The sequence below is a fragment of the Schistocerca gregaria genome, chromosome 11, assembly GCF_023897955.1.
Source record: "Schistocerca gregaria isolate iqSchGreg1 chromosome 11, iqSchGreg1.2, whole genome shotgun sequence".
Taxonomy (NCBI): Eukaryota; Metazoa; Arthropoda; class Insecta; order Orthoptera; family Acrididae; genus Schistocerca; species Schistocerca gregaria.
Genome location: NC_064930.1, coordinates 78,010,589 through 78,120,361, shown reverse-complemented (window position 1 = coordinate 78,120,361; position 109,773 = coordinate 78,010,589). Strand labels below are relative to the sequence as shown.

General features: G+C 41.2%; 1 protein-coding gene across 1 annotated transcript; it reads right to left on the bottom strand.

Moving 5' to 3' along the window:
- Nucleotides 1–11,738: 11,738 nt before the first annotated feature.
- Nucleotides 11,739–108,762, bottom strand: LOC126295033 (uncharacterized). Its single transcript, XM_049987283.1, has 3 exons — nt 108,355–108,762; nt 12,039–12,071; nt 11,739–11,768 (listed from the first exon to the last, which is right to left on the bottom strand). Exons 1-3 carry the CDS (start codon nt 108,760–108,762, stop codon nt 11,739–11,741), a joined length of 471 nt encoding a protein of 156 aa, XP_049843240.1.
- Between the last annotated feature and the right edge of the window lie 1,011 nt (nt 108,763–109,773).

The following is a 109,773-nucleotide window of genomic DNA, read 5'->3' as shown; positions in this document are numbered from 1 at the left end:
TGCATAGCAGATCACTTAGAAATGTCGACACGCTTAAATTCGTCAAAAAGTTCGTTTACCCCAAGACTTCATCGAGTGTTGATATGGGAAGCACTACTCAAGACTACGTGGAAATCTAGTGAATATGGAACTGTAACACTACGCTCGCAGGTTTGAATCCTGCCTCGGACATGGATGAGTGTGATGTCCTTAGGTTAGTTAGGTTTAAGTAGTTCTAAGTTCTAGGGAACTGATGACCTCAGACGTTAAGTCCCATGGTGCTCAGAGCCATTTGAACCATTTTGGAACTGTAAATATCGATTCTCTCAGTGGACCTGGATCTCACTTTTTGTTGTATATTAGAAGAACACACAATAGTGTCTGTTACTTAGACTCATTCGGCGATTTACAGCCTCCAGAAGAATTACGCTACGACTTTGCTGGTAACCATATATTTTGCAATTTTCAATGCTACCAAAAATTTTGTACTTATTTCTGCAGACAATTATGCCTCATTGTCATCCAGACAGCTACAATGAGGATATAAAAACAGTAATCATGCACACCTGTTCCTCAGTTGAGCTTGAGGAGTGATATCACACTCCATGAGTTTAAACTGTAGAATCATCGGTTTTAAACATGAATTACTTCCCACCATTCTACCTAAGCAAAGGGGACTGGAGTATTGCAGTAATAGGCTTGGAACTGTAGAGCACCATTTTAATATCAAATCATCAAACTGAAATCGACATCTAAGAAGTGGGAAAGTTATAGAAGTACTTCACAGCAAATATGATATTGATGATTTAAATGAAAAATTGGTAGACTTACGTGCAAATGTCAACATGCTTAAAATGGAAATAAGAATGACTGAGCACATAATGGACTTTACAAAGAAAAAGTCAATAGGATTGCTACAAGGTTTTTCAAAGGATAACGTTCTGCAGAACGACTGGAATGAATTTGACGAGTCAGCTCATTCAGTGGATATACTACTGGTTGGCACAAGTCTACCCGACTGCAATATTAATATGAATCCATGTCTTAACAGAAAAAATGATCCATACAATCCACTAATCTCTCCCTACAGTCAGTCTGATATAGAAATTGTGGAGACACCAAGCAATGAGACTTACCTCCCACTGACTGCTCAGACATTACTGCATCTTGAGGTGAAGACCGTGGACCAGAGTGATCGTCTCTTCGATTTTCACAGTGCAGGAATCCGGTTGGGCATGTGGTGTAAAACTAGCACGCAAAACCAACAGCACTTTCTTTCGCAACCAAAGGACTATGTGTTAACACCAAGAACAATTGATTCAAGTCGCACTTGGAGACAAGATGTTGCTTACCTACATCTGCAGTAAGGTCAGATATTTCTTTTTGTTTTCACTTGCTGCTTTCTTTTTATGGCCCACCAACTAATTTCTTATGGTGGGTCTTATGTAGCCACTTGGCCGCTGTGACTGGGTCCGGGACCCGGAGTGGCTGACAATGATACCACCCCAACTCCCATCCCCACTCACACTGTTACTTGTGTCCTGTCACTTGGAGGTGGGCTCTATTTGATATCTATTTGATTTGTTTTTTATGCAGCATTTTAATAACATTGTAATAAATACAAAGGAAGGGGGAAGTGTAAATACAAAATTTTGATAAGTAGGAGAATTAAAGAAGAATCAGAAGATAGGTAAGAGTATAGTATAGTAGGTTCTCATCACCTGGTTGTGGGTGGTGGCCAGGGTATTACAAACTCCTCAAGCCCAAGCTGCTGGCCGTCGCCCACTATTCCTTTTTATATGAAACATCCTATAAACTAAACATGACTATTAAAGGTAAATTAAAACTAACACTCCATGTCTGCTCTACAAAGCTGTTTGTGACAAACAATTCAGCAGTTGGTACCTCCTGGCCCCACTGACAACCCAGTCCGAACAGTGGTTTTCTCCGATCTACAAATTCTATCCATCGGGTTGGGCTCTGGTACAAGGAACAACAATTAAGATCCTTCTGTTAAGGCCATGTACCGCCTCTTACCAGGAGGTGTAGGTCCCTTGAAGAAGTGCCTTGCGTTAAGCTCTTGTCTTATTGGACATGGAGGTACTATTAACTATATGCATGTGCACATTTGTGGTGCAGTTGGTTTTTGGAGTGTGTGTGAACATTTGCACCTTTTATCAGCTATTCTAGAACATTTTGAAGTCACTTTGGTTGCCACTATAGGTCATCCATGCTAGCCGCCTAAATATCTGTGTCAGTGCCAGGGTCAGTGTCTACTTCTTCTTCGGCACTGGTGGTGTCAAACATGTCTTCCACCCCATGGGCATCCTGGTGTCTGTGCGGACCAGCTTGCCTTCTGCAGGGTCTGTTGCATAGGTATTCTGTGTGTTGAATCTTTGAGGTTTAATCAGTCAGTGTGTTTAGTTCAGTCCACTGTTCTGGGTCACGTACTATGGCATATAATTCTTTTTGAGTGTACTGGTGATTTACATGTAATGTGCGTCGGATACTGTGATCCCATCGTTTTCGTTAACGGGTGTCTATCCGAAATGGGAAAGGAAGTTTCCAAGACTTTAAATGATCTTCGGTATTCTGCCATTAAGTGCAGTGCAACAGTACGCTGAGAGTTCAGTCTCCCACATAAGGAGTGTGTGTTGAAAAATGTCTTTATACCTACATGAAGTGATTATGGCGAGATATCACGGTGTATCTCAGTTCTTAATTTGGTTAACTAATTTATCCTGAAACTCATATAGACCTGGCTCTCTGAATTCCCGCAAATGGATTGAGGTAAATCTCACTTTAGTGTCCTCTATTTGGACATTCATGTACATGTGTCTGTTCTGATATGTGGGAGTCCTTGCATATCTGTCGTACAGATGGGTATGGCTAATTATAAAAAAACAGGGTGTTGTTAACGTCAAAAATAACAAGTACTACTTTCTGTGGTCACCTCAGATCTGTGAAAGATACTATCAGAAATACACAGAGTGACTGCAGAAATACCATGTGGGTATCAGTGGATCTTTTAAACATGATGGTACTGAATTTCCCATGAGACTTCAGCACATCAATAAATTTGAGAAGCATAATCGCCATGTATCTAAATATGTACATAGCCTGAAGCAACGCTAGACAGCTGATGATATTGTTACACACAATGTGGCTGGTGCTGTCTAATTCACGAAACTCGCTGGTGGCTGTACAACAGATGCAGATTTGTTATTAATCTCTGAGGGTGAGAAACAATGCTACTGCTTGATTAAAAGCGTGTCCCACTTTATCAACTCCGAAATATCGAAACGTATGGGTAAATGACATTTTTGTCCTTAATGCTGGAACTCGTTTGGAAAGATGAGTGATTAAATTTCTTCTATTTCCGTCTTTGATCACAAAATTGTTAAGTACATAGACTACCAGTTTTGGTCAGTGGTGACCATCTTCAGTTCTGCAGCAAAACGTGCGAGAAACTCAACTGTAAGTAGTGGTCCCTCTATATCTATAAACAATAAAATAGGCCATAACGGAATCCAATACTGACATACATGTGGAAAACGTGAACATAAAATATGATAAAGCGTAAGTGTTTTAAAACACATCATAATGTAATGAACCCATAGTGGCATCGTCGAAAGATAAACACAAAATCAGCTTAAAATCATTGCACATGTTTAAAATATGGTACATACAAGGTCACAGTGTCGGTAGCGTAAACTTTTCATCGGCGCTACTATTCACAACAAACTGTACAGTTACCACAAAATGTTTGTGTCGCAAGCTCATTAGATGTCGCTATTGTAGGACTGTCTACAGTGTCACAGAATACTGTGCGTCTGTATGGACCAAGAGTTCACACGTCAATAAAGTAGATGTTCGCCTAAATGACACGTTGTGAACAATAACTGGAACAGTGAGACCTACCCCAGCATCATGGCTCTGTCTGCTGGCAAACACTGAATCTCCCTTACTCTACGGACAACACGCAATCCAAAGAGAAATGTAAAAATTGCTGCTGACACCACACTCCCAGTACACGATGATCTGCATGGCCCGACACGATTAAAGTCAAGAAATCCCTTCTGGAACCACTCCTCGAACAATCGGGACACCATAGCAGAGCCGCAACACCTTTGGCAGCAAGTAAATGTTAACAATGGACACCTCATTAAGAACCCGGCTGATCGTGCTCCTGGCCTCAACATCCCTCGAAGAACCTGGGTGGCACTAAACAGAATGAGAGCTGGTGTTGGGAGGTGTGCAACGAGCTCATGGCCAAGTGGAGCTACGTCGACGATCCACACTGTGACTACAGCAAAATACAGACGATGCAGCACACAATCGAGTGTGAAATCCGTGGTTTTCAGGACGGTTCAGTAGATGATCTGCATAGGCTCACAGACTGTGCCATTTCCTGGCTTCGTAATTTAATTGTTAAGTTTTTTGACAGATTACAACATGTATGCACTATAGGTTTATAACTACTGTAATATGAATAACTAAATTTATGATGAATAATGTTTTGTTACATTTGCATGTTAATTAAGTTTCCCATGCTGAATGTGTATACTACTGTAAGGAATCTGGCATATCGAACGCAAAATAAATAAATAAATTGTAGGACTATCCATATTCGTAATTAATATAACAGTACAATATGCAATAAAAGAAGAATATAGTAGGTAAAAGTCTTTAGTTGGCTTAAGAGATATATAAATTATTACATTGAAAAATATGATAAATTAAAATGTGAGTGAAGTTATATTAAGATTGTTAAAAAGTATATGTTTAAGAGGCTATATTAAGTCTGATATGCTCTTGTGGTGATTTTGTATAAAAATATACTGGCATGTATAAGAACACTAAGGTACAAAGTGATATAGAAATGATTAAATAAATAGGGGAAAAAGCCAGATGTATGAAATGATAGACCATAGTAAGTAATCAGGGCCTCTATTGTGTGGTCACCAGAATGATGCTAAGGCGATAAGTGGCCAGAGGAACTGAAGCACCAGAGGGTCTCTCATATACTGTGACACGTCATTCCAATAGCAGTCAATTAATAAGATTATCTAGTTAATGAAATGTATTATATAAACACAGAAGGGACCTGTAAACTTGAGAGTGAGATGCTTAATGTAAGAAAATGAAGGAAATATGTAATACACTCTATACTGGGTAAAGACAAACGCAATATGTACGTAAGATAAGTTCAGTGATTTTTATGTTATGATGTTGTTAAACAAAGCAAAGCAGAAATTGGATACAAAATCTCTGTGCCCATCGAGCACCCTTGCTGGCTGTCGTTTCTACACTTTATAAATTTTAAGCTCTTCTAACATGTTGAAAACATGGCCTTTTTACATTCAGTGGAGAATATGCATACTATTCTCAATGCTCCCTATCGGATGACCAGTTTCTGGTCAGTGATTCCAAAGCCGTTTTGTTACATGGCTGTGAATGCTCCCTAAACCCCTCATTAAAAGAGTGACTGGGCTGGGCGATGTAATTTTTATCAGAGTTACTAAAATCAATTCAGTATACTCCACAGCCATCAAATTTGTCATGTTGTTGTTGTTGTTGTTGTTGTTGTTGTTGTTGTTGTTGTGGTCTTCAGTCCTGAGACTGATTTGATGCAGCTCTCCATGCTACTCTATCCCTTGAAAGCTTCTTCATCTCACAGTACCTACTGCAACCTACATCCTTCTGAATCTGCTTAATGTATTCATCTCTTGGTCTCCCTCTACGATTTGTACCCTCCACGCTGCCTTCCAATACTAAATTGGTGATCCCTTGATGCCTCAGAACATGTCCAACCAACCGATCCCTTCTTCTGGTCAAGTTGTGCCACAAACTTCTCTTCTCCCCAGTCCTATTTAATACTTCCTCATTAGTTACATGATGTTTTTGATGTATGTTTCACTTGAAGTTTTTGGGGTGTTGCTAACTTGAAAGCTACATCTAACATTAGATTTCCTGAAACGTTTCTCTATTTGCTGGGATATACATTTCATTGGAATGGATTTCATTATTTCATTATTAGTTCTATTTTCTGGGTGAGTATGGGTTTGCGTGCTGTTTTTCTTTTTCTTTATTTTTTTTTTTTGTTTGTTTCTTCAGGTCATAGTAAGGGTGTATGAAATCATTGACAGAAAAAACATTACCTATTGGAATCTAGTTTAAAATTCTGAGTTCTTTGTATACTTCACTTTTGGCCAATGGTAGGCAAAAGAGCCAGTGAATCATTGAGGTGAAGGCATTTTTATATCGTGGAGAATGGCATGAACTGGTACTGACAATACTATAGGTGATGCAAGTCCCTGAAAATCGTAAATTTATGTTTCTTTTCAACTTTCTTAACATTAAAGTCAATGTTGGTAAGGAAGTGCCGTTGTTCTGAAGGATATTTTTGGGTGCATGTTACCTATTGCTTGGGAAAATGCGTTAACCTCACTGATGTAATCCTCTATTGATAATAAAATGTCATCAGCATATTATTTGTAATAATTGAAATTTCTGCATGTACTGACCATCATTCAAACGCCTCATTTTATTTATAACTAGAAGGCTGTACTGTGAATGATTCCCGATGTCTCTGTACAAAGTTGTAACTTTATTGAATGTCATTTCAGTTCCTACATCTGCCTCATAAATAAGTTTTAAATCCATATTATTCTGTATGAAAGCAATAGTAAGGTTAACATTATATGTTAGCACTTGCAGGAGGTGGTATTTTAGCTGGAAAAGTGTTTCCGAAAGTGTAGATACATTCTCGAAGTGAACACCAAGTGGACATGAGATCGGCCATAGTGCACAGTCAGAATGTCCAACAATAAGTGATCTGATACTGCTGGGCGGTAGTTCCCCCATTCTTGTTATTCTATTTTTCCGAAGTGGTATCAGACCAGTCAGTTACAGTGGAGTCCTTGTGAAGTGGATGTGTCGTATACACTCTACCATACATTGAGCTGACAGATTTACGCGTATAGCATCTACGACACACTGTGGACCAATTCACAGCAAATTTTGTGCAAACTCTGATTGCAAGGGAAAAAGATGTAGCTCTTTATTTCGATGTGAGTTCCACTTCAATAAATGAAGCTGTGAAAGAACTTAAACCCTTGATGTAGCCATAGAACTGAATTCTTAATTAAATGTGTCTATCTCTCTCTAGAAATAAATGAAGCATGTGTATGGCACCTGTGTCCTTTTCAGTATAAGAATCCCGGCATGCTATTGCAGACATACAGCATTCAGTGTGAGTGGATGGACAACACTTGGCAAAATTTTACATTCTAAATAGTTCACAAATTTATCTGCTAAAGTTCTAGCTAGACTATCACCTATCCCAAGGCCATTTTTTGGATAGTATAAGTTATCACAAAAGGTAAAAAATTGTAAGCTAAAACAAAAAATTCAATTAGTTCCGTGAATTTTGCGGTACTGGTATTGATACGGATTAGCAGATTATCTCTAATAATTTCAATTGTTTCTTTTATCGCAACATTACTGTAAAGTTCTTAACATCCGAGGGCAGTCGGCTGCATGCTACAGGTCATCCTTAAAGTAATTGATTTGTGACAGTTCGTTATGCCACAGAGGGCCCAATTACTGCTCCGATTAATGCTGCAGTGCAATACACTGCATAACAGCTGTATGCTGAACAGGATGGTCTCTCCTCTCGGTAGTGGGTAGTGCCATGTGGTCGTCCTGAGTCCAATTTTCTTCCTACTGTACTGTCTCGTGACTAACGGTGCTTGCAGTCATGTACAGTGCCTATGTACCTGTCAAATTTTCCCGCAGTCCGCAGCTTGCCATTGCCCTATTACACGACTGCATTCAAACACAGTGAGATGTTGATAAGGGCGTCTTTATCGCCTTAAAGCATTCTCGACTAACATCATCTCGTCACGTCCAATCTCAAGAATAAGTAACGCTCACGACCGTTACGTCGAGTACTTAAAGCAAACCTGATCTGCACCCTCATAGCGGCACTACTAGCAGCACTCTAATGCGACTCGCGCGAAATTTCAACAGACGACGTATTTCGGATGTAGAAACCCGCCTGTCAGCTTTTGTTTATGTCCCACAGCTCCTTCTTCTTGTCTTGATTTTCCCCCTGTCAATGTGTATGTAATAATGCTAAGCTGATTTTGTATTTATCTAGTGATCATGCTACTAAGGGTTCATTATATTAGCACATTCTAAAACAGTAATGCTTTTGATATTTTAAGCGCTTGTTTTCCATAAGTACGTCAGTAATAATTTTCAGTACGGCCTATTTTTTCAAAAGAGAGACAGGCTATATAACACTATTTTGTTATGGTTCATCTAAATTATTATAATTTTTTGCTTTAAAACTTTCACATATTGGTATTACGTTTTCTGTATATGTAAACTAAAGTCTGCTATAATGGAGATTAAAGTTCTTTGCATTTGATGTGAGTAATGTATGTAAAATACTATGTAATACTATGTAACTTTCTGATGATATTTTGTATTTAATTGTAAGAACTTTAATTGTAAACAATGGTCACACTTAGGAACAATGTAAGAAATTGGTGTTATGTAAAGGCCAGTGTGCTTTTGTTTCAAATGGAAGTGGCTCTGGGGAGCGGAAAAGGCGGCAAGGGCGAATTGGTGCGCTACTTATAGCCAGTGTGGGATGTATGTCACAAAGTCTCTAGGCAGCAGTGCTTCAGGCAACACCCCTGTGGAGCAGAAGAAGCTGTGCCGGCAAATTTGCAAGTGGCATTTTACTTTTGTACAACATGAACCATTAATTTAAAATGTGTTTTATTAGTGAATAATAGTTTTTGAACTTAAAAGAGACTGGTTCACCCTGTTATTTCATTCTCATCATACACCTGATTAGGGTTCCTGCCTGGTGCAGGAGCACTCACCAAACGGCATCTTCGGTGGTACAGCTTGCGTGTTTCTTCATACTGTGATACACCTCCTCCCCAGAAAGGTATATGATGTGATTGTGCAGTTTCTCCCGGCTTATTTGTTGCTCTAACAGTCCACAGGTATACTGCCAGTTCATAGTGTCCAACAGGCACACTATTTCGGCGATCAGACATGTCGCCATCGTCAGGTGCGCTGACGAACCGAGCTCCTGAGGGAGGCCGGCCGATTTAAATCCCCTCCCCCCCACAGGCCCCTCTCTTCGCCGTCCGCGGCCGCTCTCCGGCAGTCGCGATGACGTGGGCGTCGGAATATGTCGTAGTCTCGATGTGCTTGCTACATCCGCCCTGGTCGCCCGTTCGTACTTCTTGCTAAGAGTCTTCTTAATTACATTCAATGCTGTGTCCCAAGCCTTGCTGAGATTGTAGCCACAATGTCGGTTGATAAGACCTTCCCTGGTGCGAATTTCGATAGCCTCCCTTATAACGCTGTCCCAATATTTAGAGGTCTGAGTCAGGATCTAGGTACACTCATAATCCATCTCGTGTTTCTCGGACAAACAGTGCTCTGCTACCGCCGACTTATTTGTCGAGAAATTGCCACCTCAAGGACCTGTACCACCAAGACACTATGGACTCCCTAAGGGCCACAAAGAGAGGGTACCTATGTGCCCGATTGTCAGCAACATTAGGGCACCTACTTACTTCCTGGCAAAATATCTGGCTGAATTACTTACCTCCTATGTTGGTAAATGCCCTCACCATATCCATAATGCCGTGGATTTCGTGAAACGTCTCGACAACTTCAGACTGAAAGACACTGATATCCTAGTGAGCTTCGATGTGGTATCACTATTTACCAGGGTGCCTCTACGAGAGTCAGTCTAGCTTATTGGGCAGAAATTTGACAGGAAGACCACCAAACTCTTTAGGCATGTCTTGACCTCAATGTATTTTCCGTTTAATGGGGAATACTATGAGCAAACGCATGGAGTCGCAATGGGCAGCCCATTCTCGCCGGTGGTCGCAAATTTGTACATGGAGTACTTCGAGGAGGAAACCTTGGCGTCATCCAATTGGAAACCTACTTGTTATGTTGATGACACGTTCTTCAGCTGTCCCCATTCTAAGGACAAGCTCCTGGATATCCTTACACACCTAAACTCCTTACCTACAAGCATCAAATTCACTATGGAGACCGAAGCAGAAGGAAGATTACCATTCTTGGACGTCATGGTCAATAGAAGAGCTGATGGTACCCTGAGCCACGGTGTGTACAGGAAGAAAACTCACACTGGCCTGTACCTGCATGCAGATAGCTGCCACCACCCTTCTCAGAGGAATGGAGTACTATAAACACTAATACACAAGGCGCGAATCATCTCAGATGCAGAGAATCTGCCCCAGGAATTGGAACACCTCAGAACCGTGTTCCGACAAAACGGGTACTTGGAATGGCAGATTAGATGCGCTGTCCGTCCCACCACCACAGCACAACCTGTGGAGACGGATGAAGTCACGGAAGAAGAGGTAGCCACTGCCTTTATTCCATGCAATGGTGCCCTATCGGGGAAATTCGGCCGTATATCGAAGAAACACCGAGTTAAAACCGTCTTTTGCCCGCCCAATAAAACATCGGCATTACTGGGAAGTGTGAAAGATGACCTCGTTTGAGGAAGACCGGCATATACCAAATTCCCTGTGAGTGTGGGACGACTTACATCGGACAAACAATACGCACCATCGAACATCGACTGAAATATCCAAATAAGTCGGCGGCAGCAGAGCACTGTTTGTCCGAGAAACACGAGATGGATTATGAGTGTACCAAGATCCTGGGTCAGACCTATATAAATTGGGACTGCATTATAAGGGAGGTTATCGAAATTCGCACCAGGGAGAAACTTATCAACCGAGATTGCTGCTACAATCTCAGCAAGGCTTGGGACACAGCATTGAATGTAATTAAGAAGACTCTTAGCAAGAAGTACGAACTGGCGAGCAGGGCAGACGAAGCAAACACATCGAGACTATGATACATTCCGACGCCTACGTCGTTGCGACCGCCGGTGAGCGGGCGCGGACGGCATTGAGGCCAGCCGGGGGGGGGGGGGGGGGGGGGATTTAAATCGGCTGGCCTCCCTCAGGAGCTCAGTTCGTCAGCGCACCTGACGATGGGGACATGTCTGATCGCCGAAATATTGTGCTCGTTGGACACTACGACCTGGCAGTATACCTGTGGACTGTTCGAGCAACAAATATGCCAGGAGAAACTGAAGAATCACAACATGTGAATTATTTAACTCCAACAACAGAATGAAACTAATAGGGCAACCGAATAAAGAAGGGATTTCAGGTAGGGATAAACTAAACATACATCAGTAAGAATACTGAAATCACCGCAAAACTAATATTCAGCATTGCAAAACCTAAAGCCACTTGTGTTGTAAATTTCGCATGAACTACATATCTCAAATCAAGACCACAATACCAGTAGCCCATACACAACTCAAAAACAACAGAACAATTTTTTAGATGACCTGTGTAGCTACAACAAAGCCCACAATACCAGGAACTAACATACAACTCTGAAACATGGTGTTGAAAATTTCGCTTCACCCATATACAAAGCCCTAGATACCGTGAATTTGCATACAACTCCAGAACCCAATGACACAAATTTCACTTGACCGATATGGCTGCAAAAAAACGATGCTCACAGTATCAAAAATCAACACACTCAAATTCTAAAATTCATTATCCACTCTTTCACTTATTCCATCAGAAGTGAAGTCCACAGTACAACAAACAAAAACCTTGCTCACATGACTAGTATCAGAAATGTATTGTAATCAATTATGGTACAGCAATAACAACGATACCTACCTATAACAGTCCAACACAATTACTAAACACCAACAAGAAAATCCCCAAAATTCATGAAACCTTGCATCATCACCAATTTCTATATAACAGACAACTTCGCTCATTGCAGGAAGCAATAACGTACTCATAAATATATCGCTATCTTATTCACAGCAGAATAAAAAAGAAAAATAATATTAAACCTCCAACCATTAGAAACACACGGCACTAATATTTCCAAACATAAAAATTAATCTATCAGCCACAATAAGCTAATTCAAAGTAACTTACCAGAAAACCAGCAAAAACTCCTCCAATAGCAACCTGAAACATTCAATTCATGTCAAACAACTCACTAACAAACATCCAGCACAAGAGAGCGCCACCAAATATTACAAAACGCCATCTATAAACACAAACTGACTCAATAACATTATGCCCCACTAAGACACCACACACCACATCATGGTTACATCATGGGTCAAAGCAGATGGGTGTAGCATCAGCACCTCATCTGGTGTGAATAACCTCAAGTTAGCCTTACTTTGTAAATAGTCATCAGAAAATGACTGCCAAAAGGAAAGAAAACATGGCTTAATTATGGATAGCGAAGCTTATTCAGTGTTGAAACATTTGTTAAGACTTTCTTTTTCGTAGAACCCAAAAGAGCCTGTTTTGCACTTACAAGTCTTTCTCACTCTACTGGGCCATAAAGAGAACTGACAACATACTTCTATTCAGTCTGTTCAACAGCACTTCCTTTTTAAGTGCAGCTAAAATCTAAAACTGGCCCATTCTAACACTGAAATTCTTATACTGACATTCTAAACAATTTACTCCCTGATGGTACTAATAGCTAATAATGAAGAGTGAATGTAGTAGACTCTGATTTGATTTACAAATTTCCTTTGTGTCAGCTGAGACATTCATAAAAACCCTTACCTGATACTGCAGTGTCTTGTTTTTCAAATGCAAATTTCCCAGAGTATCTCCAGTTTCGCTGTATGTCTCCTCCTTCCTTTGGCGAGTTTCATTGTTACATACTTCACTGGTTGAAAATAAAGTTTAAGAACCCCATTACTTAACAACTCCAAATGTTTAAATGACAGTTCACGTTGAAGGAGCCTTCCAACAGTCATTTTCTGTTCCGATGTTTGTCTCTTAGAAATCAGAATAGCTAAGTCACTACAACAGTTCAGCGCAGCATCTACAATTTTAAAGGAAACAATAATAAACACGGACCTTACCAGCTCTAAAAAATTTCGCCTTCAAGTTAACACTCATAACGCCTTCAACTGGTTGTGGCAACTTCTGTGAACTACTTCACTTCCGATGTTTCGCTGTTGCTACAGTCTGTAAAACCACATCCAATTGAGAAACGGGTCATGGGTCCAGAGGAATCATGACATCATATCATGACTTTACGTTATCTCGCATGATAGCTAGGATTGCTGGTAGTTTTCAAACTATGGATATTCTTTGAACCATGTCATTCTTTGCTGATGCCTTGTGGGTGCCTGTATAATGGCGGATTTTGTGTTTTGTGTGCAATAAAGCATTTCAATTATGGAAAGCTTTGTATCATGCACTCTTCCTGGTGTGTACGGTGAAGTGCCCAGAGGACCACTTCAGTTTTTCGTTCAGTGTCTTGGCAAATTTGAGAACACATGCTGCAATTTCATATGGTTGCAGAAGAGAAAGGAAAGTTTACATTCCAGACAATGGACAGTAAATAACTTCGTATAATATGGTTGCAGAGGAGAAAGGAAAGTTTACATTCCAGACTACGTATAATAATTTTATGATGTGCAAGATAAGTAATGTGGTTGGTAAATCTACAGAATCCCGTTCGCTGTGCCTACAGTATTCTGATGCACTATGTTACACTGTAAAGTTTCTTTCAGTGCATCTATGTGGATTATTTGTCACAACAGTGTATCCTCATAATAAATGGCTTCGGTATTTAAGCTGCAATCATCATAACATTTTGTTGGTCGGGAATTGTGTAGTAACTGTTTGTCCAAAGAAGAAAAGACAACTTGAAGTAGCTTTTTGTGTGTTTCATGGTTTATAGGCCTACTGGGGAAACTTGCCAATAATGCATCAACCTTGGTATTGGTACCTGTATGGTGATATGGAAATCCGAGCGTTGTTAATAATGAAATTAACTCAGTGTTTGTCTTTTTCTTTTGATTCCTTTATCATGACACCTATAGTTCACAAATTTTAATTGAAATACCCAGTTGATAATTTCAACATAAATTGGACTATGGGCATAGCTGCTTCTAATGGCTTTGCTGCTTTTCACAGGTAAAGTACAAATATTCACTAGTCCTCCAGTATACATGTTCTGTAGTCAGTTGTGGCAAAGTAAATCAATGACTCAAATTTGCTTTGGCAAACATAATTAGAAATTGCCTTTTTAGTTATAATTTTAAATTTTTAGATTATAGTACTCCCTGAGAGTTCTTGCTGACTTTCTTGTCCGTAGTTTAGACTATATATAACAAGTTTACTGACATGGTTAGTGATGTATGTTTCACCACCAGGACAGGCATACTGCATTAAGCATCCTGTACTGCTGTCGCTGGTGGCAGCAACACGGTAGGAACATTGAGAATGCAGTATATGCATCTATAAGTCTTGGCTAAAAGGATACAGCTAGAATGCTAATTATTACTGTTTGAGTGATTATCCTTTACACAGTTAAATATCTTATGTTAGATATGTACGTAAAACTGAATTCATGAACAATTTTAGAGTCATTTAATCTTTTGGTTTTGTGAGACGTTGAAATAAAAATACAGCAGACCCAAAATTCGTTTGCAAACTGTAAGGAATATTAGATATAAGGAAATATGTTTGCTCAGTAAGATTAAATTTTAAAAATGCTGGTACCTGGTTGTTAACCACAAGACTGCTGCTGGCCACAGCAGAGCTATCAGCTGTGACCACAAGCACCTGCTTGCCAGCCAGCGGGTTAATGCACAAAACAGAGCAGTGCAAGACTTGGTCCCTAGTTCTCTTTGATTGAAGCAACTACAATTAAATTTCTGAGGTATGGTGGAACTGTGTTATCAGTATATTTCTCAACACGATTGAAAATGTTTGCATTGAAATGGCACTGACAGTGCATAATATATTTTGCAACTGAGAATAGATACTTAAAAATTGATGTGGGAATATATTTCCAGACACTCTCTAGAACCAAACTTGCCAATTGTGAATGAGATACAAGTAAACCCATCTGAATGGCACACTGGGTTACACAAGCATTAGCTGTACGTATAAAATAGGTAATTTACTCAGAAAACTTTACATACAAATTTTATTGAAAAGCACACTGGAGTTAAGGGAAAGATGCAGTGCAGAGATGAGACAAACTTGGACAAACAAGAATGGTTTTGCTTAAATATATGGAAAATGCACTGCAGTATTGTATGAAATGTTTGGCATAGTTTTCTGTTATCCCAAGAAGTCTAAGGTGCAAATTTGTGGAGAGAGAGAGAGATTACATTTAACCTGTCATGTATAGCTCACTATTTGTTGCTATGCTGGGAAGATATCATTCAGATTTCAATTTTGGTGGCCTAGAAATGAAACCTTCATCAGTTATAATGTTTCAAATTGAACATTACTGACAAAGGAACCTGAATTAGAACTTTCAAATATTATAGAAAAATTTTCTTGTTTTGCACATTCACTGCAACTGACACTTAAAATACAGGGTTAGTAGCTCTTGTTGACATTTATAAGTGTTGGCTGGAGTGAACCTATTGAAGATTTAAAACTAACAAAGTAGTTGTTGTCATTCTGATATTAATGGATAACAGTGGGAACCACAGCGATGAAATAATGAACCATGGACCTTGCTGTTGGTGAGGAGCCTTGCTTGCCTCAGCGATACAGATAGTCATACCGTAGGTACAACCACAACGGAGGGGTATATGTTGAGAGGCCACACAAACGTGTGGTTCCTGAAGAGGGGCAACAGCCTTTTCGGTAGTTGCAGGGGCAACAGTCTGCATGATTGACTGATCTGACGTTGTAACACTAACCAAAATAGCCTTGCTGTGCTGGTACTGCGAACAGTTGAAAGCAAGGGGAAACTACAGCCGTAATTTTTCCCAAGGGCATGCAGCTTTACTGTATGGTTAATGATGATGGCGTCCTCTTGGGTAAAATATTCCAGAGGTAAAATAGTCCCCCATTCGGATCTCTGGGCGGGGACTACTCAAGAGAACGTCGTTATCAGGAGAAAGAAAACTGACGTTCTACGGATCGGAGCGTGGAATGTCAGATCCTTAATTGGGCAGGTGGGTTAGAAAATTTAAAAAGGGAAATGGATAGGTTATATATAGTAGGAATTAATGACGTTCAGTGGCAGTAGGAACAAGACTTTTGGTCAGACGAATACAGGGTTAATGCAGGAGTAGGTTTAATGATGAATAAAAAAAAATGAGAGTGCGGGTAAACTACTACAAACAGCATAATGAACGCATTATTATGGCCAAGATAGACACAAAGCCCACGCCTACTACTGTAGTACAATTTTATATGCCAACTAGCTCTGCAGATGACGAAGAAATTGACCAAAAGTATTGACGAAATAAAATAAATTATTCAGATGGTGAAGGGAGACGAAAATTTAATAGTCATGGGTGACTGGAATTCTGTAGTAGGAAAAGGGAGAGAAGGAAACGTAGTAGGTGAATATGGATTGGGGCTAAGAAATGAAAGAGGAAGCTGCCTGGTAGAATTTTACACGGAGCACAACTTAATCATAGCTAACACTTGCTTCAAGAATCATAAAAGAAGGTTGTATACATGGAAGAAGATTGGAGATATTGATAGATTTCAGATAGGAACCAGTTTTGAAATTGTAAGACATTTCCAACGGCAGATGTGGACACTGAACACAATCTATTGGTTATGAACTGTAGATTAAAACTGAAGAAACTGCAAAAAGGTGGGAATTTAAGGAGATGGGATCTGGATAAACTGACTAAGCCAGAGGTTGTACAGAGTTTTAGGGAGAGCATAAGGGAACAAATGACAGGAATGGGGGAAAGAAATACAGTAGAAGAAGAATGGATAACTTTGAGGGATGAAGTAGTGAAGATAGCAGAGGATCAAGTAGGTAGAAAGACGAGGGCTGGTAGAAATCCTTGGGTAACAGAAGAAATATTGAATTTAATTGATGAAACGAGAAAATATAAAAATTCAGTAAATGAAGCAGGCAAAAAGGAATACAAAAATCTCAAAAATGAGATCGACAGGAACTGCAAATTGGCTATGAAGGGATGGCTAGAGGATAAATGTAAGGAGGTAGAGGCTTATCTCACAAGGGGTAAAATAGATACTGCCTACAGGAAAATTAAAGAGACCTTTGGAGGAAAGAGAACCACTTTTATAAATATTAAGAGCTCAAATGGAAACCCAGTTCTAAGCAAAGAAGGGAAAGCAGAAAGGTGGAAGTAGTATATAGAGGGTCTATACAAGGAAAATGTACTTGAGGACAATATTATGGAAATGGAAGAGGATGTAGATGAAGATGAAATGGGAGATATGATACTGCGTGAAGAGTTTGACTGAGCACTGAAAGACCTGAGTCGAAACAAGGCCCCGGGAGTAGACAACATTCCATTAGAACTACTGACGGCCTTGGGAGAGCCAGTCCTGACAAAACTCTATCATCTGGTGAGCAAGATGTATGAGACAGGGTAAATACCCTCAGATTTCAAAATGAATATAATAATTCCAATCCCACAGAAAGCAGCTGTTGACAGATGTGAAAATTATCGAACTATCAGTTTAATAAGTCATAGGTGCAAAATACTAACGCGAATTTTTTACAGACGAATGGAAAAGCTCTACGACTTATCTTAGAAGCTAGATTAAGGAAAGGCAGACCTACGTTTCTAGCATATGTAGACTTAAAGAAATCTTTTGACAATGTTGACTGGAATACTCTCTTTCAAATTCTGAGGGTGGCAGGGGTAAAATACAGGTAGCGAAAGGCTATTTACAGTTTGTATAGAAACCAGATGGCAGTTATTAGAGTCGAGGGACATGAAAGGGAGGCAGTGGTTGGGAAGGGAGTGAGACAGGGTTGTAGTCTCTCCCCGATGTTATTCAATCTGTATATTGAGCAAGCAGCAAAGGAAACATAAGAAAAATTCAGAGTAGGTATTAAAATCCATGGAGAAGAAATAAAAACTTTGAGGTTCGCCGATGACATTGTAATTCTGTCACAGACAGCAAAGGACTTGGAAGAGCAGTTGAATGGAATGGACAGTGTCTTGAAAGGAGGATATGAGATGAACATCAACAAAAGCAAAACGAAGATAATGGAATGTAGTCGAATTAAGTCGGGTGATGCTGAGGGAATTAGATTAGGAAATGAGAGGCTTAAAGTAGTAAAGGAATTTTGCTATTTGGGGAGCAAAATAACTGGTGATGGTCGAAGTAGAGAGGATATAAAATGTAGACTGGCATTGGGAAGGACAGCATTTCTGAAGAAGAGAAATTTGTTAACATCGAGTATAGATTTAAGTGTCAGCAATTCGTTTCTGAAAGTATTTGTATGGAGTGTAGCCATAAATGGAAGTGAAACATGGACGATAAATAGTTTAGACAAGAAGAGAATAGAAGCTTTTGAGATGCGGTGCAACAGAAGAATGCTGAAAATTAGATGGGTAGATCACATAACTAATGAGGAGGCGTTGAATAGGATTGGGGAGAAGAGAAGTTTGTGGTACAACTTGACTAGAAGAAGTGATCGGTTTAGGACATGTTCTGAGGCATCAAGGGATCCCCAATTTAGTATTGGAGAGCAGCGTGGAGGTTAAAAATCGTAGGGGGACTCCAAGAGATGAAAACAATAAGCAGATTCAGAAGGATGTAGCTTGCAGTAAGTACTGGGAGATGAAGAAGCTTGCACAGGCTAGAGTAGCATGAAGAGCTGCATCAAACCAGTCTCAGGATTGAAGACCACAACAATAACAACAACTTAAACAAGGAATTAAACAAATGTACACATCTTTGAACATGGTCATTACACACACTTCTTTGTCACTGCATAATTGTGTGCTATAAATAATATACTAAGTTTTCCTTTCCTCATCTTTGATCTGTGACACATGTCACATCTTACTTGTGTTGCTAGATCAACTGTAGGTTTACAAGCTCCATATTTCAGAACTCTGCAGAAAGTGTTGGTTGATAGCTGTCTCTTCAAAGATAGTCTCATCACCTGCTATTTTAGGATCTTGAAGCAAGAATGTGATTCTTCAGTTTTCTGTCAGTGCTTAATATATCAATAACGGGTTTACCTCTGAAATATTCATGATAGTATAGAACAGTGTGAGTCCATGTTATGGAACGCCTGTGGGGAAAGAGTGAATTGTGCACTTCACCTCCAGTGGATCAGTTTCTTCGTAGGTAGTATCACAGTTGGAGTCAAATCTGCAGACATGATCCAATCCAAACAGTTTCAAGATTATCCTCCAAAACGTTTCAATACTTGAAAATAAGCACAATGATTTGGACATCGTAGCATATGTTAATGAACCAGATGTTTCAGTTATTACTGAGCACTGGTATACCAAAAAATCTTATTATGCACCCATTAACAAAGAATCTCTGCTCATCTTTCAGTACTGAGGTCAAGCCTTATGGTGTTGTTGCAAAAAGTGGCAATAATTAGTGCGCCAAATATGTAAGTTCTTTAATTGTCACTGAACTTCCTGCAATAGATGGGAAAGGAAACATAATTTCAGATACAGATAGACCTCCATCTGCAAGTACTGCCTTCTTTTAGCTAATCTCTATCATTCGATTGTAGAGAGAGATAGTAAATACTCTGGGAAAATGGCCATATAATTATGCTGATAATTGATCACTGTCTAATAAAACCTTATCTAACAAAAATCTGTTTTCACTGTTAGGAATGATGAGAGGCACACACAGATATAACACTATTGATATGTAATACTGGGTACCCAAGGCTATGTGCTGGGATGCCTTCTTTTGTTGATTTATGTATATATCAAAATACTGCTCCCCAAATTCAAGGATAGTTCTGTATGTTGATGCTAAATCCATTACGCGCAAACATTAAGATCATGAGCATCGACAACTTTTTTGAAACTCTATTACAATTGAAAAAATTCAGTATTTCAATGAAAATCATCTCATTTCAGCACATGATAATAGCAGTAATGGATTTTAATCCCACAAGACATATTTTGAAACTGAGTTGTGCACTGGAACTGATATTGCCATCAAATCAAAATATATAGAAATCCTGGCCATACATATGTTCACTCTCTTGCAAACAAAGTGTCTTAAAATTTATTTGCGATAAATATGTAGAGCAAGTGCTGAAACAATAGCCATGTACTGTGGTCTTCTTATCATATTTCAATGTATTGTAGTATAAAGTATGGAATAGAAGTATGGGATGCCAAAACAAGCAAATTTTCAAAAGCTTTTAAAGTTACAGAAGAAGGCTGTAAGAATAATTTTTGGTGTAGGACTAAGAGTCTCATGTAGTGTTCTATTCCCTAAATTTGGGATATTAACTGTTATAAATTTTCACACTGATCAGCCAGGACATTATGGCGACCTACCTAACACCCAGTATGTTCACATTTGACATGGATAACAGCAGTGATGCACCATGTCTGTTTTGCACAGAATAAAGGCAATTTCGTATAGGTTTCATTATGTACATTTACCATCATTTAATATAGACGCTTTATCATCCAGTTTTAGTTTTAAGTTATTTCTTTAAAAAGTAATATAAAATAGATCTTAGTTGAAATCAAACAATGGAAACTCCAGGTCGGAATATCAACAATATAAGGAAAAGATAGATTGCTGCTTACCATAAAGATGACATGTTGAGAGCAGATAGGCACAACAAAAAGATATTAAACATTACCTTTGTGCCAAAGCCTTATTCAGAAAAGAAACACACACACACACACACACACACACACACACACACACACACACACACACACACACACACACACACACACACACACACACATTTATTCACAATGTGTGTGTTTGGGTGTGTGGGCTTTCTTTTTTTTTTTTAAAAAAAAGGAATGAAATCTTTGGTTTAAAGTGTCTTTTTGTTATGCCCAATCTGTCTATTACTTAACATCATATTTATAGTAATCAGTAATCTATCTTTTCTATATGTTGTTGATACAGATCATAGCTGCTAAGGTGAAATGTTCCCTTTCTTCAAATCAAGTCTAACCTACAAGTAAAGTACTTGTAGATCTGTGCCTTATTGTACCATGGTTTGTTGTAAAAAATGTACATATGTGTAGCCATTTGTTATGAACAGACAAATTCAGCAAAATGATCCTTGTATCATATGATGATCAATAAAGTTCTTGTCATTGCTATAATTACCATTATTATTATTATTACCTTTCTCTTCTCAGATGTTATGTCTGGTTAAAAATGAAAAGTGACAAGGACCTTGATCAAGCGTGACTTCCTTTTAAATGTACAGTATATGTTACGTTGCATTTAGTAACTTTTGTGTAATTGAACATGTACCAATAATTACACATTTCTGTACATGTATATATACGTTTGGATGTAGCTGTATTGCGTTGATGTACTGTATAATATTGTGTGGTATGACTGCTGCAGTTGACAGTACTATTGGTATAATGTCAACTTTATCCTGATGCTACATGTCCTTGACTTCCTCAGCCAGTTGGATGTATTTTTCAATTTTTTCTCCGTTTTCTTCTGTATATTTGTTGTATTGGGTATAGATATTTCGATTAGTTGTGTTAATTTCTTCTTTTTATTGGTGAGTATGATGTCAGGTTTCTTATGTGGTGTTGTTTTATCTGTTATAATGGTTCTGTTCCAGTATAGTTTGTATTCATCATTCTCCAGTACATTTTGTGGTGCATACTTGTATGTGGTAACGTGTTGTTTTATTAGTTTATGTTGTATGGCAAGTTGTTGATGTATTATTTTTGCTACATTGTCATGTCTTCTGGTGTATTCTGTATTTGCTAGTATTGTTATATGATCTACTGTTTCTATTTGTTGTTTGCAAAGTCTGCTTTTAGCTGTTGTGGTATTGGGATCTTTAATAATATGTTTGCTGTAATCTTTGATGTTTATTGTTTGATCCTGTGTTGCAAAAATGAATCCTTCCGTCTCACTGTATATATTGCCTTTTCTTAGCCATGTGTTGGATGCATCTTGATTGATGTGTGGCTTTATTAGATGATACGGGTGCTTCCCATGTAGTGTTTTCTTTTTCCAATTTACTTTCTTCATATCTGTTGATGTTATGTGATTTAAAGGGTTGTAGAAATGGTTATGGAATTGCAGTGGTGTAGCCAATGTATTTATATGATTGATTTCTTTGTGTATTTTGCTACCTTCTGCTCGTTCTATAAAGAATTTTCTTAAATTGTCTACCTGTCCGTAATGTAAGTTTTTTATGTCGATAAATCTCCTTCCTCCTTCCTTTCTGCTTAATGTGAATCTTTCTGTTGCTGAATGTATGTGATGTATTCTATATTTGTGGCATTGTGATCGTGTAAGTGTATTGAGTACCTCTAGGTCTGTGTTACTCGATTTCACTACTCCAAATAAGTAGGTCAATATTGGTATAGCATAAGTATTTATAGCTTCTGTCTTGTTTCTTACTGTCAATTCTTTTTTTCAGTATTTTTGTTAGGCTTTGTCCAGATTTTATTATTGTTATCATTGAAGAGAATCAGTTATTCATTGTCACATTTCTAAACGACGGAACCAATCTAAAAAAACACTATTGGTTATCTCCAGAATGAGATATTCACTCTGCAGCGGAGTGTGCGCTGATATGAAACTTCCTGGCAGATTAAAACTGTGTGCCCGACCGCGACTCGAACTTGGGACCTTTGCGTTTCGTGGGCAAGTGCTCTACCATCTGAGCTACCGAAGCACGACTCACACCTGGTACTCACAGCTTTACTTCTGTCAGTATCTCTTCTCCTACCTTCCAAACTTTACAGAAGCTCTTCCGCAAACCTTGCAGAACTAGCACTCCTGAAAGAAAGGATATAGCGGAGACATGGCTTAGCCACAGCCTGGGGATTGTTTCCAGAATGATCTGCCCGCGAAAGGCAAAGATCCCGAGTTCGAGTCTCGGTCGGGCACACAGTTTTAATCTGCCAGGAAGTTTCATATCAGCGCACACTCCACTGCAGAGTGAATATCTCATTCTGGAAACAATCCCCAGGCTGTGGCTAAGCCATGTCTCCGCTATATCCTTTCTTTCAGGAGTGCTAGTTCTGCAAGGTTTGCGGAAGAACTTCTGTAAAGTTTGGAAGGTAGGAGACGAGATACTGGCAGAAGTAAATCTGTGAGTACCGAGCGTGAGTCGTGCTTCGGTAGCTCAGATGGTAGAGAACTTGCCCGCGAAAGGCAAAGGTCCCAAGTTCGAGTCGCGGTCGGGCACACAGTTTTAATCTGCCAGGAAGTTTCACTATTGGTTATCTGTTTTATTATGCAGGATGCCTTTATTGCATTACTGGCCAGTTTTGGTCTTTTGCCAGTTTCAAATGTGTAATTTTCATGATGTATGTGTCACAATCTGTAATCAGTTTCATGCTACATGGACACACACATACAACAGCTCTTGTACATAGAAACAGAACTAACAGCAAGCTTCCTGGTCATCATAAATTCATGTAACAACTCAATATTAACATATCTGTTCACTTACTTTCATTTCATTATGAGAATGTAACACCACTGCAGTCTATGAAAGAAATCTCTTAAGCAGTAAGATGGTGTCAGTCTCACCCTAACTAAATCAAAAATTGGTGTTGTCACAAACTTCCCTGCTGTAAACATGACCAATCTGTTTGACAATTCAGTGCAGATGGACTGAGGGTTCTGAGATTGCTATGACATGGTGTTACAAACAGAAAACAAAATTCCCTGCAGTTCACAAGACCCCACCATACTAGTTACAGGTTAAATAGGTTAGGCCCGATGACTTGGCAGGCATTTGTCAAAACAATAAAATATAAAGAAGTGAAGTGGGATGGTGTGATAAAAGAACCAAGTGAAAGTAAAGAGGATGTATGATTGAAGTAAAGACGAACTTGAAAACCAAATACAGTAAATAAATTTTGTCTAACAATTGGAATACATTTTCAAATTCATGTATTCTAGATTTTAGTGAACTTTCAGGTAAAGTGCAGAATATTAAATAATCACTAGCATAATATTGTACATACATTTTCAATAAAAATGTTGTTCATGCCATAATCTTATAACAGTCACTGCATCTCGTCAAATACAGTGATAAACTGCAATGTGAGAATTTAAATGGCTGTTTTGAGAGTTCTCTTTAAAGTAATATTATCCACTTCAGGGAGAGCTGTGCCTAAACTTTTCTTAGTATTTCAATAGCTTCTATGAATCGTCTGCTATATATTTTTAAATGCACTACAATAGCAATACATCGTAAAATGATTAAATTCATGAAAGGTAAGAACTGAAACAATGGTAGGATCATGAAAGGGAACAAATAAAGATGGGTTATCCAACAATGAAGTACTGTTATTTCTGTGTTGTGATTATTTTTAATTTTTTTAAATAAACCCTTCATGGAAATGGGGTGTAATGTAAAATTTTAATCACCAGCATTGGTGTAGGTACTTGACTAAATGTTAAACAAGCGATAACACATAAATCATAGCTAAATATTGCAACTGCAACACAGCAGCTTTTTTGAGATGCAAGATATTTAATTACACTGATATGTTATTTCTGTTTCTAGGCCCTGTTTGACTAAATTTTCATTCTTAAGTTACACAAGAAGCCTGCAATGATTATTTGAGTAACTGAGCGTGTTGCGATTATCATTTTAAGCTGCTAATATCAAGAATTCAATTGTAATTAAAATTATCTTATTAATGCATTTTAGGTAATGCCCATCTTTGGAATATCTGTGAAAACTCCACACAGCTGCCTTAGATGCACAAATTATATGTGACATATTAAGAATAAACATATGGACTCATCAACAAACAAGTTTACATACCACAGAAAAACCTTATTTCAGAATATCAAGTCAAATATTATCTATTGTAACACTGGTGTTCAACTGGCAGTGCTATGCCATTACAAAATTAGCTATCATAACATACCACTAGGTAGCATGATTGTAGGGGCGCTGGTATCTTGTGTCAAATTTTTAAGGACAGTTGTTAACAAATTAATTATAAAACCTTGAAAAAACTGTAAACTATGGTAGAGGTTTTTTTTTATGAAAACTAACAATCATAAAGGTGCAAAAAATCACATCCAGCCCAAAATCCCTCATTAATACATGTAGTATAAGCAAGGAATAATGGGATGGGAAGGGAAGGGGGGCAACAGGGACACAGTGGGAGGAGTACAAAATAATCTCAACTTATATAAATGACAGCCAGCAATCTCTAGCATTGGCAGATTTAAAATATGAAAGGGAGACCTACTGTAGGTCTATCAAGTGTTGCAAAAATACACAATAAGGCAAAAGTGAAATTTCTTCACAGGCATAAACGTTTTGTTGAATTATCGCAACTGTATAAACATATGTATTCCACATAACAATATTTACAATTGATGTACTGGACCGAGACTTGAACTCGGGACCTTTGCCATTTGGGGGCAAGTGTTCTACCATCTGAGCTACCCAAACACGACTCACACCCCATCCTCACAGCTTCACTTCTGCCAGTACCTCGTCTCCTACCTTCCAAACTCTGAATGCAGGACAGCTTCTGTAAACTTTGGAAGGTTGGAGACGAGGTACTGGCAGAAGTGAAGCTGTGAGGACGGGGGATGAGTCGTGCTTGGGTAGCTCAGATGGTAGAGCACTTGCCCACGAAAGGCAAAGGTCCCGAGTTTGATTCTTGGTCTGGCACACATTTTTAATCTGGCAGGAAGTTTCAACAGTAATACCAGTTTATAAAAGTGGTGACAAGTTTGACATTAAAAATTTCAGACCACTATCATTATTATCTGTATTTTCGAAAACAATTGAAAGGATAATGTATGACAGGTTGCTAGACTTACCAAACAAAATTAAAATTCTTGTAAATGCACAGAATGTTTTCAGAAAAGGTAAATCTACACAAACAGCACTCTTCAGTTTCCTAAAACTTGTTTACAAACCTATTGAAGACATTGAAGACAAGCAACTGATCTGTGGGTTGTTTTTGGACCTTTCTAAAGCGTTTGATCTTATAAATCATAACCTACCACTGTTAAAACTGTATAATTGTGGTTCCAGTCATATTTAACTGATAGGAAACAATGAGTACTAATTTCTTGGGATGAAAATGTGTACCATTCTGAATATAAAAGAGTTTATTATGAGGTGCCCCAGGGATCGGTATTGGGACCATTATTATTCTTGATTTTTATTAATGATGTACCACATCATTTTTCAACAACTCAACCATATTATTTGCTTATGAACCAGCTTGATTATAAAAGAGAACGATGATTATGAGATGCAGCAAAAAAATTTACAAAACAGCAGAAGTGGCATGAAAATGGTTTAAAGATAACTGATTAGTTGTCAATGACACGAAAACTGTATGGATGAACTTTAACCATATAAGAAACAGAAATAGGACCAATGTAAAATTCACATTATCAAATAGCCAAATGCAGCAAAAGAATCACATAAAATTTGAGGATTATGTGTCGATGAGCATCTAAGATATTAAAAAACATCTAGAAATGCTCAACAAAAGATTAAGCAAGTACTGTTACATATTAACAACAGCTTCTAAGGCACTAATGAATACCCGGAATTTTGTTCCAATTTGTAGGTCTTATTCATAACTCTCTAAACAAAAATACATAATTATCAGCCATTCCTTGATAAAACCAAACTTCTTTCATCGATGTGTGTATCTAATTATGCACCTAGCTTTTATGCCCTTTGTTACCATACCTAGTTAACTAAAGTACTGGTTTTAGTAAACAAACCTAGAGGTTGCACTAGCTTTTGTTCTATCTGTATGTATGTATATAATTTTATAGTCAAATTAAACAGAATAATGTTTTTGTTATAAAGATTTGTTGATAACAATGATAAGTTTTTGTACATTATGTAAATAGGTGATTTTTATACTGTTCTGTACTTTGACAAGTCCAATATCATAAATGTGGTAATATGGACGCTAAATAAATAAGTAGGAAGAAGCATCGATGAATATGCACCGAAATGAATAGGAGGATTGTGGAGGAGCATAGGGCCCTCAGAAAATTTATCTTTATTCACTTATTGAGGGGAGGGGAGCACAAAGAAAAAGTAGGTGGGGTTGATTGTGCATGATTAAATGAAAAGCGACCATGCATGATCAACGGAAGACATAAACAGAAAAGAAACTAAAGCTGTGGGAGGAAAGGAATAGTGAGTTGGGGAAGGGAGGCATATGAAACAAGGGAAGAAGGGAATGGTGCCTTTCCTTGATTGTGGAACCACATGCCAGACAGACACCATTTTATTGTTCCTGGTACTGGTGACTGTGAATGCCAACACTAACAGGTAAATATTAACTGGTAAATAAATGTAGATGTCATCTTATAATCACTGGTATTGACAGCTATTAGGGGCTGGGTGCAGTCGCTGTGAATCTGGTCTGTGGTCTTGCAGTCAGGTGAAGGCTCTCTTCATGTTTGATTATTGTTTACTCTTTTGTATAATTCATGGCTTGTTTTATATATTCATGGAGTATTACCGATATGTTGTGTGTGTCTGCGTATTCTTCCAAGCAAGGGATTGCTTATAATGTTTGCATTTGTTGAGATATTATAACAATGAAAACATTGAATTATTGATAAAATTATTTAATTGGATTGATAAAAAACCTACTCACCAAGCAGCAGTGGAACACACACATAAAAGAGTGTTGTGACTGGCAAGCTTTCAGAGCCAGTGGCTCCTTCTTCAGGCAGAAGGGCTGAAGGGGAAAGAAGAAGGGTGAAGGAAAGGGACTGGAAAGGTGAAGGAAAAGGGGTAGATTTTGGGAAAGTCATTCAGAACCATGGGTCATGGGAGACTTACCATATGGGATGGGAAGCGAAGACTGACTTGGGGACTGCATCTGACAAGATTTGAAAATATAAGAACTTAAAGGTGCAAGACAGAGTGATAAGCAAGACAGAGATTACTACTAAAACATTGTGCACGAATTAATAAGGGTAAGAAGCTAAGTATGTAACAGAGGTGGGAGGAGGTGGTGAAAAATAGATGAGAAAGACAATGAAAGATATAAGAAATTAAAACGGAGTGCAGCAAAGAGTTGTTACAGTGAATAAAAGCTGAGAGAAGAAATTAACGTAAATTAAGGCCAGATGGGTGGCGACAACCAAGAACATGTTGCAGTGCTAGTTCCCACCTATGCAGCTCTGAGAAACTCGTTTCTGGGGGAAGAATCCAGATGTCGCATGTGGTGAAACATGCACTGAGGTCACAAATGTCACGTTGTAGAGCACGCTCTGCAACAGGATATGGCGAGTTGCCAGTATAAACTCTTTGCCTATGCCCATTCATCCTAATTGATAATTTGGTGGTAGTCATGCCGAGGTAGAAGACTGAACGGTGTTTACATAGTAGCTGGTATATGACATGAGTCGTTTTACAGGTGGCTCTCCCTTTGATAGTATATGTTTTGCTAATTGCAGTGCTATTATAGGGGGTTGTACGAGGGTGCATACAGCAAGTCTTGCAGCAGGAACAGTCATAGGGATAGGAGCCATAGGGTAGGGAGACGGGTGCAGAAGGAGCATAGGCTCTCACAAGAATATTGTGGAGATTGGGAGGGCGACGGAAAGCTATTCTAGGAGTGGTGTGCAAAATTTCACACAGAATTGATCTCATTTCAGGCATGTTGAAGTAGCTGATTAACACATTCCAGACCAGGATAATACTGAGTCACCAATTGTGTGCTCCGATGATGTTTTGTGTAGGGGTGAGCGGTATCAGGATTAGATGCGATGGTCCAGCAAACCTCCTTATTAACTATGCTGCTGGGATAATTACCTGCAGTGAAGGCTGAGGTGACAATGGTAGTATATTGCTGTAAAGGGTCTGCATCTGAACAAATACGTTTGCCTCAGATGCCAAGGCTGTATGGGAGGGAACATCTGACATGGAAAGGATGGCAACTGTCAAAAAGTAAGTGCTGTTGTTTGTTGGTAGATCTAATGTGGACAGAAGTGTGTAGGTGGCCTTCGGTGAGGATAAAATCAACATCAACGAAAGTGGCATGGGATTTGGAATAGAACCATATGAAATTTAAATGGGAGAAGATATTCAGAGATTCCAGGTCAGCTTCACGATGAGTCCATATGGTAAAGATGTGATCAATGTATCTAAACCGAACCAGGGACTGCAGACTTATGAATCACAGGAAAACCTCTTCCAAGCTACCCATGAAAAGGTTGGCATAGGAAGGAGCCATCCTGGTTCTCATGGCCATACCCCTGATCTGTTTGTATGCCTGCCCCTCAAAGGTGAAGTAGTTGTTGGTAAGTATAAAGCTGATTTAGGTGAGTGGGAATGATGTCATGATATCATAGGTTTGGAATCAGGTGGGGGCTGAATGAGGAAATGTTAAACAGCAGAAAGCCATGTATGTGTGCAATGTTGGTATAGAGGGATGTGGCATCAATGGTGACAAGCAAGGTGTGTGGTGGCAGTGGAACGGGCACAGATTTGAGACGATCTGGGTAATGATTGGTATTTTCTACATCTACATTTATACTCCACAAGCCACCCAACGGTGTGTGGCGGAGGGCACTTTCCGTGCCACTGTCGTTACCTCCCTTTTCTGTTCCAGTCATATATGGTTCGTGGGAAGGACGACTGTCTGAAAGCCTCCGTGCGCGCTCGAATCTCTCTAATTTTGCATTCGTGATCTCCTCAGGAGGTATAAGTAGGGGGAAGAAATATATTCGATACCTCATCCAGAAACGCACCCTCTCGAAACCTGGTGAGCAAGCTACACCGCAATGCAGAGCGCCTCTCTTTCAGCCTCTCTTTTGATGTAGGAGGGGCGTTTTAGTTCTATGGGTTGCAGCTGTTGATCAGCTATGTCAGATATACGTTCGGTGGGTGCTTGGACGGCCAGGATGATTGGATTTGTGGATCTTAGGAAGAAGATAAAAGGGGGGGGGGGGTGGTGAGGGTGGGATAAGAAGTTCTATGGATTGAGATGTAAGTCCTTGCGAGAGGCCTGAGGTTTTAAGGAGGGACTGCAGGTCAGTTTCAATCACAGGTATGGGATGTTTATTGCAGACACTGTATGTAGAATTGTCAGATAGCTAGTGTAGAGTTAACACCATCCTTTTGGTCATGCACTATAGTAGCAAATCATTTGTATGCTGGGAGGATAATGATGGAGTCATCAGCTTTTAGAGAACATAGAGCTTGGAGTTGTGCAGGGGGCAGGTTAGGCTCATGTTGCAGGGACCCGAGGAAGGGTTGTTGAGGCAATGCTGGATGTCAAAAACTCTTAGAAGGCTTGTGAGGGATGATTTTGTGGTAGTGATGGTGGATCAAGTTTAGATCATGGTCTGAAGTGTTCAAGGCAGGGTTCAATGTGACGTTTGCTGTTGGAAAGCTTTTGGGACTGGGTTGCAAAGTGATATTTCCAACAGATATTATATGTGAAGGAAAGGAGACCCTTTACCAAAGCATCATGATCAAATGCAGGTTTACAGCTGAAAGTGAGGCCCTTAGGTAATACAGATAATTCAGGAGGAGAGAGTGCTTTAGCTGAGAGATTAAAGACACTGTACTGTTGTGACTGGTTCTTGGGATTATGGGTTATTGTTGGTCTGGGAGGCAATGGTGAAGGCCGTGAAATGTTAAGGAGGTTGGCAAAGCTTAGTTTGTAGGAGAGGAGTGGTGGTTGACGGTGTGACTGTTTCGGAAACTGCAGAAAGACAGCGAGGGAAATACCTCTGTTCAGGTAGTTTAGGAGAAGGTGGAATAGCTTTTTGAGGTGAAGTCTGGCATATTGTTCCAGTTTGACGTTGGCTTGTCGGATGATACCACTGAAGGAAACGTGAGGGGCAGATAACAGTAGAATTTTGTAGAAGAAGAGAAGTCTGGTGCAGAATTTTGTAGAAGAAGAGAACTCTGGTGGAATGGTAATTTGTTTATGAGGCATATAGGTCACAGATTAGCTGGGTAAGAGCAAGAGATTGCTGTGTAACTGTAAAAGAACCTGTTGTAGGGTAGGATAGCATACAGAAATGGGGACTTTCATTGTTATCTCGTCTGGCGTAACTCCAAGGGGCAAGCAGGTTTCAAGAAACGAAATATGGGACCTTTGTTTTGATATTGCAAAGACATGTTTTCGGAAGGACCGGATGTAATATGAACTGGGATTCATCATGGCAAGAGAGGACAGTTTGGAGGGTTAAAAATGGTGAGAGTGGCAAAAAATAAATAAGTAGAGGGTGGAAAGGATAAAAAATGAAAGATAAGCAACGAAGAAGTCGGAAAAATTAGAAAAATTCGTACGGAAATCGTTAATGAGAGGTAATGAGTAGGCTATCCATATTGATACGAAGAAATGATAAAAAGAAAATATCGATCGGGAAAGTCGTGAAAACAGACGAAATTTTAGAAACTGGGTAAATGGAAAGCGAAAGTCATAGGAGAAAATGTAAACTACTTAGTTTGGCAATGAGAGTGATGTAAGAGACAGCAATAAAAATCGAGCAAATCGATTTCCCGAAAAACAAACGCAAAAAACCTGAAAGAATTGCGTATGTACAGGCAAGATAAGCGAGTGGTGCAAAAGAAAATACCTGTCAAATTTGCGAATAAATTAATAACAGACAATCGGCAGAAGGCCAATCAGTGTAATGAAAATGAGCATGGAAATCGGTATTAGAAAAGATGTAGGGGCAAAGTGCTGATTAATTTTGATGATACAGATAAATAAACGAATGGATTAGCACATAAGATAGAAAACAAAGACAATTTGAACAAGACAGACAACAAAGATTGACAAGAGGGTTAAATGAGAACGATTGATAGTCATCTGGGCTAATATAACAACAAAAACTGTCAGTTATTGATAACATTATTTAATTGGATAGATAAAATATCTACTCACCATATTACGTAATATAGGTATTGACTATCTAACAAATTACCAGGTGAAAGTGGGGTTGCTATTAATTTGCACAGTACAGTGCTATAAAAATTGTAATTATGCATTTGGCCGTGTGGTTCATAGTCTTATCTTAATGTGATATAATCTCGTATGGCTTTGAATACCTCATCATCCCAAGCCCTCGCTCTCACCCCTTTATTTCCTATTTAGCTTAGTTCTTCCTTTGCCCATACCTGCTCAACTTTTCATTTCTCATGCAAAATCTAACCCACCTCCACCCTCACTGCAATGCACGTTTTGTCTGTGTAATTAGGTCAAATCTGTCAAGGAAACCAAGACATAGAACGCTTCCCATTATGTGGTGCAGCAACTAGTAAGATAAGTAGACGCTAAACTTGCCACAGAATCAGTCCAGTCTTCTGGCCAATCAGGAAAATTAAAGAAACATGACCAGTCAAAACTACTCTCAGTCTCAGAGTACCGGGAATTTATAATATTCCTTGTAAGTGTAGCATCTGTTATGAAGGGCACTCTATACAGACAATTGCCAATTGCTATGTTCAAGATGGTACCTCACAGAAACACTAAAAAACAGCAGTTTCCAAGAAAGGTCTAATGAGTAAACACAAGACTGTTTGTACAGATGAGAATTCAGGCCACTGTGATTAGTCAAGCAGTAGAAATTAGTTTGTATCGTCACAACTTCAAGAAACACTGGTAAAGCAATTAGTCATTTACTTATTTATTTGATATTGTTTTTAGTCTTAGCTAGATGTAAGAACAGATAAAATGTCGCACATAAGTTAATATATATGAACATAAAACATAATATTTTAAAACAATTTCAGATAAATTAGGCACTATAACTAAGGCAGTGCAGGGAAACACGCAATTGAGAAAGAAAAATTGCAGAGGAAAACTTTACATAGTTTTACATCTACACACAAACTCTGCAAGTCACAGTGTGTAGTGTGACAGAGGATGTTTTGTACTACTACTAACCTCTTCTTTCTGTGGAGTTCTGAAACGGACATGGCTTGAAAACCGAGAAGATTTCATTTATTTCCTTTCCTGTTCCACTCACAAATACAGCGAGGGGAAAACGACCATCTATGTGCCTCCATATCAGCCCCAATTTCTTGTGTCGTATCTTTGTTTTCCTTTCATGAAAAGTACATTATTGGCAGTAAAATCGTTCTACAGTCAGATTTTTGCAAGATGGCTACAACTGATGAAAGGAATTTGTGTCGAAGGTGCAAAAAAATTATTGAAAACTACCGAAATAATAGAGACTTTTGGGGTGTGGTGTGGAAAACAATTTCTCACTGATTGTGTCAGGCTAAGTAGCAGTGATGTTCGCATTGTGAAAAGTTCAGAAGGTAGAATCATGTTCTGTTGTGAAATATGTCAGCTCACACTACGGATCGAAACAACAAAAGAAGTACTGCCTACAACGAACATAGAAGCTACGCAGAGCTCAAATGGACAAGGCGAAACCAAAATTGCAGAGGTTTGTGACGATTCCAAACCACATTATAAATATGCAAATAGAGATAAACCGATCGTTTCACAGAAGCTATCCTGCAATCCAGCGAAACAAACGTAAACATTGGAAGTCCTATTCCTGAGGCAAAAAATACGTAACAATGTGTAAATTTAAGTGAATATTGAAACTAGTGAACAAACTCATGAAAGACAATGGTGAAATAGGAGAAAATTCTAGGTTAGGAAAACACCAAACGGAAATCTGCTTATAACCCAGGAAAATCCAGCGAAAATAAAAAAAAAAAAACAAGAAATTAATGTCCTCAGAAAAGGAACAAATTGCAGAGATACTCAGTGAATCTGTGTCAAATGATGTAATTTGTAGTTTAGAAAAGCACAGATCGCAATTAGCCTCTACTTCAATACACAGCGGAAAAATGCACAACAAATGAACGTTGCCTACTGGAAATGAAGTTACTGGGGAAACACTGAGTGGGCCTACAAACCCACTGCATCAACAAAACATTGCAACATGAGACAAACAATAAAAACATTGAGGGAAACACAGAGAAATCTCTAGTAAACGAACATTGTTGTGATATCCAGACTGATTGCCAACAAGTTAGTCACAAAAAGGAAAGTATGTATGCTTTTATGACCCAAAAAATCCACCCATGACTATTAATCAAATAAATCCATCTAAAGAGCACAAACAGCTTTATAAAATCAGAGCTCTAGAAAAAAATGAAAATCTCGAAATACCCATTCTTCATATACCTGCTACACCACCAGCTAGAAATTTCAATGTTAGAACGCAAATGACATAGGGAAAAAGGTAAAATCTTACAAAAGTTCGGAGAGTCAAGGTATCTACGCGATGTCCAAGGAGCAACATCCCAGGAACAGAAGGTAGAACACAGCATGTCACAAGGTTCGGTCCTCTTCTTCATTTTTGTAAATGATCTAATGAAGTTGGTGAGACACTACAATTTACAGACGACACCACTCTTATTGCCAAAGAGGAAAATTCTGCCCAAGCAAAGTCGGATGTACTGTACGAAAACGGTAAAAAATGGTTCATCGCCAACAAGATGAAATTAAACGAAGAAAAAAACCCAGCATATGGTATGCAGCCTTAGGAAAAACATATACTTTGCCATATAAAATCCGTGAAACTGTTAGGCTTCACAGCAGACCACAAACCTCTCATGTAATATACCTCGTATGAAGATTGCAGAGCAGTTTCTGATAATTGTCTAATATCCTTTGTTCCATAGCCACATTTTGTATGGATTATAGCTTTGGGGTCACTCGGCAAGTTGCAAGTATATGCTGCTACTGCAAAAGAATGTAATAAGAGTTATTACATTTAGCAACAGCTAGGAATACTGCAGACCGTTATTCAGAACATTGGGAACAATGACTGTTTATAGCCACTATGTATTATTATGCCTCATCCACATAAGGGAAAACCTAGACACCTCCAGTTAGAGGCTGGGTGTTGTGTGCTGTCTTAGATTAGTTAGGCTTAAGTAGTTCTAAGTTCTAGGGGACTAATGACCATAGATGTTAAGTCCCATAGTGCTCAGAGCCATTTGAACCAACCCAGCAAGCGGCATGACATCCGTAAACATAATACCTACAACGAAGAAGACATTAAATCTACCAATATGCCGACTGTCCAAAGCAAGAGAGAGTTTTCTGGTGATCACTGTGAGGATGTTCAACAAACTGCCTGTTGAATTGCAGACCCTGCCGCTGGACAACTTCAAGAAACGAATTGCTTAAGGCCTAAAACAATGCCCACTCTACTCGGTCCAAGAATTCTTTGACTGTGAAGAAAGGTAATGGACACAGTGAACATAACATAGTCTATTTACGTTATCTGTATAATGTTTGGATGTTATTCTGTAATACATTATACTGTAAATCACTTGATTGCAACTTTGACCCTTTGACGCTGTCTGTGCAGCCATGGCTGGTGAACGATAAAGAACTGGTATTAAATGGTAGTAATTAATGGTAATGCCGGTTCTCTAAATTTTCTCAACAGTGTTCAATGAAATGAACATCACTTTCCGTCTAGGGATTCCCACTTGAGTTCCCAAAGCATCTCCATAATACTTGGTCATTGTTCAAAACTACCAGTAACAAATCTAACAGCCGACCTCTGAAATATTTCGACGTTTACCTTTAATCGTGATAGGGATCCCAAACACTCTAGGAGTACTCTGGTATGTGTCACACTAGTGCCCTGTGCACAGAGTACTTTATAAATGAACTTCACTTTTCCAATACTCTCTCAATAAACCAAATTCGACGATTAATACCATATGTGCTAGTACTATTACATCCCTGTTCCATTTCATATCGTTTTGCTTCATTATGCCGAGATATTTAATTAACATAACTGTAATGCTGCATTTCGAACATTGCACAGCTGTTTTTCCTACTCATCTGCATTACATACACTTCTTTCCATTAGAGCTAGCTTCCATTCATCACACCAACTAGAAAGTTTGTCTAAGTCGTCTTGTATCCTCCTAAGGTTACTCAATCAAGACACCTTCCCATACATCACATCATTATCAACAAACAGCTGTAGACTGCTGCTTACCCTGTCTGCTAGATCATTTACGTATACAGAGAATAACAGCAGTGCTATCACACTTCCCTGGCGCTCTCCTGATGACTCTAGACTTAATGAAACGCCTTAGTTCAGCTACATTTGCGGTACACATGATAGCAGAAATAGGTGATTTAAAAATGAAGAAGTTAGTTTATTCGTCCTAATTACATTCACTAATGAGTTATGAAATCATATTTTGGGGAAACTCCTCACACAAAGGGAACATTATCAAAATTAAGAAACAAGTCATTAGAATTATATCTTGTGTCAGTCCTAGATCATCATGCAGGGACCTCTTTAAGTACCTTGGCATTCTAACTACTGCTTCTCAGTACATATACTTATTGACGTCCTCTGTCATTTCCAGTATGTCTCTTTTTACAAAAAATAGTGCAAAACATGATTATAATATCAGAACAAAAATCAATCTGTATGAGGACTATAAAAGCTTAACATTAGTACAAAAAGGAGTCAAATACATGGATGCTCAAATATTCAGTAACTTGCCAGAGCATATCAAAGGCCTTGTAAGTGATAAAGATCGGTTTCAGAGTGAATTAAAAAAATTACTGTTGCCCAACTCCTTCTGCTCCATCGATGAATATCTTCACAAGGATTGTAGCTCATAACTCTGTCTGCATCAGAATTGTCTAATGTCCGTGTATCTATGTAAAAAGAAAAAAAAAACTTTGTCTCTTTCCACATCCTAGAGACTGATCTCCATGGGATCCATGGTAAACGATAAATGAAATGTAATGTAATGTAATACCCCTGTCTTTGATGAATAGCCGCCATTGTTGACAATGTACTGAGTTCTATTACTTAAGAAGTCTTCAAACCATTCACATACCTGGCCACCTTATTCTGTATGATATTCATTATTCAGTATGAGTGATGGTGCTGCAAGCTATGCTAGACGGCAACATAAATATAGCCTATGAATGATGAGAACGTAACCTTAGTATATGCCATCTCCATGATGTCATCATTATGTAATTGAGCCAATCAGGTGCCATCCACTTGACATAAAAGCGTGAGCCTCACCAGTTTTATGACAGTCACACTTAATCCCTGCTGATGGTGATGAAAGCTGTTATGAAACGTTTGCGATTATATACAGATTTGACTTGACAAGCTAACAGAACTTGTTAGCTATGTGAGTAGAATTATTTTATAAAACCGATAGCTCAGCATCGTAGAAAAATATCTTCAGGAGTCTTACACTTACATGTTAATGTATATTGTTCTTAATAACATGGGAAATTTTACTATGTTCAATGAAATGAAATTGCAAAATACTAGAAGTAAAAATATTGTCTCTGTAGACAACACATCTCACCTACAATTTTGAATGGAATTTTACATTCTGAAACAAAAGCCTTTAACAGGTAGCTGCTAGCCATAAGGCAGAAAACTGGAAACCCTAAGATATTTAAAAAATATAAAGTAAAAAATTATTTATTTCTATGAGGGTTATTAGGAAAGTAAGGAACTATAGATCGCGAAATGGAAACCACAGTGAAAATCAAACTGTTTTATTTGCAACATCAGCTACAACTTCCAGCTACTTATCTCCATAGTTGTCGATTAGACTTAGACGTTTGTCGTAACGTTGTACCAACTTTCCAATACCCTCGTTATAGAAGGCAGCCGCCAGTGCTTTCCGCCAATTCTCTACGCTGGCCTACAGCTCGTTGTCCGTGCCAAAATGTTGTTTTCATATCCAGAGGTTCATGTGAGCAGAGATGAAACTCAGAGTTAGACAATTACTGGCTGTACTGTGGATAATCAAACATTTCCAACTGAAAACGACGCAGGAGCATCTTCATTGCCCCTGCAGAATGCGGCTGAGAATTGTCTTGAAGAAGAAAATGCACAATATTTATGTAATGTTGACTGCATAGCATCAGGTGAAATTTCTCACCAGGCCTTCGTACTCGGCGGGAGACACTATTGTTCTAGATATCTTTATGTGCTCCCTATGTGCTCAGAACTAGATAGAACGACGTAACGCGATCGATGTGGATACTAGGAACACTGCCCAACACACCTGTGCAAAACTTCATCGGATTTTCACTGTGGTTTCCATTTCACGACAGGTCGTTCCTTACTTTCCGAAAAACCTTCGTATAATTAGTTATAATTAAGCATAATGTTTTGACTCAAGGACGCATATGCTGTCTCACTTGTTGAATCGCGTTATATTCATCTCATAATGTACATTTGCAATCCAGTTGGTTTGTGTACAGGAGACATGTCAAAAATGTATAAAACAGTTACAATGATTTTTACAGTAATAAATAGTAGCACTACAACAACTAATAATACCCTAAGGATATTTCTTGGAATGTGTAACACATTGTATCCAGCTCAAATTTGCAGTTTACCCTGCGTGAATTCATCCACTGAGTAATAACACTTCAGTGTCAGTACCTCATACAGCATTCTTTTAAGTGGACCTAAATTCATCTGCATCAACTTGTTTCCTTTTAATTTATTACAAATTTTCATTCCCATGTATTGAGGTCTCTGGGCATATAGTCTGAGGTGGTGGGTGGGGATCATAAAATTTTCTTTGTTTCTAGTATCATGTGATTGGATAAAATGGTTTCCCTCAAATAATTCATGTCTGGTGTACAAAAATATAACAATCTCATATATGTATAAGGATGGCAGAGTTAATATTTTAAGTTTTCTAAATAATGGCTGACATGGTTCTTTATGATTTGCAATATACATGTTTCGAATGGGGTTTTCAGTATTTTTAGTATCTGCATTATGTTTGTCGAATTACCCCAAAACACAATACCATTCCTAATAATAGATTTGAAGTAGCTTGTATATGCTACTTTTTGTGTTGAAGTTGATTATATTTACACTGCAAATAGAAGGCTGCTCAGTTTGTTTGCTAGGTACTCAATGTGTGCCAGCCAGCTCAAATTTTTGACTGAGTCAAATTCTTCTATATCTTGGTTGTTGTATACTATCTTAATCTGTTCATATTTTGACTGTTTGGGTCTGAACTGCATCGTGGGAGCCTTGGATAAGTTCAGATTCAACCCATTTAGCTGAAACTAAGTTTCTAAGGCACTGAGTGAAGGTACTGATCACAGATTTGGGAATTTCTTATGAACCCTGATGTTCAACTAAGACAGAAGAAATATCTGCAAACAGGACTGATGGGGAGCTGATATTTAAGGGTAAGTCATTAACAAGGAAGAGAAGAGAAATAGGACTGGGCCTAATATGGAGCCTTGTGAAACGCACTGAGGTAATTTTTTTCCAGTCAAATAAAGTAATATGCACCATTTTAAGAGATGCTAACTCTTTGCTTTCTGTTTGATAAGTAGGATTTAAGCCATTGTAGTTCACTGCCACTACTGCCATACTTTTCAAGCTTTTAAACAAGCAATGCATGGTTTACAGGATCAAACTCCTTTGTGAGATCGCAGAAAATTCCTGCCACCTTATTTCTCTTGTCTAATGATGTACTTATTTTCTCAATGAAACTGTTTACGGCGTCCATGATGGTTTTCTCCTCCAGAGAACCAAATTGATTGTTTATAATAACAGAATAATTTGCAGTGAATTTTTGGATTTGTGCAACAGCAAGTTTTTCCGATATTTTACATAGGACTGGGAGAATCGAGATAGGATGATAATTTCCCATGAACCCTCATGAACCACTCTTGAAGAGTGATCTGAGTTCAGCATATTTCAGTACCTATGGGAAACAGCGCTCTTCAAAACATTGATTCATTATTAGAGCTAGTGGGCTTGCAATTCTGTTGTGTATCACTTTAATAGCTTTGGTGGGTGTTTCATTCAAACCGGTACATTTTTCTTTTTTATGTTAGAATAGCACTTCCTACATCCTCCATAGAAACTTTTAAGAATTTTGTAAAGTTAGCAGAATTTTCACCTAGGCCAAAGGGATTTACTTTATTGTGATAATCTGTTACATCTACATCACATTTTGCTTCGTTTATAAAGAATTCATTAAAGTACTCTGGTATTTGAGTTGGACTTACAATAGCATTTCCTTCAATGTCAGTTTTTTAAATTTCTTGGTTACAGGCTTTAACACCTAACTCACATTTAATGACTGACCACACAGCGTTTGTTTTATTTTCATGATTTAAAATTAGCCTGTTATTTGCCAGTTGTTTTGCTGCCCTGACAACTCTTTTAAATATGTTTTTATAGAGTCTTAGATATTTAATGAAATAAATATATTTATTAAATTTCAGTTCTCTGTGCAGTAGCCTTATCCTTACAAGGAAATTTTTATGCCCTCGGTAATCAACTTTAATTTATCTGTTATTAATTAATTGCTGAGTTCGGTTCAAGTACATTCTAGAAGTATCCACAACTGGCCAGAATCACTGTACTGGAATGTTCTGTAGCCATATATGTACTGTATGTGTTCTGGCCAGAGACAGTTCGCTCCGCGCTCTTGTATGTGCAAGTGCTGAATAAACCTTCGTTCAGTGAAGTTAGTGTCCGTCATTCAGCTAAGTACACCTTCTTCTAGCTGACATTATTGTGGTGGAGGTGCCGTGTATTGGAACTTGTGATAGCACATATTATCGACGACACAGTGGCTCCCATCAGGCCACGACAGAGCCGCCATTTACGTATCGAGAAACCCGAGTTCGAGCCATATTCAACAGATCACAGTCTACTGGAGACAGAAGAAGAAGTGGGCGTTACGATGACAGCACTGTGTGCCACCACATGTGACATCCTTCCGGGTTGTCTGGTGACGATGGCCAAGATCCAAATAAGTGGCTGAAGGTATATGACCGTATAGCCAAATTTAACAAATGAGATGATACTGTGTGTTTGGCTGACGCCAAGCAATGGTATGAGAATAACGAGAAGAAGTTCACAAGCTGGGAAGTATTCCAGGCAGGACTGAGCAAGTATTTCGGCGACATACAACGACAGATGTGCAAGGCTGAAGATAAGTTAAAGTGCAGGGCACGGCATCCAGGAGAAACTACAGCATCCTACATTCAAGACGTCTTGGAGCTGTGTAAAACAGTGGATCCTAGAAATTAGGAGGGAGATTAGGTTGCACATCTCATGAAGGGTGTTTCTGACGCCATGTATCAAGCCCTACTCCTGAAGGAGGTTTCGACAGCAGACGACTTCATAAAATTGTGCCAGTATATCGAGACAATGCATCAAAAAATAATTACACGCAAGAAGTTTGAACGATTTCCAAACATCGATACGATGTCTGTGATGGAGGAAGCAACTGATTACACAAGTGTTATTCGTCAGATAGAGGGGAAGTTGAGAAGGCACTTTGGATTGCATGGCAAGCTAAAAGCCGAGACGCTTCAAGAGGTCATAAGGAAGGAAGTGGAACAGACATTGGACCCAATCTCTGGTCATTCATTTTCCTTTAAAACGGTGAAAAAGTCGAGACCCAGCGGAGTTACGTTCTTACAATGTTGCATGAGGAACCTGTTTGGGCACCAAGGAAGACTGACGTCTGGAGGACCCAGGATTTCCAACCAGTATGTTACCACTGCGGACGACCGGAACATGTGGTGCTCTATTGTCGAGAAAGGCGGCGGATATTTGATGACGCCCGCGCCAGAAGACAGCAGACCGATCTCAGCCAACGCCAATTCCAGTAAGACGAAGATGAACAAGAAGATGTGGGTGCAGGACGACGTACGTCACCATCGCCGCAAGCTACCCGCTGGAGAGGACGTTCCCCAACACGTCGATCAAGGTCTCCAGAGCCGTTTAGAAGCTCTAGCCGACCACCTAGCCGGCGCAACCTGGAAAACTAAAAGGTGCGACCTTCCTTGGAGGTGAGGACGCCGAAGAAAAAAATCCTCTGACGTCGATCACTACAAAAACGATAGGAAACCACGTAGATATCCTCATGGATGGCCGACCAGCCCAAGATCTTGTGGACTCTGGAGCATCATATTCAGTCATTTCGGAGAAGTATCGTCACCAGTTGCAGAAAACCGGATTCATCGACAGCAAAACATCTCTGCTGAGGGTGGCTAATGGGAAATATATAAAACCTACAGGAAGATTCGTATGGGTATAAGTGGCTAGACGAGATGAGATACTGTGGACAGGAAGATGCATGTCCGAGTGTGTCAGGAGTATGTGTGCTGGATGAAGCTCTAGAAAGGTAACTGTCATGTGTCATGCCATGCATCAACCCATGGATCTTGTTGTGGAATGTAAGAGAAGCATACCACTGGAGAATAACTTGGTCATCCCAGCCTCTGTCGTCTCGTTTAAGAACGGATTCGGTGAATTGTGCATAGTTAACTGTCGCCAAGAACTGCAGAGCCTTCCAAGACCCATGTGTGTGGCAAACGCTGAGCTGTTAATTGCAGAACAGCTCAGCATCATAGAAACTTCCTGTGCCAAGTCTGTGGGCGAAATTAGCGCTACCACTCTGAGACAAGATCTTCTAGCTCGACTATCACCAGATCTAAGTAACAGCAGAAGAAGCTACTTGCCATTCTTCAAGAGTTCTCCGAATGCTTCCATCCACAGGTGAAGAGCAAATTAGACAAATCGACGGTGAAGCGCCGGATTAGCACTGGAGACGATCAACCAATAAGCCAGAGAGCATACCGTGTGTCAGCAACGTAACATCAAATAATTCGAGGCGAGGTAGAGCAAATGATGAAGAATGACATCGTTCAGCCTTCGCTGAGCCCATGGCCGTGACAAGTGGTCCTCGTCAGGAAGAAGGATGGCAGTCGGCGCTTTTGTGTTGATTACAGGAATGAATAAGATAACTAAAAAGGACGTTTACCCTCTTCCACGAATTGACGATATACTAGATCGTCTGAAGGGGGCTAAGTTTTTCTCAACCATGGACATGTTCGTGGGATACTGGCAAATCGAAGTAGATGATGCTGATCGTGAGAAAACTGCATTCATCACCCCTGAGGGCCTGTATGAGATTAAGGTAATGCCTTTTGGTTTGTGTAATGCACCAGCAACTTTTGAATGGATTGTGGATAATCTTCTGCCTCGCCTGAAGTGTACTATGTGCCTTTGTTATTTAGATGACCTTATAGTGCTCTAAGAGACATTTGATGAACATATAAAAATACTGAGGGTGTCCTTAAGTGTCACCAACAAGGTGGATTGAAACTTGGAACTGTCTGTCTGGAGCAAAAGAACTCAAAATACTTGGACACCTTGTGTCAAATGAAGGAGAGTCGCCAGACCCAGAAAAGGTGAGAGCTATAACGGAATATCGTATTCCTAAGAGAATTAGAGATGTGAGAAGCTTCCTTCAATTATGTTCTTATTACCATCATTTTATCAAAGACTTTTGTATCAAAGCCAGGCCATTTCAAGAGTTGTTAAAAGCTGATGCTAATTTTTTCTGGGGTGGTGCTCCACAAGATTCTTTGGATGTACTGCGGAAATCTCTGACGACTGACCCTGTACTTGGTCTTATGACGAGAGAGCGCCTACAGAACTAGACACAGATGCCAGTACGTATGGCATCGGTGCTGTTCTGGTGCAAATTTGGGACGGAAGAGAGAAGATTATAGCCTATGCTTCTAGGAAACTACTCAACTACAGAAAGAAAATGTCTTGCTGTGATGTGGGCCATGTGTTGTGTCACTGCCAGACACCACACTTGCTAGGTGGTAGCCTTTAAATCGGCCGCGGTCCGTTAGTATATGTCGGACCCGCGTGTCGCCACTATCACTAGCACTCGCCCCAGTTGTACAGCCGACTTTGCTAGCGATGGTTCACTGTCTACATGTTGTTGTTGTGGTCTTCACCCCAGAGACTGGTTTGATGCAGCTCTCCATGCTACTCTATCCTTTACAAGCTTATTCATCTCACAGTACCTACTGCAACCTACATTCTTCTGAATCTGCTTGGTGTATTCATTTCTTGGTCTCCCTCTACGATTTTTATCCTCCACACTGCCCTCCAATACTAAATTCTTATCCCTTGATTCCTCAGAATATGTTCTACCAACTGATCCCTTCTTCTAACCAAGTTGTGCCACAAACTTCTCTTCTCCCCAATCCTATTAATCACCTCCTCATTAGCTATGTGATCTGCCCACGTAATTTTCAGCATTCTTCTGTAGCACCACATTTCGAAAGCTTCTATTCTCTTCTTGTCCAAACTATTTATCGTCCATGTTTCACTTCCATACATGGCTTCACTCCACACAAATCCTTTCAGAAACGACTTCCTGACACTTAAATCTATACTCAATGTTAACAAATTTCTCTTCTTCAGAAACGCTTTCCTTCCCATTGCCAGTCTACATTTTATATCCTCTCTACTTCGACCATCATCAGTTATTTTGCTCCCCAAATAGCAATACTCCTTTACTACTTTAAATGTCTCATTTCCTAATCTAATTCCCTCAGCATCACCTGACTTAATTCCACTACATTTTGTTATCCTCGTTTTGCTTTTGTTGATGTTCATCTTATATCCTCCTTCCAAGATACTATCCATTCCATTCAACTGCTCTTCCAAGTCCTTTGCTGTCTCTGACTGAATTACAATGTCGGCGAACCTCAAAGTTTTTATTTCTTCTCCATGGATTTTAATACCTACTCCGAATTTTTCTTTTGTTTCCTTTACTGCTTGCTCAATATACAAATTGAATAACATCGGGGAGAGGCTACAACCCTGTCTCACTCCCTTCCCAACCGCTTCTTCCCTTTCATGTCCCTCAACTCTCATAACTCCCTTTTGGTTTCTATACAAATTGTAAATAGCCTTTCGCTCTCTATATTTTACCCCTTCCACCTTCAGAATTTAAAAGAGAGTATTCCAGTCAACATTGTCACAAGCTTTATCTACGTCTACAAATACTAGAAACGTAGGTTTGCCTTTCCTTAATATAGCTTCTAAGATAAGTCATAGGGTCAGTATTGCCTCACATGTTCCAATGTTTCTACAGAATCCAAACTGATCTTCCCCTAGGTCGGCTTCTACTAGGTTTTCCATTCGTCTGTAAGGAATTCATGTTAGTATTTTGCAGCTGTGACTTATTAAACTGACAGTTCAGTAATTTTCACATCTGTTAACACCTGCTTTCTTTGGGATTGGAGTTATCATATTCTTCTTGAAGTCTGAGGGAATTTCGCCTGTCTCATACATCTTACTCACGAGATGGTAGAGTTTTGTCAGGACTGGCTCTCCAAGGCCGTCAGTAGTTCTAATGGAATGTTGTCTACTCCTGGGGCCTTGTTTCGACTCAGGTCTTTCAGTGCTCTGTCAATCTCTTCACATGGATCATATCTCCCATTTCATCTTCATCTACATACTCTTCCATTTCCATAATATTGTCCTCAAGTACATTGCCCTTGTATAGACACTCTATATACTCCTTCCACCTTTCTGATTTCTCTTCTTTGCTTAGACATGGGTATCCACCTGAGCTCTTAATATTCATACAAGTGGTTCTCTTTTCTCCAAAGGTCTCTTTAATTTCCTGTAGGCAGTATCTATCTTACACCTAGTGAGATAAGCCTCTACATCGTTACATTTATCCTCCAGCCATCCCTGCTTAGGCATTTTGCACTTCCTGCCGATCTCATTTTTGAGACGTTTGTATTCCTTTTTGCCTGCTTCATTTACTGCATTTTTATATTTTCACCTTTCATCAATTAAATTCAATATTTCTTCTGTTACGCAAGAATATCTACTAGTCCTCCTCTTTTTACCTACTTGATCATCTGCTGCCGTCACTACTTCATCCCTCAAAGCTACCCATTCTTCTTATACTGTATTTATTTCCCCCATTCCTGTCATTTGTGCCTTATGCTCTCCCTAAAACTCTGTACAACCTCTGGTTTAGCCAGTTTATCCAGGTCCCATCTCCTTAAATTCCCACCTTTTTGCAATTGCTTCAGTTTTAATCTACAGTTCATAACCAATAGATTGTGGTCAGAGTCCACATCTGCCCCTGGAAATGTCTTACTATTTAAAACCTGGTTCCTAGATCTCTGTTTTACCATTATATAATCTATTTGAAATCTTCTAGTATCTCCAGGTTTCTTCCATGTATACAATCTTCTTTTATGATTCTTGAACCAAGTGTTAGCTATGATTAAGCTGTGCTCTGTGCAAAACTCTACCAGGCGGCTCCCTTTTTCATTTCTTAGCCCCAATCCATATTCACCTACTACGTTTCCTTTTCTCCCTTTTCCTACTACCGAATTCCAGCCACCCATGACTATGAAATTTTCGCCACCCTTCACTATCTGAATAATTCCTTTTATCTGGTCATACATTTCGTCAATTTCTTCGTCATCTGCAGAGCTAGTTGGCATATAAACTTGTACTACTGTAATAGGCATGGGCTTCGTGTATATCTTGGCCACAATAATGCGTTCAACTATGCTGTTTGTAGAAGCTTACCCGCATTCCAATTTTTTTTATTCATTATTAAACCTACTCCTGCATTACCCCTATTTGACTTTGTATTTATAACCCTGTATTCCCCTGACCAAAGGTCTTGTTCCTCCTGCCACCGAGCTTCACTAATTCCCACTGTACCTAACTTTAACTTATCCATTTCCCTTTTTAAATTTTCTAACCTACCTTCTCAACTAAGGGATCTGACTTTCCACGCTCCGATCCGTAGAACGCCAGTTCTCTTTCTCCTGTTAATGACATTCTCTTGAGTAGTCCCCGCCCAGAGATCCGAATGGGGGACTATTTTAGCTCCGGAATATTTTACCCAGGACGCCATCATCATTAACGATAAAGTTGCATGCCCTCGGAAAAAATCTTGGCTACGACCTAGCAAGACTCCATGTTCAGTTGCTATGAATGTATTCTGAACAGATAATATTGTGAATCATGTACCATCAAGAGCGACGTTCATCAATAATGGATTAAAGTTAAGTATCAAACTAATTACGTCCGCTTCCTGGATTCTAATTCCTTGTCATGTTCCAGACCTCACGTCAGTATAGTTCTTCCCTCCTCACGCCAGCCTGCGTGAGCTAAAATGGGTGCATTTCGGCCTCCACTAGTAACATGGTATTGGTCCTTCTGCCAACACAACACCATGTGTAAATTTTGACGGAATCTCTATGGAAGGCCATTCACTGTTGTTACAGACCATCATTCGCTTTGTTGGTTGACAGGTCGTAAGGATCCAACAGGACGACTAGACAGGTGAGCACTATATCGTCAAGAGTGTGACATTACCATAGTGTACAAAAGTGGAAGAAAACACCAAGATGCTGATGTCTCTCAAGAAACCCTGTGCAAGGCCATCAAGGCTTTGATGAAGGTAGTGACTGTCTCGCTGCACTTCAGGATCTCTCTACTGAAGAGAAGAGGGACGCCAAGATATCTCAAATTATGCTTGCCTTAAATCGGTCAGAGTATGTGAAAGGACAATTTAAGGTAGTTTATAGACTGTTTTGCAACAAAAACTTTGATTCGTTTGGGAAAAGGTGGCTAGCAGTGATTCCTAAACACATGTACTTAGACGTTCTACAGAAATTCCATGACACACCAGAGACTGGACGTTTAGGATTTATTAATACGATAGAATCCGCAAGAGATTTCTCTGGCCAGGTTCAGTTCCTCATTAACCACCTGGCCGACTCAAACCAATTCCACTGGCCGAAACGCCTTTCCAGCGTGTTGGGATTGACCTTCTCGGACGATTTAGTGGCAATAGATGGATTATTGTTTGCACTGATTATCAGACACGCTATGCCATTACAAAAGCCTGAAAACAGTCGAAGCATCCTAGGTAGCCAAATTCATCGTGGAAGACGTTGTATTAAAACCCGCTGCCCCAAGGTTGTTCCCATCGAGGGAAAGTTTTTCAATCGAATCTTGTGACAGAGATAACGCACTGGTGCAACATTACACATGATATGAACACTGAGTACCATCCGCAAACTAGCAGGCTTAGTGAACGCCTTAATAAGACCTTGGCAGACATGCTATCAATGTTCGTCGAGGTTGAGCAGAGCAACTGGGATGAGGTGCTACCTTTCGTGACATTTGCCTACAAATAAGCCATTTCTCCTGGTGCGTGGGCGCGAGGCGACTGTGACGGTGGACATTGTGTTTCTGTTTTATCCTGATGACGTGGACGTCGACTACATCGTCCAGGTGTTAATCAGGGCTGAGGAAGCTTGGCAGTTAGCTCGACTCCGCATGCTGCAGACTCCACGAAATGATCGCCGATGGTATGACATGAGCCACAGCCCTGTTGTCTACCAGCCTGGTAACCTCATCTGGATCTTCACTCCTGTTCGGAAGGTTGGTCTCTCTGAGAAGCTCCTCAGGCGCTACTTTGGACCTTATAAGATTGTAAGACAGTTGTCTGATGTTATGTATGAAGTTGAAGATTTCGACCCCGACACAAGACAATGAAAGATCAGAGATACGGTCCACGTTCTTCGAATGAAGCCCTACAAGGACACTGCAACCCAAGGTAAATTCGAAGCTCCAGCGATAGGCAACAAGCGGAAAAGTAACGAAGAGCGTAGCGGCAAAGGAAGTTCTAAGAAGATCACCACCAGGGCGAGCATCAGTCATCGGGAGTTGGAGTATGCAGGACAGATGACTCGTTCCCGAATTAGGAGGATGTAACACTGAGACGCTGTTCACTTAAGGAGGCAGAAAAGTCGCATAAGAAACAGATTCGTACAATGGTGTAGTTGTTACGATACTAAACTCTTGCATGGAGGGTCGTGAGTTCAAAGCTCAACTGGACTGTACAATTCTAATTTCTATATTTGGTTCGAGTACATTCTGGAAGTATCCACAAATGTCAAGAAACATTCTACTGGAATGTTCAGGAGCTGTATATATACTGTATGTGTTCTGGTCAGAGGCAGTTTGCTCTGTGCTCTTGTACCTGCAAGTGCTGAATAAACCTTTGTTAAGTGAAGCTAGTGTTTGTCATTTAGCTACGTACACCTTCTTCTACATGATACTAAACAGCACCTATCACATTTTTTTCTTTTTGTCTCTACAAAGGTCTTCTAGCATAATTTGCAGCTTAGATAAGAACAGTTCTGTTGTTGAAGTCCCTGGAATTCTGTATGTTGGGATTATTATAACATCTGCTAGTGAGTCCAATACTTCTACACAACAGCTCTGAAACACACATTCTTCATATAAATAATTAAAGCAGTTTCTGGTCTCATAATTTATATCACTATGTAAAAGTATACATGAGCTTTCTCATGACTTGTTTCTTCTGCTAAAGCTACTTGCCAATCTGAAGTTCCCTATTTTGTTTAGAATTTTAATGGTGTCCTTAGTAAACCACTGCTCATTTAAACGAACAACTCTAATATTTGCACATTCTGACAGAATGATTTCCAATTCGTCTATTTAGGAGCTTTTATTGTTTGAAGCATCAGTTTTTAAACCATTTATATTCCAGTCAGTAACGTATTTACTTTGACTATTAGTTATGGGCTCTAGAACTTTTTTACCAGATAATGGTTTGATTTTGCCTTTCTTAATGCTACACAAGCTTTTCCACCCCCATCACTACTTATCAATTTCCCTCCTATTTTATAACCTGGCAATTATCTATGAACATCTTACTGAATATTTTTGAGCCCAACCTATTCAGATGTAGACCATCTTTGGCAAGATACTCTGCACTTTGAAATTTGCTGGGATCAATTAAAACGACTTCTTGTGTATTACACTGTTCTTTAACATTGCCGTTTAATCTCTGCACACAGCGCTCACTCACCGATCTCCTGTACACAATGCCACTTATTATTATTCTGAAATTCGAGTAGAGTCATCTGGCCGTTCGGATGAGGTTCCTTGTGTGATTTACAGTTTCTTCATCGCTGTTGTTTCGATGCGAATTTGTTCCCTCGTGGATAAAACACGTTTTGCATTTCTGTTACTCTTACCTTCTGCATTCTCTCTTGAGTTTACGACGTTGTTTAGGTGTGTATGCAAATGATGCGTCCTGATTCCCAGTCGAATGTCGGTTACGGAACGACTATATTTTTCAACAGTGAGTCACCGATAATAAAGAATTCACTTTCTGTCTTATTATAATGCTTCTTTCTTTTTTGTACGTTATGCTGGTCCACTTATATTTCTTTGGTTCTTCCGTACCTTCCGTTTCTTTTTCTTTCGTAATGGTGGCTGATTTTTCTTCGTGGTTTGTGAGTTTTATCACTCGGAGTATTTGCCAATGTAGGTCCACCTAATACTGAATTTTTTTCACATACACAACGTTTTACACATTTCACAAACACTATGGTTCATTTTAAACAGAATTCTAATGTTAAACCGTTATATGTAATGCTTACACTGCCCTCTGTAAAATTATGAAACGCTTTGTATGAAGTGTGAGAGAAAAACAGTGCTTGTATATAAAAAAAGTATTTCTACGTTTCAGAACCATTAGTACCTTCCTATGGGAATATTGATACGCTTTGCAAGATTGGTAATGATGGGGAGATCACATAGACCACCCATGTAGAACACTTGTGTGACCCATTCATTAGTACTGCTCCAGTGTTTGAGATTCCCACCAGGTCAGATTAAAGCAACATATTGAAGTGACTCAGAGGCGGGTTGCTAGACAGGTTACCATTAATTCCTGCAAGGTGTGAGTATTATGAAGATGCCTGGCAAACTCATATGGGAGTCCCTGGAGGGAAGACAATGTTTTTTTGTGCAACACTATTGAGAGAATTTAGAAGATATGAGAAATCAGGGCTCATATGGAGCTATATAGATAGTCTTTCTTCCCTCAATGTATTTATGACTGTAGCAGGAAACAAAATGATTTGTAGTGGTACAGGGTACCCTCCGCCAACCACCATTTGGTTGCTTGTGTAGTATGTATATATATGAAAATACGAAAGATAATTGTGGCTGCCTAGTACATAAAAACAACCTAAAGCTTCGTGATTTATTTCAAATGTTATGTTGCACATTTATCTGTTCCTGATACACTCTGACAATCAGTGACTTGCATCTATAACAGTCTTACAATTTGGAGATCACAGTATTGCTTAGATCTACTAATAATCCCTCATTCAACTCTCTTTATCAAAAGATCACATAAAAAAGTGGATTTTTGAGAAACTACATATAGGAAGACGTGATTGACATAAAGCTGTTCTTTTACAGAACAACAACGATCAAAATTTAAGCATACAGGTAACACAGATTGGGCAAGAGCACATATATGGGCTAAAGTACTACATTGGATTTGGCTCCCCTCATTTTCCCTACAAACCTTGGCTGGAATAACAAGTTTATTTGTAGCATAGTCTGAGATCTACATTAGGTCGAATAGCGATAATTTAGTTGACAGTTGTAGAACTCAGCGAATGAGAAACAAAGGTTGTAGTAACAGACAGACTTGTGGCTTTGCCTAAAATTTTGTTTGCCCCATATTTAAATGACTTGCCCATAAGTAAAGCGTTTTTCATAATAAATAAAACTGCTAGATCATGCCCGAAAACATATATTAGAAAATGAACAAGCATCCGACTTAAGTTTTGATCCATATTACATATAGATATTGTACACAAACTGGGAAAGTGCAAGGGACGTTCTACTACTCATCTTTTACAACGTTTGATCCGTTTTTCCGCATTTGCTACTGCTGGTATGAGTGCAAAGAAGAATTCGTATTGCAAACGTCTGAGTGGTAGTTACATTAGTAAGCTGCACTTAATACATTGAAAAGCATTTAGTGACATTGTTCTGAACGAGTAATATATATTATGCTATAAAAATGGTTCAAATGGCTCTGAGCACTATGGGACTCAACTGCTGTGGTCATTAGTCCCCTAGAACTTAGAACTACTTAAACCTAACTAACCTAAGGACATCACATACATCCATGCCCGAGGCAGGATTCGAACCTGCGACCGTAGCAGTCGCACGGTTCCGGACTGCGCGCCTAGAACCGCGAGACCACCACGGCCGGCTATTATGCTATAAATCACTCTGCCGTTCAGCTAATAATTCGTAATCAACTGGCTTCTGTCAATCGCACACGACTCTAATCTGTAACTCTGACAAAGCTGAGGGTTCGTATGTCACAATAATTGAGATTATTCGCATTCGAACCGTGTTTCTACATTTAATTCTCATAACTGAAGCTTACTCAAGCAATCTGTAATGACTTCACGTTCAAAATGACAGCTAGGGGCAAGTCTGTATAAGGCTGTGGCCAACACTTCTCACTTCTGTCAACAGAACCGCATATAAAACTAGTCACGAGATAGCACTATCGCGCTTTCAGCTTTTCTGATGACGTTATGAAGCGATTCCTCGAGGCCTGCGAGACGCACGTTCCAGTTGAAGGCGTTGTGAGTATTAGCTTTGAAAAAGAATCTTTTAGCGTGCAGGAAGATCTGTGTTTCTTACTTTTTGATAAAGGTAGTAGATGCTGCATTGAACTGTAGTACTAACTCAGAAATAGGCTTTGCTCTATTCTGATTTCTAAGAGACGAAAACCGGAACGCAAAATTGTTGGAGAGAGAATGGGAAGCATAATATATTCACAATCTGCAAAGCAACTAACGGTAACAACTTACACAGCAGTGGGTGTCGCGATTGTTATGTTAGACTGTATTCCCTAACATTTATCTCACATCATACAGCATAGTGTTCTGTCTTGCTGTAAGAACTTTGGTTCTGCTGATGCCTGATGAAGATGATAATCTGTCGCCATCGCTTGGTTTTGAGGAAATTGGTGTGCCCTCTCTCCCCCCTGTCCTCTCTCCCCCCTGCCCTCTCTCCCCCCTGCCCTCTCTCCCCCCCTGCCCTCTCCCCATAACCTCTCTCCGCCCTGCCCTCTCTCCCCCTTCCCGCTCTCCCCCTGCCCTCTCCCCCCTGCCCTATCCCCCGGCCCTCTCTCCCCCCTGGCCTCTCCCCCTGGCCTCTCTCCCCCTTCCCTCTCTCCCCCTGCCCTCCCCCCTTCCCTCTCTCACCCTTCCCTCTCTCCCCCTGCCCTCTCCCCTCTGCCCTATCCCTCCTTGCCCTCACCCCTCTGCCCTATCCCCCTTGCCCTCTCCCCCCTGCCCCCTCCCCCCTGCCCTCTCTCCCCCTGCCCTCTCCCCCCTGCCCTCTCCCCCCTGCCCTCTCCCCCTGCCCTCTCTCACCCTTCCCTCTCTCCCCCTGCCCTCTCCCCTCTGCCCTATCCCTCCTTGCCCTCACCCCTCTGCCCTATCCCCCTTGCCCTCTCCCCCCCGCCCTCTCCCCCAGCCCTCTCTCCCCCATGCCCTCTCCCCCTGCCCTCTCTCCCCCCTGCCCTCTCCCCCCTGCCCTCTCTCCCCCATGCCCTCTCCCCCTGCCCTCTCTCCCCCCTGCCCTCTCCCCCCTGCCCTCTCCCCCTGCCCTCTCCCCCTGCCCTCTATCCCCCCCTGCCCTATCCCTCCTTGCCCTCTCCCCCCTGCCCTCTCCCCCTGGCCTCTCTCCCCCCTGCCCTCCCTCCCCCCTGCCCTCTCCCCCCTGACCTCTCCCCCTGCCCTCTCTCCCCCTTCCCTCTCTCCCCCCTGCCCTCCCTCCCCCCTGCCCTCTCTCCCCCTTCCCTCTCTCCCCCCTGCCCTCTCTCCCCCCTGCCCTCTCTCCCCCCCTGCCCCCTCCCCCTGCCCTCTCTCCGCCCTGCCCTCTCTCCCCCTTCCTTCTCTCCCCCTGCCCTCTCCCCCTGCCCTCTATCCCCCCCTGCCCTATCCCTCCTTGCCCTCTCCCCCCTGCCCTCTCCCCCTGGCCTCTCTCCCCCCTGCCCTCCCTCCCCCCTGCCCTCTCCCCCCTGACCTCTCCCCCTGCCCTCTCTCCCCCTTCCCTCTCTCCCCCCCTGCCCTCCCTCCCCCCTGCCCTCTCTCCCCCTTGCCCTCTCCCCCCTGCCCTCTCTCCCCCTTCCCTCTCTCCCCCTGCCCTCTCCCCCCTGCCCTATCCCCCCTTGCCCTCTCCGCCCTGCCCTCTCCCCCTGGCCTCTCTCCCCCCTGCCCTCTCCCCCCTGCCCTCTCTCCCCCTTCCTTCTCCCCCTGCCCTCTCCCCCTGCCCTATCCCCCCTTGCCCTCTCCCCCTACCCTCTCCCCCTGGCCTCTCTCCCCCCCTGCCCTCTCCCCCTGGCCTCTCTCCCCCTGCCATCTCTCCCCCCTGCCCTCTCTCCCCCTGCCCTCTCTCTCTCTCCCCACCCCTCTCTCTCTCTCTCCCCCAGCCCCCCTCTCTCCCCCGCCCTCTTTTTCTCCCCCCGCCCCCTCTCTCTCCCCCCGCCCCTCTCTCACTGCCCCTGCCCCCTCTCTCACCCCCTAGCCCCTCTCTTTCCACCCGCCCCTCTCTCTCCCCCCGCCTCCTCTCTTTCCCCCCACCCTGTCTCTCTCCCCTGCCCTCTCTCTTCCCCCTGCCCCCTCTCTCTTCCCCCTGCCCCTCTCTCTTCCGCCCTGCCCCTTCTCTTCCCCCTGCCCCGTCTCTTTCCCCCCACCCCCCTCTCTCTCCCCCCTCTCTCTTCGCCACCTGCCCCCTCTCTCTTCCCCATGCCCCCTCTCTCTTCCCCACTGCCTCCTCTCTCTTCCCCTTGCCCTCGATAGAGAGAGTGACAGAGAATGGGCCAATAATGATTGGAGCCATGCAGCCATACCATATGGTGATGCGTTCATCATACAGAGGAGCTTCTTGCACAGTGACTGGAGGTTATGATAATCACACTCGGCAGTTATATGTGTTCATCTCACCTGTAAGAGAAAAATCTGTTCATAGCATAGTCCAGGGCCTGACCTCAGAAACTTCAATCCTTGTGAGAAAGTGGAGAGTAAAGTCAAGACATTGTTCTGTGTCCTGTGGTGCAAAATGCTTTATGGTAGGGTTTTTGTATGGATACCATTTGAGAATGGCTTAAAGTACCTTCCATACAGTGAACCATGGGATGGCCAACTGTCTGAAGATCAGGAATTGCGTGCGGCATTGTCTGCCATAGCAACAGTGATTTAATCAACCGTAGCAATCAGTCATCAGCCTCTTCTCCGAGTGGTGCCAAGTTTTCTTATTGATTCCAACTGGTACTTCCTGCTCTGCACAGCCGGTGGAGAAAGAGGACCCTTCCCAATCCTTTCAGCTGGCAATATGCTCCAAGTGCAGCTGCAGTGTTACTGTCGTTTTGATAATAAAGCTTCACCAATAATTTGCTGCTCCTTTTGTCCAAGCTTATGTTAATACATTCTCAAGTGCACATAGAGAGCCTAAGAATCACGATGACTGATCACATCACCTGGTGGCCATAGTTGGAACTGGATGGTGGTGCTGTGATGCATGGAAATCGTGCACCCCATACTTGCAACCTTAATACTACCAAGTTTAGCACTTGTACAGTAACTAGGTCTTGTGTTATAACGTGTTACATAGAGGAAGTTCAATTATAACTACCCAGTACTAATTAGTTGTTAAGAAGTACCATAGCTGGACTTAATATATGTGATGCATTTATATAATATGTGGGAATTGTGACTGCTTAAATGCACTCATTACATTTTGTTATTGTTACCACAGGCTCAGGTTTACCAATCCAGCATGAATGTAAAAGAAAAGTTGGAGGAGGGTGTGAATATAGCAGGAATTTTAGAATTTATGTGTCTGCACGGAATTAAGCATTGTTGAGTTGTGGTAAAAACAATGAGATGACTGACAAATGTGTGTACTTACATTAGCAGTCATGTTTTTGCTTTAAGGTTAACACGGCAGACGCACAGTACTGTTGTATGCCCATAGATGGAAATGAGGAAATGCAAAATGGAATATTTTTTTACACTTTCTGCTATATGGATTTAAGCATTATCTTTCAGCAGGTATAACAATTTAGCATGTATGCTTGTAGAATTGCTTCTTTACATTATAAACATAAATAAGAATTAGATGAGATTTTGTTGATGAAGCGACAAAAATTGGTGCCAAGTGCAAGACTCAGACCATAATGTACCGGGTGACCAAAAAGTCAGAATACATTTGAAAACTTAATAAACCATGGATTAATGTAGATAGAGACGTAAAAATTAACTCACATGCTTGGAATGACATGGAGTTTTATTAGAACAACAAAAAACACCCCATATTGGTAGACGTGTGAAAGATCTCTTGCACACGTCAATTCGTGATGATCGTGTCCTCAGCCGCCACTTTCTTCATGCTTGGCCTCCCAGGTCCCCAGACCTCAGTCCAAGAGATTATTGGCTTTGAGGTTACCTGAAGTCGCAAGAGTATCATGATCGACTGACATCTCTAGGGATGCTGAAAGACATCTGACGCCAATGCCTCACCATAACTCCGGACATGCTTTACAGTGCTGTTCACAACATTATTCCTCAACTACAGCTAATGTTGAGGAATGATTGACATACTGAGCATTTCTTGTTCAGAACATCATCTTTGCTTTACCTTACTTTGTTATGCTAATTATTGCTATTTTGATCAGATGAAGTGCCATCTGTCGGACATTTTTGAACGTTTGTATTTTTTTGGTTCTAATAAAAACCCCTGTCATTCCAAGCATGTGTGTCAATTTGTACCTCTCTATCTACATTATTCCGTGAATTATTCAGTTTTCAAATTTATACTGACTTTTTGATCACCTTGTATATTTATGTGAACTCATAAATTTGATTTTTGTATTCACCATGTGATGTTCCTTTGACAGTTACAGAATCGTAAAAAAGGAATCTACACTCAGTACTCAAATAACAGGTAATCTTAACCTACTGAGTAGAGACTAAGATGTCTGTGATTACATTGCATCTGATATTGACAGGCAGTCTTACGATGTTTGTTTGAACAGTTTTCTGAAAACTCTCACGAGCAGCTAGTTTGATACCCCACAAAAAGTTGAAATATTTTAGACCTTGTTGCTATAAACATGCTTATCTTTATAAATGGTATCAGTATAAAGATGGATTAGTGATCATGTAACACACTGATGATGGTTACTAAAGTTAATGAATCCTTCAAGAAGTTTAGAATAGCTTTGCAAGAAAGAGCAGGTAAACAGTTGTTAGCATCCCACATAGACGAGTGGATGTGATTTACTTCCAACATGATGTACGTGAGCAATATTGGCAGTCGTTCAATGGCTGTAAATCACCCATTGAATAAGTATATGCTGAGTAACTGGATTACAGACTGAAAGTTTCCACTGTGATTTAATAACAAAATTTGGTAAATACTGAGGAAGCAGACTGTTGCACTCGGTTTGAAACAGTATGCACAGTGAAGACAGACAAAAAAACACAACCATCATACTTTAGCCACAGATTTTGCTGAGAACACGAGACATTTCTGGTTCTGTATAAAATCACTAAGTTGGTGGAAGGCTTCTGTTCAGTCACTCATTGACCAGTCTGGCTGGTGTTGCTTTGGAGGATAGCAAAGGGAAAACTAAAATTTTGTTTCGCATAGGAGGATTGTGCAAACATATTGTCATTAGACCATTGTACAGACTGCTGTGTTAGGGATATAGTAATGGTTTCCCATATGTAGAGAAGCAACGGCAGGAGCTGAAAACAAAAGAGTTGCCATTTCCGAATCGAATCACAAATCGTTTTTCCAGAGTGTACTCTACAGCATTGGCTCTGAACTTAGTTTGTATTTACTGCAAATATCTCACCTAGTGCCAAAGTCCCAAGCAACTGGAAAACGGTGCGGATGACTTCTGTATAAAAAAATGGTAAAAGAATGTACCTGCAAAATTACAGGCCCATATCCTTAACATTCATTTGTTCCAGAGTTCTTGAACATATTCTCAGTTCAAACAGAATAAATTTCTTTGAGACAGAAAAGTTTCTATCTACAAATCAGCATTGATTTTGAAAGCATCACTTTTGCAATACTCATCTTGACCTTTTGTCACATTATATCCTGCAAAGCATGGATGATGGGAAACAGGCAGATTTCATATCCCTAGATTTCCAGCAAGCAAAGGACACACTGTCCCACTGTATACTGTTCACTGAGGTACGAGCACGTGAAATGTGAATGGCACATAGAAGTCTCAAAACAGCAAGTGTTCAGCAGGTCATGATGCTGTGACTTACCAAACAAGAAAGCGCTGGTAGATAGACACAATAAAAAACACACAAACAAATTTCAAGCTTTTGCAACCCAAGTTTGCTTCATCAGGAAAGAGGGAAGGAGAGGGAAAGACGAAAGAATGTGGTTTTTAAGGGAGAGGGTAAGGAGTCATTCCAATCCCGGGAGGGGAAAGACTTACCTTAAGGGGAAAAAAGGGACAGGTATACACTCACGCTCGCGCGCGCGCACGCGCGCCCACACACACACACACACACACACACACACACACACACACACACATATCCATCTGCACGTACACAGACACAGGCAGACATATGTAAAGGCAAAGAGGTGTGTGTATATATAGATCTAATGAACAATAGTCTGTGGCTGTTTGCTGATGATATTGTGGTGTATGGGAAGGTGTCATAATTGAGTGACTGTAGGAGCATCAGAGATGACTTGGACAAAATTTTTATTTCCTGTGATGAATGGCAGCTGGCTTGAGATGTAGAAAAATGTAAGTGAATAGAGGTATGTAGAAAAAAACAATCCTATAATACAGTATTGGTAGTGTGCAGATTGACACAGTCAGGTCAATTAAATATCTCGGCATCACATTGCAAAGTCATAGTAAAGTGGAACAGGCACATAAGTATGGTAGTAGGAAGGGAAATGATGAACTTTTGTGAGTTGGGAAAACTGTAGTAAAGTGTGATTCATCTGTAAAGGGAACTGTGATACAGCACTACAGCAATGACTGGCAGTGGTACAAGTTGCCATCCACGATTCACCATTCAACTGCTTGTGGAGTTTGTATGCAGATGGAGAGGCACAGCGCCCAGAAAGAAGCTAATCTTTTGCAGATTCCATGTGGGATGCATTCTCATATGTTTTAGGTTTGGAAAGACCCTTTGCAAAGCCAATAAGTAGTGAAATGGCTTATGTGCCAGAGCCAAGGATTGGTCGTCTACGTTTGTCACTGAGGGGAATATATATTGTGAAATATCAGAAAAAGTAAACATAAAACTAAACTAGAGGTGAAGCTGTCACCAGTGTGGAGGTTTTCGACACTGCAGTTCCTTACTATGGACAGTCCTAATGGCTGTGGTATGCCATTGTTCTCTTTCCACATGTGAACTGATTTATGCAACGAGTTACAATGTACTTACAGTTTAATGAATAAAGATCTTCGGATTTGTAATGTCGGACTTACCATTTAGCCACTTAATACTAGAAATGTGCAGAAGCATTTAGCAGTAAGGCCCATTAGGTAATAATAGCATTGGGCACATAATATTTGAAAAAAGAAACTAGAATAAATTGCTACATAGTTTTGGGTTCCATATGGAATACTCACCAGAAATAGATGCAGAACAGAGGGTAGGCCACATGATGTAAAAATTTAGCTACCACATTTAATAAAAAATGTTGAACTGACCCCTCTCTGGCACTGGAATTGTTCGTTTATTGAATACTGGTTTGTCACATGTATTGAAAAAGGCTAAGGTCATTCCAGTTTGTAAGAAAAGCCAAAGGAAATATGTACAAACCTACACACATATCTAGTAGATGTAAAATTCCTGTTGAATGATTATGTGATTCTGTATGTTGGCTCTTCTTGAAATATAAATAAATAAATTCTTTTGCAAAAATAGAACTGGGTCCCATAACCATTTGTGGTGTGTAATTGTTAACTCTGCTTATTCACAGTGCTGGCACAATGTAGTTAGCCTGTAAAAATCAGGGCATAGTTCTGAAATAGTATCTGTGACAAATGTAGGAAAGTTCTGTCTTGTTGATGTGCCGTTCAATGACTCATCACCTCTACTATGCAACTGGTTGTTACCTTACACCTTAAATAACATGCAAGCAGTGATTTGTATTAGAACTGAATGAACCAAATGGATAGATGCAAAGTACCCACTATTGCCACAGGCAAGGTAAAGAAATACATTCTTTTGTAATGGGGAAATGTCAGTCACAGCTAGCATGCAAAACATATAGAATCTAAATGAATGTTTCCATAACTGTGTAGTTATAAGTGGCAAAAAGTATTTGAAGCATACTGACATGTTTGCAACACAAAAATATTATTTTATCTGAGAATCATACTTCCAGTAGTTTTTGAAGGGGTTTATTACCATCAATAGCATCTGCTTTAATTTTTTGCACAAAGTTCATTCATATTCATTCTTTCTCTTCCTCTCCCCCTACGCTTTCCTGACACTACCCCTCCACTGGGTGTCTAATCATTCTTTTTTTTTAGCATACATTCCATGCCTTGCTAAATATTTTAAGGGTTTCTTCTTTGAGTTGCAGCCAGCTTTCAGTTCCAAGAGTAATTTGATCACGACAACTTTCCTGGAGGCCATTAAATTCAGGAACTATGAATACTTCAAGAATGTACTATTACAATTTTGGCAGCAAAATTGCCATTACTTTGTATGCAGTTTGATTTCCGTCTCTTTGCATTACCTGAGTATCTGCATGCACTCCATGTGTGGCACAAGATCCCTTCACCACTTGTGCCAGCTGCCCTTATGAACTGAGGACAGCTGCAGAACCCAGGCAACAGACATCATTGGTGCCAACATCAGCCAGAACTTGAAGACGGCTACACCCTGTAAGCTTTATAGCTACAGGCAGAGCATGATCTACGTCTCTGATGAGGGCTCCCAGTAGACATATTCAGTGCACAATGGATTTATTTCCAGTCCTAGATACCATTTCCGCATGGAGATCCATAATGAATGTAACACTGGAGCTCCCAATTGACTAGCAAACCCCTTTCCCCTTATGCCTGTTTGCTACATGATGGAGCAGCTACCAGTCAACTCACAGGGAGCCTGGCTGAGGCCAGCTTCCATACTCATTCTCTGCCTCAAATAGTACTAACAGATACTTCAACTCACTCACCTTCTTTGAGGGCAACTCAATCACATTGGGTACACTGCAAAGTGCCTTGGCAGCAGAACCAGTGGGCAAAATAATCAACACCTGAGGTGTCCCATGTGCTAACCCAGATTTTGCGACAAGAGGCAGCAGGCTGGAGGCTGCTGAGCATGGCTGGATCCATCTTCAGCTGCCTGCACAGCATGCACACATTATATCCATTCTATCACTGTTAATTCAAGAGTTAACCATACAAGTACACAGAGGAAGCAATATATCTAACTTAAATCCTTGTAATGTGTCACCAGTAGAGGCTGATGCATTACTGAACTGTGTCGCTGGTCATGCAAAAGAATTGACGCCTTTGCTACACTCTGCGCGAATATTCTGTAAAGTCACAAAAACAGGAGATCACACCTTGAATAAAAACAGAGAAAGCTACAGATGTAATGTGCTGCTGAAACAACCCTAATGAAAGTATGGTATTCCTAGTGCTCAAATCATGTACCAGCTTAAAATCTATTTTAAATGGCTGTTACCTGATGGATAACTGCATGTCGGTTTTGACTGCTGTGGGTGTCGTTTGCATCAGAATCAGGCTGCTTAAGAATGCTACAGTCAAGGAAGAGAGATTTATGCATTAAACAAGGTCACGAAAATTAACACAAAGTAAAATTATATATTTTCATTAAATGTAAATGGAAACAGTCACTGCCATTGCAAAATCATGTACATTCATGTCTAATCTTGACCCACGTCAAATATGTATGTGGTGACCGTTCTTGTGGATTTGTCCAAAAGAAGAGAAACTATTTTGATCCTGCAGCCACAATGATTCTAGACAAAGGAATTTTGGGGCTCTTGAAAGTTTCAAAATCATGAAATGTTCAATTTTTTCATTTTAAAAATCTATCTACTTCCCCATTCAATTAAGATATAATTTATTCAGTTCAAAAGACTGCAACTATTTTAAAATATTTTTGAAATATGTTTTGCATGGGTGTGATCCACTGTGGTGCTGTTAAACTGTTGTCAAGTGTTGTACTAATGAGTTGACATTCTCATCGTGTAAATTTTAGTGATGCGAGAGAAAATGTATTGTGGCTAACCTGTGATAAGTTTGATATATATTGCTCACTCAGTTGTTGTGTGTTTGGTGTTTATTTAATCTTTTGTAATCCTGAAAATATTCGTAGTGAATTTGGTTCATTGAAGTCTCTGTTTTACTGAAGGATAATCATGGGTAAATGAAAATTGACTAGAAATCCTGTGAAGGCTTTTAAGAAAACGAGAAATTTTGGAAAGCCAAAGGTAGATGTTATTACTGTAAACAATAAAGATAACCAAGTGCGTGAACCTAATCTTATTGGTACACCTGCCCATTGCAGTGAAAGTGGGAAAGAAAGTACTTCATAGAGGAAGCTTGGTTCAGTTAGTGAAAAGTATGAATGTTTTATGGGCAAATCAGATATGAACGAAATACTTGACATGTCAGTTCTCTACAGAATTTTTGTGTATTGTGTAAGTGTTTTCAGTGTAGTGAAATCGGTCTGTAACTCTCTACAAAAAATCATGTAGGACTTGCTGGTGAAATGTAACAGACGTGTGGTAAATGCTCATACATAATGATCTTTTGGAACAGTCTTGCAGTAACTCCAAATGAAGAAAATGGTAGCAAAATCTTTGAACAGAAAATTAGTTTCATTTATGCCTTGCATACAGTTGGTAAGGGTGTTACTGCAGGTGCAGTTTTCTATGGCATGATGAATCATCCAAATCCCCAGCCAAGTTTACAACAATAATACATTTATAGGGTCTAAAGTAGAAAATACCTGTAGAGAATCTACGAAGAAAGCTGTGGAAGAGGCAGTAATAGAATGCAGTGGTAATAGAGATTTGACTGCAGAATTCAATGGTACCTGGCATAAATGGGGACACACATACCTTCGTGGTGTAGTATCTGCCACCAGTACCTATACAGGAAAAGTTAGAGATGTTGTAGTAATATATTTCAAGATTTTGTTGCATGTGGTAAAGTGTGATATGTGGATTACCTTGGTGACAGTGATCCTAAAAGTTTCAAACATACTTAACAACTGAAGCCCTATGGTGATGTTGTTGTCTAGAAATTTGAGACATGTACAGAAACAAATTGGATCAAGACTTTGGTGACTGAAAACTTCCTACAACAAACAGAAACTCAGTGACGGTGAAGTGTTGGTTGGGACAAGAAGGTTAACTGACAGTGTATTTGATAAAATACAAAACTGTTATGGAATGGCTATTAGTTAAAACACACACAGTGTCAATGAAATGGAGGAGGCTGTTTGGGCTCTTATTTTCATATTTTTTCAACTGATGAAAGTCCCCATCATTACTTGTGTCCCAAAGGAGAAACCAGTTGGTATAAGCACAACAAGGGACTGCTGACTGGTGAAGTATACACTCATTAACAGTCTCCAGATGCGGTAATGGGCGTGATAAAACCCATTTTTCAGAGACTTAGTAGCACCTGAACTTTTGAAAAAGTGTCTTCATGGAAAAACTCAAAATCCCAAAGATAGTGTAAATAATGTTATATGGTCAAGAATTCCTAAGACTGGGTTTGTTGGAATAGAAACACTTGACTTTGGTGTGTATGATGCTGTTGCCTCTTTCAATGATTGCAACGTTGTAAGGTGCAAAGTATTTCGAAATATGGGAATAAAGATAGGTTTCAACATGGGAAGAATGATGCTTGCTTTAGATAAGGAAGTCTTTTGGCTGCTGATATGGCTATAAATCTCCTAGAAATACAAGCCAGAGCAAGCAGGAGGAAGACAAAGAGGATGCTTGGGGAGTATTTCACAGAAGATGGAGATAATCCATTCTATGGCCCTGGAATGCACTAAAAGATAATCCAAACTTCGTCACTCGATTTCTGAAAGTTTTCTTTTTTCTTGCACATTTGCAGAAATTTGAGACATGTACAGAAACAAATGGGATCAAGGCTTCCCAGGATCTACCAAACCAATTCGCTTCAAATTTTCAGGAAATGTTGCACAGTACCTTCTGCGTAACTGAACTCAGCCTTTTCCCAGAACCTTGTGTATTGTTGAATCTGTGAATAAAAAATAGCACAAAAAGTAGTGAATTTTCATTAAAATAGGAAACTTTACCTGTAACAACTGAATTGAAATTCCTAAAAATGTCTGTGTTAAGTTGGAGCCAATACCCTAGCTCAAATGCTTTCAGAGAAAACATAACTTGTATGCTGTTTTAACATAGGAAGATACGGCCTTCTGGAGCCCCTTAAAGACATTAGCTGCCAGTGCACATTCATTTACGTCAACGAGGAAAGTTGAAAATTTGTGCTGGACCATGATTTGAACCCAGGTCTGTACTTCAGATGCTAAACTGTGTTCAAATTGACCCTGTGTCCGTAATCATGTTGTATAAATGGAGATGTTGTCTTAACTGCTGACGACACCTTTGGCACAATTGTTTTATTAAATTCCATTGCAAGATGTAATTTTAGATATTTTACTTCCGATAAAGGTATATTTATATATACCGAAACATTGCTCAAGAATTTTAATAAATTTTTATTCTGCAACTGTTTTAGCAATCATCATTTACTGTGTCATCTAATTGAAGAGAAATGGCGATTGTTCTAAGGCAAACTATATCTACTGATTTCTAGGCACCATAGTTAACTAGGTTAGCAAATCCGCTTCAGACAGCGAAAAGCGGTTTCCAAAATTAGGTTTTAGTCATGTGTCACATGTAAATGTAGTGATTCGGAACATAGGTCACGTGATATAGTCAGCATATAGCAACATCACCGTTCAGTAGCGCGAACACACAAGTAGGAAAAATTAATGGTAGAGTTAATGTACATAGTGTAGCTACAAGAAAAGTTAAGCTTTCACATATAATATTTGTCTTTTTTATGCTTGGTACCCTTAGGTACATCACACAAATGTATCAGTAAAATTTTAAGTAATGTCATAAATGTCTGGTGTTGCCTAGGCCCTCAATTTATTAAGCCTTAAATGAGAATCAAACGCTCCGTGATTTAAGAAATTCAAAGCACATTCACACACATAACATAATGCATATTATGTAAAATGAAATGTACTTTGAAAGTAACGCTTTTCAAACCACCAATCGAATTATTTTCCTGTGACCAATTAGAATTTGTTTTAGCAGATGTCAGAAAGCACCAGAAAATTGTGTAACTGTGCCTGTGCTGCTATGATGATGCAGGTAGTCCATATTTTCATACGTATATAGCATTAAGAGACCTTACATTATGCCATAAACGAAACAGGGCATCCGAGGAACCTAAAGAGCCTCAGAATTTCGTAAACGATAGTAAAATGCATAATTTGACATACATAGCACATTCATATGTCCAGATTCACAAAGACGTACGCCTTAAGCTGATATTAAGCTTTCAGTGTTGTTTCGGTACACAAATTTTCTTGGAGTACCAGTACCATATTATCTCATGTTTAGTTCTCTATTATATCATAATGCCATGCGTCCCAAAAGATAACAACGTGCACTTGAAATTCCGCAAACATTTTGACCCTAGCCAATAGTCTTTCCAATAAATTGACTGCCTCTAAGGAAAAGATTAATCAAAGCCATTTTTTTAACAAATGTACAAAAATTACTTAACTCTTCTACAAGGGAATAAATGCCCGATTGCCAAAAACATGGAAATAAAATCAAATCAGAAAACTGAAACTAATACCATATTTTAGCCTTCCATTATTAAGTGAATGTATTTTAATTCATTTTATAGCTCCTGCCCACAGAAATCCGTTTTCTTTTCATGTGACTTGAGAACTGTAGACCAAGAAGAAACAGCAAAATCACAAAACGTAAACATGGTTCACTTGGAGACTACCCCTCATCCCACTACAACTTGGAGTGCTCTGCGCATGTGCAAATCTGGCAGTTTGGGGTACAAGAAAACTGTTTCTGGGTAGCATCTGGCTGCTTGTTGCTACTGCTGGTACCACAACTCATGTCTAGTTACCTAGGATACAGCTAACAGCTACACTTAAAGTAGCCAGAAGCAGGAGAAGGTACTGCTCATACTCCACATGCAGTGGAGGGGGTTTAAAAATCAGGAATATGGATACCACATGCTGTAAACCAAAATCACAAAAATCAGTGGATGGCCATATGCACATCTCTGATTGCTTGTCGTCAGTTTGCTTGTGAAAGACACCAAACATTCCAGTCTGTGCCATTATGGTGATGAGAAATGGTGTCTTTATGATGAAATAAGGAAAAGAAAGGAATAGTTGAGCCCAAAGAAAGCAGTAGCAAGAGGTATCCACAAAAGGTAATGTTATACGTCTGGTGAAATAGTGATGGTGTGGTGTACTATGCATTGCATCCATGTAGAGTAACCACTTGCTGTTGCTGACGTTTACTGTCAACAACAGACACATCTTGTAGACACAGTCCAAGAAAGATGTCACAGAAGATTGTCTTAAGTGATGCCACTCCATGATAATCCCCACCCACAATGTGCTTGACTGACAAAAAACTATGCACAGGACTTGGGATTTGAAGCAAACCCACACCCACCTCATTCACCTGATCTTTTACCCTCAGATTTGCGCCTTTTCTGCTCAGTTTCAAATAACCTTCAAGGAACTTCCTTCCTAGATAAAAATGCACTCTGAACATGGCTTGACAAGTTTTTCACCTCAAAACCATGTAACGTCTACAGTCACAGAAACAAAAAGTGACCCCGCGTGGGAAGACAGCTGTAAATAGTATAGGAGAATGTATCATTACTGACTAAAGTCACTGTTATGGGTATCTGTTGTGTGTATTATACTTATAGAAAAATGCTAAGAACTTATACACCAACTGAATACTAGCTGCAAATCGACACATCTACATAGCCATTTTTCTTTGTACTAGTAAACTGTGTTTCCTTTCCTCTCTATGTAACAGGTATCTCTAATGTTTAAAATAACGCTTGATCTGTCAAGCCCAATATCTGGAAATAGGTATTGTGAACACAGATACTGTACATACCTTTCACAATGAATTTAACTTGGTGGATCTGTGCTAAGTGTTTGATGATCAGGCTTTAGTTGTCAAGTTTACAAAGCATTTAATATTGCCTTAAAATAATTTTGATCCCTAAGTTAGTCATTGAGAGGTTAATTGATTCTGGCACCATTGATTCTTACAACTTTTGAGCAGTGTGTGGGTCAGTTGTGTGTTTTGACTGTTGCACAACATAGAGGGTAATACTCCCATTCTGAAATGAAAAGTTTCTTTCTATTCTGTTCACATGATTGTAATGAACAAATCAGAGGATGCAGTAAAACATTTTGTAGGTTATCAAAAATGAGCAGAGCTTCTATAACTAGTTTCATATGAAGAAAATGCAATAAATAATTAACAGAAGCTCTAAATTAGTTAATAAATTTATTTGATTCATTGTGGAAATGATTGAAACACTCATTATTCACCAATTAATGATTGAAATAATTTGGATTTGTGGCATGATCAATTCATCTGGTAGATTAGTAAACAGATATAAATGGAGTTCGTAATGGAATAAAACTGTATGCTTACTTGTTAAAGGTCAGTTGCATCAAAAGTAAAATTCAAAGTTCCCTATTGGGAAACCAGGCTTTTGAAAAATAAGGTCCAGTACTTGTTACAGTAATAGTTCCTTTCCTTAATAATTCATAATACATTCAGACAACTGGTTGTGCAAAACAAAAGATAAATTATGAAAGAATTCTTAAAAATTATGTTTAAAGCATAAAATGAAATGTTTCACACAGGACATGAAATTTACCTAGCACCACACAAGAATATACAGATTCTAGAAATTATTTGAATTACAACCATCCTTTAAAATATGATTACATTAAGAATGAAATACTTTAGGCATGCCATAATTGTACCTAAGCATCAAACTCTTGGAAACAAATATTAAAAACTGGTCCCATTTGGAACTCCTTTGGTTCCACAAAGGACTCATGGAAACTGCACCATTCTTATTGCAACTTCTGGCACTCTACAAAACTTAAGGTAAACATAAATTGTACAATTTAAATACAGGTTTATCTTTCTATACGGTCATAGGTCCCAATTCCAAAGATGTAAGTAATGACATAAATTGCTCTTTTGAATAATAATTGTATAATTTATTCAGGTCTAACAAAAGGGGTGTTATCACTTTTGAGTTGTGTGAATAAATTCTAGTCTTTTGAAATATATTTCTGAAACATTACCTTAACTCCTCCATTTTCAGAGATGCCATAGAAATCATTTTATACCTTTCTCATTTAAAATTTCTGCAGTGACAAGCACTCCAGGATTATTAGATCAACATACACATCTATGCCAGCACCTGTGCCAGTGTGTCTTCATCTGCAAAATCTGATTCCACAAAAAAGGAAAAAAAATTTACACTTCTGAATAGCCAGCACATCTTTGATGGGTTAGATCCTCAGTTACAACAAGATGTTCGGTTATTTCCAACTTCAGGGTGGTTATGACAAGAATATTATGATTTCTTAAGGTAGAAAATAATGATAGTTTGGAATAACAGTAATAAGCTTGAGCTGAATGCAAGTTTTTATGCTGTCAATTTCTTCCAGCACTACTTCAGACGTTAGCTGAGTCCATTCCATGTTGTATTGGAGCACTTCTGCATGTTCCAGGGACTGTACACGATATTAGGCACGTGCACCAGTTTTTTGGCTCTTCCATTTAGTTATGTAATGAAAAAATAAATAAATAAAAAATAAAAGCGTCATCATATGATGCAGGCTATAAATTGAAAGTAATAGCATATGCAAAACAACATGGAAAAAGAGCAGGTATGTAACATTTTGGGCCCCCCACAAAAGAAAAAGCCATTTGCAGTCAGCGGGCTAGTAAAAAAGTACTGTAAAAAAATTGAGAAGGCTAAATATGCTAATAGAGGACTGAACTTAAAATGACAAAAACGAGATGTCCTACTGAAATCGATTCAAGGACACCATCAAAATGCCATTGGTGTTAATATAGAAATAATTCAAATACATGCTTGTAAGCTAGTACTAAACAGGAACTTAATATGTTTTAATGGTGAAGTTTGTTGTGGATACAGGTTTATGAAGCATCATGGATGTTGCATGTGACCCAAAGTATCTCAGAAAAAGCCACAAGAAAGTGAAGAGAAAATATGGACGAAACTCTTCTGACATTTGATTGCTGAGTAACAGAACTGTTGTCATTGAAGGTGGTAAAAGTGTAACTCTAAAAACAAGTAGAGATAAAAAAATGCAGTACAGTGTTTTCCTTTCATGTTGTGCTGATTGAACTAAGCTTAATCCAGTGGTAATTTTCAAGCACAAAATAGTGCCAAAACCCCACTGAAATACCACCACCTTTTATTGTCCATTTATACGACAAGGGTTGGATGGAAAAGGCTGTTATGAAATTATGGATTAATAGTGTGTGGGAGAGGAGGAAAGCTGCTTTATTGCAGAAGAATTCTCTTCTTGTGCTAGATCAGTCTTGTACTCATTTGAAAAATTCTGTGAAAGAGAAATTGCAGCAGGGAATTTCAGAGCTTGCAGTTATTCTGGGAGGACTCACTTCACAGTTGCAACCTGTTGATGGTTGGAGAAATAAATGATTTAAAGTGTATGTGAGAGGGGAATGGAACAAATGGATGTGTTAAATGTCCCCTTGGTTGTCACCTGTGGAGATGAAGTGAAACATTAGGACAACAATAGATTTGTTCAATTAATTTCTTTATTCTGGCCCACAGGCCAACTTGGTGGAGGTGTCGAGTTGCCTCTCGTGTGAAACAATAGATATCCAACATTACTGACAGCACAAAAAGAATGGCATCACACGAATGCTGTGGTCAGTGACGTCTCCAGCTGCAGTCATGATGACAGTGCAGTGGCATAGCTGATGATGGCCGTGAACTTGCTCCAGCAACCAGGCAGCTCCCTCATGACACATCTTATGGTCGAACAGCGGACCCTGTACTGCATTCTGGAATGTTGCTCCAGGTGCCACCGGCCAATGGCATAGGCAGTGATGCTGAGACAGGAATCTTGCATGTTTCCACCAGGTCCCTTACCATGCTCCTTAACTTGGACTCCATGGAACTTATTTCATTACTAGGCTTGTTTGCGCAATTACATCTCTCTATACCCATCTTCAAAGTGAAAATGAATCAGTTATTCTTATTGGTACCCATTTGTTAATTCTGCTTCCTTGTGCTGCTTTTAATGCTCAGGACATCCAGTCCATTGGAACCTCAACTACGGCCGGGTCCAAGTTCAGTCCTGTGCTTCATCTTCTATGTACCAAAACAAGGACTACACTCAGCAGAACATTTGCCAATGCAGTGGCTGGTATGACAATAGTCTGTACTGTCTCTAGTAAGGGTTTTCCCTATATGAATTTGAATGCTGCAGTAAAGTTTTCTGTGAGACTCGTCCTCCCTGCTGGTTCAGAAGCATCTGTATAGAGGGCATTAATTCTGGCACTAGATTCTGGCACTTGGTTTAAGCTGGTTAGATTTGCAGACGGTAGCACTTCCAAGGGCTCCTGTGGCCAGTACAAATGCAGCTGCAAAATACACTGGTGAGCTGTCCCTGGAATCATGGTTGGCAGACAAAAGTCAGCCCCATTCCATTTAATAACAAACCACTCCCTTTTAATTCTAGCCACCTTGCTGACATAAGCTTCCCCTGCTCAAAACAAGTGGCCACTACCATCATATGGTCAGAGCTAGAGTACAAGCAATGCACCTCATCCAGCTGAAAGTACAACTGTGGCTCAATCACTTCTTTATTGCATTCTCTTAAAAATTTTACTGTGCAGAAATCCTGCCTCTCTCTTATTACCATTTTTGGACAGACTGTGTCATCCACATGGTGACAGTCTAGTAACTTTGCTTCCTTCATTTGTACATATCTTTACCTGTCTTTTGCAGTTAAATACATTCACTGCATTTTTACTCTTACAGATTTCTTCAGCATTTGCCACCTGACGGACTATGCATGAACTGTGTAACAATCATGATGCGCTTGTTTACCTGCTACTGGTGTGGAAATTAAACTAGAAACTTTTTCTCGGGCCAATTCTCACCGATACTACTCTGAAACAAAAGAGCGAGATTTGTGCTCTGGTTTTAAAGCCAACCTCATCTCCAGTGGTATTTGCTTTGGTATTGTACTTAGACCCTTTGAATACAGCTCTGGCAGCAACAATCTTACTGCTAGGTGACCTCTTACAGGCTGCCACATAGCCTACTGTAGCTCTACTACTTTCCCTCATGCTTACCAAACACTATCTTCCATGGACTGCAACCATTTTGTCAGTACTACTTACCTATAAAAGACTTTTGCTTCAGGTTGTACTTCCCTGATATTTTGATTAATATGTAATATTGCTACTTTACTACTTAAGCAGTCTGAATTTGTGATTTTTCCCAGCTTTATGTGTAACTTCCAAATCAAATTCACTGGGTCATACTGCCCATCGCACCAACCTATCACCCCAACAACCATTTTGATGCCACATTACCTCTTATTTCTCTAATCTTTTTACTGTACAGATAACATTTGATATGTGTGAATCTATAAATAAGGCTTACCATATCTTTGTCTATTGCAGAATAATTTATTTCTGCAGAATTTAATTGCACTGAAGTGTAAGCTACTGGATGGTTCTATGCCTTCTACCTCTTGTGACAATGTATGGTCAAGTGCATTGTTTGATGCATTGCCTGATACAAATAATTATGTTTTAAAATGCAGAATATCAATATTGGACTAGATGTTAAGGCTTCTTTTAGCTCCTCAGAAGCATGCTGGCATTCTTATGACCATTCAGACATGGTACCCTTTCTTAACAATTGTTTCAAACATGTGCAATCATTTTTTGACCTGGCAGTAATAGTTCTCAAGTCTCAAGAATAATTGCAACTCCCTTACATATTCTGGTACAGGAAATTCATGTACAGTTTTAATCAATCTTGTGTTTGTCCTGACACCATCTTTACTTGTGGTGGGACCTAGGTACGCTATCTCTTCCATCACAAAATTGCACTTTTCCCTACTCAATTTCATTGATTTTAGCCTTTGGTATACTTCTCTTAATTGCTGTGTATACTGTTCCATGTCACTCCCATAGATGATTACATCATCGAAATACACTAAGCATTGCAGTGATTTCAAACCTCTGAGTACTCCATTCAGCAATCAATTTCAGGTGCATTTTTTAATCTGAATCTCATCCTTATAAATTGGTATTGCCCCCAGGGTGCCAAAACTATTGTTGTGGGTTTATCCTGTGGTGCAACCTCTATCTGGTGGTAACCACTCTTTAAATCCATTGTTGAAAAATATTTGCATTGCCCTGAACTATCAAAGGCTTCTGTGACGTTTGGCAAGGGGTAGGCATTCATTATGGTATTCTCATACAGGCGTGCATAATAAAAGCAAAACCTTTCTTTTCGTATGTTATCCAGTGACTTTTTGTACAGTGGCTATTCCTTTCCCAAGGACTATTCCATTCTTCAGTTATTCCATCTTTCAGCTATTGACGATTAAATTGGTCCAAAATTGGCTGCAAGTACTTGGGTATTTTGTATGGTGATCCATTTCCCGTCGGTATGTGGTGCTGTGTAATATGCATAGATGGTAGCGGTCCTTTTGGAAAAAATAAATCTTTATAATCCAAAAGTGATTTTTTTCATCTGTTGCTTATAGCTTCCTTCTAGGTGCTTCAGTTTTCTCATAATGCTGTTTCAATGGTGTCTGACAATTATCCATGGCTGATACCCCACATGTCCCATTCTTCCTCCAAGTTGTCCATCTTAGCGATTAACAACCTCTTCATTAATCGAATGTTGTCTACACTATCAATAGAAGCAGACACCTTTTTTCACTCCTTATCTGTTTCATTCTTTTCTAATGGTTCCACCACTCACAAAATTCATACTGGCAAGCTACACTCAACACTGACCCAAAGGGATTTTCCAGTACCCTTACATACACAATAGTGCAAATCAAAAATTAGTGTGGTTCATGGTTTAATTAGTTCATCTTAAGAAATCTGATCCCAGAATCATGTCGTAGCCATCACTTGTGAGTGGTACAATTTCTACTCATTGTTTAAATTGAGCCATATCCAGGCAAAAGTCTACATTCACTAATGCTAATAGTGTGACATCTTTATCCCCAACTCCATGCCATTTGTACCATAGTTGGCCCCATTGCTTATATTTCACCAGATCACTACTGGTGACTGATATATGCACCCCTGTGTCCAGTAATATCATGCAACACTTTGTTCCCACTATTCCTTTTATTGCATAATCCTCCTCCGCATAGGATTTCATAGCATCCAGTCTTACTGGAAAGGACCGTACATGGATCTGGCGTTCGCATTGGTATTTAGCACCTTATTTCTGCCCAGTTCTGTATTTCTAAAATTATTACTTCCTCTTACTTTATTCACATTACCCTGAGGCGGACAACAGTGCCTCCTTACATGCCTTGTTCATTGACTCCTGAAACATTGTATATAATCTGCAAATGCTCTCCATTCATCATGTATTCCCACCAACTAGTCGATATCCTCACACACTATAGCTAACTGCACTGTTGTGCGCAAATCTTTTGGATCCGTTTCCACACACATTTTGACATTTCCGCAAGCAACCATCTTAAAAAAAGCATCGGGGACCATCTGGTCAGCTTCTTGACTGCAGCATCCTGCCCTATTTTGTAGGTATGTCCATTAATTTTCTGTAACCTATCTGCAAATTGTTTCTTACTTTCTGTATTTTTCTAAGTTATTATCCAAAATTGTTCCCTTTAGCAAAATGATACATCAGTATGACAGATTTGTTCAGTTGATTCCATTATTCCAGCCCTCCGCCATAGTACATAAGGAACAGCTTGGTGGAGGCATCCATTAGCTTCTCATGTGAAACAATAGACATCCAGCATTTCCAACAGTGCAAGGAGAGGGCTGAGTGTGATGTCACTCGAATATTGCTGTCAGTGACATCTCCAGCTGTGACTGTGATGATAGCGCAGTGATGCAGCTGATGGTGACCGTCAGTTTTCTCCAGCTAGAAGGCAGCTCCCTCTTGGCTCAGGGTGGGCTGTCCTGTCTTGTGGTCGAACATCTAGTTGACCGTGTTTTGCTTTGCAGGGCATAACACTCTCCGCTGCCTGTGGCTGGCTCTGTCGCAGCTCACTTCTGCTCTGGCATATTTTTGACCGAATACAGTTAATATGTTACTGACGAAACCCAACATGGATTCAAACCAAGGGCAGCTGTAAAATGACTTACAATCAAAGAATTGTGTCAGTGAATAAAACAGTTGTTGCATAGTCAGAGGAGATGTTGTTAAATCTTTCAAGAAGTTTGCCATAAGTAATGCTGATGATGGTAGTGAAGAACATCTTAGGCATTAAGAGGATGACGATGATGAAGAACAATGAGAAGTATGATTTTCAGGGGTTTCAAATGTCAGTTTGGTGTCATAAACACGTCTGTATTTGCAGTCTGGTAAATATGGTAATTTTTTAAAAATTCTTAAGAACTGAATGTGCATCTTATAGTTGATACTGTCTTACAATCTGTGAAACATGGTACTTACAAGATATCAATCCTGAAACTGATCCAGCTTGGAAATTTTGGCCATAATTCTGATAATTTGTGTTTACAACCAACTCATAGTACAGCTTTTAAACATGCACATGCACAAATTCTCTCACTTTTCTCCAGTGGGTCTGCATAATGCTTGAGCATCAATTACTATGCTGTTGATGGAGTAAAAGGTTTGTGAAATACTGTTTTGTCATTGCTTTTTTGTTTTATTCATTGTGTAAAAGGGTGTGGCCTCTAATCTGTAACTGGTGGTAGAGATCTCTTTGCTTGGAACATTCTTATGCTGCAATTCACAAATGCAGTGTAATTTAATGAATGTGATATTACTACTATCTACTGGTATAGTACTAGTATAGCACTATTTAGCTATTAACATTGCCACTGGGTGTTAGTTTCCTTAGAATTTATAGCTGGCACTGTTAAAGTGAAGTACATTTTGCAGGAGATACGCTGTTCTTAATGTGATTGGCATGATTAAAATAAAGATCAAAATTATGTAACTTCATTTCATAATTATTCTGAATTTGGTTAGGTTATTCATTTACGTTTTGAGGTGTGTGTGTGTGTGTGTGTGTGTGTGTGTGTGTGTGTGTGTGTGTGTGTGTAGCTTCAGAGTATATATACAATAGTGCTGTTAAAATAGTACACTATTCGTTCTGGAAACTAAACCACTCAGAAGCAATTGTGTGCAGCATGCCACAATAAGATGACTGCAAAACTGTGGAACCATAGTAAGTGATTTAAATCGCAGAGAGGTGCCATGCATATAGGCCCAGTATCGCCCTTTTTTGTGTGACGAGACAGTTCAGTATGATGCAATGGGTGAAACACTGTTGCAGAAACAATGAAAAAAGTGTGCCAAATTTAAATGAATGCAAAAGCTAAAAGACTGACAATCTTTTACAGAAGCTTGAAATTGAGCACAGGCTTCAGTGTGATGTTCTTATAGTAATTTACACAACAGAACGTTGTCTTCAAACATGGTAGATATTCCAGAGAGAGTTTCTTCATATCTAAAGTATGCTAATGACAAGACACAGTCAATGCCGTCTCTGCATGATAGTAATGGGATTACTATCAGTGTTTGTGCTCCTAAAGCAGAGTTATTGAACATAGTTATGAAGTTCTTTCACCAAAGACGTGAAGTAAATATTCCATAATTAGAGTCAAGTTGTGAAGTAACTTAAATCATTTAATAAAAGCAAGTTGTATTATCCTGACTATATACCCTTTCACGGCATGCTGATGCAGTATCTCCATGCTTAACAATCATATACAGCCACTCACTTTATGAAAGATCCAGACCCACCGACTGTAAAGTTGCACAGGTTACACCAATGCTCAATAAAGGACGTAAGAGTGGTCCACTAAATTACAGGCCCATATCATTAACATTGATACACAGTAGGTTTTTGGAACATATTATGTTTGAACACAATGAATTACCTCAGAGTAATTGATGCTCAAGCATTATGCAGACCCACTGGAGAAAAGTGAGAGCATTTTTGTGCATGTGCATGTTTAAAAGCTGTATTATGAGTTGGTTGTAAACACAAATTATCAGAATTATGGCCAAAATTTCCAAGCTGGATCAGTTTCAGGATTGATATCTTGTAAGTATCATGTTTCACAGATTGTAAGACAGTATCAACTATAAGATGCACATTCAGTTCTTAAGAATTTTTTAAAAATTACCATATTTACCAGACTGCAAATGCAGACTAAAGAAGTCCTTCATTTATGACAGCAAACTGACATTTCCATTTATAGCCTTTAGATTTGAGTGATTTATCATGTATCCAAAGTTTAATGGATTCTTTTAAGTACTAATGTGGATGAGCTCACACTTTTCACTATTTAGGGTCAACTGCTCATTTTTGCACCATACAGCAAACTTTCCCATATTGTTTTGATCTTCTGATGACTTTACTAGACGATAAATGACAGCATCATCTGCAAAAAACCTATGAGTGCTACTCAGATTGTCTCCTAAATTGTTGACATAGATAAGGAACAGCAAAGGGCATGTAACACTACCCTGAAAAACGCCAATAGACACTATTGGCACAGATTCAGAAAACATTGTTCTTGTGAAACACAACTAGCTCTTTACTCACACAGTGTTGAGTGCTATAGACAAAGTATTTCAAATTGGTATTGTGTTTTTAGATATCCAGAAAGCAGATTGAAGTCACATTGCGTGCTTGTGGAATATCATATCTGTTATGCAACTGGATTTGTGATTTCTCATCAGAGGGGTCACAGTTCATAGTAATTGGTAGAAAGTCATCGAGTAAAGCAGATGCAGTTGCTGGCGTTTTTCAGGGTAGTGTCACATGCCCTTTGCTGTTCCTTATCTATGTCAACAATTTAGGAGACAATCTGAGTAGCAGTCATAGGTTTTTTGCAGATGATGCTGTCATTTATCGTCTAGTAAAGTCATCAGAAGATCAAAACAATATGGGAAAGTCTGCTGTATGGTGCAAAAATGAGCAGTTGACCCTACATAGTGAAAAGTGTGAGCTCATCCACATTAGTACTTAAAAGAATCCATTAAACTTTGGATACATGATAAATCACTCAAATCTAAAGGCTATAAATGGAATTAAATACCTGGTTGCAGAAGAGAACAATAGAGACAAGAAGAGAGTATGAAGCAAGAAAGAAGAAGAAAGTGTGGTAGCAGAGGAGAGAAGTGGATGGAACAATGAACAGAATGATGGAGGAGGATAGTGAAGGTTCAAAAAAGGTCGTATGAGATGGTTAAAAGTAAACAGAAGAACTGTATGATAGATTATGCCCAAATGGTGAACAAAAGTGGCCAAGATGTTGAGAATAAGGAGGAACTCAAGACAATTTGGAAGAAGTATTTTGAAGAACTCCTGAACCCAAATGGAGAACTGGAAGAGGAGGAACAAGCTGAAGAGAAAAAGGAGGAGGAACAGCAAATAGAAAAAGACCTTACATGGGCAGAAGTGGAAGAGGCATAGGGCAAGATGGAGGGAGGGAAGTGACCAGGTCTGGATGAGCTAACTCTAGAGATGGTGAGAGCAGCAGGAGAGGTGGGGATACAATGGCTATCTCGAGTAATGGAAATTGTGTGGAGACAGATGATGACCCAGAAGAGTGGAAGGAAATAATTGCTCCAACCTGTAAGAAGGAAAATAGAAAATAACGCAAGAATTATTTGGGGATAACATTGATGAGTCATAGTGCAAAATTTTTTAGAAAATTGTGGAAGCACGAATTCAGGCAAAATTAGAAGGAAGGATGAGAGAACCACAACATGGCTTCAGAACAGGAAGGTCTACTGTGGATCAAATTTATGCTGTAAGACAACTGCAGGAGGAGCATTATGAATGTGGAATAGATCTACTAATGATCTTCCTGAACATTGAAAAATCGTGTGATAGTATTCATAGAAGCAGTGTGTAGAAAGCCCTGGAGAACAGAGGAGGAGCAATAGAGATTATTTGGAGGATAAGAGAAATGTACCATGGAAGCATGAGCTGTGTGAAAGCAAGAGAAGAGAGATCAGCTTGGATCGAACAGAAGAATGGCTTGAGGCAGGGAAGTGCACCTTCACCATTACTCTTCATTGTAGTGATGCATGATATAATGAGTAGAGTAGCACAAGTAATTGGTGAAGGAGAAAAGAAAGCTAGGGTATTTGTAGGTGATATGATGATTTAGGGGAATAAGGAGGAGGAAGTAAAAGAGCAGTTGGATGTATGGGAAAGAACAGTACAAGGAGATGGGATGAAATTTAGTATAAGTAAGAGTGAGGTGATTACCACAACATGAATGTAGGAGAGAGGAACAACTGGAAATTCAATTGGTGGGAAACGATTGAAGAGAGTGAAGTTTCAAGCTCCTAGGAAGCCTGATACAGGAATATGGACAAAACAACAAAGAAATAGAGTGGGGGAGAAAAGCAGAAGCCTGAAATGGAGCAAGGATTCACCCTAAATCAGTAGAAAGGTTATATACCAGTCATACTATGTCCCGATCCTGACAGATACATCTGATACAGCCGACTGGTGTGCTGAGCAGTTCTATGCGCTTCAGTCTGGAACAGTGTGACCGCTACGGTCGCAGGTTCGAATCCTGCCTCAAGCATGGATGTATGTGACGTCCTTAGGTTAGTTAGGCTTAAGTAGTTCTAAGTTCTAGGGGACTGATGACCTCAGATGTTAAGTCCCATAGTGCTCAGAGCCATTTGAACCATTTTTTGAGTACCTGATATGTGGGTTACGTAAGGCAGAGAGAAAAGCAGAGTACAAGATAGTGAGATGAAATTCTTCAGGAACAGTATTGGAGCGACAACGATAGACAGGTTAAGAAATGAGGTGATTAGAGGGTTAATGAAGGTGGAACCATTACAGGAGGGCATAGAGAAATCAAGGCTGATATGGTATGGGCATGTTAAGTGAATGGAGGAGAAGAGAATACCCAGGAGGATACACAAGATGAAACTGGAAGGAAAGAGGCAAGAGGACACCCAAGAGACAGATGGCTGAAAGGAGTGGATAAATGCGTCCAGAAGAAAGGAGAAGACGGAACAGCTTTCACATTGTTGAAGAAACTCACTGTTTTTCTTTTGGACAATCACATCTGAAAACTGCGGTTTTCCACTCTGTTATTCATCGTGAACTTCCATGCGACCCTCAGCAGAAGCCCAGCACCATTTGCGGGCGTGATGAATGGACATGCACCATAACCGTCAGTCAGTTCCCGATAAATCTGTGTGGGTGGTAACTTCCTTGTGTGGAGAAACCGGAGTACTGCTCGAACTTCACACTTGGTGGGAGCGGCGATCACCACTACCATCTCTGATGGTTGCCAAGCCAGCACTGAGGGATGTAGGCTGGCCACTGTGGCCGAACAGTTCTATGCGCTTCAGTCCAGAACTGCGCTGCTGCTACGGTTGCAGGTTCGAATCCTGCCTCAGGTGTGAATGTGTGTGATGTCCTTAGGTTGGTTAGGTTTATGTAGTTCTAAGTCTAGGGGACTGATGACCTTAGATGTTAAGTCCTATAGTGCTTAGAGCCAATTGAACCATTTCTTGAGCGACATAGCGAATCGCAGACAGGCAGGCTCAAGAGTGGGGGAATCACTGCACGTGGCACTGTTGTTGGATTTTGCCTGGCACCTTCTCTCAAGGCTGTAGCTCATTGGGAACCTTACTTTTCATACAACCCTCGTAGATGACTATTGCAGAATGGCCACAACTAGATAATGATATTTTGAAATCGATTCAAGGACACCAGCAACATCACATTGGAATTAATACAAAAATGATTGAAATATATTGTTGTATGGTAGTGCTAAAGTGGTATTTAACAGACTTAAAGGGTGGAGTTCGTTGGCATTACAGGTTTATGAAGCATCATGGACTTTGCATGCAAACAAAAACCCAATCACCTCGGAGAATGCCACAAGAGTATGAAGAGAAAATACTGTCTTTACATTGCTTTATTATTCAACGCCAAAAGGAAATCACTGTGGAACTGTGTCAAATAGCAAATACGGACGAAACTTCTCAGACATTTTATGTGCTGATTAACAGAACTGTTGCCAGGGAAGGTGCTAAAAATGTAACTATAAAAACATATCAAAAACAAAGATTCCAAGACTTACCAAGCGGGAAAGCGCCGGCAGACAGGCACATGAACAAAACACACAAACACACACACAGAATTACTAGCTTTCGCAACCGATGGTTGCTTCTTCAGGAAGGAGAGGGAAAGACGAAAGGATGTGGGTTTTAAGGGAGAGGGTAAGGAGTCATTCCAATCCCGGGAGCGGAAAGACTTCCCTTAGGGGAAAAAAAGGACAGGTGTACACTCGCACACACACACACACACACACACACACACACACATATCCATCCGCACGTGCGGAAACATCTGTTAGTATCTTATGGTCCAAGACAGGTCTGACTTGCAAGAGTAGAATGCTTGTGTGAAACTTGTGTTGTTTTACTGTGGAGATAAAAATATAACAGAGTTGAACAAAAAGTATCCTGAAAGTACAGAATTATTTCAAGAGTAGAAAAGGAGTCAATTTTGAAATTCCTTTAACCAGCTAAGTCTTCGGAGAAGAAGGGTTTTTGAAGATGGATGCAGCCGTCTGACCAGAGAAGAAGACTGGCTGCACATAATACGTGAGTCAACTGTGAGAAACGTGAGAGTCTTGCACCCCAGTACCACCCTGTCTCCTGTCGCCCGAAAACTGTTAGAAGTTGTACAGCTAATAGGCATTGAATGCAAAAACTTTTGTAAAGAGTCAACTGGGAGTTTCAACTATATGTCCATTAAAGCACCAGGAGATTGATCCTTTGGTGAGTAACTTCTACTGTGAACAATTCAATTCGGTGCATACTGGAGGTGTTTGATTTGATTTACATCCACGCTCTGGATTAGGCAGCCCGAAAGTTTGGTGTTTTGATCTGAATTGGATTTTTTAAATGGAGGGGGGTGCATTTTGAATCGTCCTGCTGGAATATCCAATTATGTGACATATTTCGTCTCCCACATGGAACCATATTCTTTTTTAAATGTCACTGCACAGGAAACAAGCAATTTGGCCTTCTATTTGGCCTAGAGGGCCAACTCCTTTCCTAGAATAACACCTTCCCCACCTTGCTTAAAGATCCATACCTGATACATTTTTGTTCCTGTAGCTTATTGGGCAGCATATATACTGCACACCATCTGAAGAAAGTACATTAAAGTTACTTCTGTCATGCCATATATTCTTAGGCTAATCTGTAGCATTCCAAGTTCGGTGTTATTTACATGTTACTGGGTGAATTGTTATGGTAGACACTTGCAAGTTCATTCCATTATGCTGCTTCAGAGCATCTGTACTTTTTTGAGCTGTTCCTCTTGGAACAGCAGCTGGTTGCTTACAAATGTTTCTATTCTTCCTCCTTGCTCTTTTTCAAGGATGACCCAAGCTTGGCTGGCTAGTGTTACTTCATGTTTTACCACTGACTGTGCACACTTTTTAGTTGTAATGTGCCATAGACTCTAGCAGTGCTAGACTGCTACCATCCAATCTTAAAAATGTGCAAAACAGCTTGTCTCACATCAAGTGAGTGTTCTGTTTTGGTGTACTTCTAATTGTCTCTACAAGTAAACAAGTACTGAGTGAATGCCCAAGTAACAATAATTAATTAAGACTGTACCAATGAATCAAATTGCATAATCATTTTGAGCTAAAGGAATATTTACTTATCTTGTTATTGTATGACCTTGTTTGTTCACTAGATATGTAACTGCAGTAGTGTGAAGCTCCTGGTGGAGTATCAGTTACATGCATTGCCCTATTTTGACTGCATGCAAGCAGTCCTCCTATAAAATACTTATGAGCATTGCTGTAACCTAACAAAACACTCTGAATACTTATTTTCCTGCATGTTACCTTTCTTTAAAATAAGAGATTTTGAACTGCTTGCAGTCGTTTGTTTGCATTACATCATCATCATTACAGGCCAGCTAAGGTTCTACATTTCCTTATGCTACACCTTAATCTGTTCACTTTTTTCTACTCTTCTGATTTCCAATTTATACCTTGTATTTTTGGAACTTTTTTGTCTTGGGAGACTTTTAATCACTTCTCATTTTAGTTCCTGTATTTAGTTTGATCCTCAATTTGATGCATGCATACACCAGTTTCTTCTAGGTCTTGTATACTTTCCTAACCCAGTGAGTTCTTTTAAGCTTTAGTTATTCTGCACAGTTTTTCTTGACAGTGTGCTAGGACTCATTAGTATTCTATTCATAACTTTATCTGCAATTTTATAATACATATTTTTGTATACTTTTGTACTGTTTCTAAATTAAAATTGTTGTACTGTTCTGTTTTCTAATATATTTATTTTTTCTGAAGTTTTGCCATCTGGCAATGATGCTGAAAGTAGTGTTTTTGATGCAGATGTGCATTCTGGCAAAATGACTCTTAGAAGTAGGAGGTTTTGCAATTTTGTAGACCGAATTTTCATTATAAACATCTTTAGTTAAGTGGGCTGCAAAGTCCATCTTTCATAGTCTTGCTCTTACGGCTTCTTTCTCCCCACCAATGGCTGGTTGACTTCTCATAGATACCTACTTTTTGTTTTCCCTGATACTCACTTACTTTGTACCTGATTTGGATGTTGCAGCCTTGTTCTTAGTCATTACTGCTTGCTATCAGCAGAGATTTGTAGTTGTGCTTTTCCTGCTGTTTTTCTTTGTCTCTTTTTGTGGATCCTCTACACTGTTAACAGTGCTAAATAATCTACAAAAGTTGCAGTCGACTTTTTCCACTAAATATTATTCTACTTTTCATATTAGAGTCCGACAACTGAGTCTGTTCAGTGATTTCTTTTTCAAGTATGGACCGTAACAAGAATGGAGATAATCCACTGACTTGGCTGAAGTATGTTCTTGTCTCAAATGAGGCTGAACATCATTTGAGAGGACTTGTGTTGCCTTCTTTGTTTCAGAATTTTCAATAAATTTGATCCTTATTTATTGTCACAGCCTTCTCAAAATTTACGAATATATTCGAATAGCATTTTGCTCTTTCACTTCTTTCTTACTCATTTGTCTTTCACAGGGCCTACCTGTCCTATGCCATGTCCATTTCTTATGTTTTAGAATTTGTGCTGTTATGTTATTTTCTCCTTGCACTTCTCCTAGATTTTTTTTGAATCTAGTGAGAATATGGTTTAGATTAAATTTATTATCTTTTTTGAATTACACTTACTGGCAGATGAGGCATCTGATATTCTCAAATCATATTATTGTTGGTCTCATGTCATTTTTGCGATATGTGTGCGTGTGTGCAAGGGGGGGAGGGGGGGTTAGCTGGCAATAACTTTTCTAAATTTTCTTACCATTTTTTCCTTTTTTAGACAGTAAATCAAAACATTTTTTCCCTGGACTTTTATACAGTGTATTTATTCAAAATTGTTGTCTTGGCAGTTGTACCGTTCTCAAGTCATTATGCATTGCGGTGTCAGAATGCTTCATAATTCTTTTTCAGACAACACTTTCCTTTTGTTAACCATGTTTACTGTTATAACCTTTAATCACAATAATTGCGTGGATTTTCACACTCTCTCTTAGAAACAATAGCTGATCACATGATTACAACTCAGTCTCTCGTATTCGACTGCTGTGCCGTGACATGCGGCCGGTGCCGTTCGTAGCTAGGTGGCGCTCCCGCGCTCATCCGATTTGCGGAGCGCCTCTATCGCCGTTTGTGCGTACTGTCGTGGCGGCACTGTTAAATGTCGTGGCACTATCACAACACTTTTCCCCCCTTGAAAAAAATAAACACTCACTTCCTTGGAGACATGGACAGCGCAGAGACGTCCATGGCCTCTTGTGAGGCCCTGAGGAGATCCCGCGCAGAGACACGGGAGTATGGTCGAAAATGTCCAGGACGGAAGCTCGTGCATGGAACGTGCCTCCTGGATGAGATGATGGGTGAAAACTCCGGAGCAGCATCCATAGGTGTCATTGACCTGGAAGTGTGCTCCAGCGAGATGGGTCCCGGAGAAGGCGGCGTCGCGACTGGGGCCGGTTCCGGAGTACTTGGAAGCGGCAGCGACGGCGGCTGCATCAACACGGACGGTAGATCGGCAGCAGCGACAGGACAGGCGTCTCGGGCTGGTGGAGGCGAAGGATGGGGCGGGGGGCACAGGCGTGGCCACCACTCGTGGGCGCATCTGGTCGTAATGGCGAACAACCGTGCCGTCGCCCGTACGGATTTCACAAAGCCGGCGGCCGCGAAGAGCCTCGACCACCCCTGGAATCCATTTAGGGCGAGATCCATACCCTCGTGCCCACACGTCGGCGCCCACCGAGTATTTTCTCGTGCTAGGGGACACAGTACAAGGCCTGACAGGGTGAAGCAGGTGCAGTAGAGTGCGCGGTTGGCGGCCATGCAAGAGTTCAGCAGGGCTGCGATCACCCAGAGGCGTGAAGCGATAAGAACTCAGAAATTGCAGCAGGGCGTCATCTGTGGAAAAATCACTAAGGAATTTTTTCATCTGGCATTTGAAAGTGCGGACAAGGCGCTCGACCTCCCCATTCGATTGCGGATGGAAGGGAGGTGCGGTAACATGATGAATCCCTTGTCCAGTACAAAAATCACGGAAGGCCTGCGAAGAGAACTGAGGGCCATTGTCCGTGACGATCGTGGATGGAAGACCTTCTAGCGCAAAGATTTTGGACAAAGCCAGCATCGTCGCCGCAGTGGTGGGCGACGGACATCTAACAACAAACGGAAACTTCGAGAAGGCGTCAATCAACAGTAGCCAATAAGTACCGAGGAAGGGGCCAGCAAAGTCGGCGTGCACCCGTTCCCATGGCTGAGCTGGATCAGGCCACGGAGAGGGCATCGTACGAGGTGCCGCCAGTTGTTGAGCACACTGGCCACATGCAGCAACCATATGGGCGATGTCCGAATCAATGCTGGGCCAATAAACGTGCCTGCGGGCCAGGGACTTAGTCCGAGAAATACCCCAATGGCCTCCGTGCAACAGTTTGAGAACATCTTTGCGAAGAGAGGCTGGCACCACGACCCGTGGAGATGCGCCATCCGTGGCCAGAAGAACAACACCATCACGAACAGACAGACGAAGGCGCAAGGCATGGTAGTTGCGAAGGGGATCCGATGCCCGGCCCCTGGTCCTGTCCGGCCAACCTCGTTGAACAAAACCGATCACCCGACGCAGGACCGGTTCCCGCGCAGTAGCTGCCGCGACCTGCGAACCTGTAAGTGGAAAGCCCTCGACTGCACGACGTTCTTCCTCATCAATGTGGAAACAGAGGAGTTCATCACGATCGAAAACAGGGTCGGGGCCCATCGGCAATCGCGACAATGCATCAGCGTTGGCGTGCTGGGCCGTGGGGCGATAGTGAATCTCATAATGAAAACGAGACAAGTATAAGGCCCAACGTTGCAGGCGGTGAGCTGCCTTATCCGGAAGTGACGCCGAGGGGCTGAACAGAGAGATCAGCGGTTTGTGGTCGGTGATGAGGTGAAACTTAGAACCATACAAAAAAACGCTGAACTTTTTTAGAGCATAAATGATAGCGAGCGCCTCCGTTTCGATTTGAGAGTAACGCCGTTGCGCCTCATTGACGGTCTTGGAAGCATAGGCAATGGGTCGTTCCGACCCATCCTCATACCGATGGGCGAGAACAGCCCCTACGCCATACTGTGACGCGTCAGTCGCCAGAACCAAGTGCTGACCCGGACGGAATGTGGCAAGACAAGGCGCAGACTGCAAATGAGCCTTCAGGCGGACAAAAGCCCGCTCACACCCGTCAGACCAACAGAAGGGGACGTTTTTGCGTAACAGCTGATGCAGAGGATAAGCTACCGCTGCTGCGGATGGAATGAATTTGAGATAATAAGCAATCTTGCCTAGAAACGCCTGAAGTTCTTTGACCGTAGACGGCCGGGGTAGAGCGTCAATGGCCGCAACGTGCTCACGGAGAGGGTGTATGCCCTCACGGGACAAGTGGAAACCAAGATACTCAATGGAGGGTTGGAAGAACTGTGACTTGTCCAGATTGCACCTTAACCCAGCCGAATGCACAACCCGAAACAGTGAACGTAAATTACGAAGGTGCTCCGCAGTGGAGGCTCCCGTGACAACAATGTCATCCAGATAGTTTATGCAGCCGGGAACGGAAGCCGTGAGCTGTTCCAAAAACCGCTGAAAAATGGCCGGTGCGCTAGCGACGCCACATGGTAATCGCTGGTACTGATACAACCCACAAGGAGTGTTGATAACGAGAAATTCCTTGGAAGGAGCGTCCAACGGCAACTGATGGTACGCCTCCGATAAGTCAAGTTTGGGAAAGAACTGGCCCCCAGCGAGCTTGGTAAACAACTCCTCAGGACGAGGAAGAGGATAAGTGTCAATGAGGCTCTGAGCGTTGACAGTGGCTTTAAAGTCACCACACAATCGCAGACTCCCGTTTGGTTTAGAAACCACCACGATCGGCGATGGCCATTCGCTGGAGGTAACCGGAAGGAGAATCCCTGAAGCTGTTAACCTGTCTAGCTCAGCCTTGACAGGTGCACGCAACGCCACCGGAATAGGGCGTGCCCGGAAAAACTTAGGGCGAGCCGTAGGTTTAAGAGTAATGTGGGCTGCCAAATCCTTGGCACAACCCAGACCAGCAGAGAACACGGACGAAAATTCACAACACAATCCATCCAGCTGTTGATACGGAATGTCCTCAGATATGAGGTGCACATCATCATCAATGGAGAACCCGAACAACTGGAAAGCATCATAACCGAACAGGTTTTCAGTGCCCGCATGATCCACCACATAAAACGTGAGGGGCGGAACAACAGACTTGTAGGCAGTGGAAGCATCAAACTGGCCCATGATAGGAATTTTCTGCTGATTATAAGTCCTCAGATTGCGCGTAACTGGAGACAAAGGAGGTGAGCCCAACGCCAAATACGTGCGAGAATTAATGAGAGTTACTGCAGAGCCAGAGTCCACTTGCATGCGGATGTCTTTATTCAGAACACGAACAGTAACAAACAACTTATTTGTTTGAGAAAGCACACAGTGAACATCTATGTCCGACGCCTCGTCCTCGTCGACAGGAACTTTATGGGACTGACACACAGAAGCAATGTGGCCTTTTTTCCTACATGAATTACACGTGGCCCAACGTTTTGGACACGCTGCCCTGTCGTGCTGTACGAAACAACGGGGGCAAGAAGGAAGCGCGGAACGAACCGGCTTCTGTGGTTGCTGGTTTCGCTGCGAGCGTTGCGGCCGAACGCGACGTTGTTTACGCATGTGAACCGCCGCCACATCTTCGTTCTCCTGTGCAACAGGCAAATTGTCCTTGTCGAGAGTTGACTGTACAGCGCCTACATCACACCACGCGTCTATTTGCGCGCCAGCAGCGTGAGACACTTCAAAGGGTTGAGCGATGCTTAGAACTTCCGACATCGACGGGTTTGGCAGTTGTAGGGCACGTTGCCGAACTTCTTTATCAGGAGCAAGCCGTAGAATAGCATCCCTAACCATTGAATCAGCATAAGACTCGTGATGAGTGTCCGTGACAAACTGACATTTCCTACTCAGGCCGTGTAGTTCCGCCGCCCAAGCCCGGTAAGATTGATGGGGCTGTTTACGACACCGGTAGAACGCCACGCGGGCGGTAACGACGTGGGTGTTTTTTCGATAATAGGCAAACAATAAGTCACACATTTCTTGGAAGGACAGGGAGGCTGGTTCCCGCAGAGGGGATAACTGAGATAGCAGCTGATAGACTCGAGGGGAAATCCAAGATAGAAATTACGACTTACACATAGGAGCGTCGACAACGCCGAAAGCCAAGAAGTGTTGCCGCAAACGCTTCTCATAATCCTCCCAGTCTTCAGCAGCCTCGTCGTAAGGAGGGAATGGAGGCGGAGAAGAGGAAGACAGACGATGAGTAAGCGACGTCGACAACGCCTGAATCGCTGCCGTCAGCTGTGTTTGTTGTTCAATGAGCGCTTGCATAAGCTGTTCCATGTCTGCCCCGTCACGAACACGCAAATCCACAACGCGGTGAAAATATCCCGACCTCGTCGCCAAAAAGTGTTATAACCTTTAATCACAATAACTGCGTGGATTTTCTCACTCTCTCTTAGAAACAATAGCTGATCACATGATTACAACTCAGTCTCTCGTATTCGACTGCTGTGACGTGACATGCGGCCGGTGCCGTTCGTAGCTAGGTGGCGCTCCCGCGCTCATCCGATTTGCGGAGCGCCTCTATCGCCGTTTGTGCGTACTGTCGTGGCGGCACTGTTAAATGTCGTGGCACTATCACAACATTTACAACTTCCATATTCATAATAAGACAGCAGTCTTTGTCATCTATATGCCTACAGAATGACATAGTATTTCATATAATAATATCTGTCAAAGTTCTGTCCTACAGCACTTTTTAATTTGTACTCCCCACACACTAGGTGTGACATTTGGTAACTTGACTTACTTCAAAGTGAGGTGTCACTTAAGAATGACACAATATTCAAAATTCCAGTAGTGAATTTTTAATAGCAGTTTAGACAGAAAATGTTTTAATCTCCATTATCTACCAGTTTGAGGATTAAAATGTGATAAAATTTTTATACTTTTTCTCTGGTACTTCATCAGATTCAACTCAACATTGTTTTCAAACTGTTTTTCTTTCTCTCCACTGTTCTTGTTATCCTGATTTATTGGTGTATGTCCATTAAGTATTGCCTGTCATTTACATGTTGAAATGTTACAGGGGGAGAGTGTTTCTGAAGACACTAAAAATTTTGTAACTGATTACAATACAGATTTTCCATTTACGAATGCAGTACATAGTTTTGGCATAGTTTTATGAATTTCTTCTTTGTTTTCCCTGTGAAAAATCTACAGTTACAAGAAAGTGGAATTTCTTCTTGGGTGTATCTGATATTTTGTAATGCTAATGTTTTAATTTGTAGTAAATTTACAATATCCAACAGTATTTTCACTTTGCCAACATTTATTAATATTTGTATATTTAATTTTCAAAGCCTGTACTTTATTTTGGGTTTCAATTTTATAGCTGGATTTAGAAGACACTCCTCACCCCTTGCAAGTTGTTTTTGAGTTGCCATGAACACGAGCGTCCAAATGGATGACTTGTTATTATGAAGTCACCTCTTTGTGAATGACAGTTTTCATAATGAAATGAGGAAAAGAAAATTTTCTACACGGTGTAAGACAGATGAAAAAGTCTTTGACCACTTTTCCTTTGAATAATCTAGTGGGAAGTATGGTAAAACTGAACCACTGGCTTCAATATTTATTTACAGGACCAAAACCGAAGGGAGGAAATGAAGTGTGAATTCTTAATGACACTCTGTTTCAATAACTGCAACAGTTTGTTTTCCATGTCGTTTTAATGCTGTTTTCATGCCTCACATACAGCATCTGCTGGACCAAACACATGTTGGTGGGTGTTAATAGAATTATATTTGTTTACTCTCATCACTTGTGAATCACTGGATATTTCTTGAAATATTTCAGGTGGCAACCTCAACAAGGTATGCATCAAATAGTTCAAGGTAAGTTTTTATTATATACTGTGGAACTTTTTTAGTAACATAAATTTTTACTTACTCTATGTGGAAGTAATTCAGATATGAAATGCACTTCTCTAATTATTTAGTGTTACAGATAAGCTACAATGTAACAAGGCAGTATGGTCAGTAATGCCAATCTCTACAAGAGCCATTACGTGATCGTTTCTAAATAAGTAAAACCAGATTATAATATGCATGCAGGAAAATGAAAGTTCAGGTGGAAGCCAGCTGCTGTAGCATGCTTAATGCAGAAAAGCACATGAAAGTGAATGAAATGCAATAGATTTATCTTGATGGACACAAGCTAATGCTGTACTTCTGTAGAACAAGACTGGAGTTAATTCACTGCCATGGTATATTAAAGAATATAGTGTTGAACAGCTCTTTCAATGTGCTGCAGTCATTCTCAGGAATCACACAAGCTTGTAGTATTTACAGTTGACAGCTCATCATCAAAAAGTACCTTAAATAGGTGGAGACAGTTTCAGTAAGGTTGTGGAGATGTAAGTGATGAATCCTCATTGATTCTAGAGACAGTAATATTGTATCTCTGTCACATAGTCTTGAGGGCACTTGTGTGATGTCACTTTCGAAAACCTGCCAGAGAGAAATTCCCTAAAAAGCCTAAAAGACCTATTTCAAGAGCCATTGCCAATTTGTTTTGAGACTCAATGACTATTAGTGTTTCAGAAACAAAACGAAAGGCCAGTGTTTCACCCGACCATGCTGATCAAATTTATACTGATCGTTAGGTGCAGGTCATAGGAGAAAAGTATGTTTTCATAGAATCTAAACAAAAATCCCCCCCCTCTCCCTGGGGGCTAACTATACTTAGCTTCTCCCTCTCCCTCCTTCCTCCACTTTGTTGTTTGAGGTTTCCTTGTCTCTTCTTCCTGCCTGTGCATTCCTCAAGACCAACCCATCTACTTGATGCATAATAGGTAACTGGGTAGTGCATAATTGCCAGCCCCAGGTCAACAGATAGGTTGGTTGATCTAGGAGGAGGGGACCAAGCAGTGAGGGGACCAAGCAGTGAGGGGACCAAGCAGTGAGGTCATCCGCCCCATAAGATTAGGGTCGGAAGTCAGCTGTCCCCTTTCAAAGGAACCATTCTGCCATTTGCCTGAAGCAATTTATGGAAGATCACAGAAAACCTAAATCAGGATGGGTTTCTGTGGGTTTGAACCATCATCCTCCCTTATGCAGAGTCCAGTGTACTAACCACTGCTCCATGTTGCTTGGTTGATGGGTAGGTTTCGCACATGTCCCTGGTACAGTCAAGGCACAGGGAGGGGTGATTACCTGAGCTGTTACCTCCCCAGTCACCAATTGGTACTCTGTTCAGTGGCCTGAGATGTGAACAGTCACTTAAGGTGGCAGCCCCGTCTGAGGGGAGCCCCAGTTGAGAAGAGCATGGCGTTGGAGCTGCTGGCAAACATGAGGGACCTTTTTTTGCAATGAGCCGATCATCATCTCAGTCTACATCTACTAAGCATAAACAGAATGAGGCTGCAGATTTGGAGACTCTCCCAGCTTCAACTTGGTTCTTTTGTTCCAGTTAAAACGTGTATTATTGAGAAGGGTATAGATGCAATTGCAGGCTCTATGAAACGTATTGCGACTTTGCATCTGGAGACCAGTTGTGTGTTTAAGCCCAACTGCTAACAGCATCACTCTGCCATGGTTATCTTGTTCATGTTGAGGTCCATTGTATGCGGAATTCTTCATGTGCTGTTACTTGCACTAAGCTCTTTGAAGGTCTGATCAAGGGAAAAAAATCCACACTTATGTGATCAGTGTGTTACTGCAGTCCATTGGGTAATGAAATAGGTTGATGCAAACTTAGTGCACACGCGCACTCTTTTTTCTGTCATATGATTGAGTAGTGCTTCCCTCAAAGATTAAGGCAGGGTATGAAGAAAGGATCGGTTGATAGGACACGTTCTGAGGCATCAAGGGATTACCAATTTAGTACTGAAAGGAAGTGTGGAGGGTAAAAATCATAGAGTGAGACCAAGGTTGAAAAAACTAAACGGATTCAGAAGGATGTTGCAGAACTTACTTGGATATGATGAACCTTGCACAGGATAGAGTAGCATAGAGAGCTGCATAAACCAGTCTCTGAATTGAACACAACAATGACAACAACAACATGCAGTCATCACAGTCCTACCATTCGTCCAAACTAGATGTTTCCTAGCAGTGTCAACATTATAGCCACACGTGCATGCCCTGTCAATACATGGCTAAATGTGTTACTTGTGGAATAGATGCTCATGTGGGTGGTTTCTCACCCCCTTCTCTCCACTCTATCAGTTCTAATGGCGACATGCCATCTCATCCCATGAATGGCCCACCTACCTAGATGAGTAGGCCATTTGGAAGATAAAGGTGAAGGAGAAACTACCATACCCTGTCTCATGCACATTGTTAGCTAGTCAAGAGCCCTGCATTTTAGTACCATTCTTGCTATGCATTGTTGCTTCACAAAGGATGTAGCCATGTAGACTTTTGACCTCCATTTCAGAACTGCAGTTGTGAAATGGACCAGTATCGCATTAGTATCACAGTCTTCTTTTCCTGCAGGTGCCCAACAAGCTGCCAGATTATCGCCGTGGCAGCAGAATCACCTGCTACACAATTGGCAGGCCAGAAAGGAGCAAAGGAATACTCCTGCGAAGACTTTCTACATTCCTCCAGCCAACAAACATCAGAGTCTTCAACTGCCAGCTGTAAAGGCTCTAATAAATTCAAAGAAAGTCAAATTGTTTTGTCCTTCGCTGACTCAGTGATTCTCTTCAACGGCCTCACCACGTGATCCCCTTATATGGCTGACCTCTCTTTGGTTGGTGCACATCACCCAAGAATTTTCTCCCCTGGAATGTGCAGGCTGACCCAGGGAGAATGCCGATGCTTCCAGCCTGTGCACAGTGTAGCAGTGTATCTTTGAAGGCTGGCACTCGGCAGCCATGGAGGTGACTACCATTCATTTTTTCCCTCCTCCCCAATCGCTGTTATGACTCTTCCCCAATAGAACATAGGAAGCATTATATCGAATAATGAGGAACTACAGTTGCTCATGGAATCGAAAGGCACTTGTTTTCTGCTTTCCAAGAAGCAAAAATGTGTCCTGGTGACCTCCCACGTTTCCTTTCAGTCCACTTTGACCTTCCTCATCCCAAGGACTGCATTCAGTCTCATGGCGGAGACCTACTGATTTTCTTGGATGATGGTAATATCTGAAGCATCTCATCGAACACCCGACTGCGAGCTGTTGCAGTCTGCATTTTCCTTAATCGTTTCATGTATCTCTCTTTAATGTCTGCAGCTGTCACCAGGGGAGACTTCATTCAACACATTTGTCAGCTCCCCCACCCAATTTTGGTGCTTAGCGACTGTAATGCCCACTGTCACCCTTTGGGCCTTTTGAGAACATGTCCAAGAGGTTCGCTCTTGGCAGACCTTCTCAGTTAATATGGAGCACCCACTTTTCTTTTGGACTTAACGTGCTCCTATTCCCATCTGGACCTATTGTTCTGCACTACCCAGTTTGCCCATCATCTCAAGTGGTCTTTTCTGTCTGACACAAGCTTGATCGACCATTTCCCAATGGCAAACCATTTGCTGACTCCTACTCCAACTGATTGTAAACGCAGTTGGCAGCTTTCTAAGGCTGAACCAACAACAGCTGTCATGACCAGGTAAAATATCTTAGAAACGTTATCCTTATTATCGTCACAGAATATTCCATACCTTTCACTTCATATTATCTCAATGTGTGCCATTCCTTAGGTGGACTGAGATGTACAATGATGTGATCCGCACGCAGAGACATGCTCTCCACATTTTTAACAATCATCCTGTGATAGCGAACTGTATTTATTATAAACAGTTGTCATGGTACCAAAAAATCTAGCTGGATTTCATTTACCCTTTCTTTTAACAGTTTTACTCCCTCTTCAATCATGTGGGGCAACATTCATTCGCTCTCTGTGATCAATCTCCATTATTCGATTTCTGGCATGACCGTGATGGATGATTTCATTATGGACCCAACTGCTATCTGCATCACTTTGGGCCACTGCTTTGCGGAGATTTATAGCTCTACTCACTATCACCCCACCTTCCTCCCTCAGCAACAAGTGAAGGAGAGTTAGCTGACATTTTCTCCTCTCAGAATCGTGAATGCTACAGTCCCACCTTTACCATGAAACAGCTAGACCATGCTCTTAAATTATCCCAATCTTCTGCCCAAGTACTGGATGATGATCACATTCAGATGTTGCAGCACCTTTCTCTTGTGGGAAAGCATTTTCTCCTTTGTAGGTACAGTCACATTTGGGCAGAGGGCACATTACCCAGATGCTGGTGTGAAGCCGCTGTTATTCCCATACGTAAGTCCAGTAAGGACATGACAAACACCTCTCTTCTAGCTACAGCCTGTTCCTCTCACCAGCTGTGCTTGCAATGTGATGGAATATATGATTATTGGACAGCTGGTTTGGTGGCTAAAGTCTTGCTATCTCCTGACCACTGCACAGTGAGTATTTGGAATGCAATGTTTGGCAGTCGTCCGTATCGTCAGTTTGTCAACGAATGTCATATATGGTTTCCTGCAGGAAAACGAGACTGTGGCTGTGTTCTTTGATTTGGAGAAAGCCCAACACATCAGCTGGAGGACTGGTATCCTCTGTACTGTACACATGTGGGCTTCTGAAGCTGCCTGCCCCATTTCCTTAATGAATTTTTAAAGGACCAAAGTTCACAGTACAAGTGGGTTCAGCCCTGTCAGACACCCTTATCCAGGGGATAGTGGTACCTCAGGAATCTGCCTGAGCTTAGTCATCATCGCAATAGCCATAAACCCTGTTATTATTGGGTAGTGGAGCAGACTATCTTCGTCTGTTTGTACTGATACCTTGTCTGTTCAAAACCAGACTATGGGTGTTTCGTGTATTCATCTGCATGTCTGCCTATCTTACGGTGTGTTAACAAACTAGTTAAACTAACTTAGGCTAAGAACACACACACGCACGAGGGAGGACTCAAACCTCTGGTGGTAGGGATCGCACAATCCCTGACATGGCACCTGGTGCCTCAAACGGCGTGGCCACTCTGCGCGGCCCCACTTTTTCAATGACTGCCTTGCCCGCCATATGGGGCATGCCCTTCTTGTGTTACCTCCCGAAGTTCACTTTCAGCTATGGCTTGACAGCTAAACTTTGCAGTACCTGCCACTGTCCCAATGGGTTCGAAACCTTCATCACCTTGGCTTTGAGTGGTGGTCTGTATTCATCTTGAACTTCATTGACTTCAGTTTTATAAGCACGACCTACTGTAGGAAAAAATAAATATATAATATATACTAATATGTCAAAGTACAAAATTCGTTGTGATATTACACTCTATATAATTTGTACTGACTGGCAGTACGTCCACTGGTTGATTTGACTCGTAAATTTTATCAGTATTTTGCACCATCTCTTGTCCCTTCAAGAAACCTACAAGCCATGCTATTGAACATTTATTACTAAAGTCCACAATATTTCCTGCTTTTAACTGATGAGAGCATATTAACATTTGCATGTAGCTCAAATCCTTAAACAAATTGTTTTTCTGTATACATATAAATCGTAAATCTCGCAGGACCAAAGAGGTATTGCTGCAACTCCCCTGCTCCCTATTTATTATTAATTCAGTGACTAGCTATGCTTTTTATATTCCTAGACCAATCAGTGATATAATGCACTACCCTCTTCTGAGGTCTGTTGGAGGAAAGTGCTTTTCTTTTAATTTAGACCAGTGTTCTTTCAATGTGAATAACATTACATCACAACTTTAAATGATGCAGAGACTTGAACACTGCTTGTTTTTATTCAGTTTTCAGGATAACTTTTTTTTTTGTCATCAGTCTACTGACTGGTTTGATGCGGCCCGCCACGAATTCCTTTCCTGTGCCAACCTCTTCATCTCAGAGTAGCACTTGCAACCTACGTCCTCAATTATTTGCTTGACGTATTCCAATCTCTGTCTTCCTCTACAGTTTTTGCCCTCTACAGCTCCCTCTAGTACCATGGAAGTCATTCCCTCATGTCTTAGCAGATGTCCTATCATCCAGTCCCTTCTCCTTATCAGTGTTTTCCACATATTCCTTTCCTCTCCGATTCTGCGTAGAATCTCCTCATTCCTTACCTTATCAGTCCACCTAATTTTCAACATTCGTCTATAGCACCACATCTCAAATACTTCGATTCTCTTCTGTTCCGGTTTTCCCACAGTCCATGTTTCACTACCATACAATGCTGTACTCCAGACGTACATCCTCAGAAATTTCTTCCTCAAATTAAGGCCGGTTTTTGATATTAGTTGACTTCTCTTGGCCAGAAATGCCTTTTTTGCCATACCGAGTCTGCTTTTGATGTCCTCCTTGCTCCGTCTGTCATTGAGTATTTTATTGCCTAGGTAGCAGAATTCCTTAACTTCATTGACTTCATGACCATCAATCCTGATGTTAAGTTTCCCGCTGTTCTCATTTCTACTACTTCTCATTACCTTCATCTTTCTCCGATTTACTCTCAAACCATACTGTGTACTCATTAGACTGTTCATTCCGCTCAGCAGATCATTTAATTCTTCTTCACTTTCACTCAGGATAGCAATGTCATCAGCGAATCGTATCATTGATATCTTTTCACCTTTTATTTTAATTCCACTCCTGAACCTTTGTTTTATTTCCATCATTGCTTCCTCGATGTACAGATTGAAGAGTAGGGGCGAAAGGCTACAGCCTTGTCTTACACCCTTCTTAATACGAGCACTTCGTTCTTGATCGTCCACTCTTATTATTCCCTCTTGGTTGTTGTACATATTGTATATGACCCGTCTCTCCCTGTAGCTTACCCCTACTTTTTTCAGAATCTCGAACAGCTTGCACCATTTTATATTGTCGAACGCTTTTTCCAGGTCGACAAATCCTATGAACGTGTCTTGATTTTTCTTTAGCCTTGCTTCCATTATTAGCCATAACGTCAGAATTGCCTCTCTCGTGCCTTTACTTTTCCTAAAGCCAAACTGATCGTCACCTAGCGCATTCTCAATTTTCTTTTCCATTCTTCTGTATATTATTCTTGTAAGCAGCTTCGATGCATGAGCTGTTAAGCTGATTGTGCTATAATTCTCGCATTTGTCAGCGCTTGCCGTCTTCGGAATTGTGTGGATGATGCTTTTCCGAAAGTCAGATGGTATGTCGCCAGACTCATATATTCTACACACCAACGTGAATAGTCGTTTTGTTGCCACTTCCCCTAATGATTTTAGAAATTCTGATGGAATGTTATCTATCCCTTTTGTCTTATTTGACTGTAAGTCCTCCAAAGCTCTTTTAAATTCCGATTCTAATACTGGATCCCCTATCTCTTCTATATCGACTCCTGTTTCTTCTTCTATCACATCAGACAAATCTTCACCCTCATAGAGGCTTTCAATGTATTCTTTCCACCTATCTGCTCTCTCCTCTGCATTTAACAGTGGAATTCCCGCTGCACTCTTAATGTTACCACCGTTGCTTTTAATGTCACCAAAGGTTGTTTTGACTTTCCTGTAAGCTGAGTCTGTCCTTCCGACAATCATATCTTTTTCAATGTCTTCACATTTTTCCTGCAGCCATTTCGTCTTAGCTTCCCTGCACTTATTTATTTCATTCCTGAGCGACTTGTATTTCTGTATTCCTGATTTTCCCAGAACATGTTTGCATTTCCTCCTTTCATCAATCAACTGAAGTATTTCTTCTGTTACCCATGGTTTCTTCGCAGCTACCTTGTTTGTACCTATGTTTTCCTTCCCAACTTCTGTGATAGCCCTTTTTAGAGATGTCCATTCCTCTTCAACTGTGTCGCCTACTGCGCTACTCCTTATTGCTGTATCTATAGAGTTAGAGAACTTCAAACGTATCTCGTTATTCCTTAGAACTTCCGTATCCCACTTCTTTGCGTATTGATTCTTCCTGACTAATGTCTTAAACTTCAGCCTACTGTTCATCACTACTATATAGTGATCTGAGTCTATATCTGCCCCTGGGTACGCCTTACAATCCAGTATCTGATTTCGGAATCTCTGTCTGACCATGATGTAATCTAATTGAAATCGTCCCGAATCTCCCGGCCATTTCCAAGTATACCTCCTCCTCTTGTGATTCTTGAACAGGGTATTCGCTATTACTAGCTGAAACTTGTTACAGAACTCAATTAGACTTTCTCCTCTTTCATTCCTTGCTCCAAGCCCATATTCTCCTGTAACCTTTTCTTCTACTCCTTCCCCTACTACTGCAGTCCAGTCGCCCATGAGTATTAGATTTTCGTCCCCCTTTACATACTGCATTACCCTTTCAGTATCCTCATACACTTTCTCTATCTGTTCATCTTCAGCTTGTGACGTCGGCATGTATACCTGAACTATCGTTGTCGGTGTTGGTCTGCTGTCAGTTCTGATTAGAACAACCCGGTCACTGAACTGTTCACAGTAACACACCCTCTGCCCTACCTTCCTATTCATAACGAATCCTACATGTGTTATACCATTTTCTGCTGCTGTTGATATTACCCGATACTCATCTGACCAGAAATCCTTGTCTTCTTTCCACTTCACTTCACTGACCCCTACTATATCTAGATTGAGCCTTTGCATTTCCCTTTTCAGATTTTCTAGTTTCCCTACCACGTTCAAGCTTCTAACATTCCATGCCCCGACTCGTAGAACATCATCCTTTCGTTGATTATTCCATCTTTTTCTCATGGTAACCTCCCCCTGGGCAGTCCCCTCCCGGAGATCCGAACGGGGGACTATTCTGGAATCTTTTGCCAATGGAGAGATCATCATGACACTTCTTCAACTACAGGCCACATGTCCTGTGGATACACATTACGTGTCTTTAATGCAGTGGTTTCCATTGCCTTCTACATCCTCATGTCGTTGATCATTGCTGATTCGTCCGCCTTTAGGGGCAATTTCCCACCCCTCGGACAAGAGAGTGTGCTGAACCTCTATCCGCTCCTCCGCCCTCTTTGACAAGGCCGTTGGCAGAATGAGGCTGACTTCTTATGCCAGAAGTCTTCGGCCGCCAATGCTGATTATTTATCAAAATTTAGGCAGTGCCGGGGATCGAACCCAGGACCGAAGATGTTTTTGATTATGAATCAAAGACGCTAACCCTAGACCACGGGTACGGGTCCAGGATAACTATCAGGCAGAAATTTCCTCAGAGGTATGACTTGATGTCTCGGTAGTGTCGAAAATTGTACACCTGGTTTCTGTCACTGAGGTAACGTAACAATTCTTCAATCAGCCTTAAATCGCTGAGAGTCCCATACCCCCCACAACATCTGAATTGATAGTCCCACATTTCTTGTATTTCCACATGCCCTTCCTATGTTACCTCCCGAAGTTCACTTTTGACTATGGCTCAACAGCTAAACTTCGCAGTACACGAATCTCTGCATCATTTAAAGTTGTGATGTAATGTCATTTACACTGAAAGAACATTGGTCTAAACTAAAAGAAAAGTACTTCGCTCCAGCAGATCTCTGCGGAGGATAGTGAAGTATATTACTTATATACATTTTCAATATGATAAATAAATAAAAGTGAATATTTTGTATGCAGTATGATAATCTTTATTTGTAGTGTAAACAATGTTGTGTTCTTTGCATGTATTGTCCAATATTTCAAATCCCTACTCATCGTAAGCTAGGCACTCTTTCAGTTCTGTTCCAGGTCCATGGAAATTGTACCCAGAGGTACAAAGTTGAAATGGAAGATTCTTGAGACTAACACCTTCACGTATCTTGACATGTTTCCTTGCACACGTCACACTACTGCATGGTTTGGGGTTTAATTTTCTGATTGCATAGAAAAGTGTGTGTGTTCGCCCAATAATTGGGCTTTCTTGAGAAACTGAGCCATTTCAACAATGTCCTATTCTCTCAATGTCTTAGTACTTGCTCTGTGAGGAACACTTTCAGTTCAGAGCTTTTCTGTAATCCCTCTATGTTCCTCTGTAACATAAATAGATTTCTTCTTAATTGTACGCTGAGTAATGTGATTATACTTGTCAATGATTTGTGGTAGTATGTTCAGCCATTTGTACATACATTGAAAACCCACATTCAGTTTTTATCATGGTGTTCAACAAATTTGGAATATGTATCTATGACCATTAGAATGTACTTGAAACCACTATTGGATTGTGAGTAGTCTTCCATATCTTAGAGATCAGCCTGCCATAAATCGTCCATTCCTGATATCACATGTTTGTACAGAAATATTCTGTACACTGGTCTTTGGAGCTCATTGACAACTGTCTCCATAATTAATCGATGATGTGCCTTTCTCAAAGCTTAGATGTGATCAATAATATTTCGTTTGTGTGACCTGCATCCCCTGCAGCTGCTGAAGCTGATTGCAGTCATAATTTATCTATGATTGCATTCAGATCATCATAATTTATATACTCTAGGGGTTGATTGTTCAGTGTTTCATAATTTCTAGCAGTTTACCTGCACTATATGCAGCTGCTAGTGTTGGTTTAATTGCATTCTGGTATTTGTCATTTTTTTATTTTTTCATTAATCCTTTTGGGGTCTTATGTGCATTGGTTATGTGTAATGTTTGAATATACATTTGTATAATTTCAGGGTGTATTTTTTTATGATTTCAATTTCGGAGAATATTGACTGTAATAGATATACATTCTTTCAAATTCCTTATCCCCATATCTTACTGCATTCTAAGTAAACATATTGAGTGCTTACCCAACATCTGTGGTTTTGTCCTGATGACCCCACATGTTCTGTTGTAACTCAGTATTACTGTAGTCAGTAACAGTCTTTACTGTGACTCCTCCTCTTCTGCTTCTGTTAATAGTGAGTTACAAGCACTTTCGGCCTTTCCTATTCCATTAATTTAGTGTTGATTATCTCAATTTTTCTGTCAAATAAATGAATGTGCTTTGTGCCCTGTGCATGAATGTGCAACATGTGTGCAGCTCTCTCTAGTCTACAGTATGCTGATTAAGTTACTTTTTGATAGACTGGGTTTCATGATGAATGTCATTGCAGTTTTATCTCCATCGACCCTTTTTCAATTTCCTAGTTTTGTCTATAACCAGAAAACCTGTGCTTGGTAAATATGCTTTAAATTCAGATTGCCCTTTTTGAAAGCAATAATAAGGTTTGTGTTATCCTTGGGCATCTGCTTTGAGATCCTTAAGGATGTATGTCTCTCTGAAATAAAATATGTAAAATTGCACATGGTGACCAAAACAGAAATATCTGCAGAAATACCCGATTTTCCACAAAGACATCACCAAATATGAATTTGCTGTTTGGCTTTTTGTGGTGTTGGAGTATCACTGCTTCTGCTGAATGTCTGATATGTTACTCCCTTATTTCCATGCAAAATCTCCTGCAGGAGCTGATACTCTTACTGAAACAGTTCTTTAAAAAAATATGTACAGGTCGAAGCAGACTCCCTCAGGATATGTAAACAGCATAAGAACTAGATTATTTTCGCCTAGCACAAAGCTCCAATAACAGAAACCTGTAATATCAGGAAGTATGATCCATTCATGTTGTTATTCTGGTTTCCCCGATCATTGCGGGAACAGTCAGTTACAACAAGACCCTTGTAGTGTGACTGTTTCGTCCACTTGGTTATGGTGGTATCTATTTGTTTACATTGGAATGTAGAGGGTTCTATAAACTGTTACTTATAGCTGGATATGTTAAACTTAAACAAGATTCTAATTCAGAGCCCACACCTGCTAGTTTTGAATCATATGTTTCTAGCACTATTAATCCACACAGTGTGTCATGGAGCTGAGCTATGGTTTTTTCCAATGTGTGTAGAGCTTTGGTGATCCAACTAAAGTAGATTACTGCACAGTGTGGCATAGAATCGGTAGATATGTGACTGCAATCTTTTCCAGCACTTAATATCATGCTGTATTGCATAGCTGGCATTCATTACTCATCTAAGTCTGCCCCCATAGATGAGTGCACTCTCTGTTGTTAAATATATTAGCTGTACCAGGAAGGTCCCCTCCAGTGATTGTATGTTCACCTGGTATCGTGGGTTGAGATCAAACGTTCCTGTGGAACAAAGCTGAAATCTGCATTAACTCACCACATAGTTAGCATTATTCATCCATGGATAACATGACATTGACATAACTAAATAGATGGTTTTCGAATACTACCACTGAGTAGAACTTCTCATTTCATATCATACTGACACTGATGTGCTTGCAGCCACTGGTATTCAGGCAGTAGGTTTGGTTGTACAGTGTTATGTTGACATCAAGTGGCTGCTGCTGCAACCACTTCACCTCACCTATAAGGAAAGCACGCACTGTTAGTTAAGCTTATTTGCTTTTTTTCTCTGTTTATTGGCATCTGCTGCAGGGACTGTTGATACATGACTTGACATCCTTACCATGTGATGTTTTTCTCACAAACAAGTGAACTATCTATCAACTACTCGAAATGTATTTTTCTAATTACTATTATTGTTATTATTATTATTATTATTATTATGTAGCTTCAGCTCTCATGTTTTGTGCACACCTGTGTATTTATCAGGCACGGCTGTACACTTTATTAACTGTATGGTGCATAGAAGAGCTGTTCGCATTACACCACGCTTTTTTGTGTGTGTTTCAAAAATAACTTGAAATAGTAAGCTACCCTAGTCAAATGGTAGCACTCATAACAGTAGCAGTGTATCAGAGTACTGTGAGCTGACACATTATCACAAGAACAATTTACACTCCTGGAAATGGAAAAAAGAACACATTGACACCGGTGTGTCAGACCCACCATACTTGCTCCGGACACTGCGAGAGGGCTGTACAAGCAATGATCACACGCACGGCACAGCAGACACACCAGGAACCGCGGTGTTGGCCGTCAAATGGCGCTAGCTGCGCAGCATTTGTGCACCGCCGCCGTCAGTGTCAGTCAGTTTGCCATGGCATACGGAGCTCCATCGCAGTCTTTAACACTGGTAGCATGCCGCGACAGCGTGGACGTGAACCGTATGTGCAGTTGACGGACTTTGAGCGAGGGCGTATAGTGGGCATGGCGGAGGCCGGGTGGACATACCGCCGAATTTCTCAACACGTGGGGCGTGAGGTCTCCACAGTACATCGATGTTGTCGCCAGTGGTCGGCGGAAGGTGCACGTGCCCGTCGACCTGGGACCGGACCGCAGCGACGCACGGATGCACGCCAAGACCGTAGGATCCTACGCAGTGCCGTAGGGGACCGCACCGCCACTTCCCAGCAAATTAGGGACACTGTTGCTCCTGGGGTATCGGCGAGGACCATTCGCAACCGTCTCCATGAAGCTGGGCTATGGTCCCGCACACCGTTAGGCCGTCTTCCGCTCACGCCCCAACATCGTGCAGCCCGCCTCCAGTGGTGTCGCGACAGGCGTGAATGGAGGAATGAATGGAGACGTGTCGTCTTCAGCGATGAGAGTCGCTTCTGCCTCGGTGCCAATGATGGTCGTATGCGTGTTTGGCGCCGTGCAGGTGAGCGCCACAATCAGGACTGCATACGACCGAGGCACACAGGGCCAACACCCGGCATCATGGTGTGGGGAGCGATCTCCTACACTGGCCGTACACCTCTGGTGATCGTCGAGGGGACACGGTGCATCCAAACCGTCATCGACCCCATCGTTCTACCATTCCTAGACCGGCAAGGGAACTTGCTGTTCCAACAGGACAATGCACGTCCGCATGTATCCCGTGCCACCCAACGTGCTCTAGAAGGTGTAAGTCAACTACCCTGGCCGGCAAGATCTCCGGATCTGTACCCCATTGAGCATGTTTGGGACTGGATGAAGCGTCGTCTCACGCGGTCTGCACGTCCAGCATGAACGCTGGTCCAACTGAGGCGCCAGGTGGAAATGGCATGGCAAGCCGTTCCACAGAACTACATCCAGTATCTCTATGATCGTCTCCATGGGAGAATAGCAGCCTGCATTGCTGCGAAAGGTGGATATACAATGTACTAGTGCCGACATTGTGCATGCTCTGTTGCCTGTGTCTATGTGCCTGTGTTCCTGTCAGTGTGATCATGTGATGTATCTGACCCCAGGAATGTGTCAATAAAGTTTCCCCTTCCTGGGACAATGAATTCACGGTGTTCTTATTTCAATTTCCAGGAGTGTATTTTAAATTTCGTCAGTGTTTCTTCGTTTCAACTTCTATGTATCATGTGTGTCTGTGTATTTGTCATGCCGGCTTTATGGACAGAAACATTAATTCTGGGTTCAGCTTCAAGCTGAGTTGGTGACTCTTAGCTCACAGCTCCTGGCAGTGTTGTATTCAGCCACAGGACATCGAGCATGACCCATATGGTACCCGATCAGTCTACTACTGTGGCCACATCAGGCACTGCCCACAATGAGGTTGACCTCTCACTTGTGGTTGTGTGGGAAGTCATTCCAGTGTGTGGCTGGCAGCAAAAGACTTTCCGAGGGGCCAATCAGAGACCCTCCCCAGTTCATCTGATGAACAGATTTCAAGTGATATCTGTGGCTGGTTAAGTCCATGAGCCAGATCAAGTCGCTTGCCCTGTTTCAGAGGAAGCCTCTCGACCTGCAAGATCTGGGTATTCACGGAGTGTTACTCATTTCTGGGAGATCCAATGATAGGTGCATAATGGCACTTCTTTAGGATATGACTTCAAAGGAGAGGAAGGAAACCAGTGTTCATTGCGGTTTGTAGTTGTTTACCTTGGAGTGAAATTGAAGTAGATACTTACTGTGAGTTAGTATGGGTAAAGTTTATCTTTGACAACCAGAATAAATTAACAATTGATTCCTTTTGCCAATATTCTGACTTGTATGATACAGTTGCTGAATAGTTGAAAGAAAACTTGTGTCATTTCAATAGGTACACCATCCATACAAATACTGTTGGTGGTGACTTCAATCTACCTTCGATATGTTGGTGAAAATACACGAATGTTGATGGTAGTCATAAAATGACATCAGAATAATTGAGACGGCAGTCAGGACGTTTTTGGAACAATTAGTTCAGGAGCCCACTCACTGCGTAAAAGGTGGCGAAAACGCAGCCTGCTTTAGGTCTTTGTAATTTCCCTAAATCGCTCCAGACAAATGCTGGGATGGTTCCTTTGAAAGGGCACAGCCGACTTACTTCCCTAATCCGTTGAGACTGATGACCTTGCTGTTTGATATCCTCCCCAAACAACCCAACCCAACAGAGCCTTACCGCCTAATATTCCTGACCAAACAGGCAACAATGTGGCAGATACAGGCATTAGTGACTACAAGGTGGTTGTAGCAAGAACGAGTACTGAAACGTCCAACTTGTTAAAAATAAACACAAGATATAAGTTCTTAAAAAAGCGGATAAATATTCGCTTGACGCATTTATAAGAGACAGTCTCCACTCCTTCAGATCTGCCTTTGTAATCTTAGACCAGATGTGATTTAAATTCAGAGAAATAATGTCGATTGTAACTGTGAGACATGAACCAAATAAATTAATAAGAGGTGGTACTGATCCCCCAAGATACACAGAACAGGCAGCAAGACATGCAGAAAAACGCATACCAAGTTTAAAAGAACGCTAAATCCCCAAGATTTGCAATGTTTTACAGAAGCTCGAATTTAAGCGCATACTTGAGTGAAAGAGAGGGTTTTAATAGTTTCCAAAGTGAAACTGTCTCGAAATCTGGCACAAAAGCGAAATAAATTGTAATTGGACATAAAGTATACAAGTGACAAATTGCAGTCAATACCTTCATTGCATGATAACAATGGTGGTGTTATTGATGACAGTGCTGCTGAAGCAGAGTTACTATAGAAGGTTTTCCTAAATTCCTTCACAAAAAGTCAAAGTAAATATTATTGAATTCTTATCGAGAACAAGTGCTTATACAGTATTAGTAACCTAGATCTGGATTCCCTCAGTGTAGCGAAGCAGCTTAATACACTTCTGAAATGCAAGGCCTTGGTCCATATTGTATACCAGTCAGGTTCCGTTCAGAGTATGCCGGTATAATACTGCCATGCTTAGCAGTCGTATACAACTGCTCAACTGTAGAAAGATCCGTTCCCAAAGACAGGAATCTTGCACAGATCACACCAGCACCCAAGAAAGAAAAAGAATAATCTGCTGAAATATAGACCCCTATCACTAACGTCAATTTTTAGCAGGATTTTGGAACATACTATGGGTGAACATCATGCGTTACCTCTAGGAACACGATTTATTGATAAATAGCCAACATTGATTCAGGAAACATGATGCTTGTCAAACACGACTAGCTCTTTATTCTTATGGAGTAAATAGTGATACGGACAGATCGTACCATACGAATCCATTAATCTAAAAACTGTAAACTCAACAAAATACGTAAGGATAACAATTATGAATAACTTAAATTGTAACAGTCACATAGAAAATGCGCTGGAGAAAGCAAAGCAAAGACTACGATTTATTGGCAGAACACTTAGATTATGTAACCCATCTACTGAAAAGACTGCTTACATTACGCTTGTCAACACAGTTCTGGAGTATTGCAGTGAGGTGTGGGTCATGGAAAAAGTTCAAAGAAGGGTAGCTCGTTTTGTATTTTCATGAAATAAGAGATTGTGCCACCATTAAAATGCACAAATTGCGGTGGCTGTCATAAAAAAGTGGTTTTTGCAGTGGCAAGCCTTCTCATGACATTTCAGTCATTAATTGTGTCGTCAGAATGTGAACATGTTTTGTTGAGCCTATCTGCGTAGGGAGAAATGATCATCATAATAAAATAAAACATAACTTGCGTGGGAAGACGTGTTCTTTTTCCGCACACACAGCTAGAGAGTGGAACAGTAGAGAAGCAGACTGAAGGTTTCTTGATGAGCCTCTGCCAGGCTTGTAATTGACAGTTGCAGAGGAATTGTGTAGATGTACGCGACTATTATTAATATAAGTATCATCATCGCCAAATGTTTTCTATACTCGTTGGATTACGATCTCCATGTGGTGTGGCTGACAATTGTCTCAGATCCAGAGGTGGCATGCCAACAGCTGTTTACATAATTTCCAACAACAGTCTCACTAAATTTTCAAGAATGCCACAGCAACAACAGCAAGTTCCAACCACCCATTACATCGTGCTGTGGACAAAAACGAAATTCAATATAGAAAATCGAATGCTTACCACAAAGATGTAAGAATACCAGACGATTGATTTTGATTCTAAGTAAACATTTGATGCATTCATCAGGATGAAAACACTGTGAAGGAGTGTTGTGCACAGACATTAAAAAAGAAAAGAAAACCTACAACATCTTGCTGACGTAATAGCAACAAACCATAGTCACTGATACAGGTAGACCAATATTTGAAGGGGACTGATGACCATAGATGTTAAGTCCCAGAGTGCTCAGAGCCATTTAAAACATTTGAACCAATATTTGAACATTCCTTTCATGGGCAGACATTTTAAACAATTTCCTAAATATGCAACACTTCATACATGTTAGTTGTAGCATCGTAAAGACATGGGTGCAGAGACATAAGGTGTATGGATGAGGGGTGTTTCATACAAATTGCTGGAGCACAGGGCAGAGAGTGCGGATGCTCATGCCCTGTTTGTAGATGCTCATATGAGTGAAATATAATGTGCATATGAACTGTGGCTGAATGCAGACAGGAAGGCTGCTCAGAATGGAAGGTGCACCATGCATAATTAATAGTATTACAGTGAGGGGGCAGAAGGATCTACCTACTACTAGCAGCATTCCCCTCCACCTGCCCAATCCCCACCCCTTACCAAATACCCCCTCTTACCAAATACTCCTCTTACCAAATCCCCCCTCATACCAAATCCCCCCTCTTACCAAATCCCCCTCTTACCCAATCCCCCACTCTTAGCCAATCGCCCCTCTTAGCCAATCCCACACCCACTTACCCGATCCCCCCACCCTCTTCCCCGAACCCTCCAGACACTTACCTGATCCCCCCACTCTCTTACCCGAACGCCCCCCCAATTACCTGATTTCCCACCCACTTAACCATTTTCCCACCCCCAAAACCGATATCCCACCCTCTCACCCGATTCCCCTCGACACCCTCACCCGATTCCCCATGCCCCTGCTGACCCGATTCCTCACGCCCTCCTCATCTGATTCCCCACACCCCCGCTTACCCGATTCCCCACGCCCCCACTGACCCGATTCCTCACGCCCTCCTCATCTGATTCCCCACACCCCAGCTGACCCGATTCCCCACGCCCCCACTCAATCGATTCCCCACGCCCCCGCTGACCCGATTCCTCACGCCCCGCTTACCCGATTCCCCACACCCCCGCTGACCCGATTCCCCTTGCCACCACCCACCCGATTCCCCACGTCCCCACTGACCCGATTCCCCACACCCCCGCTTACCCGATTCCCCACGCCCCCACTGACCCGATTCCTCACACCCCAGCTGACTCGATTCCCCACGCCCCCGCTCAATCGATTCCCCACGTTCCCACTGACCTGATTCCTCACGCCCCCCTTACCCGATTCCCCACAACCCCGCTGACCCGATTCCCCTTGCCCCCACTGACCCGATTCCCCATGCCCCCACTGACCCGATTCCTCACGCCCCAGCTGACCCAATTCCCCACGCCCCCGCTGACGCGATTCCCCACGCCCCCGCTGACCCGATTCCCCACGCCCCCACTGACCCGATTCCCCTTGCCCCCACTGACCCGATTCCTCACACCCCCGCTGACCCGATTCCCCACGCCCCCACTGACCCGATTCCTCACGCCCCAGCTGACCCTATTCCCCACGCCTCCGCTGACCCGATTCCCCACACCCCCGATGACCCGATTCCTCACGCCCCCGCTGACCCAATTCCCCACACCCACGCTCGCCTGCCCGATTCCGCATGCCTGCCCGATTCCGCCCGACCGATTCCGCATCCCTGCCCGATTCAGCCAGCCCAATTACGCACACCCGCCTGGTTACACACGCTCGCCTGATTCTGCCTGCCCGATTTCGCACGCCCATCCGATTCTGCACGCCCCGCTGACCCGCCCGATTCCCCACGCCCCTGCTGACCCGATTCCCCACACCCCCACTGACCCGAGTCCCCATGCCCCCACTGACCGGATTCCCCCACCCCACTGACCTGATTCCCCACTCCCCCAATGACTTGATTCACCATGCCCCCACTCGCCCGCCCGATTGAGCACCTGCCCGCTCGCCCGCCCGATTCCGCATGCCCCCGTTTGCCTGCCTGATTTCCCACGCCCCCGCTCGCCCGCCCGATTCCCCTCGCCCCCGCTCGCGTGACCAATTCTCCATGCCCCCGTTGACCCAATTCCCCATGCCCCCGCTGACCCGATTCCCCGCGCCCCCGCTAACCCAATTAACCACGCCCTCGCTCGCCAGCCCAATTCACCACATCCCCGCTCGTCTGCCTGATTCACCTCACCCCCGTTCGCCCGCCCGATTCACCACGCCCCCGCTCGCCCGCCTTATTCACCATACCCTCGATCGCCCGCCCGATTCCGCACGCCTTCCCGATTACGCCCGCGTGAATCCGCACACCCTCCCGATTCCGCCCGCTTGATTCCGCACGCCCGCCCGATTCCGCCAGCCCGATTACGCAGACCCGCCCAGTTACACACGCTCGCCTGATTCTGCCTGCCCAATTCCGCACACCCATCTGATTCCGCACGCCCCCCTCACCTGCCCAATTCCCCACGCCCCCCACTGACCCGATTAACCACGCCCCTGCTGACCCAAGTCCCCAGGCCCCCCCTGCCCGGATTCCCCACCCATCGCTGACCCGAGTCCCCAGGCCCCCCCTGCCCGGATTCCCCACCCATCGCTGACCCGATTCCCCACTCCCCCGCTGCCTTTATTCACCACGCCCCCACTCGCCCAACCGATTCACCACGCTCCCGCTCGCCTGCCTGATTCACCAC

Coding starts and splice junctions, on each gene's coding strand:
- LOC126295033 (XM_049987283.1), bottom strand. CDS start 108,762: ATGCGGAATCGGTCGGGCGGAATCGGGCAGGCATGCGGAATCGGGCAG. Junction 12,072..108,354: donor GCGGGGTTGTGGGGAATCGG/GTAAGGGGGGCG, acceptor TGAATGTTTCAG/GTTGCTATTGGAGGAGTTTT. Junction 11,769..12,038: donor GAGTTTTTGCTGGTTTTCTG/GTAAGTTACTTT, acceptor GGACTGTTATAG/GTAGGTATCGTTGTTATTGC.